This window comes from Cherax quadricarinatus, chromosome 71 (assembly GCF_038502225.1).
Source record: "Cherax quadricarinatus isolate ZL_2023a chromosome 71, ASM3850222v1, whole genome shotgun sequence".
Lineage (NCBI taxonomy): Eukaryota > Metazoa > Arthropoda > Malacostraca > Decapoda > Parastacidae > Cherax > Cherax quadricarinatus.
This window is the reverse complement of record NC_091362.1, coordinates 23779863-23924041: the sequence shown is the minus strand read 5'-3', so window position 1 is coordinate 23924041 and position 144179 is coordinate 23779863. Positions and strand designations below refer to the sequence as shown.

At 41.1% G+C, this 144179-nt stretch overlaps 1 protein-coding gene across 2 annotated transcripts; it reads left to right on the top strand.

Annotated features, from left to right (window-relative positions):
* Window positions 1–46416: 46416 nt before the first annotated feature.
* On the top strand, window positions 46417–143407 carry Polr3D (RNA polymerase III subunit C53). 2 transcript variants are annotated; one of them, XM_070100182.1, is made up of 11 exons: window positions 46417–46657; window positions 53338–53606; window positions 66440–66558; window positions 79201–79346; window positions 82756–82969; window positions 100779–100861; window positions 111680–111793; window positions 117309–117416; window positions 123314–123418; window positions 125200–125370; window positions 142992–143407. In XM_070100182.1, the coding sequence occupies exons 2-11, from the start codon at window positions 53338–53340 to the stop codon at window positions 143115–143117; spliced, it is 1455 nt and encodes a 484-aa protein (XP_069956283.1). In that variant the 5' UTR covers window positions 46417–46657; the 3' UTR covers window positions 143118–143407. The 2 variants fall into 2 exon arrangements, with proteins under 2 accessions (XP_069956283.1, XP_069956284.1); XM_070100183.1 differs by lacking the exon at window positions 123314–123418 and having other exon boundaries at window positions 46419–46657.
* The last annotated feature ends 772 nt before the right edge of the window (window positions 143408–144179 follow it).

Here is a 144179-nt window from a genome sequence, read left to right as displayed (position 1 = left end):
ATTGGCGATGAAGAAAATACCAGGAATCTGTAGGTAAAGGCACCTACGGACTAGAGGGGTTAGAAAAGTCAACGTGTGGTGGCATTGGAAGACGTTCAAGTAGCAAAGGAACGGAGCGTTGCGAAGAATGGGGTTGTGAAGATGGAGGAAAGGGAAGAGAAGGAACAGGAAGTGAATCAGTGTCCATTGAAGGTTTAGTTTCTGCAATATATTCTGAAATGGCTTCAAGTGTTTCTGAATTCAAAGATGTATGGGAGACCATATTGGAGATAGAAGGAGGAGGGTGAGTAAAGATTGGGACAGTAATGGACTGTACCAAAGTAGAGGGGGAGGGAAGAGTGTAAGGGACTGGAGATGAAGTGTGGGGGGGGGACAGAAGAGGGAGAAACCTGGGAGGTGGCAGAAGAGCGAGAAACTTGGGAGGGGACGGGGGTGGAAGGCATAGTACGAGGAGGAGGGTGAATCTCCACACTTGTAATAGAGCCAGAGAGAGGGGAAGAACTAGGTAGAGAGACTGGAAAGGTAAAGTGTGGAGGTGGAAGAAGGGAAGGAAGGGGCAAAGAAGATTTGAGCAATGTGGATTTTTTGGACTTCTGAGAAGTAGAGGGGCGATTGGTATTAGGTGTCGTACGAGGTCTTGTCGATACTGGGGCTTGTGAGGAAGGATGCGAAGATGTGAGAACAGACTGAGTTGTAGTCGGGATGTCAGAGCCAAGGACAGCAAAAGGATTAGATGCCGGAGTGGCTATGGGAGGGGTAACAACAGAGGAGGCTGCAGAAGATGGGACCCCAGAAGTGGGAGGATGTTTGGAAACACGAGAATAAGAAACACGGGGTAGTCTCCCTTGGAGGCGGAGATGAGTAACTGCCATAGCATAAGGGAGACCTTCTGCCTCTTTGATGCAACGGATTTCACGTTCATTTAAGTAGACCTGGCAACGGCGGGAGTACGAAGGGTGAGCTTCATTACAATTAAGGCAAGATGGAGGTTGACTGCAAGATGTATTTGAATGGTCGTCGGCACCACAGACTGGGCATTCGGCCATAGATCTGCAATATTTCGCTGGGTGACCAAAACGCCAGCAATTTCTACATTGTTGCGGTGTAGGTATCACCTTTCGAACTTGTAACCGATGTCCCGCAACATATACAGAGGACGGGAGTTCTCGGCTGTCAAAAGTTAAATGAGCCACATTGCAAGGGTAACGTCTCCGCCCCCGGGCAGGAAGGACATAAGTGTCTACTTTGAGGATTGGGAGATCCTGGAGTTCCAGCTGTTCAAAAATGTCATTGCCACATGACTGGAAATTCTGTTGGACTATGGTATGGGGCAGAATGACAGTACCACTACAAGAATTGAGAGAAAGATGTTTTTCAATAGTGATAGGAGTAGTATCGATATTCGAAAGGAGAGAAAGATCATGAGCTTGGGTAGCATTCTGGACAGTGACGATGCATGTACCGCTCTTGAGAGCATGAAATGAAATATCTCTACCAACATGACGCAGGAGCACTTTGCCAATACTATGGTCAGAAAGGTAGGCAGAAGAAGAGGTCGGTCTTAAAGTAAAGAATTTAGTACATTGTGTGGTCCGAAACTGAGCGTGGAGAGAGAGTGCTTGACGTGTCGGTCTTTTCCGAGTAGAATGGGAAGGTAACGAAGGAGCATCATCAGGAGATTGACGTTGGTGTTTAGGAGTAGGACCGGAGTTGGTCCGGCGTGAAATGGGCGGGCGATTCGAAAATTGCCGTACCGTAGAGGGAGACGCCGGAAGCATAGTCAAAGGAGAGCGGAGTTCAGACAAATCGAAGGAGTCAGTCGAAGCCCCGGTACCTGAAGCGGGTGAGGAAACAGCACCAGCAAGAGGTACAGGGGTATCAGGAGTGTCCGAAGAGTGGTCTAAACACAAGGCAGGGTCAGAATGGGGTGCGGTATCAAGAAGGGGCCCGGGGGTAGTGGGTTCATGGATTGGGTTCTCCATGGTTAGGTTACTCCTTTGCTTTTTGTTTTTAAGAAAAAAAAAAAAGAAGAAAAGAAAATAAAAATAAAGAAAAGAATAAAAAAAGGGGGGAGCAGGGAGGAATAGTTCCCAGGAGGAATGAAAGGGCCGGAAATCTCCCTCCGCGCCCAAGAGGACCTCAGCACCGCTAGTAGCGCAGATGCAGCATGGAACCCGTGCCACACCCTACCCTTCATGCCAGTAAACCAGCAATCCGGGATAGCAACCTCACATCTGCCGAGCTACCTCGGTGGACAAAAGAGAGGGCGGCCGGATATCCGCCACAAAGCATACCTCTTTCGGCCACCACCCCCAGAATCCGAAAGGTGGCTTCCAGAGATACATCCGTCGCCCGAAAGACACCTAAAGCTACTCCGGGATACCGGAGAGGGATCGGGACATCCCCAGGCAATCCAGATTCCACGGCAAACTACGCCACCGCCAAGAACCTCAACTGAATGGGATGGACCCCGGTGTCCTTTCCCCTACCTAGGAACTAGCGCGCCTGTGGGAGAAATCCCAAAGGCCAAAAAAGGGAAGGGCAAAAGGGAGGGGTGGGGAGGAGGAGGAGGAATGGAAAAAGGGGAGGATGGGATAGGGGAGGGGAGAATGGGGGGTAATTAGGTTCGGTCTGAGGAAGAAGACCGACAGGGCTAATTCCTCAGACCAAGAGCCTCTTCACCACGCCAAGGAGCCCCCTTTGAAGAGGTATAAAGTGGGTAGCACAGTGGAGGGTTAGTGCAAGTATAAAGTGCGAATCAGAGTGGAGGGTTAGTGCGATTGTACAGTGCGAAGCACAGTGGAGGGTTAGTGTGAGTGTAAAGTGGGAAGCACAGTGAAGAGTCAGTGCGAGTGTAAAGTGGGAAGCACAGTGGAGGGTCAGTATAAAGTAGGAAGCACAATGGAGGGTCAGTATAAAGTGAGAAGTACAGTGGAGGGTCAGTATAAAGAGAGAAGTACAGTGGAGGGTCAGTATAAAGTGGGAAGCACAGTGGAGGGTCAGTATAAAGTGGGAAGCACAGTGGTAGGTCAGTATAAAGTGGGAAGCTCAGTGAAGGGTCAGTATAAAGTGAGAAGCACAGTGGTGGGTCAGTATACAGTGGGAAGCACAGTGAAGGGTCAGTATACAGTGGGAAGCACAGTGGTGGGTCATTATAAAGTGGGAAGCACTGTCGAGGGTCAGTATAAAGTGTTAAGCACAGTTAAGGGTCAGTATAAAGTGGGAAGCACAGTGGTGGGTCAGTATAAAGTGGGAAGCGCTGTCGAGGGTTAGTATAATGTGCGAAGCACAGTGGAGGGTCAGTATAAAGTGGGAAGCACTGTCAAGGGTCAGTATAAAGTGGGAAGCACTGTCGAGGGTCAGTATAAAGTGGGAAGCACTGTCGAGGGTCAGTATAAAGTGGGAAGCACAGTGGAGGGTCAGTATAAAGTGGGAAGCACTGTCGAGGGTCATTATAAAGTGGGAAGCACTGTTGAGGGTCAGTATAAAGTGGGAAGCACTGTCGAGGGTCAGTATAAAGTAGGAAGCACTGTTGAGGGTCAGTATAATGTGGGAAGCACAGTGGAGGGTCAGTATAAAGTGGGAAACACTGTCGAGGGTCAGTATAAAGTGGGAAGCACTGTCGAGGGTCAGTATAAAGTGGGAAGCACTGTCGAGGGTCAGTATAAAGTGTTAAGCACAGTTGAGGGTCAGTATAAAGTGGGAAGCACAGTGGTGGGTCAGTATAAAGTGGGAAGCACAGTGGTGGGTCAGTATAAAGTGGGAAGCACTGTTGAGGGTTAGTATAATGTGGGAAGCACAGTGGAGGGTCAGTATGAAGTGGGAAGCACAGTGGAGGGTCAGTATAAAGTGGGAAGCACTGTCGAGGGTCAGTATAAAGTAGGAAGCACTGTCGAGGGTCAGTATAATGTGGGAAGCACAGTGGAGGGTCAGTATAAAGTGGGAAGCACAGTGGAGGGTCAGTATAAAGTGGGAAGCACTGTCGAGGGTCAGTATAAAGTGGGAAGCACTGTCGAGGGTCAGTATAAAGTGGGAAGCACTGTCGAGGGTCAGTATAAAGTGGGAAGCACTGTCGAGGGTCAGTATAAAGTGGGAAGCACTGTCGAGGGTCAGTATAAAGTGGGAAGCACTGTCGAGGGTCAGTATAAAGTGGGAAGCACTGTCGAGGGTCAGTATAAAGTGGGAAGCACTGTCGAGGGTCAGTATAAAGTGAGAAGCACTGTCGAGGGTCAGTATAGTGAGAAGCACTGTCGAGGGTCAGTATAAAGTGAGAAGCACTGTCAAGGGTCAGTATAAAGTGAGAAGCACTGTCGAGGGTCAGTATAAAGTGAGAAGCACTGTCGAGGGTCAGTATAAAGTGAGAAGCACTGTCGAGGGTCAGTATAAAGTGAGAAGCACTGTCGAGGGTCAGTATAAAGTGAGAAGCACTGTCGAGGGTCAGTATAAAGTGAGAAGCACTGTCGAGGGTCAGTATAAAGTGAGAAGCACTGTCGAGGGTCAGTATAAAGTGAGAAGCACTGTCGAGGGTCAGTATAAAGTGAGAAGCACTGTCGAGGGTCAGTATAAAGTGAGAAGCACTGTCGAGGGTCAGTATAAAGTGAGAAGCACTGTCGAGGGTCAGTATAAAGTGAGAAGCACTGTCGAGGGTCAGTATAAAGTGAGAAGCACTGTCGAGGGTCAGTATAAAGTGAGAAGCACTGTCGAGGGTCAGTATAAAGTGAGAAGCACTGTCGAGGGTCAGTATAAAGGGAGAAGCACTGTCGAGGGTCAGTATAAAGTGAGAAGCACAGTTGTACAAACATTGTGTTGTACTGAAATAGAGTTAATTTCAGTTAACCCTTTGAGGGTCGACAGGCCCTCTCCGAAACTCGTTCTCAGGGTCGGCCAAATTTAAAAAAAAAAAAAAATTATTTTCTCTTATGAAAAGATAGAGAATCTTTTCCCGATCATAACGACACCAAAAGTTTGAAATTTGATAGAAAACTTACGGAATTATGCTCTCGCAAAGTTAGCGGTCTCGGCGATGTTTACGGATCGGCGATTTTGCCCACTTTGAGCCCCATTTTCGGCCAATTTCACTGTACTAGTCGACAAAAAACATGAATATTTCGCTAGAACTCCATTTTTTCTATCGAATGGGTGCAAGAAACCACCCATTTATAAATTCAACTATCCAGTACAGTGGTCAGAATTTAGCAATTTTGCCAATTTCACACAAATTTCAAAAGATGCCAATTTCGGAATAGGGTCCAGAATAAACAAGAAAGACATTCCTGGCACTAAAATGACATTTCCTCTAGTCATTAGTCACGTCTCAAGGCCCCTCTTATATTCTTTTGCTTTCCACTTTGAATTTTTATTCTCACAAAAAATATAAGATTTACTGTTATGCAGACTACTGCATTAGTGTAAAAAATGGTATAAATATTATTGGTGCACTTGTGAAAGAATATTAGACTCACCAGTTGACGTGTATTGCACGCTTGGCACGATTTGTTTACTTTTGAAGTTTGGTAAAAATCGAACATTTCTGCTACTTTGAGCTCAATTTCAAGGCACCTTTCATTGTAAAACCAGTCAAAATCATCTCAATTTCAGTAATATGTCTTCCATTCTATAAAATGAGACCAAGAAAACTAAAATACAACAATAAATACTATACGAAAATACACTGCAAAGTCGCTGATTTATTAAAAAAAAATGGAAAAAGTTTTTTTTTTCTCATTATGCACCGTGTGCTGCAGGATTTTTTTTAGACTGTGCACACTGACCACATAGACCCATTCTTTCATATGAAGGCCTACCAGCTTTCTCCCACTAGATTTGAGGTCGCTAGAATTTATGAGTACTAGTACGTCAAAAACCCCTACGCGTAAGACGTACTAGTACGACGAAAACCCTCAAAGGGTTAAAAAAAAAAGTAAAACGAGTCTAAATTGATTTTCTGTGAGTTCGACTAGTGAGAGCTTGTTGGGTCCAGCATTTAGACCGACATAAACTCGGACTAGTGACAGCTCATTATATAACGCGTTTGTTTGGTGTTCTGGTAGCGGGGAGTAAATGATACATCTTCGGAGGCTTCTTACTTTATTGTTAAGCCGTGGTGGGTACACAGGCTTGTGTGTTGTGCCCATGGCCCAGGCAGGGCCATCCCACGAGAGAGAGCTACTAGTAGGCCTTGTGTCTTGCTGCTAGGCCGCTGTGTGAGTGAGAGCGAGGCAAGAGCAGGCAGGCTGGCGTGCCTACCGTGAGGCCTGGCTACAGAGGGCAGCATCTGAGTGGCGCGAAATATGAACTAAGCTGGCAGACAGCATGGGCTGTCTGTGTAGACAGTACAGGCTGTCTACAATTAGGTCCAGCATTTAGAATGACAAACCCAGACTACGTGTAATCTATAAAGGTTTTACATGGTTGTAGCCCTAATCAGTTAATTACATTTATATTAAAAATATTTTGGGAACTTAAATAATTGCTAACAAAAAAAAGATTCTAACATAACATTTTTACTGCTATTTATTACCATAGGTCAGTATATAATGTCTTTCTAACTTCCTGGTACTGTTATAGATCCTCTCCTCACTTAACTTCCTGGTACTGTTATACAGCCTCTCCTCACTTAACTTCCTGGTACTGTTATACAGCCTCTCCTCACTTAACTTCCTGGTACTGTTATACAGCCTCTCCTCACTTAACGATGGAGTTCCGTTCCTAAGACCATGTCAGTAAACAAATCTGTATTTAAGTGAGGATCATACTATAATGGTATTAATGTCGCCTCTGCAACATTTATAACATTTTTAGTATACTTTTAAATATTTATACAGCAGTGTACTATATATTGTAATAAACAGAATAGAGCCAATCAGGTCTAATATACATTATTTATGTATGCATACTGGACAGAGCCTGTCATAAATCCGAGTCGTTGGCAAACAAATACATCGCTAAGTGAGGAGAGGCTGTATTCTTTTTTATCGTCATTATAAGTTGGGTAAAATTCTAATAGATCTTTAATCATGTTTATTGTGCTCAGTATTTTTAGGGACACATCACCACCAATGTTATATACAAACCTCATAATTAATATTATATAATACTGATATTAAAATCTCTGGGCCCACTAGATCCACACTAACCAAAGTACAGTGGTACCTCGGGATACGAACATTATACAGTGGTACCTCGGGATACGAACCCCTCAAAACTCGAACAATTATGCAAGTGTATTTATGCAAGTGCTTTTCTAAGTGTTTTTTTGGGGGTCTGAAATGGATTAATCTAATTTACATTATTCCTTATGGGAACAAATTCGTTTGGTATCGGCACTCAAACAGCCTTCTGGAACTAATTAATTTCATATCCCAAGGTACCACTGTACTGTACAATATTGTACATGTCTATACCATTACTATGACTTGTAAATGATAAATGTATAGGTAATCCTGGCTTTATACATTATTGTTCCATGACTAAGACAACTGTACCACACTGCTATGCCAGCAACATCTAAGCATAAGAAAATAATTTTTCCACTGAAAGTCATGCGTCATAAGAGGCTACTAAAATGCCAGCAGCCAGGGGCTAGTAATACCTTCTCCTGTATACATCACTAAATATAAAAAAAACTTACGTTTTTCTTTTTAGGTCACCCTGCCTGGGATGGTTGGCACATTGAAAAAAACTTCTGAAAATTGTGAGACCTTTACCCACTCTGCCTGAGGTATCCCAGCAAGTGAACCCATCTCCTGTATTATCCCAGTCTGTAACAGAATATGGAATAGCATAAGAGGGTACAAATAAAAATGAGAACTATGACTATAGTTTACCTAACATAAAGAGCGAGAATACAACATATCCTGATGGAAAATTACATAATATAAACAATTGACCTATGAGACTTATTACCAGAGAAAGGGTAGATGTTATCAGTAACACGGACTTGTACTCATTCTTAATTCACCGACCAGCTGACCCAAGATTCGCAATGCATGGTCCACTACACACACGACTGTCCAGGGCTTCTGCTCACCGGACCTGTCACCAACCCCCCCCCTCCATCTCTCTTTCTCTCTCTAGCTGTTTCCTTGAGCTTATATGGTCCTTAAGGCACTCCCCCTTCCCCATAAGGCATAGACCACATGTTACAACCTGACACCAGTTCAAGAATAAAAGACCTGACTTAAGCCGAGAGGCATGTCTGACAGCTATTTGCCAAGGCAAGGTGTGTGACACTTTACTGGGGTTATGTCTCCCTCAGTGACCTCACAAGCACTACATCACAAAATGGCACTGATTGTACAATGCTGCTGTATAACACTGAATTATGAGAAAGGCATAAAAATGCTGTTATTCATTACCTATATGAATTCAGAGATATACAGTGTCATGGAAGATCCTCATCCTACACATTTATACACATTATTTATACAAATTATCATGCACACAACTGTGTGGCTAAATAAATACATCATTGATTATCCAGCAATTGGTCATCTGCCATTCAAAACTGTGTAGCAGTCTTTAATACAGAGACCTGAAAAATAATACAGAAAAAGATTATATATTTTTTTTTACATATCAGTCATCTCCCACCATGATGGGGCAATTAAATAAAATAGGAAAGACATTCATCATCATTCATTCAATAGCTGTCTTGTCAGAAGCAATGCAACACCACAGTTAATGTGACCCTTTGAACTGTAACATCCTCACCCATCCTTCAGAGTGCAGGTACTGTACTTCCCACCTCCAGAACTGTAACATCCTCACACCCATCCTTCAGAGTACAGGTACTGTTCTTCCCACCTACAGTACTGTAACATTCTCACCCATCCTTCAGAGTACAGGTACTGTACTTCCCACCTCCAGGACTAACATTCTCACTCATCCTTCAGAGTACAGGTACTGTACTTCCCACCTCCAGGACTGTAACATTCTCACCCATCCTTCAGAGTACAGGTACTGTACTTCCCACCTCCAGGACTGTAACATTCTCACCCATCCTTCAGAGTACAGGTACTGGACTTCCCACTTCCAAGACTGTAACATTCTCACCCATCCTTCAGAGTGCAGGTACTGTACTTCCCACCTCCAGGACTCAAAGTTGCACTAACCAGGGTCTCTGAATCCCCTGATTATTCCTACTTTGCTAACACTAACACCACCAGAACATCAAAAAAAAAAAAAAAAGATGTAACTATTATGTTTTTTACTCTAGTTCAACCCCAGCCAAGGATGCTGCATAATCAAAGATCTATTCATTTGATCTTATGTACAAACCATCTAGCAGACAATAACATTTGCTTGTTTGATGTGAGGACACAGGAGCAGGAGCTACAATACTTCAGAGATTAACATCCTAGTCAGAAAAGTTGTTACATTTATGGAAAATGCTGAATCTGTAGAGACCATCTGAGTATAACTAAGCCAGGTGGTGTATAACCAAGCCAGGTGGAGTATAGCCCAGCCAGGTGTTGTATAGCTCAGCCAGGTGGTGTATAGCCCAGCCAAACATACACGTACAAACGCACTTACATAAATACACTTACATAATTGGTCGCATTGGGAGGCGATTGTTAAGCGGGGGTGCACTGTACTTTGGGTTTCTTTCGATTTCATTTATGGCTTTTAGTTCTTCCCACGATTCTTGACTCCTATAAGATTCCTTTAGCTTAAGTTCGATGTTTGCTATTTCTCTGACCAGTGACTCCCTACGCATTTCAGATATATTGGCCTCTTTTAGCCACTCTGTTATTCTTTTCCGTCGCCTGTAAAGGGAGCGCCTGTCTCTATTTTACATCTACTCCTCCTTTTTCTTAAAGGAATAAGCCTTGAGCATACATCAAGTGCCACCGAGTTAATCTGTTCTAGGCATAAGTTGGGGTCTGTGTTGCTTAGTCCATCTTACCAGCTTAGGACTTGATTTACTTGGTCCCACTTTATGTTCTTGTTATTGAAGTTGAATTTGGTGAAGGCTCCCTCATGACTGATCTCATTTTGTCGGTCTGGGGCTCCGCGCATACATGTCTGAACCTCGATTATGTTGTGATCTGAGTACAGTGGACCCCCGGTTAACGAACTTTTTTCATTCCAGTAGTATGTTCAGGTGCCAGTACTGACCGAATTTTTTCCCATAAGGAATATTGTGAAGTAGATTAGTCCATTTCAGACCCCCAAACATACACGTACAAACGCACTTACATAAATACACTTACATAATTGGTCGCATTTGGAGGTGATCGTTAAGCGGGGGTCCACTGTATATTGTTTTTGATATGGTGACATTTCTTATCAGATCATCATTGTTAGTGAAGATGAGATCTAGTGCATTCTCCAGTCTAGTAGGCTCTATTATTTGCTGGTTTAAGTTGAATTTTGTGCAGAGATTTAAAAGCTCGTGTGTGTGTGTGTACTCGCCTAATTGTGGTTGCAGGGGTCGAGACTCGGCTCCTGTGTGAGTTCTCGTTTGAGCTGCCTCCTGGTGTTATCACTGCAACATTATTATTTGCTATATTCTTCCATTTTAGGTGCCTCAAGTTGAAATCCCCCAGGAGCAAGAGCCTGATCAACCAGGCTGTTACTGCTGGCTGCACGCAAACCAACGTACGAGCCACAGCCCGGCTGGTCAGGAACCGACTTTAGGTGCTTGTCCAGTGCCAGCTTGAAGACTGCCAGGGGTCTGTTGGCAATCCTCCTTATGTATGCTGGGAGGCAGTTGAACAGTCTCGGGCCCCTGACACTTATTGTATGGTCTCTTAACGTGCTAGTGACACCCCTGCTTTTCATTGGGGGGATGTTGCATCGTCTGCCAAGTCTTTTGCGGATTAGGCTCAATAAAAGCACGAGTTAGATATTGGTCTGTATTACCTCTTGTTAATAATAGAGTAAATGAACTTAACCCTTTGACTGTCACAAGCCCTAATCCTGAAGTGTCTCCTGGTGTCGCAAAATATTCGAAAAAAAATTATTTTTTCTTATGAAAATTTTAAGATTATTTTTCTGATTGTTTTAGTCCAAAAAATTTTTTGCCATCAGTACTTACCGAGATATAGAGGCGTGAAGTCTGCAGAAAATGAGCCGTGTATGGTAACAGTGGTGACTGCCACTCACCCGGTAAACTTTGGTTTACTTTTATTCGAAGGTTTCTTGTTTTTTTTTTCACTATTTTATTTTTCCACATAACTTTTGTGGCCTGTGAGACCAAAGTATGGTGCAATGTTCATATATACACTCGTTGAATGTAACACAATTATAGCAAAAACACTAGTATCATCATAATGTTTATAAAACTTGTTTACACAAACAATCAATATATAAAATTCTTTATTACAATTGTTCTACAATATATATACAGATGTACAATCACTGGACACTTTTCTAGAACTGCTGCAGCTTATGGAATTCTTTGAAACATGGGTATAAGCACAATGGTGTCTTACACTCCTCACACATAAAACGAGTGTCTGCATTTTTGTGGGCATTTTGTGGTATGCCCACAGACAAAACGCCTCTTCTGAGCATTTTTCTCGAGAGCAGTAGCAGGCAGTGGTATGGGGTAGTGATCACCAGGCCTCAGACAATAGAGCATGTGTTGATAATTTTGTGGGCGCTGGTCTATTGCAAGTGTTGTTCCTGGGTACTTGAATATTATTTGTCTGATAACTGACAAACAAAATTCACCATATTTGGGTTTGTTGTTGGTCTTCAACTTTTTTTTTTTTTTTTTTTCAACAAGTCGGTCGTCTCCCACCGAGGCAGGGTGACCCAAAAAAAAGAAAGAAAATCCCCAAAAAGAAAATACTTTCATCATCATTCAACACTTTCACCACACTCACACATTATCACTGCTTTTGCAGAGGTGCTCAGAATATAACAGTTTAGAAGCATATACGTATAGAGATACACAACATATCCCTCCAAACTGCCAATATCCCAAACCCCTCCTTTAAAGTGCAGGCATTGTACTTCCCATTTCCAGGACTCAAGTCCGACTATATGAAAATAACAACTTATACATATTATAAGCATTCAGCATGGAAATGTCAAGATGGAAAAAGAGTTTTATGTACCACTTATAACTCTTGCAAACACAATCAGCAAACCCAATCTGCATGTCACATTTGTCCACTAAGTGCATATTGAGGTTGTAATCCATCACAGCTGCAGAAGTTCATCGAAGAACAACTGAAAGCATTCCAGTTCAGTGGCATTGTTCCCAAGTGTACATGATGGCCGTATTCCACTTTGTGTTTCATCAAAGTCATGGGGACTGGGAACAGACTCATCACCTTGCTGCCAATCCGAGATGCGGTCAGCTGGTGGGTTCTGGATATTGAAACGTGATTGTGGTTGTGCAGGTTGTGGGAGTGTGGGGTTGGGTGAGGCTGGTTGTGGTTGTGCAGAGTCAGCAGTGTCAGTAGTAGCGTGGCCCGCTGCTGGTGCCACATGACTCATGCCACTATCGCTATCATCACTACCACCTGCTGCCTCACTCACATCATTCATACCCATCATAACAATATTGTCATCTTCACTATCAGTTCGTGGTGTAGGGCCAACGGATGTGCTCCGAGATTTACTCCTTCCCCTTGGAACAGCATATGACACACTGCCAGACCGCATGCTATGTCCTATATACTGCCTCTTCACTGGGGAATATTCACCCGCACTGTTGTAACTAGAACTGCTTTCAATAGCTTTGAAATCATTATCACTATCACTTTCACTGCTCACATCTGAGTCTTGTACATGGGCAAATAGTTTCCTCTTTCGTCCTGGTACAGGTGAACGTGAAAGAGCCGGCCAAGCACCAGAGGTGAAAGGTCGTGGGTCATCTGGGTTTTCATCACTAATTACATTATCCTGGGCACTGTTCTTGGTCACACCCACTTGAAAGCCATGGAATTCACTTTCACTGACACTTCCATCGATGTTAGAGCTATCACTTGGGAACAAAAGACCTCTAATCCGCCAAGGAGTGAGGTACTTCTTACTGCGAGGCATGGTGAAAATGGACTACCAAGATGGCATTCCCACAATGCACCACTGAGTCCCAGATTTTTTTTTCACAGGGTGCACACCCACCACTCAAACCCATTCTCTCTCATGTAGGCCTACCAGCCCTCTCCTGCTTGATTTGAAGCCGGTAGAATTTGTGTGTATAGATACGTCAAATACGGTGGCTCGTAAGACAGTCCAGGGGTTAATTACGAACTAAAAAAATAAGATTGATTTTATCATAAATTAATTGTATCATTAACCCTTTCAGGGTCCCTGCTGTAGTTCTACGGCTTTGAGTTGAGGGTCCAAACAGTAGTTCTACACCATGAGCTCAGCTCATTCAGATAAGCTGTGAGTGGTAAATTTGGGCCTAGATATGAGAGAATACATCTATGTGGTATGTGTGCACCACATAAAACAAATCCTGCAGCACACAGTGCATAATGAGAGAAAAAAACTGAGACCATAATTTTCGATTAAAACAGCGACTCTGCAGTGTTTTTTAGTATGTTTTTTATAGTTGTATTTGTGATTTCTTGGTCTCATTTGATAGAATGGAAGATATATTACAGAAATAAGAGATGATTTTGATTGGTTATAGTTTTGGAAATGGCTTGAAACTGAGCTCAGAGTAGTGGAAATGTTAAATTTTCGCCGATGTTCAAGAGTAAACAAATGACCTTACACATATAATACACGCCAGCTGTTGGGTCTAATATACATTCACAAATGTGGTGATATCATTTATACAATTATTACAATATTGCATAACAGTAAATCTTCTATTCTTTGATCTGAATAAAAATTCATTATGTGAATAAAAAATCAAAATGGAATTAATTTGTAAAGCCTAAAAACATAACTAATGAACAGAGGAAATGTTAGTTTAGTGCCAGGAATGCCTGTGTTGTTTATTCTGGACCCTATTTTGAAATTGGAATATTTTGATCTTTGCATTAAATTGGCCAAATTACCAATTTCCGATCACTTTATTTTGTAGTTGAAACAGTTGACCAAGCAATTTCTTGTGCTCATTCGATAGAATTGAAGTAATACTAGTGAAATAGCTAAGAATTTGGTTGACTTTTATATTGTAATTCACCTAAAATGGGAGTCAAAGTCGGCAAAATTGCAAGAGTATAATTTCATCAATTTTCCATCAAATTTAGTACTTTTTGTTTTATTACTTTCAGAAAAAGTTTCTCTACCATTTCATAAGAAAAAATAACAAAAAATTTTCTGCAAAATTCTTGGACCCTGGTGCACACTTTGAAATTTGGCCTCTGGACCCTGAAAGGGTTAATAACAGAGTGAAATATAGAATATTTGTATTCTACCACTGTGAAAGAACTAATTACAAACTTAAAAATGTAAGACTATATAATAAATTGTACTACCTCGGATGTTCGAATTACTATATACTGTACAGCAACTGAAACAAATGAATATTCTCTGGGGCTCTTCACTGACCTAAGGAAAGCATCTGATACAGTAGACCACTAAAACAAACTATTATATAACTGTCAGGGCTACTACAAGTGCTATATAATTGTCAGCGACTACTACAAGTACTATATAATTGACAGGGACTACTACTAGTACAGGTCAGTCATCACTAATCTGGCAATCAGTTATTCGGTTCCATCAGTAATCCGGCACTAATTTCAGCTAGCATAATTTCAAATTTCATCATTATTCTGACTCATTTCATCATTATACTGACTCAAATTTCATCATTATACTGACTCAAATTTCATCATTATACTGACTCAAATTTCATCATTATACTGACTCAAATTTCATCATTATACTGACTCAAATTTCATCATTATACTGACTCAAATTTCATCATTATACTGACTCAAATTTCATCATTATACTGACTCAAATTTCATCATTATACTGACTCAAATTTCATCATTATACTGACTCAAATTCCATTATACTGACTCAAATTCCATCATTATACTGACTCAAATTCCATCATTATACTGACTCAAATTCCATCATTATACTGACTCAAATTTCATCATTATACTGACTCAAATTTCATCATTATACTGACTCAAATTTCATCATTATACTGACTCAAATTTCATCATTATACTGACTCAAATTTCATCATTATACTGACTCAAATTTCATTGATAGGTTAATTAAGTGTATTCTAACCTAACCACTCTGTAATCCAGCAAACTCACTAATACAGCACACTACAGGTCCCAATGATGCCGGATTAGTGATGGGCCGACCTGTACTTTAATAACTGACAGGGTCTACTACAAGGGCAAAGTCAGTCAGTCAGTCAAGTCAGACAGTTGTTATACAAACTCGTATTTAAATCATTCTTTTTGTGTACAAAATGACTCTTCATTCCTGCCACAGGCTATCTCTTGTCTAATATCTCTATTTTGTTTGTTAATTCTAAGACTTAGAAGCTTAAACCTTTTCTTGCAACTTTCAGCAACACTTGTATGCCTACTGGGTGCCATGATTGCTTGGCAGATTTAAGATATGGCAATTAATACATATCTAAACAGACACAGGGAGCTACTGGCACAGATTCGTCCAACACACGTATGAACTGAACTGAAGGCTGGGAGGGTGGTGGGGGTAACGGGGGATGACTGTAGCCCATCCTGCCTCATGGGCGACTGCAGGCTCAAAATTTTTTTCCTCCCACAACTATGTTAAACTAATTTTACGAAGTGTCAAACAAAAAAATACCGCAATTCTTCAATCGTGCTATAACCAAAACATGCAAGACAAAACCGTGTTAAACGACAGTCTACTGTATATGACTTTTAATATAAATCACTAATATAAAATGACAAATATTTCAAGTACATCTATCCAATAATTCTCTTCAATTACTATACAACACAACTAAGGAAGTATAGTACCTGCACCCTAAAGGACGGGTGGAGACATTAGCAGTTTTGAGGTGTAGTATCAGTGCAACTCTGGCAAGACTGTGATGGCAAAAGCATTTCTTCTTTGTTTGGGTCACTACCTTGGTGGGAGATGCACAGTTTCTGGAAACAAAATTTATAAAATATTTATATGACACTATTACTGGAGAGTCATTGTAAAGATCTAATCTGGATGGCATCAATCAACCCAGTTACTACATGAGATGGATTTAATAAACTAACTGACAAAGATTGAAGATCTGCTCAATAAAATGCCATAACTTCCCAACATCCCTCAAGCTTACACCAACACAGCCCACTGAGGTTATCATGATTATTAACTCTCTAAAAAACAAATCAAGGAATGTAACCCAAGTGCCACCACTACTGTATAAACGAGCGGCTCAAATCCTTTCACCTACCACTGCATTACTCTTCAACAAATCTCTAGATACTAACACTTTCCTGGCAACACTCAAGCTAACAAGGATTACACCAATACACAAAGGTGGTGACCCAACAGAGAAACAATTATAGCCAATATCAAACTTGCCTTTACTTTCCAAAATCTTCAAGAAACTCGTACACAAAAGGTTACATTCCTTCATAACATCACAAAGCATCCTCAACCTCTGCCAGTTTGGCTTCAGGAGAAACAAGCACAAATGATGCAATAATAAAAATGCTAGACCTACTTTACACAGCACTAAATAAAAATGAATACCCACTTGGACCTTTTATCAATCTTAAGAAAGCTTTTGATACAGTAGATCACAGCATCCTACTCCTCAAGCTTGATCATTACAATATAAGAGGCCATGTGCTTGCATTTATCAAGTTCTACCTCACTAAGAGAAAACAATATGTCTGTCAATGACACAACCTCCTCGACCTGGACACTGGTGTACCACAGGGTAACATTCTTGGCCTCCTCCTTTTCCTTTTATACATCAACGATCTTCCAAGAGTATCACAACAATTTACGCTTATTCTCTTTGCTGACAACACAACTTTTGTCATCTCTTACCCAAATTTAGCCTCACTCAACACTATTGCTAACGAAGAACTCACAAAAAGAGCAACCTGGTTGACCATCAATAAATTCATACCTAATATAGACAAAACCTTTTACATTATGTTTGGGAGTAGAGCAAGTGAGGACCAACTAAATATGCTTAACAACATCCTTATTGCTAAACATAAAGAGGGAAAATTCCTGGGTGGGCACCTTGACAGCAACCTAAAATTCAACACCCATATCCAACACATAACAAAAAAGGTTTCTAAAACAATTGTCATCCTCTCAAAGATATGTTATTATGTACCACAAACACCACTACTTACACTATATGTTACTATGTACCACAAACACCACTACTTACACTATATGTTACTATGTACCACAAACACCACTACTTACACTGTATGTTACTATGTACCACAAACACCACTACTTACACTATATGTTACTATGTACCACAAACACCACTACTTACACTATATGTTACTATGTACCACAAACACCACTACTTACACTGTATGTTACTATGTACCACAAACACCACTACTTACACTATATGTTACTATGTACCACAAACACCACTACTTACACTATATGTTACTATGTACCACAAACACCACTACTTACACTGTATGTTACTATGTACCACAAACACCACTACTTACACTATATGTTACTATGTACCACAAACACCACTACTTACACTATATGTTACTATGTACCACAAACACCACTACTTACACTATACTATTCACTGATCTACCCATATTTGTGCCTGGGGTTCCACAACGACAAACCACCTAAAATCAATAATAACACAACAAAAAGCCACAGTGCAACTTATCACACAATCCACTGCTAGACAACCCTCCACCCCCTCACTCTTCAAAGACCTATACCTACTGACTATACAAAACATTAACTCATACTATTGTACAACCTACATTTACAGAACAATAAATTCTAATATAAATCCCGACCCAAAACACTTTCTTGGCAGTTGCAACAGGACTTAGACACAACACTAGGCACAAAAACCTCTATGACATTCCCCGTGTAAGGCTAAATCTTTTCAAAAATTCATCATACATAAAAGGTCCCAAAATCTGGAACTCTCTACCAGAAATCTCCAGAACCACTGGTTCAGCATTTTTAAAACTACAGTTAAAAAACACCTTATCTCCTTAACCTATCCCAACCCATCATAAATACATATGTAAAACCTGTACATGCATTTGTTCAACATCATGAACATAAGTAAAACTTTTTCATCAATATAATCAATATATACTTGCTCTCAATATCTGTATTCATCTCAAATAAATGTCATAGGGGATATAAATAAGGTCTTGAGGATCTCTCTCCAAGAGAGAACCTGCAGTAATGGATTCAAATTAGACAAGTTTAGATTTAGAAAGGATATGAGAAAGTACTGGTTTGGAAATAGGGTAGTTGATGAGTGGAACAGTCTACCTAGTTGGATTATTGAGGCTAAAACCTTGGGTGGTTTCAAATTTAAGTTGGATAAATACATGAGTGAGAGGGGTTGGATTTGAGTGTGACTTGCATATGAGTGGGTAGAGTTATCAGAGCTTATTTCTTGGGTGGCATTGAAAATTGGGTTGGGCAAATGTTTTGTTAGTGGGATGGATTGTAAAGGACCTGCCTAGTATGGGCCAACAGGCCTGCTGCAGTGTTCCTCCTTTCTTATGTTCTTATGTTAAACATTAATCACTCCATTGTATCTGCCTAAGGTTAATAATAAAAAAGTATGTCTTCTCTACAAGACTTATTAAAGTCATATAGCATGACTTAATACAATACTCAAGTCTCTTGTATTCATTGTAACTCATCTAATGACCATATGTACTGTTATTGCCTTATTAATCTTAAGTTAATTTTAAGTTTGCCAGAAATGCTCTATATATAAAGGTGTTTGTACATACATGTATCAACTTGGCTTCTTACTTGACTGTCTTGTTGAACAAGTTTTGTCCCTTCCTTCATACATGTATCATATCAAAATAAAATATATTATTATTATTAACGCCTCGCACACACTATTGACAAACTAACCTTAACCTCTGATGAGTTCTGAGTGTTTTTCTACTGCCAGAGCCCAGCCAGGGGTCAGGCTCATCTGGTGCTTGCCTGCTCTGCCAGGATGTTACTGCTGGTGGTCCACTGACCCACTCCATCACAGCCTGGTTGATCCAGCACCTGGTGAAGATACTTGTCCAATTTCCTCTTAAAGACCTCTACACTTGTTCCAGCAGTATTTTTGGTTGAAACAGTCTTGGTCCTCACATGTTGATACAGCAACAAACAATATCCACTATTATTCTGGCAACACAAAAAAACATATTTAGTATTTTTGACAAATACTTTTTTTATTTAAACCATACAATGTAATTTACATGAATTAATATAATGGTAGGCACAAAAGATGGCCACAAATTATGTAATGCATTTTGACCAGCTAATTGTAAGCCATGTTAATTAATATACATAATATTAAATAAGAATTCTTATGCAATTAACTACAATAAGACAGTTAATGGCAAATAGTCTATCACAAAAGAGACATATTATTTCATAGTACTAATTCAAAGATCCTCAGTTTCATCTGACTGAATATAGAAATGTTGAAGATACAGTAAGGTACTTTAGATTACAATACAATTAAATGGGACAATATATGTTACCAATTATGTATGGGTGTTGAAGGAAGATGAGGGGCAGAACTGGATGAAAGCTGGTTTTGTTAGACATAACAGATTGCTGTCTCAATTATGCTAAGGAGATGGTGTTTTTTAACAACAGCTTTGAAATGGTTGGCAGATAGGGAACCTTTCAATGCTTCAGACGGAGTTCCAGATCTTAAGGCCTTTTACGAACGTTGAATTTTCACACAGGTTGAGTTGGACATGGGGAGAAGATGTGTCAGCTTTTTTGTGCCTTGTTGCACCCATTAAGTGCACTGTTAGAAACAAATTATCTTTTTTGGACTTCTAAAAATCAGGCCTAAGTGTTAATGAATAGTTTTTATAACTTGACATACTGTTGAAGTGTGAGCAAAGTAACATTTATGAAGGGATTCAGGGAAACCAGTTAGTTGGACCAGAGTCCTGAAGGTGGGAAGTACAATTCCTGCACTCTGAAGGGTGGGTGTTGATATGCTGCAGTGTTTTAACTGTAGTGTAGGCATGCCTCTGGCAAGACAGTGATGGAGGGACTGATGACACAAGTGTTTCTTCTCTTTCAAGTCACCCTTCCTTGGTGGGAAATGGCTGAAGTGTTAATAAAATGTAAAATAGTTTCTACAGTGACTTAGTCAAATATGAAAAGTTCAAATTTTCATGTTATTTTGGGCTTTCTAATAGAAATGAAAATGTATATTCATAGGGATGTAATAAGGGAGGTTATTGTTCCAAAAGTACATCTCAAATCAGGTATAATGCCATAAAAGAGCCACAAATCTAGGAGCCAAGCACATATATAATGGCATTATACTATACATAACATTCTCATGGATCACTGCATAATATTGTATATAAGTCACAGCTCTAAGTGCCCACCTCACATATGGCTAAAATGATATTAAAACAAAAATCATGAAAAGGCTACTTTGTACAGTGGACCTCCAGTTATCGGCCGGTTTGGTTATTGGCTAACTTGGTTATCAGCGGGTTTTTCGGCGCCCGGTTATCGGCCGTTCACTCGGTTATCGGCGGTTTTGGATGCATCCATCCGCCTGCTGGGGCAGCTTGCGCTTCAGTTTGGCTTTGTCTCTCGGTGGCTGAGGAGGCTTCTGCTCATACATCCAAGCATTTCACTTGTTTACCATTGTTTTTAGTGGTTTTTCTTGCAGTGCAACTGTGAAATTAGTAACCATGGCTCCAAAGAAAGTTCCTAGTAAAGTTCCTGTGGTAATGAAAGTGAGAATTATTATTATAATCAAAAAGAAGCACTAAGCCACAAGGGCTATACAGCGCTGCAGGGTAGGGAAGGAAGCAAGGGAACTGGATGGCAGAAGGGAGGGATGATGATCAGCAGGTTACAGAAAACAGCGGGGCAGGGGATAGTACGGGGGTAGAGGGTAGCAAGAGATTGAAGTAGAAAGGGCTGAAGGTATCAGAATTTGTGAAGTAAGTCAGTTGTTGTCAAAAAGTCAATGAGAGAGTCCGGATGAAAGGTGGGTCCATCAGCGAGAAGGGAAGGTAAAGAGAGAGCAGTGGAGCGAAGACGACGACAGAGGTAAATTCTGCGTGCTCGTTGATAAAGTGGGCAGTCCAACAGAATGTGGCTGACTGATAATGGAGCTTGGCAATTCTCACAGAGAGGAGCAAGACGCCTCTCCATGAGATATCCATGAGTAAGACGAGTATGGCCAATGCGAAGAAGGGAGAGAGTAGTCTCCCAACCTCGGCACTGGTGATAAGAAGACGGCCAGTAACCTATACTCAGTTTAATAGATTGAAGTTTGTTGCCGAGCATAGTAGACCAACGTTGTTGCCAACGGGTGTGAAGGTGGGAAGATATTACAGCAAAATAGTCCGTAAATGGAATACCTCTATAAGAAACTGGTAGGTCATGTACTGCTGACCGCGCAGCAGTGTCTGCCTGTTCATTGCCCTGTACGTCAACATGACCAGGGACCCAACAAAAAACAATATCTTTATGCTTGGTAAAGATGCGGCGTAGCCAAAGTTGGATACGGAGGACTAAGGGGTGAGGTGTATCAAATTTTTGTATAGCCTGTAAAGCACTAAGGGAGTCTGAGACAACCACAAATGATGACACAGGCATAGATGCAATACGGATAAGTGCTGTAAGGATGGCATATAATTCAGCAGTAAAAATACTAGCCGAAGATAGTAAATGCCCTTGTACGATGCTGTCCGGAAACACTGCTGCGAATCCTACGCCGTCAGAAGACTTAGAGCCATCTGTGTACACAGCAATGGCATGAGAATGAGAGTGAAAGTGGTCAAGAAAAAGAGAGCGGGAAGCGACCGTAGACAGTTGGGCTTTCGAGCAAGGGAGGGAGAAAGAACAGACTCAAACAGCTGGAACTTCCCAGGGGGGTAGGGAAAAGTGAGATGCTACATGTACATAGAAAGGTGGTAGATGAAGAGAAGACAAGAGCGAATGAAGGCGAAGAGAGAAGGGACGGAGTAAACAGGGGCAGCGAACAAATAAAGAATGTCTACTAATATCAGTGACCATTCTATAAATGGAAGGACTGCGGAGATCATGAGAGCGTACATAGTAGCGCAGGCAATGGGAATCACGGCGATCGGATAAGGATGGAACGTTCGCTTCTGCATAGAGGCTCTCGACAGGGGAAGAGCAAAAAGCACCAAGGCATAAACGTAATCCTTGGTGATGAATGGGGTTAAGGCTAGAGAGAGTAGCAGGAGATGCCGCTGAATAGATCTGGTCACCATAATCAAGTTTCGATAAAATAAGGGTGGAATGAAGGCGAAGGAGGGTTCGACGATCAGCTCCCCATGAAAGATGAGCTAGGGTTTTAAGAAGGTTCAGCCGGCTGTGACAAGTTGCCTTCAGAGAGGTAATGCGAGGTTTCCAGGATAACCTACGATCAAAGAGGAGGCCCAGAAACTTGACTGTATCACGTTCAGGGATACGGGAGCCATAGAGGTACAAAGGATGATCGGAGATGACAGAGTGTCTAGTGAAAGTGATTTGGTGGGTTTTAGTGCTGGAAAATTTAAACCCACGTGTGGTGGCCCAATTGGAAACACGGTCGACTGCATGTTGGAGAGAAACTGTAATGAGGTGACAGTCAGCGCCTGCACAGGCAATAGCGAAGTCATCAACATAGAGTGATGACCAAATATTTGATGGAAGACTAGAGGCCAAATCATTAATAGCAAGGAGAAAAAGTGTTGTGCTCAGAACACATCCCTGGGGGACACCTTCAGCTTGGATAAATTCCGGGGAGAGCACATTATTAACCCGAACACGGAAATGTCTGGCAGTTAAAAAGTTCTTAAGGAAGGATGGTAGATTGCCTCGAAGGCCTAAGGAGTGGGCTTGGGCTAAAATATTATACCTCCAAGTTGTGTCATATGCCTTCTCAAGGTCAAAAAATATGGCAATAACCGAGTGGTTATTCGCAAAGGCATTACGAACATACGTATCCAAGCGTAGTAAGGGGTCTATGGTAGAACGTCCCTTACGAAAGCCATACTGACGAGTGGAGAGACTGTTGTGTGTCTCTAAATACCACACTAAACATCTATTTACTAGGCGTTCCATTACTTTGCAAACTACACTGGTAAGAGCAATGGGACGATAGTGGGAGGTTTCATGTCCCGTAGTGCCTGGTTTGCGGAAAGGGAGAACAATGGCGGATTTCCACAGCTGTGGAAGAACTCCTTGTGACCAAATAAGATTGTAAAGGCGTAATAGGACTGCAAGGGCTGACTGATGTAAATGTTGTAACATACGAATATGAATGTCGTCGGGCCCAGCTGCCGATGATCGACAAGCTGAGAGTGTTGCCTCCAGTTCTTGAAGTGTAAAAGGCACATTATACTGTTCTTCTCTGAGAGAAGAAAAGTCCAAGGGTGCTAACTCTCTGGCAGACTTTGAGGAAAGAAATGAGGGGCATAGATGGAGTCCCCGAGAAATACGGACCAGATGATTGCCAATTTCATTGGCAACATCTAGTGGGTTTGCTATATCAACACCGGCAACCCGCAGAACAGGAGCCGGGTCAGGAGAATATTTACCACTCAGTTTTCGTACTTTTTTCCAGACTGCACTCATAGAGGAAGCAGAGGTAATGGTGGAGACATAATCTCGCCAGCAAGTGCGTTTAGCATCACGGATGACACGGCGAGCGATCGCACGCTTCTGTTTAAAATCAAGGAGTCGCTCTGTGGTTTTATTGTACCGGTACCTGCCCCATGCAGAGCGTTTCAAACGTACTGCACGAGCACAAGCAGGAGACCACCAAGGCACGCATTTCTGAGAATGCCTGCCCGAAGTTTGGGGTATAGAATGAGAAGCTGCGGTGAAAACGGAGGACGAGAAGAGGTGTAAAAGCTCATCGATGGAGGACGAAGAAGGAACCTCTTTAAAAACAGTTAGGTGTGAGTAAAGGTTCCAATTTGCCCGATTAAATTGCCAGCGTGGGGTGCGAAGAGGTGGCGAATATGAAGGGGAAGTAAGAATGATTGGGAAATGATCACTGTCATGTAAGTCCGGGAGAACAGACCAAGTGAAGTCTAATGCGGCGGAGGAAGAGCAGACTGAGAGATCGATGCAAGAGAGAGTATGAGTCCGAGGATCAAAATGGGTGTGAGTACCTGTATTTAAAACATGGAGGGGGTGGGTGGCAAGAAAAGCCTCTACCTGAATTCCACGGGAATCACAGTGAGACCCCCCCAGAGGAAATGGTGGGCATTAAAATCACCAAGTAACAGAATCGGTGGCGGTAATGACGAAACAAGATAGGCAAAATCCGGAATAGATAATGCCCGAGAAGGAGAGAGATATAAAGAACAGAGCGTATACCACCTATGTAAGTGGATACGGGCTGCTGTGTAATGCAGCGAAGTATGAACAAATAGCTGATGGTACGGAATATCAGTGCGTAGAAGAAGGGCACTTTCATTAAAGGTCCCATCAGGAAAAGGATCTGAAGAATACAATAAATTATAGCCTGAGATGTGAGAAATAACAGCAGAGTGTAATTTTGGTTCCTGTAAGCAAACACCAACAGGGGCAAACTGGGAGAGTAACATCTGAAGCTCACCCCGATTACCCCTGAGGCCGCGTATATTCCACTGTAAATAGGCCATGATTGGCAATGATAAAGATACTTGAAATCCGCAGGTAAGGGTTCCTACGGACTAGAGGGGTTAGAAAAGTCCACATGCAGAGGCAGTGGAAAACTTTCAAGCAGCGAAGGAACGGTGCGCTGTGAAGAAAGGAGTTGCGCAGATGGAGCAGAGGAGAGAGAAAGAGCGGAAGGTGGATCAGTGTCCATTGATGGTTTGGTCTCTGCAATATATTCAGAGATTGCTTCAAGTGTTTCGGAATTCAGAGATGTCGTATGGGAGACAATATTGGGAATGGTAGGGGGAGGATGAGTAAAGATTGGAACTGTATTGGACTGTACCAAGGTAGGGGGGGGGGCGAAAGGGTGGAGGGAACTGGAGAAGCGTGGCAGGGGACAGAAGAGGCAGGAACCTGGGAGGTGGCAGAAGAGGAAGAAACTTGGGAGGGAACAGGGGAGGAAGGTACAGTACGAGGAGGAGGGTGAACCTCTACACTTGTAACTGAGCCAGTGAGAGGGGAAGAACCAGAGACAGAGACAGGGAGGGTAAAATGAGGAGGTGGAAGATGGGTAGGAGGTGTTAACGGACCTTTTTTTGACTTTTGAGAAGTAGAGGGACGATTGGGAGGAGGTGTCGTACGAGGTCTCGTCGATACTAAGGCTTGTGAGAGAGAACTCGAAGAAGCGAGATTAGACTGAGGCGTTGAAGTAGGGACGTCTGAGCCGAGGACAGCAAAAGGATTAGATACAGGAGTGATTATGGGAGAGGTAACCACAGAGGTGGGTGTAGAAGATGGAATACCAGAAGTGGGGGGATGTTTTGAAACACGGGAATAAGAAACACGTGGGAGTCTCCCTTGGAGGCGGAGATGAGAAACTGCCATGGCATAAGGGAGACCTTCTGTCTCTTTGAGGTAACGGATTTCCCGCTCGTTTAAATAGACCTGACAACGGCGAGAGTACGAAGGGTGAGCCTCATGACAGTTAAGGCAAGAGGGAGATCGATTGCAAGACGTATTAGAATGGTCATCGGCACCACAGACTGGGCATTCGGCGATAGATCTGCAATATTTCGCTGGATGGCCAAATCGCCAGCAATTTCTACACTGTTGTGGTGTAGGGATCACCTTTCGAACTTGTAACCGATGTCCTGCTATATAAACTGAGGATGGGAGTTCTCGGCTGTCAAAAGTTAAACGAGCCACATTGCTAGGGTATCATCTCCGCCCACGGGCAGGAAGAACGTAAGTATCTACCTTGAGGATTGGGAGATCTTGGAGTTCCAGCTGTTCAAGAATGTCAGTGCCACATGTCTGGAAATTTTGTTGAACTATGGTATGGGGCAGAATGACGGTACCACTACAAGAATTGAGGGAATGATGTTTTTCAAGAGTGACAGGAACAGTATCGATATGGGAAAGACGAGAGAGCTCATGAGCCTGGGTAGCATTCTGTACGGTAATGATGCGCGTACCGCTCTTAAGAGCATGAAAAGAAATATCTTTACCAACATGGCGTAGGAGTGCCTTGCCAATACTATGGTCAAAAAGATAGGCAGAAGAGGAAGTTGGTCGTAAAGTGAAGAATTTAGTCCATTGTTCAGTCTGAAACTGAGCGTGGAAAGGTAGTGAAGGACGTGTCAATCGTTTCTGAGAAGAACGAGAAGGTGGAGAAGTATCATCAGCAGGTAATTGTCGTTGGCGTTTAGGCGTGGGACCAGAGTTGGTCCGACGAGGAACGGGTCGGCGATTTGAAAATTGCCGCACCGTAGAGGGAGAGGCCGGAAGCATAGTCAGAGGAGAGCGAAGGTCCGATAAATCGAAGGAGTCAGTCGAGGCCTCAGTACCTGAAGCGGGTGAGGAAACAGCGCCAGCAATAGGTACAGAGGCATGAGGAATGTCTGAAGAGTGGTCCAAAGACGAGGCGGGGTCAGAACGGGGTGCGGTATCAAGAAGGGGCCCGGGGGTACCAGGTTCATGGACTAGGGCTGCCATGGTTAGGTTACTTCTTTCTTTTTGTTTTTAAGAAAAAAAAAGAAAGAAGAAAAGAAAATAAAAATAAAAAAAAGAATAAAAAAAAGGGGGGACCGGGGAGGGATAGTTCCTAGGAGGAATGAAAGGGCCAGAAATCTCCCTCCGCGCCCAAGAGGACCTCAGCACCGCAAGTAGCGCAGATGCAGCATGGAACCCGTGCCATACCCTACCCATCATGCTAGTAAACTAACAATCCGGGATAGCAACCTCACATCTGCCGAGCTACCTCGGTGGACAAAAGAGAGGGCGGCCGGATATCTGCCACAAAGCATACCTCCTTCGGCCACCACCCCCGGAATCCGAAAGGTGGCTTCCAGAGATACACTCGTCGCCCAAAAGACACCCAAAGCTACTCCGGGATACTGGAGAGGGATCGGGACATCCCCAGGCGATCCAGATTCCACGGCAAACTACGCCACCGCTAAGAACCTCAACGGAATGGGATGGACCCCAGTATCCTTTCCCCTACCTAGGAACTAGCGCGCCTGTGGGAGAAATCCCAAAGGACGAAAAGAGGAAGGGCAAAAGGGAGGGGTGGGGAGGAGGAGGAGGAAAGGAAAAAGGGGAGGATGGGATAGGGGAGGGGAGATTGGGGGGTAATTAGGTTCGGTCTGAGGAATGAAAGTGAGAAACACCATAGAATTTAAGCGTGAAGTGATTGAAAAGTTTGAGAGTGGTATGAAGGTGATGGAACTTGCCAGGATGTACAGCAAGAATAAATCAACAATTATATCCATCCTGGCAAAGAAAGAACAAATCAAAGATGCTAATGTTGCAAAAGGAGTAGCTTTTTTTTTAACTGGTCACAGACCAGGCCGCGGGGGCGTTGACCCCCGGAACTCTCTCCAGGTAAACAAAGGACACTGATAATGGAAGAGATGGAAAAGTTATTATTATTGTGGATTAAGGAAAAAGAATTAGTGGGAGAGAGCGTTGTGGAGTCTACTATTTGTGAGAAGGCAAAGCAGTTGCATGAGGATCTTGCAAAGAAAATGCCTGGAACAAGTGCTGCAGTTTGTGAATTTAGAGCCAGCAAAGGATGGTTTGATAGATTTAAGAAACGTAGTGGCATACACAGTGTTGTAAGGCATGGTGAGGCTGCAAGTTCTGATAAATATGCAGCTGAACAGTATGTTCATGAATTCCAGGACTATGTAAAGGCTGAAGGATTCAAACCCCCAACAAGTTTTCAATTGTGACGAAACAGGCCTGTTTTGGAAGAAAATGCCAAAGAGGACCTACATTACCCAGGAGGAAAAGGCACTTCCAGGACACAAGCCTATGAAAGACAGGCTTACTCTTTTGTTGTGTGGTAATGCTAGTGGGGATTTCAAAGTGAAGCCTTTACTTGTGTATCACTCAGAAAATCTCAGTGTGTTTAAGAAAAACAATGTCATGAAGAATAGATTGTGTGTGATGTGGAAAGCTAATCATAAGGCATGGGTCACAAGGCAAATTTTCAGAGCGGGCTAATGATGTGTTTGGCCCAAGTGTGTAAAAATACTTCCTGGAAAAGAAATTACCACTGAAGTGCCTCCTGGTGCTGGACAATGCTCCTACACATCCTCCAGACTTGAAAGACCCAGTGTTTAGAGATTTCAGTTTTATAAAAGTGAAGTTCTTGCCTCCTAACACCACTCCTCTCCTCCAGCCCATGGACCAGCAGTTCATTTCTTACTTCAAAAAAACTCTACACAAAAGCAGTGTTTCAAAAGTGCTTTGAAGTGACCTCGGACACTCGGTTGACCCTAAGAGTTCTGGAGGAATCACTTCACTATCCTCCATTGCATAAGCCTTATAGGTAAGGCTTGAGAGGGAGTGACTTCCAGGACTTTGAACTCTGCTTGGAGAAAACTGTGGCCAGATTGTGTCCAAGTGAGGGATTTTGAAGGGTTTGAGACTCACCATGACCCTGACCCTGCCGACCCTGTGGACTCTAATGTGTTTTTGGGGAAGTCCCTGGGGTTGGAGGTGAGTGGTGAGGATGTGGAAGAGTTGGTGGAGGACCACAGGGAAGAGCTTACCACTGAAGAGCTGCAAGAGCTTCAACTTAAACAGCAACAGACTGCAGCTGAGGAACTTGCTTCAGAGGACGAGGAAGAGGGAGTGAAGGAAGTGCCTTCTTCAGAGATTAAAGGAGTGTGTGCAGTGTGGACCAGGGTGCAAGCTTTTGTAGAGAAACACCACCCTGACAAAGCTGAAACAAGCCATATCTGCAACATGTTTAGTGACAAAACCCTGTCCCACTTCAGGGAAATCTTCAAGAGATGCCAGAAACAGAGCACTCTGGACAGTTATTTTGTGAGACAGGGGTCCAGTGACTCTCAAGCTGGTTCTAGTGGCATTAAAAGACAGAGAAGGGAAGTATCACAGAAGGCCTTACTACCTAAAGTCTTTATGGAGGGGGATTGCCCTTCCAAACACTAACTCCTCCCTCTTTCCTCCTCCCTGTCTTCCAGTAGCCAGTATTAGCCTTCAATAAAGGTATGTAATACTTGCATAATTGTAAAAAAAAACATTTTTTTTGTGAATATTTTTGTTGGGAACGAATTAATTTTATTTCCATTAATTGTTATGGGAAACATTAATTCGGTTATCAGCCGAACTTCAGGAATGGATTGCAGCCGATAACCGGGGGTCCACTGTATATGGAACATGTTCAAATTCTGAGGAAGCAGACTATTTAAGATTATCACAGGGCATGGAAATTTTTATTAAGCATACTCAAAAAGTGCTCAATCAGACATTATGCAAATGTTCGAAAATTACTGGCTTTCAATTTCAGTCTCATGAAGGAAGCAATATTTTCTTTTAGTGGTAAATACAGTAAGACCCTCATATCCGTGGGTCCAGTTTCCATAGTTTCAGTTATCCAAGGTTTGCCATAGCTTAAAATTAACCCTTACTTGTGCTTAATAATGACACCAAAGCACACTAGTGATGGTGACAGTTCTTTAAAACCTAAAGAGAAGCCATGAAGTGTTTCCCATCAGTGAAAAATTGCTAACTCTCCATTTATAGTGCATAATTTATCAATTAAACTTTATCAAAGGTATGTACCATATTTTGCAGCTTATAAGACTTACTTAGTTTCAGTGGCTCAGCATCAGACGTAACTGGGAGAGCTACACCCGCCACCCCAAACTTATAGCTCCCATAACTGACCTTCAGTTTACAGGACACAGAATGTTCTTGAGACATTTTATGGAAAAAAAAAAAGTGTCTAATAAGCCACAAAATACGGTGTGTAAACAAAAACAGCTTATATACAGTAGAACTGTTGTATCCATGTTTACCGTGCCCAAAAATAAGCCTTAATTTTACTTAATAATGACGCCAAAGTGCAAAAGTAGTGATGATGGTAGGTCTTTACAGCCTAAGATAAGCCATTGAGTGCTTCCCATCACTGAAAGCGATGATTTTCCACTTAATGTGAATAATTTATCAATTAAACTTTATCATGGGTAGTTTACCTGGAGTTTACCTGGAGAGAGTTCCGGGGGTCAACGCCCCCGCGGCCCGGTCTGTGACCAGGCCTCCTGGTGGATCAGAGCCTGATCAACCAGGCTGTTGCTGCTGGCTGCACGCAAACCAACGTACGAGCCACAGCCCGGCTGGTTAGGAACCGACTTTAGGTGCTTGTCCAGTGCCAGCTTGAAGACTGTCAGGGGTCTGTTGGTAATCCCCCTTATGTATGCTGGGAGGCAGTTGAACAGTCTCGGGCCCCTGACACTTATTGTATGGTCTCTTAACGTGCTAGTGACACCCCTGCTTTTCATTGGGGGGATGGTGCATCATCTGCCAGGTCTTTTGCTTTCGTAGTGAGTGATTTTTGTGTGCAAGTTCGGTACTAGTCCCTCTAGGATTTTCCAGGTGTATATAATCATGTATCTCTCCCTCCTGCGTTCCAGGGAATACAGGTTTAGGAACCTCAAGCGCTCCCAGTAATTGAGGTGTTTTATCTCCGTTATGCGCGCCGTGAAGGTTCTCTGTACATTTTCTAGGTCAGCAATTTCACCTGCCTTGAAAGGTGCTGTTAGTGTGCAGCAATATTCCAGCCTAGATAGAACAAGTGACCTGAAGAGTGTCATCATGGGCTTGGCCTCCCTAGTTTTGAAGGTTCTCATTATCCATCCTGTCATTTTTCTAGCAGATGCGATTGATACAATGTTATGGTCCTTGAAGGTGAGATCCTCCGACATGATCACTCCCAGGTCTTTGACATTGGTGTTTCGCTCTATTTTGTGGCCAGAATTTGTTTTGTACTCTGATGAAGATTTAATTTCCTCGTGTTTACCATATCTGAGTAATTGAAATTTCTCATCGTTGAACTTCATATTGTTTTCTGCAGCCCACTGAAAGATTTGGTTGATGTCCGCCTGGAGCCTTGCAGTGTCTACAATGGAAGACACTGTCATGCAGATTATGTAAACAAAAAACGAGTTGTATATAGGGTTCATTTCTGTGGTTCTGGGTATCCAAGGTAAGTCTTGGACCACATCCCCCGCAGATATGGGGGGACTACTGTATATAGGGTTTGCTACTATCAGTGGTTTCAGGCATCTGCAGTAGGGCATGCAACGTATCCCCATGGATACGGGGATATTACTGTACTACCAAAAGTGGCAAAAGAATACCATACACAGTACACCTACCTATTTACTTCTAGGTGAACAGGGGCAGGAGGTGTAACCAGATTTATCCACATCTTAGTGTTAAAAAGAGTAAAAAGTAAGGCATATCTTTACCTGCCCCAAGTGTCATGGCCATCACATCACAGTGGCCATAATTCATCAAGGGTTAGGCATACTTCATGCAACCTTCACCTTCATAAACATGATAAAACATCCCAAGAATTTCTTCCCTGAAAAAATGAACAATGGTTACATGTTTATGCAAATACAGTGGACAGAGACAGAATGATCCAGAGATGGGACACAGCAACAAGGGGACACAGTTGGAAGTTGAAGACAAAGATGAACCACAGGGATGTTAGGAAGTATTTCTTCAGCCACAGGGTAATCAGGAAGTGGAATAGTTTGGGAAGCAATGTAGTGGAGGAAGGCTCCATTCATAGCTTTAAGCAGAGGTATGATAAAGCTCATAGTTCAGGGAGAGTGACCCAGTAGCGGTCAGTGAAAAGGCAGGGCCAGGAGCTATGACTTGACCCCTGCAACCACAACTAGGTGAGTACAGTATTGTATATTATTGTACTGGGACACCATATTTTCAATTATCAAGTACCACATTAAAATATATTCAGGACATTAATAATTACAGAAATGCATAAAAAAAGGTCTGTGCGTATACAGAATACATATATACAGTAAGACTAAATATCCAAGCAACAAATTTACAAAAAAAAAATTAAAACATTTTTTTCTTTGGATATATAAAGAACCTCAAGTAGAGATTCTTTATACACTCAGAATGACCTTCACACAAAAATAGTGCAAAGCAAGGTACAGTACCTACATCTGTAGGTGGTAGGTGATGCAAATTTCACTGTTCATGTATGTTGTCATAGCACTAAATTCTACATGGCCACCTCTGATAGATTTAGCCATGCATTTTGATTTTTGCCAAAAGAGCAACCAAAAACAGCCATTAAAAACAGTCAACATCATGAAACAAACACTGTAGTACACATTCTACTGTGTGGCTCATGTGATAAAATTTATGTTGGGGAACCTCCAGAAGAATTACACAGTGCATCTTTGAACATTGTAATTCTTGTCAGAGGGATTACTTGAATAATGTTTGTGTTATCCATCACAACACCTGTGAACCTCTCGGGTACTTCAAAAAAATGACAAACCAGTCATCAGGAAATCTGACCTTCACAAGAGAAGTTGTTTAGCTATCACTCATTGCTACCAACAAAATACATATGTATATACATACATGTGTCTATAATTAATTCAGAATACAGGGAGTTTCATCATATCCATAATACTAGAGCAAGGCATTTTATCCAATTAGTTAGGTCTGCCCTGTCTCTCCATTCCATCCACCTGGCCTTGTGCTGCACCCAAACTCTGCCACCACATAAACTCTGTGATTCTTGGAGTTCAGTTTATGACTACTATTTCTTGGTGGATTATTATTATTATAATCAAAAGGAAGCGCTAAGCCACAAGGATTTCTTGGTGGAACTTGGGCATTAGTTTACATTTTATAATACAGAGAACCTTTCTACATCACAGAATAAGTGCTTCTTGTGGAAACTTATTTAGTCTTGCAAGACACACTACAGTCTTGCAAGACACACTACAGTCTTACAAGACACACTACAGTCTTACAAGACACACTACAGTCTTACAAGACACGCTACAGTCTTACAAGACACACTACAGTCTTACAAGACACACTACAGTCTTACAAGACACACTACAGTCTTACAAGACACACTACAGTCTTACAAGACACACTACAGTCTTACAAGACACACTACAGTCTTACAAGACACACTACAGTCTTACAAGACACACTACAGTCTTACAAGACACACTACAGTCTTACAAGACACACTACAGTCTTACAAGACACACTACAGTCTTACAAGACACACTACAGTCTTACAAGACACACTACAGTCTTACAAGACACACTACAGTCTTACAAGACAAACTACAGTCTTACAAGACAAACTACAGTCTTACAAGACACACTACAGTCTTACAAGACACACTACAGTCTTACAAGACACACTACAGTCTTACAAGACACACTACAGTCTTACAAGACACACTACAGTCTTACAAGACACACTACAGTCTTACAAGACACACTACAGTCTTACAAGACACACTACAGTCTTACAAGACACACTACAGTCTTACAAGGCACACTACACTACAGTCTTACAAGACACACTACAGTCTTACAAGACAAACTACAGTCTTACAAGACAAACTACAGTCTTACAAGACACACTACAGTCTTACAAGACACACTACAGTCTTACAAGACACACTACAGTCTTACAAGACACACTACAGTCTTACAAGACACACTACAGTCTTACAAGACACACTACAGTCTTACAAGACAAACTACAGTCTTACAAGACACACTACAGTCTTACAAGACACACTACAGTCTTACAAGACACACTACAGTCTTACAAGACACACTACAGTCTTACAAGACAAACTACAGTCTTACAAGACAAACTACAGTCTTACAAGACACACTACAGTCTTACAAGACACACTACAGTCTTACAAGACACACTACAGTCTTACAAGACACACTACAGTCTTACAAGACAAACTACAGTCTTACAAGACACACTACAGTCTTACAAGACACACTACAGTCTTACAAGACAAACTACAGTCTTACAAGACACACTACAGTCTTACAAGACACACTACAGTCTTACAAGACACACTACAGTCTTACAAGACACACTACAGTCTTACAAGACAAACTACAGTCTTACAAGACACACTACAGTCTTACAAGACACACTACAGTCTTACAAGACACACTACAGTCTTACAAGACACACTACAGTCTTACAAGACACACTACAGTCTTACAAGACACACTACAGTCTTACAAGACACACTACAGTCTTACAAGACACACTACAGTCTTACAAGACACACTACAGTCTTACAAGACACACTACAGTCTTACAAGACACACTACAGTCTTACAAGACACACTACAGTCTTACAAGACACACTACAGTCTTACAAGACACACTACAGTCTTACAAGACACACTACAGTCTTACAAGACACACTACAGTCTTACAAGACACACTACAGTCTTACAAGACACACTACAGTCTTACAAGACAAACTACAGTCTTACAAGACACACTACAGTCTTACAAGACACACTACAGTCTTACAAGACACACTACAGTCTTACAGTCTTACAAGACACACTACAGTCTTACAAGACACACTACAGTCTTACAAGATACACTACAGTCTAACAAGACACACTACAGTCTTACAAGACACACTACAGTCTTACAAGACAAACTAAAGTCTTACTACAGTCTTACAAGACACACTACAGTCTTACAAGACACACTACAGTCTTACAAGACACACTACAGTCTTACAAGACACACTACAGTCTTACAAGACAAACTACAGTCTTACAAGACAAACTACAGTCTTACAAGACACACTACAGTCTTACAAGACAAACTACAGTCTTACAAGACACACTACAGTCTTACAAGACACACTACAGTCTTACAAGACAAACTACAGTCTTACAAGACAAACTACAGTCTTACAAGACACACTACAGTCTTACAAGACACACTACAGTCTTACAAGACACACTACAGTCTTACAAGACAAACTACAGTCTTACAAGACACACTACAGTCTTACAAGACACACTACAGTCTTACAAGACAAACTACAGTCTTACAAGACACACTACAGTCTTACAAGACACACTACAGTCTTACAAGACAAACTACAGTCTTACAAGACATACTACAGTCTTACAAGACACACTACAGTCTTACAAGACACACTACAGTCTTACAAGACACTACAGTCTTACAAGACATACTACAGTCTTACAAGACATACTACAGTCTTACAAGACACTGTTTTAAATAAGTGTGTCAATCAACTTGGCGTCCACCAGGACGCTGACATGTCCCTAGGGCAGCTCTCCGTCGGGCTGCTAACGGAGTCACTGGCTTCTTGGACCTCTTGGGAAGGGTCGATGGTGCTCGTGCAAGCAGCAGATCCCTGGGCAACTTGCTGCTGTTTGCAATGGCTGTCTACCGAGGAGAGACAGGCACCTAGCAACATCTGTTGTTGGGGCAATGGATGAATTCCCTACTATGTTTGTTAGGATAGGATAGGATTTCGTTCGGATTTTTAACCCCGGAGGGTTAGCCACCCAGGATAACCCAAGAAAGTCAGTGCGTCATCGAGGACTGTCTAACTTATTTCCATTGGGGTCCTTAATCTTGTCCCCCAGGATGCGACCCACACCAGTCGACTAACACCCAGGTACCTATTTGCTGCTAGGTGAACAGGACAACAGGTGTAAGGAAACGTGTCGAAATGTTTCCACCCGCCGGGAATCGAACCCGGGCCCTCCGTGTGTGAAGCGGGAGCTTTAGCCACCAGGCCACCGGTAATTTGTCTATGATTGTAATCATGTCATAACATGTTTATCATTCATTACCTTTGAAACTTGTCATGATTGTGACCAGCTCTACCTGGAGCTCATTACCTTTGTAAATTCTCATGATTAATGTGTTTATGATTCATTACCTTTGCAATTATTCATGAGTGTGACCAGCTCAACCTGGAGCTCATTACCTTTGTAACTTGGTCATGATTATGACCAGATCTAGTTCATTACCTTTGTAACTTGCTCAGCTATCAAAACTTTGGAGTCCAGTCCCTGGACCAATTATGTACCTCTGTAATCTTTTGACTACCGCCCACAGGATGGGTATGGGGTGCATAATAAACATATTAAACTAACTAAACTGATCAGATCAGATCGACTGGTCCGAACCCTTGACTGGTCCGAACCCTTGATGGTCCGAACCCTCGACTGGTCCGAACCCTTGACTGGTTTCAAACGGATTCGTTGGACAATAAAGCAGACTGTAAACCGATGGGGTTGTAGGCGCCCTTATCAAACACAAACAAATATAAACCAGGAACGTACACGGAAAGCTGTCCAATTAGTTAGAAATAGAAATACAAATAGCTAGAGCTTCATTTAAGGAGGTTATTAATAGAGTATTCAAGAGGTTGCTAGTAGAATTACAGTAAATCAACCACTCAAATCATCATGAAGCTCTGTATAGTCTGCAGTCAATCAAACAACGGGCTTCCACATGGATAAATTGTCATTTTTGTGGAAATTGGTGTCACACCCCTTGTGCAGATATCCAAGAACTAGCTACAAGCAGTATTAAAACAGGGAAGTGTTTTTGGGTATGCCCAAATGAGGAAAATCTGTGGACTAAAATCATAAGGGTATTAAAAGAGGATAACATCAAAGCTGCTTTCATAGACAACCTGGAAGCTTTCTGCAACAGATGGGAACATAAAAAGTCTGGGCTGGATGGTACTGCCCTTGATACTGGCCATGTAGCCAGAAACTGTAAGGCTGGAGGTGATGTCCTGGTAGTCAGTAAATGTGGGGCTGATAGTGCTGTCCTGAGAGACAGTAATGGTGAAGCTGGAGGTGCTGTCCTGGGAGACAGTAATGGTGAAGCTGGAGGTGCTGTCCTGGGAGACAGTAATGGTGAAGCTGGAGGTGCTGTCCTGGGAGACAGTAATGGTGAAGCTGGAGGTGCTGTCCTGGGAGACATTAATGGTGAAGCTGGAGATTTTGGCCAGGTAGTCGGGAATTATACGCAGGAAGGAATACATATAAATGACCTCATAGGGGACAGGACCCGTAGTGGGGAAACAAGTGTAGTCAAAGATAAGATAAAACCAATATTGCAAACTAGAAATACCACAGGAAATAGCAAACAAGAGGACTCCACTAGCTATAGTGAGGATATATTACCAAAAACAACTGGTGGGAGCTCAATTGTTGGTGCTAGGGAGGATAGGAATAAGACAGGGAAACATGCACCAACAGGGAATACAGTCACAGAAACCCAAGGCAAACGGAAACCAAGCCTGTGCACATACTATGCACTTGGTATCTGCAGACATGGGAAATCTGGAAAAACAGACGGGACGTGCAACTATGACCACCCTAGAAAATGCCATGCCCATATGACAACAGGAAAATGCAAACTCCCTTCCTGTAAGCTTTTTCACCCTGAAATGTGTACCTCTTCAGTACAGGAAAGACTGTGTTATAACTTAAATTGCCAGGCGCACCATCTAAAGGGTACAAAAAGACACAAAACATCCAGGCCATGGGAAAACCTGGGTAACCACAGCCACTCAAGAGGGAGAGGTTTTTTAGTGCCAGGAAGGAAAAAAAACTGGCAGGAAATGGCAGAAATCGTACACCAAATCCAGTCATTCCTGGAGTGGAACCACAGTTGATGGCCTCCACTCCAAACCAACAGATACAGATACTAATACCGGAAAAAAAAATCCCCCCCCAGTACCAACAATACCACCAGTCCGATGACATTCTTCTTTGCAAATATACGGGGTCTAAAACCAGCAACAAACAACAAAATACCTTTCATCCGTGGACTGCTTGCAGAGGCAAAGGCAATGTTCGTGGCTTTCACGGAGACCCACATAAAGGATCACTTGGACAACGAAATATGGATCCCAGGTTACAACCTATACAGATGTGACAGAGTGAACAGGCAAAAGGGGGGGGGGTTGGCCTGTACATTGCAGAGTCACTTGTTTGCACAGAACTGCTAAATGCCTCAAATGATGTAGTGGAAGTTTTAGCAGTAAAGGTCGAGAACCAAAACCTAGTCATTGTGGTAGTCTACAAGCCTCCGGATGCAACATCCCAGCAATTCCAGGAACAGCTGTTAAAAATTGACCACTGTCTGGAAAATCTTCCAACTCCTGCACCCAACATCTTGCTCCTGGGGGATTTCAACTTAAGGCACCTAAAATGGAGGAATATAGCAAATAATATTGTTGCAATAACAACACCAGGAGGCAGCTCTGATGAAAACTCACACTCACACGAGCTTTTAAATCTCTGCACAAAATTCAATTTAAACCAGCAAATAATAGAACCTACTAGACTGGAGAATACACTAGACCTCATCTTCACTAACAATGATGAGCTGATAAGAAATGTCACCATATCAAAAACAATATACTCAGATCACAACATAATTGAGGTTCAGACATGTATGCATGGAGCCCCAGACCGACATAATGAGACTAGTCACGAGGGAGCATTCACCAAATTCAACTTCAATAACAAAAACATAAAGTGGGACCAAGTAAACCAAGTCCTAACCGATATAAGCTGGGAAGATATACTAAGCAACACAGACCCCAACATATGCCTAGAACAGATTAACTTGGTGGCACTCGATGTATGCACAAGGCTTATTCCTCTAAGAAAAAGGAGTAGATGTAAAATAGAAAGAGACAGGCGCTCCCTTTACAGGCGACGGAAAAGAATAACAGAGCGGCTAAAAGAGGTCAATATATCTGAAATGCGTAGGGAGACACTGGTCAGAGAAATAGCAAGCATCAAACTCAAGCTAAAGGAATCTTATAGGAGTCAGGAATCGCGGGAAGAACTAAAAGCCATAAATGAAATCGAAAGAAACCCAAAGTATTTCTTCTCCTATGCCAAATCAAAGTCGAGAGCAACATCCAGTATTGGGCCCCTACTTAAACAAGATGGGTCCTACATAGATGACAGCAAGGAAATGAGTGAGCTACTCAAGTCCCAATATGACTCAGTTTTTAGCAAGCCGCTAACCAGACTGAGAGTCGAAGATCAAAATGAATTTTTTATGAGAGAGCCACAAAATTTGGTTAACACAAGCCTATCCAATGTTATCCTGGCGCCAAATGACTTCGAACAAGCGATAAATGACATGCCCATGCACTCTGCCCCAGGGCCAGACTCATGGAACTCCGTGTTCATCAAGAACTGCAAGAAGCCCCTATCACGAGCCTTTTCCATCCTATGGAGAGGGAGCATGGACACGGGGGTCGTCCCACAGTTACTAAAAACAACAGTCATAGCCCCACTCCACAAAGGGAGCAGTAAAGTAACAGCAAAGAACTACAGACCGATAGCACAACATCCCATATCATAAAAATCTTTGAAAGGGTCCTAAGAAGCAAGATCACCACCCATCTAGAAACCCATCAGTTACACAACCCAGGGCAACATGGGTTTAGAACAGGTCGCTCCTGTCTGTCTCAACTATTGGATCACTACGACAAGGTCCTAAATGCACTAGAAGATAAAAAGAATGCAGATGTAATATATACAGACTTTGCAAAAGCCTTCGACAAGTGTGACCATGGCGTAATAGCGCACAAAATGCGTGCTAAAGGAATAACAGGAAAAGTCGGTCGATGGATCTATAATTTCCTCACTAACAGAACACAGAGAGTAGTCGTCAACAGAGTAAAGTCCGAGGCAGCTACGGTGAAAAGCTCTGTTCCACAAGGCACAGTACTAGCTCCCATCTTGTTCCTCATCCTCATATCCGACATAGACAAGGATGTCAGCCACAGCACCGTGTCTTCCTTTGCAGATGACACCCGAATCTGCATGACAGTGTCTTCCATTGCAGACACTGCAAGGCTCCAGGCGGACATCAACCGAATCTTTCAGTGGGCTGCAGAAAACAATATGAAGTTCAACGATGAGAAATTTCAATTACTCAGATATGGTAAACACGAGGAAATTAAATCTTCATCAGAGTACAAAACAAATTCTGGCCACAAAATAGAGCGAAACACCAACGTCAAAGACCTGGGAGTGATCATGTCAGAGGATCTCACCTTCAAGGACCATAACATTGTATCAATCGCATCTGCTAGAAAAATGACAGGATGGATAATGAGAACCTTCAAAACTAGGGAGGCCAAGCCCATGATGACACTCTTCAGGTCACTTGTTCTATCTAGGCTGGAATATTGCTGCACACTAACAGCACCTTTCAAGGCAGGTGAAATTGCTGACCTAGAAAATGTACAGAGAACCTTCATGGCGCGCATAACGGAGATAAAACACCTCAATTACTGGGAGCGCTTGAGGTTCCTAAACCTGTATTCCCTGGAATGCAGGCGGGAGAGATACATGATTATATACACCTGGAAAATCCTAGAGGGACTAGTACCGAACTTGCACACGAAAATCACTCACTACGAAAGCAAAAGACTTGGCAGACGATGCAACATCCCCCCAATGAAAAGCAGGGGTGTCACTAGCACGTTAAGAGACCATACAATAAGTGTCAGGGGTCCGAGACTGTTCAACTGCCTCCCAGCATACATAAGGGGGATTACCAACAGACCCCTGGCAGTCCTCAAGCTGGCACTGGACAAGCACCTAAAGTCGGTTCCTGATCAGCCGGGCTGTGGCTCGTACGTTGGTTTGCGTGCAGCCAGCAGCAACAGCCTGGTTGATCAGGCTCTGATCCACCAGGAGGCCTGGTCACAGACCGGGCCGCGGGGGCGTTCACCGCCGGAACTCTCTCCAGGTAAACTCCAGGTAAACACTACAGTCTTACAAGACACACTACAGTCTTACAATACACACTACAGTCTTACAAGACACACTACAGTCTTACAAGACACTGTAGTCTTACAAGACACACTACAGTCTTACAAGACACACTACAGTCTTACAAGACTGACTGTAGTCTTACAAGACACACTACAGTCTTACAAGACACACTACAGTCTTACAAGACATGCTACAGTCTTACAAGGCACACTACAGCCTTGCAAGACACAGTCTAGTCTTACAAAGCACACTACAGTCTTACAAGACACACTACAGTCTTAAAAGACACACTACAGTCTTACAAGACACAGTCTAGTCTTACAAAACACTCCACAGTTTTACAAGACACTCTACAGTCTTACAAGACACACTACAGTCTTACAAGACACACTACAGTCTTACAAGACACACTGAAGTCTTACAAGACACACTATAGTCTTACAAGACACACTACAGTCTTAAAAGACACACTACAGTCTTACAAGACACACTACAGTCTTACAAGACACACTACAGTCTTACAAGACACACTACAGTCTTAAAAGACACACTACAGTATTACAAGACACACTACAGTCTTACAAGACAAACTACAGTCTTACAAGACACACTACAGTCTTACAACACAAACTACAGTCTTACAAGGCACACTACAGCCTTGCAAGACACAGTCTAGTCTTACAAAGCACACTACAGTCTTACAAGACACACTACAGTCTTAAAAGACACACTACAGTCTTACAAGACACAGTCTAGTCTTACAAGACACACTACAGTTTTACAAGACACACTACAGTCTTACAAGACACACTACAGTCTTACAAGACACACTGAAGTCTTACAAGACACACTACAGTCTTACAAGACACACTACCTGGAGTTTACCTGGAGAGAGTTCCGGGGGTCAACGCCCCCGCGGCCCGGTCTGTGACCAGGCCTCCTGGTGGATCAGAGCCTGATCAACCAGGCTGTTACTGCTGGCTGCACGCAAACCAACGTACGAGCTACAGCCCGGCTGATCCGGAACCGACTTTAGGTGCTTGTCCAGTGCCAGCTTGAAGACTGCCAGGGGTCTATTGGTAATCCCCCTTATGAAAAGCAGGGGTGTCACTAGCACGTTAAGAGACCATACAATAAGTGTCAGGGGCCCGAGACTGTTCAACTGCCTCCCAGCACACATAAGGGGGATTACCAACAGACCCCTGGCAGTCTTCAAGCTGGCACTGGACAAGCACCTAAAGTCAGTTCCTGATCAGCCGGGCTGTGGCTCGTACGTTGGTTTGCGTGCAGCCAGCAGCAACAGCCTGGTTGATCAGGCGCTGATCCACCAGGAGGCCTGGTCACAGACCGCGGGGGCGTTGACCCCCGAAACTCTCTCCAGGTAACTCCAGGTATGTATGCTGGGAGGCAGTTGAACAGTCTCGGGCCCCTGACACTTATTGTATGGTCTCTTAACGTGCTAGTGACACCCCTGCTTTTCATTGGGGGGATGGTGCATCGTCTGCCAAGTCTTTTGCTTTCGTAGTGAGTGATTTTCGTGTGCAAGTTCGGTACTAGTCCCTCTAGGATTTTCCAGGTGTATATAATCATGTATCTCTCCTGCCTGCATTCCAGGGAATACAGGTTTAGGAACCTCAAGCGCTCCCAATAATTGAGGTGTTTTATCTCCGTTATGCGCGCCGTGAAAGTTCTCTGTACATTTTCTAGGTCGGCAATTTCACCTGCCTTGAAAGGTGCTGTTAGTGTGCAGCAATATTCCAGCCTAGATAGAACAAGTGACCTGAAGAGTGTCATCATGGGCTTGACCTCCCTAGTTTTGAAGGTTCTCATTATCCATCCTGTCATTTTTCTAGCAGATGCGATTGATACAATGTTATGGTCCTTGAAGGTGAGATCCTCCGACATGATCACTCCCAGGTCTTTGACGTTGGTGTTTCGCTCTATTTTGTGGCCAGAATTTGTTTTGTACTCTGATGAAGATTTAATTTCCTCGTGTTTACCATATCTGAGTAATTGAAATTTCTCATCGTTGAACTTCATATTGTTTTCTGCAGCCCACTGAAAGATTTGGTTGATGTCCGCCTGGAGCTTTGCAGTGTCTGCAATGGAAGACACTGTCATGCAGATTCGGGTGTCATCTGCAAAGGAAGACACGGTGCTGTGGCTGACATCCTTGTCTATGTCGGATATGAGGATGAGGAACAAGATGGGAGCTAGTACTGTGCCTTGTGGAACAGAGCTTTTCACCGTAGCTGCCTCGGACTTTACTCTGTTGACGACTACTCTCTGTGTTCTGTTAGTGAGGAAATTATAGATCCATCGACCGACTTTTCCTGTTATTCCTTTAGCGCGCATTTTGTGCGCTATTACGCCATGGTCACACTTGTCGAAGGCTTTTGCAAAGTCTGTATATATTACATCTGCATTCTTTTTGTCTTCTAGTGCATTTAGGACCTTGTCGTAGTGATCCAGTAGTTGAGACAGACAGGAGCGACCTGTTCTAAACCCATGTTGCCCTGGGTTGTGTAACTGATGGGTTTCTAGATGGGTGGTGATCTTGCTTCTTAGGACCCTTTCAAAGATTTTTATGATATGGGATGTTAGTGCTATTGGTCTGTAGTTCTTTGCTGTTGCTTTACTGCCCCCTTTGTGGAGTGGGGCTATGTCTGTTGTTTTTAGTAACTGAGGGACGACCCCCGTGTCCATGCTCCCTCTCCATAGGATGGAAAAGGCTCGTGATAGGGGCTTCTTGCAGTTCTTGATGAACACAGAGTTCCATGAGTCTGGCCCTGGGGCAGAGTGCATGGGCATGTCATTTATCGCCTGTTCGAAGTCATTTGGCGTCAGGATAACATCGGATAGGCTTGTGTTAATCAAATTTTGTGGCTCTCTCATAAAAAATTCATTTTGATCTTCGACTCTCAGTCTGGTTAGCGGCTTGCTAAAAACTGAGTCATATTGGGACTTGAGTAGCTCACTCATTTCCTTGCTGTCATCTGTGTAGGACCCATCTTGTTTAAGTAGGGGCCCAATACTGGACGTTGTTCTCGATTTTGATTTGGCATAGGAGAAGAAATACTTTGGGTTTCTTTCGATTTCATTTATGGCTTTTAGTTCTTCCCGCGATTCCTGACTCCTAAAGGATTCTTTTAGCTTAAGTTCGATGCTTGCTATTTCTCTGACCAGTGTCTCCCTACGCATTTCAGATATATTGACATCTTTTAGCCGCTCTGTTATTCTTTTCCGTCGCCTGTAAAGGGAGCGCCTGTCTCTTTCTATTTTACATCTACTCCTCCTTTTTCTTAGAGGAATAAGCCTTGTGCATACATCGAGTGCCACCGAGTTAATCTGTTCTAGGCATAAGTTGGGGTCTGTGTTGCTTAGTGTATCTTCCCAGCTTATATCGGTTAGGACTTGGTTTACTTGGTCCCACTTTATGTTTTTGTTATTGAAGTTGAATTTGGTGAATGCTCCCTCGTGACTAGTCTCATTTTGTCGGTCTGGGGCTCCACGCATACATGTCTGAACCTCAATTATGTTGTGATCTGAGTATATTGTTTTTGATATGGTGACATTTCTTATCAGATCATCATTGTTAGTGAAGATGAGGTCTAGTGTATTCTCCAGTCTAGTAGGTTCTATTATTTGCTGGTTTAAATTGAATTTTGTGCAGAGATTTAAAAGCTCGTGTGAGTGTGAGTTTTCATCAGAGCTGCCTCCTGGTGTTATTACTGCAACAATATTATTTGCTATATTCCTCCATTTTAGGTGCCTTAAGTTGAAATCCCCCAGGAGCAAGATGTTGTGTACATCCTTTGTAGAGCCCTCTATCCTACCAGAATCCCAGCTGTGCCACCTGTGTACACCCTTGGAAGAGCCCTCTATCCTACCAGGATCCCAGCTATGCCACCTGTTTACACCCTTGGTAGAGCCCTCTATCCTACCAGGATCCCAGCTAATGCCACCTGTGTACACCCTTGGTAGAGCCCTCTATCCTACCAGGGTCCCAGCTATACCCCCTATGTACATCCTTGGAAGAGCCCTTTATCCTTCCAGGATCCTAGCTATGCCACCTGTGTACACCCTTGGTAGAGCCCTCTATCCTACCAGGTTCCCAGCTATGCCACCTGTGTACACCCTTGGTAGAGCCCTTTATCCTTCCAGGATCCCAACTATGCCACCTGTGTACACCCTTTGTAGAGCCCTTTATCTTTCCAAGATCCCAGCTATGCCACCTGTGTACACCCTTGGTAGAGCCCTTTATCCTTCCAGGATCCCAGCTGTGCCACCTGTGTACACCCTTGGTAGAGCCCTTTATCCTTCCAGGATCCCAGCTGTGCCACCTGTGTACACCCTTGGTAAAGCCCTTTATCCTTCCAGGATCCCAGCTGTGCCACCTGTGTACACCCTTGGTAAATTATTATTATTATAATCAAGGGGAAGCGCTAAACCCGTAGGATTATACAGCGCCTGGGAGGGATGTGGAAGGCATTCAGGCTTAATTCGGGGAACTGGAGCACAGATCCAATTCCCTAAATCAAGAGCCCCTCACCAACATCAAGGAACCTTCCCTGAGGGGCACCCTTGGTAAAGCCCTTTATCCTTCCAGGATCCCAGCTGTGCCACCTGTGTACACCCCTGGTAAAGCCCTTTATCCTTCCAGGATCCCAGCTGTGCCACCTGTGTACACCCTTGGTAAAGCCCTTTATCCTTCCAGGATCCCAGCTGTTCCACCTGTGTACACCCTTGGTAAAGCCCTTTATCCTTCCAGGATCCCAGCTGTGCCACCTGTGTACACCCTTGGTAAAGCCCTTTATCCTTCCAGGATCCCAGCTGTGCCACCTGTGTACACCCTTGGTAGAGCCCTTTATCCTTCCAGGATCCCAGCTGTGCCACCTGTGTACACCCTTGGTAGAGCCCTTTATCCTTCCAGGATCCCAGCTGTGCCACCTGTGTACACCCTTGGTAAAGCCCTTTATCCTTCCAGGATCCCAGCTGTGCCACCTGTGTACACCCTTGGTAAATTATTATTATTATAATCAAGGGGAAGCGCTAAACCCGTAGGATTATACAGCGCCTGGGAGGGATGTGGAAGGCATTCAGGCTTAATTCGGGGAACTGGAGCACAGATCCAATTCCCTAAATCAAGAGCCCCTCACCAACATCAAGGAACCTTCCCTGAGGGGCACCCTTGGTAAAGCCCTTTATCCTTCCAGGATCCCAGCTGTGCCACCTGTGTACACCCCTGGTAAAGCCCTTTATCCTTCCAGGATCCCAGCTGTGCCACCTGTGTACACCCTTGGTAAAGCCCTTTATCCTTCCAGGATCCCAGCTGTTCCACCTGTGTACACCCTTGGTAAAGCCCTTTATCCTTCCAGGATCCCAGCTGTGCCACCTGTGTACACCCTTGGTAAAGCCCTTTATCCTTCCAGGATCCCAGCTGTGCCACCTGTGTACACCCTTGGTAGAGCCCTTTATCCTTCCAGGATCCCAGCTGTGCCACCTGTGTACACCCTTGGTAGAGCCCTCTATATAAGGTTACTAACAACTTAAACCGTCTGGGGACGGTGTAAGTTGTTAGTGACCTTATAAACGCCAACAAGCAGCATCATCACTGTTACTCGGACATAATTAACTACACGTTTCTGGTTATAAGATTCTAGGTTATCTATGCACCTTAGTGAGGCAGCTGCCACACTCCAGGAGGTTTACTAAAGTAAGTTTTAATATTAATCATCCAAAATTTGTTTAATTAAGCTTACGTAAGATTAACTTTCAGAAGTTCATTATATAAATTTTAACTTGGGCTAACTCGCTAAATTGAAATCAAATTAAACTCAGTCTTTATATCTAAGAACAGTACATAGACTTTACAGTAACTAAGTTCATTTTAGCCACAGTTTTGATGCAATTATGACAAAATATGTTTGATACAAGTGCATGTTCTAATGAGGCACATAATATGCGAATCATTTTCAGCAGGTTAAGCAATGTGACTATTACCACCTTATCATAAGTAACTTTATTGAAATATACACAAATACAGTTACATAGATTATCATACATAGCAGCATATTGTGTAGAGAACCTGAGATAATGCAACAAAGTCAGAGTGACTTATTTCTATTGGGGTCTTAGTGATAATTATTACTTATAGTTAAAAGTTAAAAACAGGTAAGTATCTTAATTATGTAAAAGTATTTACAATAAAATCAGATATAGTAGGGGAGAGATAAAATTAGGTATTTTCATACAAGAAATCACTTCCCTTTCTGCAGCCTTATTCATGAGGTACATTTTGGTTCTCAACTTGAACCCCTCAAGGAAGGTTCCTTGATGTTGGTGAGGGGCTCTTGATTTAGGGAATTGGATCTGTGCTCCAGTTCCCCAAATTAAGCCTGAATGCCTTCCACATCTCCCCCTCAGGCGCTGTATAATCCTCCGGGTTTAGCGCTTCCCCCTTGATTATAATAATAATAATAATAATCTCAACTTGAAGTGGCTCATGCTAGGCTGTCACTGGCTCTATAAACCCCATTAATAACAATGGGGACCTTTATTTAGGTGCTTGTGGCTCAGTTGATAGCAGCCTAAGCTCACTGAAGGACCTGGGATCAGTCCCATGAAAAATAGAAATATTGAAATAAGATTTGGGATTTTTAACTCGGGGTAGGAAGGGTTAGCTACCCTGGATAATGCAGGGTAGGAAGGGTTAGCTACCCATGATAACCCTGGGTAGGAAGGGTTAGCCACCCTGGATAACCCAGGGTAGGAAGGGTTAGCTACCCAGGATAACCCAGGGTTGGGAGGGTTAACCACCCAGGATAACCCAGGGTAGGAAGGGTTAGCCACCCTGGATAACCCAGGGTAGGAAGGGTTAGCTACCCAGGATAACCCAGGGTAGGGAGGGTTAGCCACCCAGGATAACCTAAGAAATTCAAGTGTCATCAAGGACACTGGCATCCTTCAGTCTTGTCTCCCAGGATGCAACCTACACCAGTCGACTAACATCCAGGTACCTACGTACTGCTAGGTGAACAGGGACAGCAGGTGTATACCTAGAGAGGGTTTTGGGGTTAAATGCCCCCATATTGACCCCATGAAAAGAAACATGCCAGGAACAAACCATGGACAGTCAGTATGTGAGGCAAACATGTTGCCAATTGATCCACAAGACATTAGCCATGTTAAGTAAAAGGGCACAAGTACAACTAATGCAACACTTTATTGTGGCAACGTTTTGCTCTCCAGGAGCTTTGTCAAGCCATTAATGGCTTAACAAAGCACTTGGAGAATGAAACGTTGCCACAGTAAAATGTCGCATTAGTTGCAATTGTGTCCTTTTACTGAACATATTGTCAGTAATTCTACCAACATTAATATGACATTAGCCATGATGCCCCTGTTCATCTATCATAAGCAGGAACCTGGTTGGTAACCAACACTGGAGTTTACCTGGAGAGAGTTCCGGGGATCAACGCCCCCGCGGCCCGGTCTGTGACCAGGCCTCCTGGTGGATCAGAGCCTGATCAACCAGGCTGTTGCTGCTGGCTGCACGCAAGCCAACGTACGAGCCACAGCCCGGCTGGTCAGGAACCGACTTTAGGTGCTTGTCCAGTGCCAGCTTGAAGACTGGTGTAGGTCGCATCCTGGGGGTGACGATTAAAGAATCTCATTGGAAATAAATACAAGTTACAGTAGTGTTACATTCCAGTTGATTTATTTTTTTTAATAATTATAATACAAATTTAATTTGATACAATTGCAAGCTCAGAAGAAATCCATTTATTATGCAATGCCCTTCCAGCAAACTAATCATATAGTTGCTAATGTACTACTTAAATCTTGACCTAGCATATAATTTTGGCCATGGTTTATCAGTGTAGCTTGAGTAATTCATTAAAATCACAAGTTCAGTGAGACAAGTTGTAATTGACAAATTGGACAATTACAAATAATTTACGTTTATTTTAAATTAGTTTAATGGTTTGTATTGTATGGAGTTGAATTAAGTGGTGAAATCAAAGCATGAGAATTTATAAGCAGTTCATGGATATTAAATTTATGTGAGATTTAATAGGTGCTTTTAAGCAATATTAGTAGAGATGTTGGCAGATGGGGAACTTTAGGCATTTTCAGACAGTGAGTGCCATATTTTTAGTCCTTTTTAGGTGGTGCAAATAATATAGTTCACATGTAATAAAACTTTGATAGTCACAAAAGAAAGCCAATAATTATGCACTGCATTTCAGGCAAACTAATCCTAATGATTAAATGTTACTTGAGGAGCTCACAAACATATCTACTTGGATGACTACCCATAAACTCCCTTTTAATATTAATAACACAATTGACATAATGTTTGGCAACAGAGCTACAAATGTGCAACTCAGTACAATGATTAATGATTCACAGTAATTTACAATTCAACACACACACCAGCATATAACCAACAAGGCCCCCAAAACAATGGGCATCCTCTCAGAAATGCATTACTATTTACCTCAGATAGTATTACTTACACTTCTACTCTTTAATTAATCTATACCTCTCACATATGGTATTTGTGCCTGTAGATCTACTACAGAACATCACCCAAAGCTAATAATAACTCAGCAAAAACTTGCTGTACAATTGATCATCCCCCTGTACATCTTTGATATCCCCATATTTGACTTGACTTGACTTAAAAACTTGATGTTCATAAAAAGCCATAAAATTTGGAACACCCTGCCTGAAGAGTCCAAGGATCCTTTACCTGCCAACTGCTTCAAAGCTACTGTTAAAAAGCGCCTTAACATGATTCCCAGCTGCTTTATCTACTTTTATTTTACTCTCTTCCCCACGCTCACATCCAACTCTTACTCCAAAAAGATATTATACCTCCCTGGCCATTGCATGAAATAACAGCTTCCCTCTCCATCAACGTTTAACAGTTCCTCAAAATATTACCCCTCTCTTCCCAATACCTCCAAATCCCCACTTAATATATCGATTCTTCTGTTTCTAACTGTCAAAACCATTCATTCTCTAGACTTACTCAGTTTTTAATCTCACTACAAAACTTTTTCTTATTCTCAGCAAAATTTGTTGACAGCATCTCACCCACTTTCATTTCCTCTCCTTTTACATTTCTTTACCACTCTCTTTACCTCTTATTTACTTTCCATATACTACTCCTTCCTTATATCACTTTTGCTTTGCAAAAACCTGTCATATGCTAACTTTTTCTCTTACCGCTCACTGTACCTCATTCCACCAATTAATCCTCATCCCTCCTGCACCCACAAACTTTATTTCTATAAAGTGGAGTACAGTATATTATACAGTTAGTGTGATTGATATACATAAACTACATTATAGAAAGTTATTTATTATGCAAATCACTTCAGGCAGCCTTAAAGCTAAATTATGATTACAAGTATACTCTCTTATATCCAGAAACTTCTGCTGCACATATATTATTTATTATAACTATTGTCATTATTATTACTAATTTAAAAAAAAAAAAAGAGTAGGTAAGACCTGCCTCTGGCTTATTACGGAGCTCTACATGTACACTGCTACAGTACCAAGCACCTGAATCAACTGTAGAAAAAGTTTTGTCAGATGAAGTGTTTTTCAGATAACTTTCTTAGGGACCAGAAAACTTTTGTTAGCAATGAGTTTTTGTGATACTATATAGTATCTATTACAGGTTGACCATCACTGATCTGACATCATCAGAACCTGTAGGGTGCCAGATTAGTGATTTTTTGTTGGATTACAGAGTGGTTAGGTTAGAATACACTTAACGCAACGGCGATATTTACGCATTGGCAATTTCACCCACCTTACCCTCTATTTTTGGCCAGTCTATCCAACTCATAGCTGTTTTATTAGTATTCCTTCTATTTTCTTGATTGAGTTGTGTGCGGCCAGCAGTAACAGCCTGGTTGATCAGGCCGTGATCCACCATGAGGCCTGGTCACAGACCGGGCTGCAGGGGCATTGACCCCCAAAACCCTCTCCAGGTATACTCCAGGTGTCAACAACCCAATAAAGTGGTCAGAAATTGGTAATTTGGCCAATTTCACACATATTTCAAGAGTTGCCAATTTCAAAATAGGGTTCAGAATAAACATGTGACATTCTTGGCACTAAAATAACATTTTCTCTGCTTATTAGTCACTTCTCCAGGCCCCTCTTATATTATGCCTACTTCTTATTTTGAATTTTTATTCACACAAAAAATAGAAGATTTACTGTTATGCAGTCTACTGCATTATTGTAACAATTGTATTAATAATGTCAACCCATTCATGACTGCATATTAGACTGGCCAGTTGGATACGTATTGGATGGTGGCGTCGTTTACTTTTGAACATTGGCAAAAATCAAACATTTCCACTACTCTGAGCTCAAGTTCAATATACTTTCCATTGTGAAACCAGTCAAAATCATATCTACTTCTGTAATGTATCTTCCATTCTATCAAATGAGATAAAAAAAAACGAGAATACTACCATAAAAAAAACATAAGAAAATACACCACAAAGTTACTGTTTTACACTAAAAACACAGTCGCAATTTTTTGCTCATTATGAATTGTTTTCTGCAGGATTTTTTTTTATATTCTTTGTTCATCAGTCACGTCTCCAGGCCCCTCTGATATTACTCTTGCTTTCTTACTTTCAATTTTTATTCAAACAAAAAATAGAAGATTTACCGTTATGCAGACTACTGCAATATTGTAATAATTGTACAAATAATGTCAACCCATTCATGACTGTGTATTAGAATGGCTAGTTGGACATTTATTGGACAATGACATCATTTGTTTACTTTTGAACATCGGCAAAAATCAAACATTTTCCCTACTTTGAGGTCCATTTCCAGGCTCTTTTTTATAGTAAAACCAATCAAAATCACCTCTATTTCTATAATATGTTTTCCTTTCTGTCAAATGAGACCAAGAAAACGAGAATAGAACGATAAATACTATATGAAAATAGACCACAAATTCGGCATTTTAATTAAAAAAAATGGTCGGAGTTTTTTTTTTCTCATTATGCACTGCATGCTCCAGGATTTTTTTTTTTATATGGTGCACACTGACCACACAGACCCATTCTCTCACATGTGGGTCTACCAGCTTTCTCCTGCTTGATTTGAAGCCGCAAGAATTTATGAGTATATATACGTCAAACACGGTACCTCATAAGATGTATATATACGACCAAAACAGTCAAAGGGTTAATATAGACCTTTCCATTAATCCATCTATGAAATTTTTTCAAAATTATGTAATAAACACCCTACATAACACAAACATGATACATACACCCACAGTATAAAAATTTACGTAAATATGAGATTTGTTTACCAAGCGGTTTGTAGGAGTGTTGGAACAATTACGTTTTCTCTGGTCAAATACAAGTCACTTAACTGTAGAAAAATATTCCTTTCATATGCCTTCACACTATAGCTATTCACAACCCTTGTGGGTTTATCACTTCTTTTTTATTATGATTATAATTACAAGAATAATAATAATAATATCATCATTCACTCTAAAAATGGTGTGTTGCATGAGAATGGGAGTGTTGCTGTTTATTTATTCTGTACTAACTTGTCAGAGCATCATTCCTTCTAAAAATGATGTTACATGAGAATGGAAGTGTTGCTCTTAATTCATTCTTCTGTAACACTGTGGAGACAACTTGTACACAATGTAAGGTGTTTGTATGAACATGTATCAACCATAACCAGACACTTCGTTCATTTATTTACATAGTAACCTACCTCCCACACCTGACTTTCTACAAATATATACTTTTCACCGCTCACCCTACATTAAGACCATTAAGACTACAAATATTTTAAGGTAAGTAATGAGTGTACTGTATATGCATTTTATCACTCTAGGGTGCTTTAAGCCTCATAGTATATTATGTGTGGGTGGGGTGGCCAGGAGGGCTACCATACCTACCCACATCTGACTTCTTACAATAAATACTACTCACCTTTTGCCCTACATTAAGACTACAAGTATTTTGAGGTAAATAATGAGTGTACTGTGTGTGTATTTTACTTTTTATTGTTTTTAATGCCTAGTTCTATTGCTAACTTATTTATGTTAGTGTAAACTTGTTATCTGGCATTTATATGCATTTACAAGTGGAAAAAATGGCGTTCTGCTTTCCGGCGATGTCTCCTTTGCGGCAGTGGTCTGGAACCTAACCTGCTGTATAAGTGGGGCCCTACTGTACTATAAAATGTTCTTCTACATTGCTTAATTTATCTGCTTTTTTACCCCTGTAAGGAATTTATTAAGATATATTGTTTCCCAAAGATGAATACAGTATGCAAAAAAATGCTGCAAGCAGTAATGACTATGTGTTGTTTTCCTGGCAGATGGCAGAGCAGAATGGAGACGTGATGAATCCATTTTTAAAAGGACGGGGTATAATCCAAGGCAGTGGAATGAAAGTTATTGGTTCTAGTACTTCTTCTGGATCAAACACCAGTATGTCTGCTCGGTTGCCATCTTTTCGTGGACCACGTGACCTGACTTTGTCGGCATCATCGTCTGCAATTCCTGTGAAACCTAGCCTTATGACTAGAACTCGCAAAACATTTTCACCAAATATTCCTGTTAGAAGAGGGAAAACTGAAAGTGTGATGTAAGTGAATTTTATCAAGCATATTTAATTTTCCTGCATCAATAAAGGTTTGTAGAAAGGCTTTAACATGCCAAGGCTTTCATTACAGTATTAGTTTTACATGCATCTTCGGCCAAAAAATTATTTTAATGGGCAATTTATCAGTTATTATCTAAAAGGCATACATGGTTATTGATTTTACATTTATGTTATGAGTAGAGGAAAGCTATATAACTGAGGATACAATATCTTTCAAAATTTGTATATTATTGAAATATTTAAAGCTAGTTGGATGTTGAAGGAGAATATTGTAAAGTGACTCAAGTTTTGTAAAGGGTGAATTGCTGTTTACAATGAATATTAGAGTATCCAACACAACAAGTCAAATTAAAACATTATGGGGTCAGAGGCCATGCTTTCACTTGCTTAAAGTCATACTTCAGTGACAACACCTGCATGTGACCATTGATGACAGTGCTTCACCTACTCAACCAACCAACATAGGGCAGCATCCTGGGTCCTCTAATATTTCTCACTTATTTCAGTAACCTTTCTAATGCCTCTCAGAAACTTAACTAATTCTATTGACACGTGACAGCACATTTTTCTTTTCAAGGGCAGATCTTATTTCCCTCATCCACCTGGACCAACAACCTCACATTCAGCATAGATAATACCATCTATATCTTGTTTGGGAACAGAGCTTGAAATATTCAACACTTAGGCCACACTACACATGCACATTCGCATAAACGTATACACACCTATACAGCCTCTCCTCACTTAGTGACATACTCATTTACTGACGACTCAGACTTACGATGGGCTCTCTGACCAGTTTGCATACCTAAATAATGTATACTAGAGCTGATTTCGTCTATTCTGTTTATTACAATATACAGTACACTACCGTATAAACATTTAGAAATAGAGTAGACCATCATTTAACACAGTAGTTACGTTCCTGAAAACGCCTTGTTAGGCAAAACCACGTTAGACAAGCTGAAGAACTTATGGGAAAAATAGGGTTAGGTTCCTGGGAGCACCCAAAAAAGCCAAACAACTTTTTTTAGACCAACAGATCTTACAAAAATAAAAGTGAATATGTAATTGTAGTTCATTGTCGTGATGAGATTACAAATGCAGAAGAAAAAATAGTATTTCTTACCTTAAATTGTGGGTGCTGGTGTTTGTAGATGATTGTGAAGAGAGTGGAGAGTTGTGCTGTGGCCCTACTGGGCTAAGGTGGATGGTAAACGTAATGGTACTGAAGTCGATGGTTGTACTGGAGTGTACATAAATTCTGTAAGGGATTACTGTTCTATTTTACCCTACAGTACATTATACAGTTGACAGTAAGGCATCAGCTACTCTAGACACTGTTTCAGGGTTCTCTTCACTGAAAAAGTCTAAGTCATTCAGTAAGTCAGTCAGTTAGTCAAGTCATTCATTCAAGTCAGTAAGTCATTCAGTCAAGTCATTCAGTAAGTCAGCCAAGTCATTCAGTCAGTCAAGTCAGTAAGTCAGTCAAGTCATTCAGTAAGTCAGTCAGGTCATTCAGTAAGTCAGTCAAGTCATTCAGTCAGTCAAGGCAGTCAGTAAGTCAGTCAGTAAAGTCAGTAAGTCATTTAGTCAAGTCAGTAAGTCAGTCAAGTCATTCAATAAGTCAGTCAAGTCTTTCAGTAAGTCAGTCAAGTCATTCAGTAAGCCAGTCAAGTCATTCAGTAAGTAAGTCAAGTCATTCAGTAAGTCAGGTCATTCAGTAAATCAGTCAGTCAAGTCAGTTAGTAAGGCAATCAGTCAGTCACCACACAAACTCATATTTACCTCATTCTCTTTGTGTACAGAATGACGTTTCATGGCTACAGGCTATCTCTTGTCTAGTATCTCTATTTTCTTCATTAATTCTAAGACTTAAATGCTTAAACCTTTTCTTGCAACTTTCAGCAACACTGGTATGCCTACTGGGTGCCATGATTGCTTGGCAGATTTAAGATATGGCAGTTATTATGTATCTAAGCAAACACAGCGAGCTACTGGCACAGGTTCGTCCAACACACGTATGAACCAAACTGAAGGTTGGAAGGGTGGTTGGGGTGGCTGATGCTGGCTGGGGATGGCAGTAGGTCTCCCCCGTTGACTTAATGATGTAACCCACAGCCCATCCTGCCCCACGGGCGACCACACACACAAAATTTTTTCCCCTTCCGCAACCATGTTAAATTAATTTTACGAAGTGTTAAACAAAAATATGCCGCAATTCTTCAGTCATGCTATAACCAAAACGTGCCAGACAAAACCAAGTTAAACAACGGTCTACTGTATACTAGCAATGTAAGTGGTGCAAAGGTGACATTAGTGTATGCTGTCAGTGGCCCTATAAACCACAACAACAACAAGGTGACATTAAAACAATATCAAAGATGGTTAACACCAACCTACTACCATTATAGTATGCTCTTCACTTAGCAATGAATTTGTTCACCGACCTGGTCTTAGGAACGGAACTTGGTCGTTAAGTGAGGAGAAGCTGTATAAGTTTTCAACTATTTTCTTAATAGCTCTTTTTCTTAGTCATTTCCTTTCATCTCCTTGGAGAAGTGGAGAAAAATCCTTCCTCTTGTGAGAAAGGTAATATTTGAGGATTCATGGAAACCAGTTAGCTGGACCTGAGCCCTGGTGGTGGGAAGTATAGGGCCTGCACTTTAAAGAAGGGCCATCTGAATTGTAGTACTGGCATGCCTCTAGTAAGACAATGATGGAGTGAGTGATGGTGAAACTCTTCTTTTTCAGGTCTTCCTACCTCAGCTGGAGATGACCAGTGTGTTAAAAAACATGACTATCAATTTTTTACTTCATTAAAATACTAGACCATAGGGCTCCACTTATATGGCGGGTTAGGTCCCAGGCTACCACCGTAAAGTGGAACACCCTTTTATTCACTTATAAATGCATATAAATGCTAGAGAACAAGTTTACACTAAACTTAGCACTGGCAGATTACTTAATATTCTTTTTAACATGGAAATTTAGGTTTTTGTGTGACAGTTCAGCATGAATTTTGTTGTTAAAATAATAATTACATTTCATAATTTTATCCTCACACACATTAATTAATTATTATGGCATTCTGTTAATGTAACTTAAGCTATACAGTGGTACTCCGAGTTTCATACAGCTCCCAACTCGAACAGTTATGTAAGTGTATTATTGTAAGTGTTTTTGGGGGTCTGAAATGGACTAATCTAATTTACATTATTTCTAATGGGAACAAATTCATTTGGTAACGGCACTCGAACAGCCTTTTGGAACGAATTATGGCCAAAACTCAGGGTACCACTGTACTCTGCATAACCAAGAACCTCTCAAAAAATATATGAAATGTTACCTACTTTTGATACAGTTATATAAATGCCTTTTGAAAATAAAATTTGTTTATGTAATTTATTAATAATAAATTTTATATACAGTGGACCCCTGCATACTGATTTTAATCCGTGCAAGAGGGGTCATTGTTATGCGAAATAATCGGTATGCGAATGAATTTTCCCCATAAGAAATAATGGAAATCAAATTAATCCGTGCAAGACACCCAAAAGTATGAAAAAAAAAATTTTACCACATGAAATATACATTTTCCCACACACAAAGAGAAGGATACATGCACAATAGTAGAGTAGTACATGCACAGTATATATTGTGCATGTACTAGTCTACTAAATGAAGAATAAATGACACTTACCTTTATTGAAGATGCAGCAATGACTGATGAGACACTGTGTCCTGGGAGTGCCTTTTCCTCCTGAGTACTGTAGGTCCTGTTTGGCATTTTCTTCCAGAACAGGCCTTATCACACTGTGTATGCCACTACGATTCTTAAATCTCTCAAACCAACCTTTGCTGGCTTTAAATTCACCAATATGAGCACTAGTTCCAGGCATTTTTCCCTGTTCACCTGGGTGTTAGTCGACTTGTGTGGGTTGCATCCTGGGAGACAAGATTAAGGACCCCAATGGAAATAAGTTAGACAGTCTTCGATGACACTGACTTTTTTGGGTTATCCTGGGTGGCAAATCCTCTGGGGTTAATTGTTTCTTGGTATTCTCAATAAGCCACACCAACAACGGTGCTACAGCAGCAGCAGCAGCTGACGGTGGTACAGCAGCAACAGACGATGCTACAGCAGCAGCAGACGATGCTACAGCAGCAGCAGACGATGCTACAGCAGCAGCAGCAGCTGACGGTGGTACAGCAGCAACAGACGATGCTACAGCAGCAGCAGACGATGCTACAGCAGCAGCAGACGATGCTACAGCAGCAGCAGCAGCTGACGGTGGTACAGCAGCAACAGACGATGCTACAGCAGCAGCAGACGATGCTACAGCAGCAGCAGACGATGCTACAGCAGCAGCAGCAGCTGACGGTGGTACAGCAGCAACAGACGATGCTACAGCAGCAGCAGACGATGCTACAGCAGCAGCAGACGATGCTACAGCAGCAACAGACGATGTTACAGCAGCAGCAGACGATGCTACAGCAGCAGCAGCAGCTGACGGTGGTACAGCAGCAACAGACGATGCTACAGCAGCAGCAGACGATGCTACAGCAGCAGCAGACGATGCTACAGCAGCAGCAGCAGCAGCTGACGGTGGTACAGCAGCAACAGACGATGCTACAGCAGCAGCAGACGATGCTACAGCAGCAGCAGACGATGCTACAGCAGCAGCAGACGATGCTACAGCAGCAGCAGCAGCTGACGGTGGTACAGCAGCAACAGACGATGCTACAGCAGCAGCAGACGATGCTACAGCAGCAACAGACGATGTTACAGCAGCAGCAGACGATGCTACAGCAGCAGCAGCAGCTGACGGTGGTACAGCAGCAACAGACGACGCTACAGCAGCAACAGACGATGTTACAGCAGCAGCAGACGATGCTACAGCAGCAGCAGCAGCTGACAGTGCAGCAGCAGCAGCAGCTGTACCACCAATAGTAGCGATGGTTGATTGGGGTTTACAGTGGACCCCCGCATAACGATTTTAATCCGTGCAAGAGGGGTAATTGTTATGCGAAATAATCGGTATGTGAATGAATTTTCCCCATAAGAAATAATGGAAATAAAATTAATCCGTGCAAGACACCCAAAAGTATGAAAAAAAATTTTTTTTACCACATGAAATGTTAATTTTAATACACACAAACTGAAAAAGGCATGCACACTTACATGACACTTACTTTTATTGAAGATCTGGTGATGATTGATGGGATGGGAGGAGGGGAGAGAGAGTGTTAGTGTTTAGAAGGGGAATCCCCTTCCATTAAGACTTGAGGTGGCAAGTCCTTTTCTGGGGTTACTTCCCTTCTTCTTTTAATGCCACTAGGACCAGCTTCAGAGTCACTGGACTTCTTTCGCACAACATATCTGTCCATAGTGGCCTGTACCTCTCGTTCCTTTATGACTTCCCTAAAGTGTTTCACAACATTGTCAGTGTAATAATCACCAGCACGGCTTGCAATAGCTGTGTGAGGGTGATTTTCATCCATGAAGGTTTGCACTTCAAGCCACTTTGCACAGATTTCCTTAATCTTTGTAGTAGGCAACTTCTTCAATTTCTCTCTCCCCTCCTCTGAACCAGTTTCCTCAGGTCTGGCCTCTTGCTGTTGAAGTTGATCTATCAGCTCATCAGTGGTTAGTTCTTCATTGTCCTCCACCAACTCTTCCACATCCTCCCCACTAACCTCCAACCCCAAGGACTTTCCCAATGCCACAATGGATTCCTCAAGTGGCATAATCCTCTCAGGGTTAGCCTCAAACCCTTCAAAATCCCTTTTGTCTACACATTCTGGCCACAGTTTCTTCCAAGCAGAGTTCAAGGTCTTCTTAGTCACTCCCTCCCAAGCCTTACCTATAAGGTTTACACAATTGAGGATATTAAAGTGCTCTCTCCAAAACTCTCTTAGAGTCAGTTGAGTTTCTGAGGTCACTACAAAGCACCTTTCAAACAGAGCTTTTGTGTACAGTTTTTTGAAGTTTGCAATAACCTGCTGGTCCATGGGCTGCAGGAGAGGAGTGGTATTAGGAGGCAAAAACTTCACCTTAATGAAGCTCATGTCCCCATAAAGTCGCTCTGCCACGTCTGTAGGATGACCAGGGGCATTGTCTAACACCAGGAGGCACTTAAGGTCTAATTTCTTTTCAGTTAGGTAATCTTTCACATTGGGGGCAAATGCATGGTGTAACCAGTTATAGAAAAAGTCCCTAGTGACCCATGCCTTACTGTTTGCCCTCCACAGCACACACAAATTATCCTTGAGGACATTCTTTTGCCTGAACGCTCTGGGAGTTTCAGAATGATACACTAATAAAGGCTTAACTTTGCAATCACCACTAGCATTGGCACACATCAACAAAGTAAGCCTGTCTTTCATAGGCTTATGTCCTGGGAGTGCCTTTTCTTCCTGAGTAATGTAGGTCCTGCTTGGCATTTTCTTCCAGAACAGGCCTGTTTCATCACAATTAAACACTTGCTCAGGTTTCAGTCCTTCACTGTCTATGTACTCCTTGAATTCCTGCACATATTTTTCAGCCGCTTTGTGGTCCGAACTGGCAGCCTCACCATGCCTTATCACACTATGGATGCCACTACGCTTCTTAAATCTCTCAAACCAACCTTTGCTGGCCTTAAATTCACTCACATCATCACTAGTTGCAGGCATTTTTTTTAATTAAATCCTCATGCAACTTCCTAGCCTTTTCACATATGATCGCTTGAGAGACGCTATCTCCTGCTAGCTGTTTTTCATTTATCCACACCAATAAGAGTCTCTCAACATCTTCCATCACTTGCAATCTTTGTTTCGAAAACACAGTTAAACCTTTGGCAAGAACAGCTTCCTTGATTGTCTTTCTGGTGCCCACAATAGTAGCGATGGTTGATTGGGGTTTCTTGTACAACTTGACTAGGTCGGCGATACGCACTCCACTTTCATACTTATCAATGATCTCTTTCTTCATTTCTATTGGAATTCTCACCCTTATTGGTGTACGGTTGGCACTAGAAGCTTTCTTGGGGCCCATGGTCACTTATTTTCCAGAAACAGCACCGAAAACACTGTAATAATACGAAATATTCCGAGTGTATGCTTGGATGTTACCGCGGAGGCTGGCTGGTAAACAATGGCACGGGCGGCACATGTGAGGCTGGCTGAGGGCGCACATTGGACGCGTCTCGGACGAAAATCGGTGAGCGGGTTTTTAATCGCTATGCGGGGCAAAATTTTTGCGATTAAAGCAAGCGGTATGCGGATTAATCGCTATGTGATGCCATCGTTATGCGGGGGTCCACTGTATTATACAACCTGGCCAGCTCGGAGACACACACTCCACTTTCATACTTATCAATGATCTTTTTCTTCATCTCTATTGTAATTCTCACCCTTATTGCTGTAGGGTTGGCACTAGAAGCTTTCTTGGGGCCCATGGTCACTTATTTTCCAGAAAAAGCACCGAAAACACTGTAATAATACGAAATATTCCGATTGTATGCTTGGATGTTACCGCGGAGGCTGGCTGGTAAACAATGCCACCGGCGGAACATGTGAGCGTGGCTCAGGCCGCACATTGGACGCGTCTCGGACGAAAATCGGTGAGCGGGTTTTTAAGCGGTATGTGAGGCAAAATTTTGGCGATTAAAGCAAGCGGTATGCGGATTAATCGTTATGTGATGCCATCGGTATGCGGGGGTCCACTGTATATATATATATATATATATATATATATATATATATATATATATATATATATATATATATATATATATATATATATATATATATATATATCAAATAACAAAAAAAGGCACAATACTGTGACTGGAACGATACACACATAACGTCGTCGTAAGCTTCTCTCTATTATGTACGGGTTATTTGTGTGTGTGTGTGTGTGTATATATATATATATATATATATATATATATATATATATATATATATATATATATATATATATATATATATATTATATATAAGCCTAGAGAACAGATGGATTTGTCAGTTAAAAATAGGAGAGGAGAGTTATTAAATGGAGAGTTAGAGGTATTGGGAAGATGGAGGGAATATTTTGAGGAATTGTTAAATGTTGATGAAGATAGGGAAGCTGTGATTTCGTGTATAGGGCAAGGAGGAATAACATCTTGTAGGAGTGAGGAAGAGCCAGTTGTGAGTGTGGGGGAAGTTCGTGAGGCAGTAGGTAAAATGAAAGGGGGTAAGGCAGCCGGGATTGATGGGATAAAGATAGAAATGTTAAAAGCAGGTGGGGATATAGTTTTGGAGTGGTTGGTGCAATTATTTAATAAATGTATGGAAGAGGGTAAGGTACCTAGGGATTGGCAGAGAGCATGCATAGTTCCTTTGTATAAAGGCAAAGGGGATAAAAGAGAGTGCAAAAATTATAGGGGGATAAGTCTGTTGAGTGTACCTGGTAAAGTGTATGGTAGAGTTATAATTGAAAGAATTAAGAGTAAGACGGAGAATAGGATAGCAGATGAACAAGGAGGCTTTAGGAAAGGTAGGGGGTGTGTGGACCAGATGTTTACAGTGAAACATATAAGTGAACAGTATTTAGATAAGGCTAAAGAGGTCTTTGTGGCATTTATGGATTTGGAAAAGGCGTATGACAGGGTGGATAGGGGGGCAATGTGGCAGATGTTGCAAGTGTATGGTGTAGGAGGTAGGTTACTGAAAGCAGTGAAGAGTTTTTACGAGGATAGTGAGGCTCAAGTTAGAGTATGTAGGAAAGAGGGAAATTTTTTCCCAGTAAAAGTAGGCCTTAGACAAGGATGTGTGATGTCACCGTGGTTGTTTAATATATTTATAGATGGGGTTGTAAGAGAAGTAAATGCGAGGGTCTTGGCAAGAGGCGTGGAGTTAAAAGATAAAGAATCACACACAAAGTGGGAGTTGTCACAGCTGCTCTTTGCTGATGACACTGTGCTCTTGGGAGATTCTGAAGAGAAGTTGCAGAGATTGGTGGATGAATTTGGTAGGGTGTGCAAAAGAAGAAAATTAAAGGTGAATACAGGAAAGAGTAAGGTTATGAGGATAACAAAAAGATTAGGTGATGAAAGATTGAATATCAGATTGGAGGGAGAGAGTATGGAGGAGGTGAACGTATTCAGATATTTGGGAGTGGACGTGTCAGCGGATGGGTCTATGAAGGATGAGGTGAATCATAGAATTGATGAGGGAAAAAGAGTGAGTGGTGCACTTAGGAGTCTGTGGAGACAAAGAACTTTGTCCTTGGAGGCAAAGAGGGGAATGTATGAGAGTATAGTTTTACCAACGCTCTTATATGGGTGTGAGGCGTGGGTGATGAATGTTGCAGCGAGGAGAAGGCTGGAGGCAGTGGAGATGTCATGTCTGAGGGCAATGTGTGGTGTGAATATAATGCAGAGAATTCGTAGTTTGGAAGTTAGGAGGAGGTGCGGGATTACCAAAACTGTTGTCCAGAGGGCTGAGGAAGGGTTGTTGAGGTGGTTCGGACATGTAGAGAGAATGGAGCGAAACAGAATGACTTCAAGAGTGTATCAGTCTGTAGTGGAAGGAAGGCGGGGTAGGGGTCGGCCTAGGAAGGGTTGGAGGGAGGGGGTAAAGGAGGTTTTGTGTGCGAGGGGCTTGGACTTCCAGCAGGCATGCGTGAGCGTGTTTGATAGGAGTGAATGGAGACAAATGATTTTTAATACTTGACGTGCTGTTGGAGTGTGAGCAAAGTAACATTTATGAAGGGATTCAGGGAAACCGGCAGGCCGGACTTGAGTCCTGGAGATGGGAAGTACAGTGCCTGCACTCTGAAGGAGGGGTGTTAATGTTGCAGTTTAAAAACTGTAGTGTAAAGCACCCTTCTGGCAAGACAGTGATGGAGTGAATGATGGTGAAAGTTTTTCTTTTTCGGGCCACCCTGCCTTGGTGGGAATCGGCCAGTGTGATAATAAATAAAATATATATATATATATATTATATATATATATATATATATATATATATATATATATATATATATATATATATATATATATATATATATATATATATATATATATATATATATAGATATTACGTAGAATGAAAGGGGGTAAAGCAGCTGGAACTGATGGGATCATGACAGAAATGTTAAAAGCAGGGGGGGATATAGTGTTGGAGTGGTTGGTACTTTTGTTTAATAAATGTATGAAAGAGGGGAAGGTACCTAGGGATTGGCAGAGAGCATGTATAGTCCCTTTATATAAAGGGAAAGGGGACAAAAGAGATTGTAAAAATTATAGAGGAATAAGTTTACTGAGTATACCAGGAAAAGTATACGGTAGGGTTATAATTGAAAGAATTAGAGGTAAGACAGAATGTAGAATTGCGGACGAGCAAGGAGGCTTCAGAGTGGGTAGGGGATGTGTAGATCAAGTGTTTACATTGAAGCATATATGTGAACAGTATTCAGATAAAGGTAGGGAAGTTTTTATTGCATTTATGGATTTAGAAAAGGCATATGATAGAGTGGATAGAGGAGCAATGTGGCAGATGTTGCAAGTATATGGAATAGGTGGTAAGTTACTAAATGCTGTAAAGAGCTTTTATGAGGATAGTGAGGCTCAGGTTAGGGTGTGTAGAAGAGAGGGAGAATACTTCCCGGTAAAAGTAGGTCTTAGACAGGGATGTGTAATGTCACCATAGTTGTTTAATATATTTATAGATGGGGTTGTAAAAGAAGTAAATGCTAGGGTGTTCGGGAGAGGGGTGGGATTAAATTATGGGGAATCAAATTCAAAATGGGAATTGACACAGTTACTTTTTGCTGATGATACTGTGCTTATGGGAGATTCTAAAGAAAAATTACAAAGGTTAGTGGATGAGTTTGAGAATGTGTGTAAAGGTAGAAAGTTGAAAGTGAACATAGAAAAGAGTAAGGTGATGAGGGTATCAAATGATTTAGATAAAGAAAAATTGGATATCAAATTGGGGAGGAGGAGTATGGAAGAAGTGAATGTTTTCAGATAGTACTTGGGAGTTGACGTGTCGGCGGATGGATTTATGAAGGATGAGGTTAATCATAGAATTGATGAGGGAAAAAAGGTGAGTGGTGCGTTGAGGTATATGTGGAGTCAAAAAACGTTATCTATGGAGGCAAAGAAGGGAATGTATGAAAGTATAGTAGTACCAACACTCTTATATAGATGTGAAGCTTGGGTGGTAAATGCAGCAGCGAGGAGACGGTTGGAGGCAGTGGAGATGTCCTGTCTAAGGGCAATGTGTGGTGTAAATATTATGCAGAAAATTCGGAGTGTGGAAATTAGGAGAAGGTGTGGAGTTAATAAAAGCATTAGTCAGAGGGCAGAAGAGGGGTTGTTGAGGTGGTTTGGTCATTTAGAGAGAATGGATCAAAGTAGAATGACATGGAAAGCATATAAATCTATAGGGGAAGGAAAGAGGGGTAGGGGTCGTCCTCGAAAGGGTTGGAAAGAGGGGGTAAAGGAGGTTTTGTGGGTGAGGGGCTTTGATTTCCAGCAAGCGTGCATGAGCGTGTTAGATAGGAGTGAATGGAGACGAATGATACTTGGGACCTGACGATCTGTTGGAGTGTGAGCAGGGTAATATTTAGTGAAGGGATTCAGGGAAACCGGTTATTTTCATATAGTCGGACTTGAGTCCTGGAAATGGGAAGTACAATGCCTGCACTTTAAAGGAGGGGTTTGGGATATTGGCAGTTTGGAGGGATATGTTGTGTATCTCTATACGTATATGCTTCTAAGCTGTTGTATTCTGAGCACCTCTGCAAAAGCAGTGATAATGTGTGAGTGTGGTGAAAGTGTTGAATGATGATGAAAGTATTTTCTTTTTGGGGATTTTCTTTCTTTTTTTTGGGTCACCCTGCCTCGGTGGGAGACGGCCGACTTGTTGAAAAAAAAAAAAAAAAAAATATATATATATATATATATATATATATATATATATATATATATATATATATATATATATATATATATATATATATATATATATATATATATATATTCACACCACACCACCAATGTGTGATGTGAATATAATGCAGAGAATTTGTAGTTTGGAAGTTAGGAGGAGGTGCGGGATTACCAAAACTGTTGTCCAGAGGGCTGAGGAAGGGTTGTTGAGGTGGTTCGGACATGTGGAGAGAATGGAGCGAAACAGAATGACTTCAAGAGTGTATCAGTCTGTAGTGGAAGAAAGGCGGGGTAGGGGTCGGCCTAGGAAAGGTTGGAGGGAGGGGGTAAAGGAGGTTTTGTGTGCGAGGGGCTTGGACTTCCAGCAGGCATGCATGAGCATGTTTGATAGGAGTGAATGGAGACAAATAGTTTTTAATACTTGACGTGCTGTTGGAGTGTGAGCAAAGTAACATTTATGAAGGGGTTCAGGGAAACCGGCAGGCCAGACTTGAGTCCTGGAGATGGGAAGTACAGTGCCTGCACTATGAAGGAGGGGTGTTAATGTTGCAGTTTAAAAACTGTAGTGTAAAGCACCCTTCTGGCAAGACAGTGATGGAGTGAATGATGGTGAAAGTTTTTCTTTTTTGGGCCACCCTGCCTTGGTGGGAATCGGCCAGTGTGATAAAAAAAAATTATGTATATATATATATATATATATATATATATATATATATATATATATATATATATATATATACAATTATATATAGATCTATATATATATATATATATATATATATATATATATATATATATATATATATATATATATATATATATATATATATATATATATATATATACTTCTATATATATAAATAAAGACACTCGTTCTTTCAGAGAAACACATCCAGATAAAGCACCAAAACGTAATCGTGAACGTGATAAAAAGGAGGGAGGTCGAGGCAGAAGCCGTGGAAGAGAGTTTATCCAGACTACAGGTTCTCTTTTTGGTGAAGGTAAATCATACAAGAAATTACTGTTTCAACTGTCAAACAAGAATACTTTTGTATGAAAATTTTCATTCATAAATTGTATAATTAAAAAGTTATCACCATTTATATTACTGTAGCCTGTAATTTATAGTCAGTAGACATGGATGAATGGTGCTATATGTAGACTTCAGTAATATGTCTCATACACATAGGTTAGGTTACCTAATATTATGTAATTGCTTTCTGCTTATTGCACATTATAGTCTCATACTGCACATTGGTAATAAGACCTTTCCAAAGCCTACCTTAAATAATTTTTAAGCACAATTCTAGGAAATAACTTAGTGAGAGATAGACAAGAGAACAAAAAAAAAATTTATACAGAGGTAGCTTTGGGAGCTAATAACTGGAGCAAACCCTGGTGTCACCATGAGGCCCACTTGCCGAAGAACCTGCAGCATCTTCCAGTCATCATCATTATCTAAGGTAGGGATGACCAACCTATGGTGCATGCACCAAAGTGGTGCATTGCATGATTGGAAGTGGTTCATTGCACTGTAGTAATAATAAAAAAAACCTACTCATACAAAAAGTATTAAGCAATAACTGATTTGAAGAAAAAATTATAAAAGAAATTTAAGTAACTTATAGCTAGAAAAGTTTTACTAAGAATAAATCTAAAACTTAGCAGTCATTTTTAGCAGTTTTATTATTTTATGCACATCATGTAGCGAATGTCATCTTTCATATTAATCTGTTTTCATTTAAAAAATATTCAGTGAGTAAGACTAGGAACAAATTGCAGTGAACACCCACACTGCATTTATAAGTTGCTATATATTCACCACACAGTGTTCTGCCCTTATCAGGAACATTGCACAAAGAGCAACTTTTGTACAGGAATTGTTCCATGAGTGTGCAAATTTGATACTTTTTTGAACTTGAGGTGCAGGGCACGAGCAGTGGCTGCAGTGTGTCACAAGCTTTTACCAGTCAGTTTACAATTGACACTCATTCTGTAGAGTAGTGCCTTGGTCTTTGTGAACAATTTAAGTTATGCACTTTTTGAAATTTAAGCTTTGTTTTTACAGTTAGTTACCCATCACAGTGCAAAAGAAAAGCATAAAGTGAAAGCATCAATTTAATGAGCCTTGGGAAAATGAGTTGTTATTTATTGGTGGGTCCGTCAGGAAAACCGTTGTGTATTGTTTATGAAAGCACTCTCAAATAATAGAAGACATGATCTTAATATGCTATAAAAAATCAGGCTGAAATAGAAGAGAAACTGAAGTTAGTGCTTGGATCTGAGTTACAGAAAGGGTATGTGATTTAATAAAAGGATGAATAAAAAGAAGACAAAATATATTTGTTAAAAGAAGTTGTAAAAGTTTGGCAGTAATGGAAGCATCCTGTAAAACTGCCTTTGCATTGGCTAAAAAATGGAACCCTTTCTCTGAGAGAGAAGGAACTAAACCTTATCTCCAATATTTGCGAGTTGTCTTGGTGATAGGTTAGGTAAAGTTCATCAGGAAATAGGACAAGCATTTCCTGATGCGGGTCTTAGTCAGACGATGACCCGCTGTTGGAGCTTTTGGTCATCTGACTGAGGCCTTCCACTGGCTTACCAGTCCACCCCTTTAAAAATTATGGTCATACTTATAACCTTTTTTTTTTTTTTTTTCCTTGGTGATAAAAATATTGAAAGAAAAGTAGACAAAATTGCTCTGTCAAAGCAAACAGTTAAAAGACACACCAAAGAACTTTCCCATGGTGTATCTGAACAACGTAAAGACCTTTCCCATGCTTGTACTTTCTTTTCTTTACCCTTGGATGATTCTGCTGACATATGTGATGTAGCCCAGTTAATCATTTTTATAAGATGAAAATTTTAACATCTTTGAAGAACTTATTAGTCTTGAGCCACTTCATTGAAAAACAAGAGGACCAGATATATTTGACAGAGTAAAGTCATGCCTAGTAAACTCATCAACGTTTGTACTAATGGAGCATTGGCAATGATGGGTAAAGCAGCTGAGACTGCAACTTTACTTGAAATCTTTTTATGTTGTCATCTTCTAAAATACCACTGCATTATAAACCAAGAGTCACTGTGTGGAAAAAACTAAATTTGTAGCATGTTGTGAAATGTGTGAATAAACCATCATTCAACACTTTCACTATTTCTTTTTCTTCTTTCAACACACCGGCCGTATCCCACCAAGGTGGGGTGGCCCAAAAGGAAAAATGAAAGTTTCTCCTTTTACATTTAGTAATATATACAGGAGAAGAGGTTACCAGCCCCTTGCTCCCAGCATTTTAGTCGCCTCTCTCAACACGCATGGCTTACGGAGGAAGAATTCTGTTCCACTTCCCCATGGAGGTAAGAGGAAATAAACACAAACAAGAACTAGTAAGAAAATAGAAGAAAACCCAGAGGGGTGTGTATATATATATGCTTGTACATGTATGTGTAGTGTGACCTAAGTGTAAGTAGAAGTAGCAAGACATACCTGAAACCTTGCATGTTTATGAGACAGAAAAATGGACACCAGCAATCCTACCATCATGTAAAACAATTACAGGCTTTCGTTTACACTCACTTGGCAGGACAGTAGTACCTCCCTGGGCGGTTGCTGTCTACCAACCTACTACCTAGGATATATATACAGTGGACCCCCGGTTTGTGATATTAATCCATTCCTGAGAGCTCATCGTAAACCAAAATTATCGAAAAGCGAATCAATTTTCCCCATAAGAAATAATGGAAATCAAATTAATCCATGCAAGACACCCAAAAGTATGAAAAAAAAATTTTACCACATGAAATATTAAGTTTAATGCACACAAACTGAAGAAGACATGCCCAGTTTGTAGTACTCTACTAACAATAGAATACATGACACTTACCTTTAATGAAGATCTGGTGATGATTGATGGAATGGGAGGAGGGGAGAGTGTCAAAGTTGTTAATGTTTAGAAGGGGAATCCCCTTCCATTAGGACTTGAGGTAGCAAGTCCTTTTCCAGAGTTTTGGCAGGAAAACAGTGAAGTCCCAGTGTAGTAATATTATGAGTTCTAGGGGAACTAGTAATAATAAGAACGAGGTAGATATTGAAAAGCCAGGGACCTTGGGTGATAAGGACAGGAATAGGTTTAGTAGAAAAATAGAAATGAGCAGGAAGGGTAAAGAGAAAGGAGAGTCTTTCAATGTTTATTATGCTAATTGCCGTAGTGCTAGGAATAAGATGGACGAGTTGAGATTAGTTGCTAGTGCAGGTAACATTGATGTATTTGCCTTAATTGAGACGTGGTTTAATTCAAAAAGTTGGGACATGCCTGCGGAATGTCATATTCAGGGTTTTAAATTGTTCCAAGAAGATAGAAGTATTGGGAAGGGGGGTGGGGTGGCATTGTATGTCCGAGATCGCTTGAACTGTTGCATAAAAACAGGTATTAAGTCTGAAGTAACACATACAGAGTCTGTTTGGATAGAATTTTCAGAGGGGCATGAAAAACTGATTTTAGGAGTGATATACCGTCCCCCAAACTTAGATAGGGACCAAGGGAAACTACTATGGGAGGAAATTGTTAAGGCCACAAGGCACGATAATGTAGTAATTCTAGGAGACTTTAACTTTAGTCATGTTGATTGGAATTTCTTGACTGGGAATTTAGAATCATACGACTTCTTAGAAGTATTTCAGGATTGTTTTTTGAAGCAGTTTGTGACAGAACCTACAATAATAATTTAGAAATTTCAGAGGAACTGGGTGCTAGCGACCACAAATCAATTACATTTAGCATTGAATGGAAGTACGATAGTAGCGATAACTCAGTAACAGTCCCAGATTTTCGCTTAGCAGATTACGATGGGCTTAGAGAACACTTATCATCTGTTGACTGGGGTAACGAAGAGAGCTATCAATATGACAGTTTTCTGAACACTATACATGCTGCTCAAAGAGCATTTATCCCATATAAAGAAATTAGATCAAATAGAAATGACCCAAAAAGGATGAATAATAGGCTCAAATATCTACTAGGGCATAAGAAAGGAATTTATAGGCATATCAAAAGAAGTGAGGGTCATCTTATGAATCAGTATATTGACATTAAGAGGGACATTAAAAAGGGGATAAGAAAAGCTAAAAGGGACTATGAAATTAAAGTTGCTAGGGATTCTAAAACTAACCCAAAAAGTTTTTTCCAGGTCTATAGAACAAAAGTTAGAGATAAGATAGGTCCCCTTAAAAATAACTATGGGCACCTTACTGACAAAGAGAATGAAATGTGCTTGATTTTAAATAATTATTTTCTCTCAGTTTTTACACAGGAAGACACTAACAATATTCCAGTAATTAATTTTTACAGTGGGCTAGAAGAAGATAAATTATGTAACATCACAGTCACTAGTGAGATGGTTGTGAAGCAGATAGACAGACTGAAGCAAAATAAGTCGCCGGGCCCTGATGAGGTTTTTTCAAGGGTTCTTAAGGAATGCAAAATGGAACTCTGTGAACCATTAACTAATATTTTTAATTTATCTCTTCAAACAGGTGTAGTGTCTGATATGTGGAAGATGGCTAATGTAATTCCTATTTTTAAAACAGGGAACAAGTCGTTACCGTCAAATTACCGCCCAATAAGCCTGACCTCAATTGTAGGCAAATTACTAGAGTCAATTATAGCTGAGATTATAAGAAGCCATCTCGATAAGCATAGCTTGATTAATGATACTCAGCATGGATTCACAAGAGGCCGGTCTTGTCTAACTAATTTATTAACTTTCTTCAGTAAAGCTTTTGAGGCTGTTGACCACAATAAAGAATTTGATATTATTTACTTAGATTTTAGTAAGGCTTTTGATAGAGTTCCGCACCATAGACTGTTAAAGAAAGTGGCAGCTCTATGGCATTGGGGGAAAAGTGCTCTCGTGGATCGAGTCATGGCTCACTGACAGGAACCAGAGAGTGTCCATAAATGGGGTTAAGTCCGAGTGGGGATCTGTAACAAGTGGCGTTCCACAGGGATCAGTCTTGGGCCCGTTGTTGTTTATAATATATATCAATGATCTTGATGAGGGAATTACTAGTGATATGAGCAAATTCGCTGATGACACAAAGATAGGTAGGATAATTGATTCAAACGTAGATGTTATGGAACTTCAGGAGGATTTAAACAAACTCTATTCTTGGTCAGAAAAGTGGCAGATGCAGTTCAATGTAGATAAATGCAAGGTTCTGAAGCTTGGGAGTGCCCATAACCCTAGTACTTATAAGTTAAATGATGTAGAACTTAGCCATACAGATTGCGAAAAGGACTTGGGGGTTATGGTGAGCAGCAACCTTAAACCAAGACAGCAATGCCTAAGCGTACGTAATAAGGCAAATAGATTACTGGGATTTATATCAAGAAGTGTAAGCAACAGAAGTCCAGAGGTCATACTGCAGCTTTATACATCATTAGTAAGGCCTCAACTAGATCATGCAGCTCAGTTCTGGTCTCCGTATTACAAAATGGACATAAATTCGTTAGAAAACATTCAGCGTAGGATGACTAAATTAATACATAGCATTAGAAATCTTCCTTATGAAGAAAGATTGAAGACTCTTAAGTTACATTCACTTGTTAGACGAAGAATGAGGGGAGACCTGATCGAAGTGTATAAGTGGAAGATAGGTATTAATAAAGGGGATACATGTATTAATAAGGTCTTGAGGATGTCTCTCCAAGAGAGAACCCGCAGTAATGGATTTAAATTAGATAACTTTAGATTTAGAAAGGACATAGGAAAGTATTGGTTTGGAAATAGGTTAGTTGATGAGTGGAACAGTCTACCTAGTTGGGTTATTGAGGCTGGGACTTTGGGTAGTTTCAAATCTAGGTTGGATAAGTACATGAGTGGGAGGGGTTGGATTTGAGTGGGACTTTCACATCAGAGCTTATTTCTTGGGTGGCATTGAAAATTGGGTTGGGCAAATGTTTTGTTAGTGGGATGAATTGTAAAGGACCTGCCTAGTATGGGCCAGCAGGCCTCCTGCAGCGTTCCTCCTTTCTTATGTTCTTATGTTCCCTTCTTCTTTTAATGCCACTAGGTCCAGCTTGAGAGTCACTGGACTTCTGTCGCACAACATATCTGTCCATAGAGGCCTGTACCTCTCGTTCCTGTATGACTTTCCTAAAGTGGTTCACAACATTGTCATTGTACAGGTTGCCAACACGGCTTGCAGTAGCTGTGTGAGGGTGATTTTCATCAAAAAAGGTTTGCACTTCAAGCCACTTTGCACACATTTCCTTAATCTTTGAAGTAGGCAACTTCTTCAATTTCTCTATCCCCTCTTCCGAAGCAGTTTCCTCAGGTCTGGCCTCTTGCTGTTGAAGATGATCTACCAGCTCATCAGTGGTTAGTTTGTCATTGTCCTCCTCCACCAACTCTTCCACATCCTCCCCACTAACCTCCAACCCCAAAGACTTCCCCAATGCCACAATGGATTCCTCAACTGGCATAGGATTCCCAGGGTTAGCCTAAAACCCTTCAAAATCCCTTTTGTCTACACATTCTGGCCACAGGATTGCAAACAATTCAGTTTGCAGTGTAGACGCCCAGTTGTTAATTCTTATGCCTAACTCAACAAATTTATTATCGTTCTTAACTAGGGAGGTGGCAACAAGAGCAGATGCAGCCCTGCCAGAAGACTCCTGTTTAGATCCATCAGTGCAATCCTCATGGTGCTAAAGCTAACCTATGACACTGAGCTTGACTCTATCATCATTACTGATTCTATGTCATCATTGAAGGCTCTTGACTCATATAATGACTCCAACAACATGCTCATTGGAGAAGCCAGGTATAGATACTCAAAAATTAGGGACAAAGGAATTAATGTACAATTGCTATGGATCCCATCACACATTGGATTACTCCTTCATGATAAAGTTGATATGTTAGCCAACAAGAGTACCCAGAAGGAGAATGTAGAATATAACTTTGGTATAACTGTGTCTAGCATTAGGAATAATATTAGGAGAGAAGTAAATAATGAAAATGATTGTTATAGGAATGCAGTTAGAAGCCTGAGTAGATCTATAACCCACTATGATATCATGAACGTAGATAAGTATGTTTATGGAGCAACATGCAATGTGAACAGACTGACTGATGTTGTAGTGGCCAGGCTTAGGCTTGGTTACAAGTACTTCTGGCAGTTTGGGAGACACACAGATGATGATCAAACTAAATATAAATTATGTGATCAGGCATATGGTCACTCTCTTGAACACTATGTGCTTAATTGTTCACTTATTGAGGAATACAGAGACAGACAGTATAATAACCTATGTGACATGTCAAGATATTTTATTAATGAAAATAAGATACCAGATATACTAAGCAAATTTCCTAAATTTGCTTGTAACAGATAAGTGAACTATAGATATGTAGATATAAATCCATATGTATTCCTGTTAACCCTTTGGGGCCTAGTTCCTAGGCCTTTTGTGTATCCATATGCTCTTGCGCTACCATCCACAGGATGGATATGGGGTTCACAATAAACTAGCCACTTCGGTGGCAAAATCTAATCTAATCTAATCTCTGGCCACAGTTTTTTCCAAGCAGAGTTCAAGGTCCTCTTAGTCACTCCCTCCCAAGCCTTACCTATAAGGTTTACACAGTTGAGGATATTAAAGTGATCCTTCCAAAACTCTTTTAGAGTCAGTTGAGTTTCTGTGGTCACTACAAAGCACTTTTGAAACATAGCTTTTGTGTACAGTTTCTTGAAGTTGGAAATGACCTGCTGGTCCATGGGCTGCAGGAGATGAGTGGTATTAGGAGGCAAAAACTTGACCTTAATGAAGCTCCTGTCCCCAGAAAGTCGCTCTGCCAAGTCTGTAGGATGACCAGGGGCATTGTCTAATACAAGGAGGCACTTAAGGTCTAATTTCTTTTCAATTAGGTAATTTTTCACATTGGGGGCAAATGCATGGTGTAACCAGTCATAGAAAAAGTCCCTAGTGACCCATGCCTTACTGTTTGCCCTCCACAGCACACACAAATTAGCCTTGAGGATATTCTTTTGCCTGAACACTCTGGGAGTTTCTGAGTGATACACCAATAAAGGCTTCACTTTGCATTCCCCACTAGCGTTGGCACACATCAGAAGAGTAAGCCTGTCTTTCATAGGCTTATGTCCTGGGAGTGCCTTTTCCTCCTGAGTAATGTAGGTCCTGCTTGGCAATTTCTTCCAAAACAGGCCTGTTTCGTCGCAATTAAGCAATTGTTCAGGATTCAAGTCTTCACTGTCTTTGTACTCCTTGAATTCCTTCACATATTTTTCAGCTGCTTTTTGGTCCGAACTGGCAGCCTCACCATGCCTAATCACACTATGTATGCCACTACGATTCTTAAATCTTTCAAACCAACCTTTGCTGGCCTTAAATTCACTCACATTATCACTAGTTGCAGGCAATATCTTTACCAAATCGTCATGCAACTGCCTAGCCTTTTCACAAATGATCGCTTGAGAGATGCTATCTCCTGCTATCTGCTTTTCATATATCCACACCAACAACAGTCTCTCAACATCTTCTAACACTTGCGGTCGCTGTTTCATAATCACAGTTGCACCTTTTGCAAGAACAGCTTCCTTGATTGCCGTTTTCCTGGTCACTATAGTAGAGATGGTTGATTGGGGTTTACTATACAACCTGGCCAGCTCCGACACACGCACTCCACTTTCGTACTTTGCCATTATCTCTTTCTTCATTTCAATAGTCATTAGCACCTTTTTTCTTGAAGGGTTGGCACTAGAAGCTTTCTTGGGGCCCATGGTGACTTATTTTGCAGAAACAAGCACCAAAAACAGTGATAATATGGAATGTACCGAACGCATCCTTAGATGCGCGCACACTGCCTGGCTTGTAAATACTGGCACACACGGGGCAGTTCAGGCCACACATGGACACGTCTTGTACGAATCGCATTGAATACCGGGTTTTCGATCGGATACCGAGGCGAAATTTTTGCGTTAAAATGCATCGAATACCAGACTTATCGGATACCAATGCCATCAAATAACTGGGGTCCACTGTATATTATATATATACACCTACCATCTGACTTACGACCTGCTCGACTTACAACCACTCGACTTACGACCGTGTTTTTTATGCCAAATTTCTGGGAAATGAACAACTGTTTGTGTTGTACACAGTGTTTATCCTAAACTTTACAGTATAAAATACAGTACTAACAACATAAAAAGTAAAGTAAAACATGAAATACCAAAATAAAACAATAAAATAAAGTCATTACAAAAATGTTTTGTTGATATTCAGTAGTAAAATTCGACTTATGACCATTTCGACTTACGACCGGTTTCTCGGAACCAAACTCGGTCGTAAGTCAGATGGTAGGTGTATATATATGTATATATATATATATATATATATTTTTTTTTTTTTTTTTTTTTAAAAAAGTCGGCCGTCTCCCACCGAGGCAGGGTGACCCAAAAAAAAAAGAAAGAAAATCCCCAAAAAGAAAATACTTTCATCATCATTCAACACTTTCACCACACTCACACATTATTACTGTTTTTGCAGAGGTGCTCAGAATACAACAGTTTAGAAGCATACACATATAAAGATACATAACATATCCCTCCAAACTGCCAATATCCCAAACCCCTCCTTTAAAGTGCAGGCATTGTACTTCCCATTTCCAGGACTCAAGTCCGACTATATGAAAATAACCGGTTTCCCTGAATCCCTTCACTAAATATTACCCTGCTCACACTCCAACAGATCGTCAGGTCCCAAGTACCATTCGTCTCCATTCACTCCTATCTAACACGCTCACGCACGCTTGCTGGAAGTCCAAGCCCCTTGCCCACAAAACCTCCTTTACCCCCTCTCTCCAACCCTTTCGAGGACGACCCCTACCCCGCCTTCCTTTCCCTATAGATTTATATGCTTTCCATGTCATTCTACTTTGATCCATTCTCTCTAAATGACCAAACCACCTCAACAACCCCTCTTCTGCCCTCTGACTAATACTTTTATTAACTCCACACCTTTTCCTAATTTCCACACTCCGAATTTTCTGCATAATATTTACATCACACATTGCCCTTAAACAGGACATCTCCACTGCCTCCAACCGTCTCCTCGCTGCTGCATTTACCACCCAAGCTTCACACCCATATAAGAGTGTTGATACTACTATACTTTCATACATTCCCTTCTTTGCCTCCATAGATAATGTTTTTTGACTCCGCATATACCTCAACACACCACTCACCTTTTTTCCCTCATCAATTCTATGATTAACCTCATCCTTCATAAAACCATCCGCCGACACGTCAACTCCCAATGTAACTGAAAACATTCACTTCTTCCATACTCCTCCTCCCCAATTTGATATCCAATTTTTCCTTATCTAAATCATTTGACACCCTCATCACGTTACTCTTTTCTATGTTCACTTTCAACTTTATACCTTTACACACATTCCCAAACTCATCCACTAACCTTTGCAATTTTTCTTTAGAATCTCCCATAAGCACAGTATCATCAGAAAAAAGTAACTGTGTCAATTCCCATTTTGAATTTGATTCCCCAAAATTTAATCCCACCCCTCTCCCGAACACCCTAGCATTTACTTCCTTTACAACCCCATCTATAAATATATTAAACAACCATGGTGACATTACACATCCCTGTCTAAGACCTACTTTTACATGAGCCTCACTATCCTCATAAAAACTCTTTACAGCATTTAATAACTTACCACCTATTCCATATACTTGCAACATCTGCCACAGTGCTCCTCTATCCACTCTATCATATGCCTTTTCTAAATCCATAAATGCAATAAAAACTTCCCTACCTTTATCTAAATACTGTTCACATATATGCTTCAATGTAAACACTTGATCTACACATCCCCTACCTACTCTGAAACCTCCTTGCTCATCCGCAATCCTACATTCTGTCTTACCTCTAATTCTTTCAATTATAACCCTACCGTACACTTTCCTGGTATACTCAGTAAACTTATTCCTCTATAATTTTTACAGTCTCTTTTGTCCCCTTTCCCTTTATATAAAGGGAATATACATGCTCTCTGCCAATCCCTAGGTACCTTCCCCTCTTTCATACATTTATTAAACAAAAGTACCAACCATTCCAACACTATATCCCCCCCTGCTTTTAACATTTCTGTCATGATCCCATCAGTTCCAGCTGCTTTACCCCCTTTCATTTTACGTAATGCCTCACGTACCTCCCCCACACTTACATTCTGCTCTTCTTCACTCCTAAAAGATGGTATACCTCCCTGACCAGTGCATGAAATTACTGCCTCTGTTTCTTCCTTAACATTTAAAAGTTCCTCAAAATATTCTCGCCATCTACCCAATACCTCTATCTCCCCATCTACTAACTCCCCTACTCTGTTTTTAACTCACAAATCCATACTTTCCCTAGGCTTTCTTAACTTGTTTAACTCACTCCAAAAATTTTTCTTATTTTCATTAAAATTTCTTGACAGTGCCTCTCCCACTCTATCATCTGCTCTCCTTTTGCACTCTCTCACCACTCTCTTCACCTTTCTTTTACTCTCCATATACTCTACTCTTCTTATAACACTTCTGCTTTGTAAAAACCTCTCATAAGCTAACTTTTTCTCTTTTATCACACCCTTTACTTCATCATTCCACTAATCACTTCTCTTTCCTCCTGCACCCACCCTCCTATAACCACAAACTTCTGCCCCACATTCTAATACTGCATTTTTAAAACTATTCCAACCCTCTTCAACCCCCCCCCCCCACTACTCATACTTGCACTAGCCCAGCTTTCTGCCAATAGTTGCTTATATCTTACCCGAACTTCCTCCTCCCTTAGTTTATACACTTTCACCTCCCTCTTACTTGTTGTCATTTTCCTCTTGTCCCATCTACCTCTTACTCTAACTGTAGCTACAACTAAATAATGATCCGATATATCAATTGCCCCTCTATAAATGTGTACATCTTATCCACCAATACATAATCTAACAAACTACTTGTATATTTGTTTATCCTCTTCTTCATAAAATATGTATTACTTATTACCAAACCTCTTTCTACACATAGCTCAATTAAAGGCTTCCCATTTTCATTTACCCCTGGCACCCCAAATTTACCTACTACTCCCTCCACAACATTTTTGCCCACTTTAGCATTGAAATCCCCAACCACAAGCACTCTCACACTTGGTTCAAAACTCCCCATGCATTAAGTCAACATTTCCCAAAATCTCTCTCTCTCCTCTACACTTCTCTTTTCTCCAGGTGCATATACGCTTACTATAACCCACTTTTCACATCCAACCTTTATTTTACTCCACATAATCCTTGAATTAATACATTTATAGTCCCTCTTTTCCTGCCATAGTTTATCCTTCAACATTATTGCTACTCCTTCTTTAGCTCTAACTCAACTCTATTTAAAACCCCTGACCTAATCCCATTTATTCTTCTCCACTGAAACTCTCCCACCTAGAGGGGATTTCGCGGGTCAATGGCTTCATGGTGGATCAGGACCTGATCAACCAGGCTGTGGGCATTACCATCTTTTCTACATTCCCAAAATATGAACATGATTATATTTAGCACTTTCATTTCAGGAATTGCAGCTGCCCAAAAGCGAGGGGAGATGGGCAGCTATGGTATTTGTGGAGGTGGAGGTGGTGGTGGTGCTGGCAAGGCTTGTGAGGCCGCATTCATACATAAACCTGTTCTTAATCTGGACACAGTCAACAATATTGATAAGGTTTGTTAACCCTCAGGTGCTTCTTGTGGATCATCACCCCTGTGGCTCTCTCGAACTGGGTCTCTAGTTAATAACCTGATCAACCAGTTTGTTGGTGCTTCCAGTTAACAGTCTAATATAAACACTAGAAAGAATTTACCAAAACTTATTATGTTTCTTCTTGAAGAATAAAGTTTCTTGGCATTTTCGCATATATTTTGATGGACTCTTTTATCTCGGTGCACTTCCTACACCTCTGCTTTTCACTGGAGTTGTTCTACACTGTCTTTTGTGTAACCCATTTTTATAAAATGTAACTTAAGTTTGCAGATTTGGAAGCTTGCCCTCCAGTATATTCAGGTGTAAATTATTTGTGCAGGTACACAGTGTACAACCTTCTCTCATCCAGAGTCACACATACACTCTGCCTTTGAAATATATAATAAAACAGTCAAGGGGCTGGTTTCTGGTTAAAAAAAATTGCCATACCCCAGCTGCCATTTTATCAGTTCACTGTGATTATATATAATTATGTAAAAATCAACAAAATAATTGATATCAACTAAAACTAAGACATAATACATGTATATTTAATCCCATTCATTGTTGCTACTCCCTGAAATTAACCCTTTCACTGCCTCATGCATACATCTATGTTATTGATGCCAGGGTCACATACATAGATCTATGTTATTGATGCCAGGCTCACTTACATAGATCTATGTTATTGATGCTAGGCTCACTTACATAGATCTATGTTATTGATGCTAGGCTCACTTACATAGATCTATGTTATTGATGCCAGGGTCACTTACATAGATCTATATTATTGATGCCAGGGTCACTTACATAGATCTATGTTATTGATGCCAGGGTCACTTACATAGATCTATGTTATTGATGCCAGGGTCACTTACATAGATCTATATTATTGATGCCAGGGTCACTTACATAGATCTATGTTATTGATGCCAGGGTCACTTACATAGATCTATGTTATTGATGCCAGGCTCACTTACATAGATCTATGTTATTGATGCCAGGCTCACATACATAGATCAACATTTTGAGCTTAGCTTCCTCAATTAAGCTGTGAATGGTAAATTTAGGCCTTGCTATAAGAGAATGAGTCTGTGTGGTGAGTGTGCACAGCATAAAAAAAAATCTTGCATAAAACACTTAAATTGAAAAGTAACCTTAGGATTTCTTTTAAAATATATTAGTACTGTACTAGCCTTTGCATATTACTTAACCCTTAAATGGTCCAAATGTATATATACGTTTTTTCAACATATGACAGTATGTAAAAAAATGTAGATCTTCTTTTTTGTTTTACATTTGAAAATGTGTAAAAAAACGTTTTATCTACATTTTTTTTTTTTGTTATATTTGAAAATATGTAAAAAAAAACGTAGATCTACTTTTGGAGCACTACGAATTTGAACGTCGATCTGTTTGGACCGTTTAAGGGTTAAATATGTATACACAATAGTGAGAATAAAGAAAGCAGTATTACTACAGTAAAGCCTCAATGTATGTAATGTACTTTTAAACTAATGAGCAAATTCCTTTAGGTAAATTGTACTCTTCAAATTCAGATTTTTATTTCTTTTATGCTGTACAAAGATATGTAGTTTACATGTATGAAACATTGGTAAACACAGATGAAAGCTACTAGTATGCAAACTCTCAACTCATTTTGTATTGAATGTTTACAGTATTATTTAAATTGAGAACAGCTCTACAATAAGAACAGCCTCTCCTCACTTAACGACGAAGTTTCGTTCCTAAGACCATGTCAGTAAACGAATTCGTCGCTAAGTGAAGAGCATACTATAATGGTATTTGAGTTTGTGCCAACCATCTTTGATAATGTTTTAATGTCACCTTTGTATCATTTATAACATTTATGGTATACAGTGGAACCTCAAATTTCGAACGTATCGCTTATCGAACTCTTCGAAAATAGAACCCTTTTTTCGAAGCAACTTTGTCCCTATTATCGAACTCGCCCCTATTTTCGAACCAACTGGTACTGGACCTGTCCAGCAGCCTGCTCTGTCCACGTCCCCACGCAGGCGCCATGAGCCAGTCTGGTTTTGTTGATGCTTGAATGCACACTAACCTGTGCTTTCATTCAAACATTTTACGATTACGTACATTTTCATTGTGCTTAGTGCTTGTGGGACTGTGAAATAAGCTACAATGGGCCCAAAGAAATTTGCTAGTGGTACCCCTGTGGTAAAGAAATTGAGAAACACCATAGATGTGAAGAAGGAAATAATATAGAAGTGGAATGATGTCCAAATGTTTGTGGAGAAGTACTACCCTGAGCAAGCTGAAACAAGCCATCTTTGCAACAAGTTCAGTGACAGAACCATGTCCCATTTTAGGGAAATCTTAAAGAGGCACCAGAAACAGAGGACTGTGGACAGTTATTTTGTGAGACAGGGGTCCAGTGACTCAAGCTGGTCCTAGTGACATTAAAAGACAGAGAAGGGAAGTAACCCCAGAGAGGGCTTTGATACTTGAAGTCCTCATGGAGAGATATTCTCCTTCCAAACACTAACCCCAACTCCCTCTCTCCTCCTCCCTATCTTCCAGATGCCATCACCAATCTTTAATAAAGGTAAGTAAAATGTTGTTTTATGTTTATTTAAATTTATTAATACATAATTGAACACTATGTTTGTTGTGTGTATGTAAAACTATAATTAATCTCTATAAAATGTAATTTTTTTTTGTGAATATTTTTGGGTTTCGGGAACGGATTAATTGTATTTCCATTATTTCTTATGGGAAATATTGCTTCGTTTTTCAGACTTTTTGAATTTAGAACTAATTGCTGGAATGGATTATTTGAGGTTCCACTGTATTTTTATGTTTATACAGTAGTGCACTGTATATTGTAATAAACAGAAGAGAGGAAATCAACTCTAATATACATTATTTATGTATTCATACTGGTCAGAGAACCCGTCGTAAGTCCGAGTCATCTGTAAACGAGTACGTCGCTAAGGGAGGAGAGGCTTTATACAGTACAGTACTCTAGAGCTTTTTCTCCGATTTTTTTAACTTTATTCTGATTTCATAGACACATGTAGAATCCTCCCTATTAGTGCGTTACATTGAGGATTTACTGTAGTTTGGTGTATGCAGAAGAGGTAAAGAAGAGAATTTAGGTTAGGTATACTGTAGTAGCTTCTTGGCATAGATGAGGCACAAAGAAACTTCAACACTGTCAGCCTATGAGCAAAACAGGAGTCTCACTAAAAAGGAAAATTTCCCCAGTTATGATGGTAGTACAGTGCAGTTAATTTGCAGCTTTCATCATGTTCAAATTCTTCAGAGTTATTGAATTCATAATATTAGTGGTGATGAATTGAAATGTCAGGCATAAATGGCATTAATTTAGTCTGTATTTTGGCAGGAGCATGAAGACCAAAAGTTAAAAGAAATTTTGCGAGATGACTTTATTGATGACCCTGATGATGTCATTGGAAGAGACAGTAATGGTGACTTGTTTCCGGTACAATTGCCAATGGTGGACACAGGACGAGTATTTAAGGAGGAGGATGAAGGAAAGGATGTAAAAAATATGAAGCCAAATGTCTCAACAAATTTAACAGTTGAAGGCATTGCAGGTTTGTCTTTAAAAATTGACTGGCTCTTGCTATTGTAACCTTTCCTTAATTCATCAGGAAAACAAATATTGCTTTCAACCCTTCTTTGAAGATTTATTTTTATGCCTTCATCCATGAATGTTGTATGGGGCTACAATCCATGAATAAAAAAAATCTGCACAATACATACTGATTGGTGATCTGTTTTTTATGCAGGAATTTTCTATAGTAACATCTTATGTAGAGACATTGTTGACCTTACATTCAAAACAAGTCTTGTCATAAATGACACAATTAGTTTATCCCAGTTATATATGAACTTCTCATAACTCCTAGCATTTTTTGAGTTCTCTTTTTTTTTTTTTTTTTTTTTTTTTTTTTTTTTTTTTTTTTAACACCCTGGCCTTCACCACATATGATTCATTATTGTGTATCCCCACCGGAAGATCTGGAAATATTAAGCAAATAGAGTGTATGTATTACCGAATGATTGATTGATATACAGTGGACCCCCGCTTAACGATCACCTCCCAATGCGGCCAATTATGTAAGTGTATTTATGTAAGTGCATTTGTACGTGTATGTCTGGGGGTCTGAAATGGACTAATCTACTTCACAATACTCCTTATGGGAACAAATTCGGTCAGTACTGGCACCTGAACATACTTCTGGAATGAAAAAATATCGTTAACCGGGGGTCTACTGTGTGTGTGTGTGTGTGTGTGTGTGTGTATATATATATATATATATATATATATATATATATATATATATATATATATATATATATATATATATAAGAGAGTAGTAAGGGAGAAAAAGTTAGCATATGAGAAGTTTTTACAAATTAGAAGTGATGCAAGGAGGGAAGAGTATATGGAGAAAAAGAGAGAGGTTAAGAGAGTGGTGAAGCAATGTAAAAAGAGAGCAAACGAGAGAGTGGGTGAGATGTTATCAACAAATTTTGTTGAAAATAAGAAAAAGTTTTGGAGTGAGATTAACAAGTTAAGAAAGCCTAGAGAACAAATGGATTTGTCAGTTAAAAATAGGAGAGGAGAGTTATTAAATGGAGAGTTAGAGGTATTGGGAAGATGGAGGGAATATTTTGAGGAATTGTTAAATGTTGATGAAGATAGGGAAGCTGTGATTTCGTGTATAGGGCAAGGAGGAATAACATCTTGTAGGAGTGAGGAAGAGCCAGTTGTGAGTGTGGGGGAAGTTCGTGAGGCAGTAGGTAAAATGAAAGGGGGTAAGGCAGCCGGGATTGATGGGATAAAGATAGAAATGTTAAAAGCAGGTGGGGATATAGTTTTGGAGTGGTTGGTGCAATTATTTAATAAATGTATGGAAGAGGGTAAGGTACCTAGGGATTGGCAGAGAGCATGCATAGTTCCTTTGTATAAAGGCAAAGGGGATAAAAGAGAGTGCAAAAATTATAGGGGGATAAGTCTGTTGAGTGTACCTGGTAAAGTGTATGGTAGAGTTATAATTGAAAGAATTAAGAGTAAGACGGAGAATAGGATAGCAGATGAACAAGGAGGCTTTAGGAAAGGTAGGGGGTGTGTGGACCAGGTGTTTATAGTGAAACATATAAGTGAACAGTATTTAGATAAGGCTAAAGAGGTCTTTGTGGCATTTATGGATTTGGAAAAGGCGTATGACAGGGTGGATAGGGGGGCAATGTGGCAGATGTTGCAAGTGTATGGTGTAGGAGGTAGGTTACTGAAAGCAGTGAAGAGTTTTTACGAGGATAGTGAGGCTCAAGTTAGAGTATGTAGGAAAGAGGGAAATTTTTTCCCAGTAAAAGTAGGCCTTAGACAAGGATGTGTGATGTCACCGTGGTTGTTTAATATATTTATAGATGGGGTTGTAAGAGAAGTAAATGCGAGGGTCTTGGCAAGAGGCGTGGAGTTAAAAGATAAAGAATCACACACAAAGTGGGAGTTGTCACAGCTGCTCTTTGCTGATGACACTGTGCTCTTGGGAGATTCTGAAGAGAAGCTGCAGAGATTCGTGGATGAATTTGGTAGGGTGTGCAAAAGAAGAAAATTAAAGGTGAATACAGGAAAGAGTAAGGTTATGAGGATAACAAAAAGATTAGGTGATGAAAGATTGAATATCAGATTGGAGGGAGAGAGTATTGAGGAGGTGAATGTATTCAGATATTTGGGAGTGGACGTGTCAGCGGATGGGTCTATGAAAGATGAGGTGAATCATAGAATTGATGAGGGAAAAAGAGTGAGTGGTGCACTTAGGAGTCTGTGGAGACAAAGAACTTTGTCCTTGGAGGCAAAGAGGGGAATGTATGAGAGTATAGTTTTACCAACGCTCTTATATGGGTGTGAAGCGTGGGTGATGAATGTTGCAGCGAGGAGAAGGCTGGAGGCAGTGGAGATGTCATGTCTGAGGGCAATGTGTGGTGTGAATATAATGCAGAGAATTCGTAGTTTGGAAGTTAGGAGGAGGTGCGGGATTACCAAAACTGTTGTCCAGAGGGCTGAGGAAGGGTTGTTGAGGTGGTTCGGACATGTAGAGAGAATGGAGCGAAACAGAATGACTTCAAGAGTGTATCAGTCTGTAGTGGAAGGAAGGCGGGGTAGGGGTCGGCCTAGGAAGGGTTGGAGGGAGGGGGTAAAGGAGGTTTTGTGTGCGAGGGGCTTGGACTTCCAGCAGGCATGCGTGAGCGTGTTTGATAGGAGTGAATGGAGACAAATGGTTTTTAATACTTGACGTGCTGTTGGAGTGTGAGCAAAGTAACATTTATGAAGGGATTCAGGGAAACCGGCAGGCCGGACTTGAGTCCTGGAGATGGGAAGTACAGTGCCTGCACTCTGAAGGAGGGGTGTTAATGTTGCAGTTTAAAAACTGTAGTGTAAAGCACCCTTCTGGCAAGACAGTGATGGAGTGAATGATGGTGAAAGTTTTTCTTTTTCGGGCCACCCTGCCTTGGTGGGAATCGGCCAGTGTGATAATAATAATAATATAGATATATGTATGTATATATATATATATATATATATATATATATATATATATATATATATATATATATATATATATATATATATATATATATATATATATATATATATATATATTTTTTTTTTTTGTGTGTGTGTGTACTCGCCTAGTTGTACTCACCTAGTTGAGGTTGCGGGGGTTGAGTCTGAGCTCCTGCCCCGCCTCTTCACTGATCGCTACTAGGTCACTCTCCCTGAACCATGAGCTTTATCATACCTCTGCTTAAAGCTATGTATGGATCCTGCCTCCACTACATCGCTTCCCAAACTATTCCACTTACTGACTACTCTGTGGCTGAAGAAATACTTCCTAACATCCCTGTGATTCATCTGTGTCTTCAACTTCCAACTGTGTCCCCTTGTTACTGTGTCCAATCTCTGGAACGTCCTGTCTTTGTCCACCTTTTCAATTCCTCTCAGTATTTTGTATGTCGTTATCATGTCCCCCCTATCTCTCCTGTCCTCCAGTGTCGTCAGGTTGATTTCTCTTAACCTCTCTTCGTAGGACATACCTCTTAGCTCTGGGACTAGTCTTGTTGCAAACCTTTGCACTTTCTCTAGTTTCTTTATGTGCTTGGCTAGGTGTGGGTTCCAAACTGGTGCCGCATACTCCAATATGGGCCTAACGTACATGGTGTACAGGGTCCTGAACGATTCCTTATTAAGATGTCGGAATGCTGTTCTGAGGTTTGCTAGGCGCCCATATGCTGCAGCAGTTATTTGATTGATGTGCGCTTCAGGAGATGTGCCTGGTGTTATACTCACCCCAAGATCTTTTTCCTTGAGTGAGGTTTGTAGTCTCTGGCCCCCTAGACTGTACTCCGTCTGCGGTCTTCTTTGCCCTTCCCCAATCTTCATGACTTTGCACTTGGTGGGATTGAACTCCAGGAGCCAATTGCTGGACCAGGTCTGCAGCCTGTCCAGATCCCTTTGTAGTTCTGCCTGGTCTTCGATCGAGTGAATTCTTCTCATCAACTTCACGTCATCTGCAAACAGGGACACCTCAGAGTCTATTCCTTCCGTCATGTCGTTCACAAATACCAGAAACAGCACTGGTCCTAGGAGTGACCCCTGTGGGACCCCGCTGGTCACAGGTGCCCACTCTGACACCTCGCCACGTACCATGACTCGCTGCTGTCTTCCCGACAAGTATTCCCTGATCCATTGTAGTGCCTTCCCTGTTATCCCTGCTTGGTCCTCCAGTTTTTGCACCAATCTTGTGTGGAACTGTGTCAAACGCCTTCTTGCAGTCCAAGAATATGCAATCCACCCACCCCTCTCTCTCTTGTCTTACTGCTGTCACCATGTCATAGAACTCCAGTAGGTTTGTGACACAGGATTTCCCGTCCCTGAAACCATGTTGGCTGCTGTTGATGAGATCATTCCTTTCTAGGTGTTCCACCACTCTTCTCCTGATAATCTTCTCCATGATTTTGCAAACTATACATGTCAGTGACACTGGTCTGTAGTTTAATGCTTCATGTCTGTCTCCTTTTTTAAAGATTGGGACTACATTTGCTGTCTTCCATGCCTCAGGCAATCTCCCTGTTTCGATAGATGTATTGAATATTGTTGTTAGGGGTACACATAGCGCCTCTGCTCCCTCTCTCAATACCCATGGGGAGATGTTATCTGGCCCCATTGCCTTTGAGGTATCTAGCTCACTCAGAAGCCTCTTCACTTCTTCCTCGGTTGTGTGCACTGTGTCCAGCACATGGTGGTGTGCCCCACCTCTCCGTCTTTCTGGAGCCCCTTCTGTCTCCTCTGTGAACACTTCTTTGAATCTCTTGTTGAGTTCCTCACATACTTCACGGTCATTTCTTGTTGTCTCTCCTCCTTCCATCCTTAGCCTGATTACCTGGTCCTTGACTGTTGTTTTCCTCCTGATGTGGCTGTACAACAGTTTCGGGTCAGATTTGGCTTTCGCTGCTATGTCATTTTCATATGTCTTTGGGCCTCCCTTCTTATCTGTGCATATTCGTTTCTGGCTCTACGACTGCTCTCCTTATTCTCCTGGGTCCTTTGCCTTCTATATTTCTTCCATTCCCTAGCACACTTGGTTTTTGCCTCCCTGCACCTTTGGGTAAACCATGGGCTCATCCTGGCTTTTTCATTATTCCTGTTACCCTTGGGTACAAACCTCTCCTCAGCCTCCATGCATTTTGTTGCTACATATTCCATCATCTCATTAACCGGCTTCCCTGCCAGTTCTCTGTCCCACTGAACCCCATTCAGGAAGTTCCTCATTCCTGTGTAGTCCCCTTTCTTGTAGTTTGGCTTCATTCGTCCTGGCCTTCCTGCTTCTCCCTCCACTTGTAGCTCTACTGTGTATTCGAAGCTTAAAACCACATGGTCACTGGCCCCAAGGGGTCTTTCATATGTGATGTCCTCGATATCTGCACTACTCAAGGTGAATACTAAGTCTAGCCTTGCTGGTTCATCTCTCCTCTCTCTCTTGTAGTGTCCCTTACGTGTTGGTACATGAAGTTTTCCAGTACCACCTCCATCATCTTAGCCCTCCATGTATCTTGGCCCCCATGCGGGTCCAAGTTCTCCCAATCGATCTCCTTGTGGTTAAAGTCACCCATGATCAGGAGCTTTGCCCTGCATGCATGAGCTCTTCTGGCCACTCTAGCCAGTGTGTCAACCATCGCTCTATTGCTCTCGTCGTACTCTTGCCTTGGCCTCCTGCTGTTCTGTGGTGGGTTATACATCACTGCTATTACCACCTTGGGACCTCCAGAGTGAAGCGTTCCCGCTATGTAATCACTTTCTTCTCCGCTGTCTCCTCTCTCCAGCTCATCAAAATTCCAGCGATTTTTGATCAGCAATGCCACTCCTCCACCCCCCCTGTTCCCTCTGTCTTTCCTCAGGATTTGGTATCTCATTGGAAAGATGGCATCTGTTATCATACCTGTAAGCTTGGTTTCTGTGAGAGCTATGATGTCCAGTGATGCCTCTTTGACTCTTTCATGCCACTCCTCCCACTTATTTGTTATACCATCAGCATTTGTGTACCATGCCTTCAGTTTCCTTTCCAACACTGTGGTTTGTGGGGCCTGTGAGGGTGGGAGACCTGGTGGCATACTGTGGGATTCTATAGCTCGGTGTTGGGTGGAGGCTGTGGGTATGGATTGTAGTGTGTGTTGGGATGGTGTGATAGGCTGTATGGTTCTGAGAATAGTTGTGTGTGTGCTTGCCCTTGCTGTTCTGTTCTGCTCTGACTGACCTCTGCTGGTTCCATCCTTGTCTCTTTTCCTAGCTCCTTTCGCTTTTTTGTCCTCTCCCTCAGCTGCTGTCATTCTGATTGTATTCTGTCTCTGTCTAGGAACACCCTCTTGTACTCTTCCGAGTATTTCAATCGTGGTTTCTCTTGGAGGATCCTGTTCCGCACTGTTTCCGTCCTGAGAATCAGCTTGATTGGTCGGTTTCTCCCCTTCGAGTACCCCCCTATTCTCTGAAAATTTACAATCTCGTCCATCTCTTCACCTATTTCCGTGATGATTTTCTCAATCTCCTTGCTTTCTTCCTGCTGCCTTTCAGTGTGTGTCCTTTCCTCTCTCTCCTGAAGCCCATGGATAAACACTGATTTTGCCCTTTCCTCCTCCCATTGCCTCACCCTCTGTGACTCTGGATCCTGCCTGTATGTGGTCAGTTTCTCCCTTGATTTTTCCAGTGGCTCTTGATAGCATGGTTGTGCCTCAGCATTCGACCTATCACCCTCTCCGTCTGCAACCAGCTGTTCTTCCCTTTCACTCCTTGGTCCTCCTTGGCAGGCTGATATGACCTTAGCATAATTCATAATTCCTTCCTTCCTCTTCGGCCTCGCAGCTTCATATGCTGTGTCTTCTCTGGTCACTGCCCCTGTAACTCGCTTCAGCCTATTTATCTCAACTTCTAGGACCCTTATCTTGGCTACTGCAGTTTCGACTTGTGCCTCCCAATTCTTTGTCTCCTTCTCCAACCTCTTTTCCAATTTCACAGAGAGCTCTTTCTCCATTTTTTCAGAAAGCTCTCCTAATTTTCTCTCCCACTCTTGTTCCATCCTTTTCCACTGCTCCTCCATCCACTCCTCCCTACCAGAACCATTCTCATCTGATCCTTGGTTCCTGCGAGTCCCCACCAGAGAAGAGAGAAGGGAAAGGTAGAAGGAGAGAGAGAGGGGAAGAGTGAGAAGGGAAATGGGGAGAGTGTGAGAGGGGGAAAGAGAGAGAAGGGAAGGGAAGGAGGGGGGAAGAGTGAGAAGGGAAAAATGGGGAAGAGATGGAGAGAGAGAGAGAGAGAGAGAGAGAGAGAGAGGGGGAAGGTAGAAAGAGAGAGGGGGATAGAAGGAAAAAGGGGAAGAGAGAGTGAGAGTGAGAGAGAAAGGGGGGAGAGAGAGTGAGAGTGAGAGAGAAAGGGGGGAGAGAGAGTGAAGGGAAGGGTAGGAGAGGGGGAGATTGAGAAGGGAAAATGGGGAAGAGAGAGAGCAAGAGAGAGAGAGAGAGAGAGAGAGAGAGAGAGAGAGGGAAGGAGGGAGGGAGAGAGAGAGGGGGAGAGAGAAGGCAAAGAGAGGGGGAAAGAAGGGGGAGATGGAAGAGCAAGAGGGGAGAGAGAGGGGAGGAGGGGAGAGAGATGGGAAAAGGGAGAGGGGAGAGATGTTAGAGGGAAGAGATGTTAGAGGGGAGAGACAGGAGAGGGAAGAGAGAGAGATAGGTAGAGAGAGAGATATAGGTAGAGAGTGAGATAGGTAGAGAGAGAGATTAGGATAGGAAGAGAGGGAGAGAGAGAGGAGCGAGGTTCAGATGGTCAGTTCACAGGACGGTGTGAAATCATGTGTATGTGTGTGTTTGCGTGTTTACTACAGCTTACAAGTGCTTGTTCCTCTGTGTGTGTGTGTGTACTCACCTATTTGTGGTTGCAGGGGTCGAGGGGTGTGTGTGTGTGTGTGTGTGTGTGTGTGTGTGTGTGTGTGTGTGTGTATGTGTGTGTGTGTGTGTGTGTGTGTGTGTGTGTGTGTGTGTGTGTGTGTGTGTGTGTGTGTGTGTGTGTGTGTGTGTGTGTGTGTGTGTGTGTGTATGTGTGTGTGTGTGTGTGTGTGTGCCCCCACTTCTAAGTATTCATACTGCTAATAAATACCGGTAGATACCAGTAATTCTAAGCTTACCAATACTTGTAACACTTATCGATTCTACTTCTAAAATTCAGAAAGTAGCTAGGCTGTAAAATTTAGCTTGTCTCAGCTTAAGTGTCTGACGTTATCTCTCACTACCGCTTTACTCCTTGCACTCTCGTCTATGCTATTTCTACTCTAATTCTGGTAATGGCTTGCAGGAGTGAGTGACCAGTATCTAACAGTGATGCAGGGCCAGAACTCAATCTTGCAAAATGCAACCTCAACAGGTGTGTGATGACAAGTTGCCAGAAGCTGATGACGTAGTCGTTGTACATAGGCCTTCTATCACTATTTTGTAACTCCTTCACCCGTGATGTTTATAACCATATATGCTCATGCATCCCGCGTTCCTCAAGTGATTTCACTTTTCACTTATTACAGAATACACTTCACATTCGGTGTTACACTTTATATGTATAATGGCATACAAACTGTTGTGACGTCACTGCTTCAGTAGGCCTACTGCCACCTTCCCTTGTTGTATATTTTATTTTTTCTTTCTCCTTTTGCTTATTAACTTTTTCACTCCCACATTACAGTGCCCCACATTTCACTTGTTACCCAAACGCTGGTAATTCTTGATCACCCGTTTCCGCACTCACTTTGATCTTTTTATGTTTGTATCTGTGTGGCAACAGTGCCTAGTAGATCCACAACGGTTTGGCACTTTTAAAAGAAAATACTGAATTCAGGTTTCCTCTTGAATTTTTTCAACTAATAACTATAGTTATCACTCGTAGGTTTGTTCACTGACTTTGTCACTACCACTGATTACTGCTAGCAGTTATTGCATGCCTCAAAAACGCGAAGGTTCTCGGAGCCTTGTGCACCCACGTCTGCACCCACCATGTGTGTGTGTGTGTGTGTGTGTGTGTGTGTGTGTGTATGTATGTATGTATATATATATGTTTGGTAATAAGTAATAATATTTTATGAAGAAGAGGATAAATAAATATACAAAGTTTGATATAGCACATAATGAAAGTAGTTTGTTAGATTATGTATTGGTGGATAAAAGGTTGATGGGTAGCCTCCAGGATGTACACGTTTCTAGAGGGGCAACAACAAGTAAGAGGGAGGTGAAAGTGTATAAACTAAGGAAGGAGGAAGTTCGGGTGAGGTATAAGCAACTATTGGCAGAAAGGTGGGCTGGTGCAATTATGAGTAGTGGGGGAGTTGAAGAGGGTTGGAATAGTTTTAAAAATGCAGTATTAGAATGTGGGGCAGAAGTTTGTGGTTATAGAAGGGTGGGTGCAGGAGGAAAGAGGAGTGATTGGTGGAATGATGAAGTAAAAGGTGTGATAAAAGAGAAAAAGTTAGCTTATGAGAGCTTTTTACAAAGCAGAAGTGTTATAAGAAGAGTAGAGTATATGGAGAGTAAAAGAAAGGTGAAGAGAATGGTGAGAGAGTGCAAAAGGAGAGCAGATGATAGAGTGTGAGAGGCACTGTCAAGAAATTTTAATGAAAATAAGAAAAAATTTTGGAGTGAGTTAAACAAGTTAACCCTTAAACTGTCCAAATGTACATCTACATTTTTTTAACATTTGAAAGTATGTAAAAAAATGTAGATCACCTTTTTTTTTTTTTACATTTGAAAACGTGTAAAAAAACCTCTATCTACATTTTTTTTTATTATTTGAAAATATGTAAAAAAAATGTAGATCTACTTTTGGAGCACTATGGATTTGAATGTCGATCTGTTTGGACAGTTTAAGGGTTAAGAAAGCCTAGGGAATGAATGGATTTGTCAGTTAAAAACAGAGTAGGGGAGTTAGTAAATGGGGAGATGGATGTATTGGGTAGATGGCGAGAATATTTTGAGGAACTTTTAAATGTCCACGAAGAAAGGGAGGCAGTCATTTCATGCACTGGCCAGGGAGGTATACCATCTTTTAGGGGTGAAGAAGAACAGGATGTGAGTATGGGGGAGGTGCGTGAGGCATTACGTAGAATGAAAGGGGGTAAAGCAGCTGGAACTGACGAGATCATGACAGAAATGTTAAAAGCAGGGGGGTATATAGTGCTGGAGTGGTTGGTGTTTTTGTTTAATAAATGTATGAAAGAGGGGAAGGTACCTAAGGATTGGCAGAGAGCATGTATAGTCCCTTTATATAAAGGGAAGGGGGACAAAAGAGATTGTAAAAATTATAGAGGAATAAGTTTACTGAGTTAATCATAGAATTGATGAGGGAAAAAAGGCGAGTGGTGCATTGAGGTATATATGGAGTCAAAAAACGTTATCTATGGAGGCAAAGAAGGGAATGTATGAAAGTATAGTATGGGTGAAGCTTGGGTGGTAAATGCAGCAGCGAGGAGACGGTTGGAGGCAGTGGAGATGTCCTGTCTAAGAGCAATGTGTGGTGTAAATATTATGCAGAAAATTCGGAGTGTGGAAATTAGGAGAAGGTGTGGAGTTAATAAAAGTATAAGTCAGAGGGCTGAAGAGGGGTTGTTGAGGCAGTTTGATCATTTAGAGAGAATGGATCAAAGTAGAATGACATGGAGAGCGTATAAATCTGTAGGGGAAGGAAGGCGGGGTAGGGGTTGTCCTCGAAAAGGTTGGAAGGAAGGGGTAAGGGAGGTTTTGTGAGTGAGGGGCTTGGACTTCCAGCAGGCGTGCATGAGGGTGTTCGATAGGAGTGAATGGAGACAAATGGTATTTGGGATCTGACGAGCTGTTGGAGTGTGAGCAGGGTAATATTTAGTGAAGGGATTCAGGGAAACTGGTTATTTTTATATAGCCGGACTTGAGTCCTGGAAATGGGAGGTACAATGCCTGCACTCTAAAGGAGGGGTTCGGGATATTAGCAGTTTGGAGGGTTATGTTTGTGTATCTTTATAGGTATATGCTTCTAAGCTGTTGTGTTCTGAGCACCTCTGCAAAAACAGTGATTATGTGTGAGTGAGGTGAAAGTGTTGAATGATGATGAAAGTATTTTCTCTTTGGGGATTTTCTTTCTTTTTTGGGTCACCCTGCCTCAGTGGGAGACAGCCGACTTGATAAAAAAAAAAATACATTAATACATGCATGCAAGCATACATACACATACATACATACATACATACATACATACATACATACATACATACATACATACATACATACATACATACATGCATGCATGCATGCATGCCATGTTATTAAATGGGTAGAAAAAAAAAGCCTCACACAGAAAATAAACTGTGACAAAACACAAAAAGGCTTCAAATAAAGAAAGGAGTCTGAGACTTACCAGAAAAATCACATGAACAGAATACACACTCCTATGTATCAGTGGCTAACTTTAAAATAGGATTTAGATGTATTGTAAAAACTGTACATCATTCCTCACTAAACTAATAAGAAAGTCCAAACAACTATACTATTCTAACAAATTCACCAAAACAAGAGGTGATATAAAAAAAAGACCTTAAAGAAACTTAAATTCTGGGCAACCAAAAGATGAACAAAACTAGAGATTTTGTCCTAAACCCATTGAACTACAACTCCAGCCTATTGAAACAGCCAATAACATAAATGATTTCTTCTCAACCATAGAAAATTCCAAGCTCCAATACCAGCAAGTGATTACCTAGATGGAAATTTCTTTACATCCCTCTATCTTCCTTCAACCAAGCCCAATGAAGTCACCCTGGTTCTTAACCCTTTGACTGTTTCGGTCGTATATATATGCCTTACAAGCCATTGTGTTTGATGTATATGCACTGAAAAATTCTAGTGGCTTCATGTCAAGCAGGAGAAAGCTGGTAGGCCCACATGTGAGAGAATGGGTCTGTGTGGTCAGTGTGCACTGTATAAAAAAAATCCTGCAGGATGCAGTACATGAGAAAAAAAAAACTCTGACCGTGTTTTTTGGATTAAAACGCCCACTTTGAGGTGTATTTTCATATAGTTTTTATGGTTATATTCTCGTTTTCATAATCACATTTGATAGAATGGACAACATATTATAGAAATAGAGGTGATTTTGATTGGTTTTACTATGAAAAGGACCTTGAGATGGAGCTCAAAGTAGGGAAAATGTTGGGTTTTTGCCGATGTTCAAGAGTAAACAAATGATGTCATTGTCCAATAAATGTCCAACTAGCCATTCTAATATGCAGTCATGAATTGGTTGACATTATTTATACAATTATTACAATATTGCAGTAGTCTGGATAACAGTAAATCTTCTATTTTTTGTTTGAATAAAAATTCAAAATAGAAAGCAAGAGGGGCCTGGAGACATAACTGATGAACAAAGAAAATGTTATTTTAGAGCTAGGAATGTCTGCATTCTTCATTCTGGACCCTATTTTGAAATTGGCATATTTTTTAATTTGCATGAAATTGGTGAAATTGCCAATTTCTGACCACTTTATTGGGTAGTTGAAATCGGTAAATGGCCAGTTTTTTGTGCTCAATCGATAGAATAAATGGAGTCCTAAAGAAATAGTTATGAGTTTGGTCGACTGGAACAATGAAATTAGCTGAAAATAGGACTCAAAGTGGGCGAAATCGCCGATTCGTAAACATCGCCGAAGTCGCTAACTTTGCGAGAGCATACAGGAAGGCCCCGCTTTACGGCGTTTCACTTTACGGCGTTCCGCTAATATGGACATTTCAAATTATGACCAAAACTCGCTATACGGCTCCCCCCACCTGACTTTCTAATACGGTCACCGTGCCCCACCCTGTTTGTTTACATTCTCCATGAGCTCAGTAAGCACTAAGTCTCTCCATTTTGTCTGGAAACTCCAAAATTTCAAATGTTTTTAAAAGTTATTTCATATTTTATATATACTCTGATAATTATACTTATGTATACCTGTACCTAAATAAACTTACATACTGTGCTGGCATGCAGGTACACATTAAAATTGGTATCTTATGTCTCCAGACGTCATATTAGTAATGATAATAATAATCATCGAGTCATTTAAATGTCGTATATTACGGTAATATACACATTTTCATTAATCCATCCATGATATTTTTTTCAAAATTATATAATAAACACGATGCATAACATATAAATAAGATAAATACACCCCACAGTAGAATAAATAAACATAAATGTGAGATGTGGTAGCAGACGACTTGCACAAGTGACGCCATATTAGAAATGATAATAATAACAATACTCACCGAGTCTCATTAAATGTCGTATATTACGTTAATATACACATTTTCATTAATCCATCCATGATATTTTTTTTTAAATTATATAATAAACACGATACATAACATAAAAAGATGATAAATACACCCCACAATAGAATAAATAAACATAAATATAAGATGTGGGAGCCACATAACTTGTACAAGTGACGGCAAGAATAACATTTTCTCTAATCTAACATAAGAGAAAATGTGTTACTGGGGGTAACTGTAGAAAATTATTCCTTTCGTATGTATGTAAGTAAGTTTATTCAGGTATACACAAATACAGTTACATAGATTATCATACATAACAACATACGTGTAGAGAACCTAGGATAACCCAAAAAAGTCAGTGTGACTTATTTCCATTGCCTTCACTCAGAGCTTCATTTCTTCTCAAAATGATGTTACATGAGAATGGGAGTGTTCTTCTTTATTAATTCTACCGTATCAATGTAGAGACAACCTGTACACAATGTAACTTGTACACAAACCAGACGTGTACACTTCGTTTGTTTACAAAACTTACCTTCGCCTGGTTTGTTTACATAACTCTGCGCCTGCCCCCTCTCATGTACTCATTCTTTCTCTCTCTCATTTATTCGTTTTATCTCATTTACTTACTCCTGACCCTACATTAAGACTACAAATATTTTAAGGTAAGTAATGAGTGAACTGTATATACATTTTATCGCTCTGGGATGCTTAAATATCATAGAATAGTATGTGTGGGTGGGGTGGCCTGGTAAGGTAGCCTGGCTATTACCATACGTACCACACTTGATTTCTTACAATAAATACTACTTGTCTCACCCTAGATTAAGACTATAAATATTTTAAGGTAAGTAATGAGTGCACTATGTGTGTATTGTACTTTTTTATTGTTTTTTGATGCCTGGTTCTATTGCTAACTTAATATATGTTAGTGTAAACTTGTTATCTAGTGTTTGTATGCATTTATAAGTGGAAAAAAAGGGTGTTCCACTTTACGGCGATTTCCGCTTTACGGCGGTAGCCTGGAACCTAACCTGCCATATAAGTGGGGCCCTCCTGTAATTCCATAAGTTTTCCATCAGATTTCATACTTTTAGTGTCATTACCACCAGGAAAAGATTCTCTATCATTTCATAAGATTTTTTTTTTTGACACCAAAAGACATCTCAGGATTTGGGGTTTCAACAGTCAAGGGGTTAATAACCTAACAAAAAGCTACGGTGCAGATGATTTATTAATTTATTAATTTGAACATGATACAGAGAAGTGCAAAGGAATACATTAGTTAAAGTGCAACATGCCAAAGCCACTTGTATGCAGAGCATTATGGGCAGGCTTAAAATTAACTTAAGATTAACTAAGCAATGATATATTCAGTGGTAAAACATTATTGTAAACATATAACAATTTAGTGCAAATGAGTATTACAAAGACAGGTCATATGGTCATTTATTGTGTTGCTGTGCATTCAGTAGAATGGAGTATTCCGTTAGGTAATGTAATTAAAAAAATAACAAAGTTTGATTGGGTCACAGGTTAAACATTTATGAGATACAATTATGAGAAACATTTATGAGATACAATTTATGAGATACAATTATTCAGTATTTATTTAGTTGTGGGCGAGTAGGTGATTTTTGAGAAGAGACTTGAATTTATATACAGACAGTGTTTCTTTTATATTCACAGATAATGAATTCCAGATTTTAGGGCCTTTTATGTGCATTGAGTTTTTGCATAGCATGAGATGGACATGTTATGGTCATGTGTTCTGTTGAGGTTGGTAAGGAGACATTTGAGGGGAGGGTTATATTCGAGTTAAGTGTTCTATGTATGTAGTAGGTGCAGTAATAAGTATGGATGTTTTGTATGGTGAGTAGATTTAGAGTTTTGAATATTGGTAGAGTGTGCTGCCTGTAGTTGGAATTTTTTATCATTCTGACTGCAGCATGATCACAAACTCCTGCACCAGACAACACATCCACTACTCTTCAAGAGCTTGAACTTGCTTAATATACAAAATATACACACTTATTATTGCCCCTACTACAGCCTCTCCTCACTTAGCGACATACTTGTTTACCAACAACTCGAACTTACAATGGGCTCTCTGACAAGTGTGCATACCTAAATATGTTAGAGCCGATTTCCTCTCTTCTGTTTATTACACTATACAGTACACTACTGTATAAACATCTAAAAATGTTATAAATGGTGCAAAGGTGACAATTAAACAATATCAAAGATGGTTGATACAAACCCACTACCATTATAGTATGCTCTTGCTTAACAATGAATTCGTCATTAAGTGAGGAGAGGTATATGTACAGAAGATTAAACTCCAATATAAACCCTCCGCTCAAATTTCTAAACAGCTACAACAGAACACACAGACATAACATGAGGCACAAAACAGTTTTGTTCCTCGTGTTTTGCGTGTCTGTCTCACATGCAACAATGCAGTGCACATAAAGGACCCGAAGATCTGAAACTCTTTGCCCGAACCAGCAAGAGGACTATACTTAAAAATCATCTCGTCTCTCAGTAATAACCATACCCACACTATGCTAATCTCTAACCAAATTCGAAGCAACTCTCCCTTTATCTATTAAACCATTATTACAAACCTAAAAATGTATGTTTGTATTATAAATTGTACTACCTCATATTAATAATAGAGTAAAATATTGAGTATTTGAAATTTTTGACTCATTACCTGTCTAGACTTAAGTAATCTTTAAGTATTATCACATTATTATCACACTGGCCGATTCCCACCAAGGCAGGGTGGCCCGAAGAAGAAGAACTTTCACCATCATTCACTCCATCACTGTCTTGCCAGAAGGGTGCTTTACACTACAGTTTTTAAACTGCAACATTAACACCCCTCCTTCAGAGTGCAGGCACTGTACTTCCCATCTCCAGGACTCAAGTCCAGCCTGCCGGTTTCTCTGAACCCCTTCATAAATGTTACTTTGCTCACACTCCAACAGCACGTCAAGTATTAAAAACCATTTGTCTCCATTCACTCCTATCAAACACGCTCACACATGCCTGCTGGAAGTCCAAGCCCCTCGCACACAAAACCTCCTTTACCCCCTCCCTCCAACCTTTCCTAGGCCGATCCCTACCCCGCCTTCCTTTCACTACAGACTGATACACTCTTGAAGTCACTCTGTTTCGCTCCATTCTGTCTACATGTCCGAACCACCTCAACAACCCTTCCTCAGCCCTCTGGACAACAGTTTTGGCAATCCCGCACCTCCTCCTAACTTCCAAACTACGAATTCTCGGCATTATATTCACACCACACATTGCCCTCAGACATGACATCTCCACTGCCTCCAGCCTTCTCCTCGCTGCAACATTCATCACCCATGCTTCACACCCATATAAGAGCGTTGGTAAAACTATACTCTCATACATTCCCCTCTTTGCCTCCAAGGACAAAGTTCTTTGTCTCCACAGACTTCTAAGTGCACCACTCACCCTTTTCCCCTCATCAATTCTATGATTCACCTCATCTTTCATAGACCCATCCGCTGACACGTCCACTCCCAAATATCTGAATACATTCACCTCCTCCATACTCTCTCCCTCCAATCTGATATCCAATCTTTCATCACCTAATCTTTTTGTTATCCTCATAACCTTACTCTTTCCTGTATTCACTTTTAATTTTCTTCTTTTGCACACCCTACCAAATTCATCCACCAATCTCTGCAACTTCTCTTCAGAATCTCCCAAGAGCACAGTGTCATCAGCAAAGAGCAACTGTGACAACTCCCACTTTATGTGTGATTCTTTATCTTTTAACTCCATGCCTTTTGCCAAGACCCTCGCATTTACTTCTCTTACAACCCCATCTATAAATATATTAAACAACCACGGTGACATCACACATCCTTGTCTAAGGCCTTCTTTTACTGGGAAATAATTTCCCTCTTTCCTACATACTCTTTAAGTATTACCGTATTTTGCGGCTTATAAGATATGTTTTAGTTTCAATGGCTCGGCATCGGACGTAACTGGGAGAGCTACAGCCCACCCCACACCCCAAACTTATAGCTCCCGTCACTGACCTTCAGTTTATAGGATAAAGGGTAGTTTATGGAGACATTTTATGGAATAGAAAAATGTCTGATAAACCATGAAATGCAGTTAAGTCCGACTGCAATGCCCAGGCATGATAGTGGCTTTCTTTGTACTGATCAGATTATGAAATGTAAACACACATTGTAACCTTTGCAAAGAAATAAAAAAAAAAAAAATTTCAGTGTATGTTGGACTACATATTATGATAATTAGAACATGTATTCTTCAATCATTTAATTTACGGTTCATAACCTATTGATGATGCATATTGCATGATGGCTACTGTATTATAGCTTTGTTTTCTTTCATTAGTATTGTTATCAAAGTTTGCTGCATTTACTTACACCACATTGATAGCAAGTAATGAGAGATATCTTCTATTATCAGTCCTTTTAATTTTTGTTGATTTTTCTTTCTTGACAGTAAAAAGTGAACCAGTTGACTCGAGTGATAACATAGATAATGTAGACACTTCTATACAAGATTTGGCTCTAGAAAAAACAAAGGTAGGTTGCATTTTGTTAAATAGTTTTTTTGTAAATTAAAAATTCTAGACAAAAATCAGCAATATTGTGAAGTTTATTTACTCTCTTTCTATATTTTTCCACCTCTGGTATGAATGATGAGGACCCATAGCCTCAGAGAAGTAAATAAAATGACATCTATGAAAAAGTTTGATAGATCCTCTAGAAATTGTTGAGTTTTTCTTCTTTTACTTGCTATATATTTTTTTACATTTTTTATTGATTCAGTTTAGTTGAGGAATTTACATACATGCAGAATTACAAACTACTGAAAATTCAGCACAAGTCAGTTGTTCAGTACTTGGAACCTGTTTCCCCATAAGAAATAATGTAAAATAAATTAATACATTCCTGAGCCGTAATAGTACCTATGTAATTTCAGTTAATTTTTTCCAAAAATTTTTTATCCAGTATTTTATATTTAGTACTGCTGCTTTTCACTTAAAATTAGAGGAAGAGAGTGGGTGATGAGAGAGTGGGTAGTGTAAGATGTTCAGTAAATTTAACTTTGTAAGAGAATTGATTGGGAAAAAATATAAAAACAACTATCAGACATACCCAGGAAAACAGTGCCTGAAAAAGCTAAATACAGGAGCATACAATATCTGTGAGAACATATGCACTGCTGAGAAAGCCACAAAAAAAGTCAAATGTACAAAAATTGTAAAACAATATATAGATGCAGAAAAGGAGCTTCCAAACTGCTTAACCCTTTCAGGGTCGGTGCCGTACTTGTATAGCTTGAGAGCCAGAGTCAGTGCCATACTTGTATGCGTAAATTCTAATGCCTTCAAATCGAGCGGGAGAAAGCTGGTAGGCCTACATATGAAAGAATGGATCTGTGTGGTCAGTGTGCGCAGTATTAAAAAAATCCTGCGACACACAGTGCATAATGAGAAAAAAAAAGCTCCGACCATGTTTTTGGTTTTAAACAATGACTTTGCAGTATATTTTCGAATGGTATTTATGGTTGTATTCTCGTTTTCTTGGTCTCATTTGATAGAATGGAAGATATATTACAGAAATAGAGATGATTTTGATTGTTTTCATGATGAAAAGTACCTTAAAATTGAGCTCAAATTAGAGGATTTTTGCCAATGTTTAACAGTAAACAAATCGCACCACACGTCCAATACACGTCAACTGGTGAGTCTAATATTCTTTCAGAAGTGTGTTGATATTATTTATACCATTTTTACAATGATACAGTAGTCTGCATAATAGTAAATCTTCTATTTTTTGCGAGAATAAAAATTCAAAATGGAAAGCAAGAGTAATATAAGAGGGGCCTGGAGACATGACTTATGAACAGAGGAAATGTTATTTTAGTGCCAGGAATGTCTGTCTTGTTTATTCTGGGCCCTATTTTGAAACTGGCATCTTTTGAAATTTGTGTGAAATTGGCCAAATTGCCAATTTTTGATCACTTCATTGGGTAGTTGAAATCAGTAAATGGGCAGTTTTTTGTACTCATTCGATAGAACAATGGAGTTCTAGCAAAATAGCTATGATTTTAGTCAACTGGAACATTGGAATTGGCCAAAAATAGGGCTCAAAGTGTCAAAATCTCTGATGCGTAAATATCGTTGAGACCTCTGACTTCGCAAGAGCATAATTCCATAAGTTTTTCATCAAATTTCATACTTTTGGTGTCATTACCATCGGGAAAAGATTCTCTATCATTTCATAAGAAAAAGTAATTTTTTTTTTTATTTTAAAAGCGTGTTCAGGATCGAGGGTCTCAACCCTGAAAGGGTTAAAAATGTGAATGTTACATCAAAGGAAAGATAACCTTCTCTGACAGATTCCCGAGTTAGGACAAACTCTTAAGCTCTCGTATGAGATGGAGAATTGCAAAGGGACCAAAAAGATGCCAAGGATATTGCTAGAAACTCCAAATATTTCTACACATATGCAAAATATGCATCAAAAGCTGTATGTAGAATTGTGAAATTAATCATAGGAGATTCACACACTGAGGTTGAAAAAGAAATGAGTGAAATTCTAAAATATCAGTGTGAATCAATATTCAGCAGTCCATTAAACAAGTGCAAGGTGGAGAATACTAAAAAAAATTTCATTACCACTGTAGGCCACACAAGTCAGTAAATGTAAGTACAGATCTTGAAGAATTCGAAAAAGAAATATGTGGACCTTCTTTCTTCTTTCAACACACCAACCGTATCCCAACAAGGCGGGGTGGCCCAAAAGGAAAGTCGAAAATTTCTCAGTTTACATTTAATAATACACACAGGAGAAGGGGTTACTAACCCCTTGCTCCTGGCATTTTAGTCGCTTCTTATGACACGAATGGCTTACAGAGGAAGAATTCTGTTCTATTTCCCCATGGAGACGTGGACATTATTTGTGGAATTCTATATTTATGAAGCACTTGGTATTCTTTTGGAGGAAGAGTTCAGATAAAGGTGAAATTCCAGAGGCCATAAAGAGTGCAGACATTGCTCCTTTGCATAAAGAAGGTGGTAGAGCACTAGCCAAAACCTGCAGACGAGTAGCTCTGACATCATACATCATAAAAATCTTTGAAAAAGGTGACAACACATCTAATTACAAACTTTATTAGTCATTCAGAGAATAAAAAAAAAGATTATTCCACATGATACATTGTACAAAAGTGAATGGTATTACATCACAAACATGGAAAGCCCCATAGTTATGCAGAGCATTTTGGGCAAACTTAGGTCTAGAAGGACTATAGTAATTTGTACACACACATTCTCAACATGAGATTTAACCCTTTCAGGGTCCAAGGCCCAAATCTGAAGTGGTGCCCCAGTGTCCAAGAATTTTCAAAAAAAAAAAAATTTATTTTTTCTTATGAAATGGTAGAGAATCTTTTTGTGAAGGTAATAAAACAAAAAGTACAAAATTTGATCGAAAATTGACGAAATTATGCTCTCGCGAATTTTGATGTGTCAGTGATATTTACAAATCGGCGATTTTGCCGACTTTGACTCCCATTTTAGGCCAATTATATTATTCCAGTCGACCAAATTCTTAGCTATTTCACTAGTATTACTTCTATTCTATCGATTGAGCACAAGAATTCGCCAAGTCAACTGTTCCATCTACAAATTAAAGTGATCAGAAATTGTTAATTTGGCCAATTTAACACAAAGTTCAAAATATTCCAATTTCAAAATAGGGTCCAGAATAAACAATGTAGGTATTCCTGGAACTAAACTAACATTTCCTCTGCTCATTAGTTACGTGTTGAGGCTTTACAAATAAATTTCATTTTGATTTTTTATTCAAATAATGAATTTTTATTCACACCAAAAAATAGAAGATTTACTGTTATGCAATACTGTAATAATTGTATAAATATCATCACCATATTTGTGAATGCATATTAGACCCACCAGCTGGTGTGTATTAGACGTGTGAGGTCGTTTGTTTACTCTTGAATATCGGCAAAAATTTAACATTTCTGCTACTTGGAGCTCAGTTTCAAGCCATTTCCAGTGCTAAAACCAATCAAAATCATCTCTATTTCTGTAATATGTCTTCCATTCTATCAAATGAGACCAAGAAATCGCAAATACAACTATAAAAAACATACGAAAAAACACTGCAAAGTTGCTGTTTTAATCGAAAAATCATGATTTCAGTTTTTTTTCCCTTATACACAGTGTGCTGCAGGATCTGTTTTATGTGGTGCACACATACCACATAGATGTATTCTCTCATATCTAGGCCCAAATGTACCACTCACAGTTTATCAGAGTGAGCTGAGCTCATGATGTAGATCTACGGTTTGGACCCTGAACGTAAAGCCGTAGATCTACGGGACGGACCCTGAAAGGGTTAAAGAAGTATTTACAGTGGAGACAGAGAGGACTCTGGAAGTCAGAATAGGGGGGTACACCAACAAGGGCTATACGAACAAGTGCTGGATGAAATGCACACAGCCAAGGAGGAGGTGACGAAGCTGCTTAGTGAACTTGATGCCTCAAAGGCAGTGGGACTGGACAACATCTCTCTGTGGGTCCTTAGAGAGGGAGCAGAGATGGTGTGTGTGTGCCACTTAACAACAATCTTTAACACATCTGTTGAAACTGGGCAACTACCTGAGGTATGGAAGATGGCAAATGTAGTCTCAATTTTTAAGAAGGGAGACAGACATGAGGCATTAAACTACAGACCAGTGTCACTGACATGTATAGCATACAAGGTCAGGGAGAAGATTATCAGGAGGAGAGTGGTTGAGCACCTAGGAAGGAACAAGCTTATAAATGACAACCAGTATGATTTCAGGGAAGGGAAATCCTGTGTCACAGACCTACTGGAGTTTTATGACATGGTAATGGAAGTACGACACGAGAGAAAGGGGTGGGTAGATTGCATTTTCTTGGACTGCAAAAGGCCTTTGACACAGTTCCTCACAACAGATTAGTACAAAAGCTAGAGGATCAAGCACGCATAACAGGAAAGGCACTGCAATGGATCATGGTACGTGACAAGGTGTCAGAGTGGGGTTCCACAGGGATCAGTCCTAGGACTAGTGCTATTTTTTGGTACAGTGGACCCCCAGTTATCGGCCGTAATCTGTTCCAGAAGGTAGGCCGATAACCGAATTAATATTTCCCATAAGAATTAATGGAAATACAATTAATCCATTCCAAACAAAAATATTCACAAAAAAATAATTTTTTTTAACAATTATGTAAGTATTACATACCTTTATTGAAGGCTAATGCTGGCTTCTGGAAGATAGGGCAGAGGAAAGAGGGAGAAGTTAGTGTTTGGAAGGGGAATCCCCCTCCATAAAGACTTTAGGTAGCAAAGCCTTCTCTGGGGTTACTTCCCTTCTCTGTCTTTTATTGCCACTAGGACCAGCTTGAGAGTCACTGGACAAAATAAGTGCTCTGTTTCTGGCATCTCTAAGATTTCCTTGAAGTGGGACAGGGTTTTGTCACTAAACATGTTGCAGATATGGCTTATTTCAGCTTTGTCAGGGTGGTGGTTCTCTACAAAAGCTTGCACCCTAGTCCACATTGCACACACCTCTTTAATCTCTGAAGAAGGCACCTCCTTCACTCCCTCTTCCTCCTCTGAAGCAAGTTTCTCAGCTGCAGTCTGTTGCTGTTCAAGATGAAGCTCTTGCAGTTCTTCAGTGGTTAGCTCTTCCTTGTGGTCCTCCAACTCTTCCACATCCTCACCACTCACCTCCAACCCCAGGGACTTCCCCAGTGCCACAATAGAGTCCACAGGGTTGGCAGCGTCAGGGTCAGCCTCAAACTCTTCAAAATCTCTCTTTCAGACACAATCTGGTCACAGTTTTCTCCAAGCAGAGTTAAGTCCTGGAAATCACTCCCTCCCAAGCTTTACCTATAAGGCTTATACAATGGATGATAGTGAAGTGATTCCTTCAGAACTCTCTTAGGGTCAACTGAGTGTCCGAGGTCATTTCAAAGCACTTTTGAAACACTGCTTTTGTGTAGATTTTTTTGAAGTTAGAAATGATCTGCTGGTCCATGGGCTGGAGGAGAGGAGTGGTGTTAGGAGGCAAGAACTTCACTGTGATGAAATTACTCCCTAAACACTTGGTCTTGCAAGTCTGGAGGATGTGCAGGAGCATTGTCCAGTACCAGAAGGCACTTGAGTGGCAATTTCTTTTCCATGAAGTATTTTTTCACACTTGGGCCAAACACATCATTAACCCACTCTTTGAAAATTTGCCTTGTGACTCATGCCTTATGATTAGCTTTCCACATCACACTGGGATTTTCTGAGTGATACATGAGTAAAGGCTTCACTTTGAAATCCCCTCTAGCATTACCACACAACAAAAGAGTAAGCCTGTCTTTCATAGGCTTGTGTCCTGGCAGTGCCTTTTCCTCCTGGGTAATGTAGGTCCTGTTTGGCATTTTCTTCCAAAACAGGCCTGTTTCGTAACAAATGAACACTTGTTGGGGTTTGAATCCTTCAGTCTTTACATAGTCCTGGAATTCATGAACATACTTTTCAGCTGCACATTTGTCAGAACTTGCAGCCTCACCATGCCTTACAACACTGTGTATGCCACTACACTTCTTAAATCTATCAAACCATTCTTTACTGGTTCTATGTTCACAAGCTGCAGCACTTGCTCTGGGCTTTTTCTTTGCAAGATCCTTATGCAACTGCTTTGCCTTCTCACAAATGATCAACTCCACAGTGTCTCCCACAAATTCTTTTTCCTTAATCCACAATAATAATAACTTTTCCATCTCTTCCATTATTGGTGGCCTTTGTTTAGTTAGAAAAGTTACTCCTTTTGCAACATTAGCATCTTTGATTTGTTCTTTCTTTGTCAGGATGGATGTAATTGTTGATTTATTCTTGCTGTACATCCTGGCAAGTTCCATCACCTTCATACCACTCTCAAACTTTTCTATCACTTCATGCTTAAATTCCATGGTGTTTCTCATGTTCTTTACCACAGGAACTTTACTAGGAACTTTCTTTGGAGCCATCTTTACTTATTTCACAGTTGCACTGCAAGAAAAACCACTAAAAACAATGGTAAACAAGCAAAATGTTTGGATGTATTAGCAGAAGCTTCCTCAGCCACTGAGAGACAAAGCAAAACTGAAGCTCAAGCTGCCCCAGCCGGCGGATGGATGTGTCCAAAATGGCTGATAACCGAGCAAACGGCCGATAACCGGGCGCCGAAAAACCCGCCAATAACCAAACCGGCCGATAACCAGGGGTCCACTGTACATGTATATGTAAATGACATGATGGAAGGGATAGACTCGGAAGTGTCCCTGTTTGCAGATGATGTGAAGTTGATGAGGAGAATTAAATCGGATTAGAATCTGGCAGGACTACAAAGAGACCTGGACAGGCTGGAAGCTTGGTCCAGCAACTGGCTTCTTGAATTTAACCCTGCCAAATGCAAAGTCATGAAGATTGGGGAAGGGCAAGAAGACTGCAGACAGACTTTAGGCTAGGTGGCCAGACACTGCAAACCTCACTCAAGGAAAAGGATCTTGGGGCGAGTATAAAACTGAGCACATCTCAGGCACACATCAACCAGATAACTGCTGCAGCATATGGGTGCCTGGCAAACCTGAGAATAGCATTCCAATACTTCGGTAAGGAATCGTTCAAAAGACTGTACACCGTGTACGTCAGGCCCATACTGGAGTATGCAGCACCAGTTTGGAACCCACACCTGGTCAAGCACATACAAGAAATTAAAGAAGGTACAAAGGTTTGCAACAAGGCTAGTTCCAGAGCCGAGGGGAATGTCTTACAAAGAAAGGTTAAGGGAAATCGGCCTGATGACACTGGACCTTTGTTTCACTTAAAATTAGATATATGGTGGACCCCAGGTTATCATAATTAATCCTTTCCAGAGAGAGTGATTAAACCCGAATCTAACGATTTCCGAATTCATTTTTTCCCATAAGAAATAATGTAAATCAAATTAATCTGTTCCAGACATCCAAAAGTATTAACAAAAATAATTTTTTATAGATTAAATATAGATTTACGTACAGAAAAGAATGAGAAATCGAGTATAAAACAATATCACACTTACCTTTATTGAAGACTCTTGTTGGTGTATGGAAGATGGGAGGAAGGGTTAGGATGATTTTTCTCCACAAATGTATGCACCTCACTCCACTTTGCACAGATGCCCTTAATCTTTAAAGAAGGCACCTTCTTTCCTCTCTCTTTCTCCTCCTCTGAAGCAATTTCCTCAGCTGGTGTACATAAGAACATAAGAAAGCAGGAACACTGCAGCAGGCCTGTTGGCCCATACTAGGCAGGTCCTTCACAAACCATCCCACTAACAGAATCATATTTGCCCAACCCACTTTTCAATGCTTCCCAAGCAATAAGCTTTGATAATTCTATTTACTCATACACAAGTCCCACTCAAATCAAATCATGTGTGTGGGAAAGTACTTTGTCTGGTATGTGGGGAAGTACCCTGGCTGGTGTGTGGGGAAGTACCCTGGCTGGTGTGTGGGGAAGTAAGAACATGAGAATGGAGGAACACTGCAGAAGGCCTACTGGCCCATGCAAGGCAGGTCCTTATCAAAACAACCTCTACCTAAAGCTACCCAAGAAATAACTCCCGTACCCAATGACACCAATCAAACCCAGCCCCTCCCACTCATATATTTGTCCAATCTCTTCTTAAAGCTACCCAAGGTCCTAGCCTCTGTCACCCTACTGGGAAGATTGTTCCACACATCTACAACTCTGTTAGAAAACCAGTACTTACCTATGTCCTTTCTAAATCTAACTTTATCCAACTTAAATCCATTATTTCTGGTTTTTACCTGGTTCGACACCCTCAGTACTTTAATAATATCTCCTTTGTTTATGCCCGTCATCCACTTACACACTTCAGTGATATCTCCCGTCATTCCACGTCTCTCCAGAGAGTGGAGATTTAAGGCTTTAAGTCTGTCTTCATATGGGAGATTCCTTACACAGTAAATCATTTTAGTCATTCTTCTCTGTATGTTCTCCAATGAGTCTATATCCATCCTGTAGTAAGGGGGCCAAAACTGAGCAGCATAATCTAAATGAGGCCTCACTAGTGCTGTATAGAGCTATAAAATAACTTTTGGACTACTGTTACTTATACTTCTTGAGATAAATCCAAGTAATCTGTTAGCTTTGTTGTGCACACTAAGGCACTGCTGTCTTGGCTTTAGATTTCTGCTTATCATGACTCCCAAGTCTTTTTCACATTCTGTATAATCAGGCTCTACTTCGCCTAGATTATAGCTTCGAGGGTTATTTTCATTACCAAGGACTAGTACCTTAAACTTATCCACATTGAACTTCATCTGCCATTTTTCAGACCAAGACATTAATTTGTCCAAATCCTTCTGGAGTTCATTGCTATCCTCCTCAGAATGAATTATATGGCCTATCTTTGTATCATCAGCAAATTTACTCACGTCACTCATAATCCCTTCATCAAAGTCATTAATGTAAATTATGAACAAGAGAGGGCCTAAAACTGATCCTTGTGGAACACCACTAGTGACTAATCCCCATTCAGATTTCACCCCATTAATGGTAACTCTCTGCTTTCTATTGGTAAGCCATGCCTCTATCCATGCTAGAACTTTACCTCCTATACCATGAGCTGCCACTTTTCTTAAGTCTCTTGTGAGGTACTCTATCGAAGGCTTTACTAAAATCCAAATAAACAATATCAATATTCTTTATCACTGTCAACTGCCTCAAATGTTCTATTGAAGAACGTCAGTAAATTTGTCAGGCAGGAACGACTTCTCATGAATCCATTCTGAGATTCATTTATCAAGTTATGCTCTTCAAGGTGACTTCTAATAATGTCAGCTATAATTGATTCTAATAACTTGCCCACTATAGATGTCAGGCTTATTGGATGGTAATTTGAAGGAGTGGACTTATCCCCTGATTTGAATATAGGAACCACATTAGCCATCTTCCACAACTCTGGCACAACACTGGTAAGGATGGATGCATTAAACACACTCATTAATGGCCAACTAAGCTCCATCTTGCAGTCCTTAAGTACCCTGGAAAACAGCTTATCGGGTCCCGGGGACTTATTTTGCTTCAGTTTGTCTACCTGTTTAATAACTATGTCCCTCGTGACAGTAATACTAGTTAATTTAAATTCATCAGGAACTATATAATTGTTAATTACTGGAATCTCATTTACATCTTCCTGTGTAAAAACTGACAAAATATAGTCATTAAATAAGAAACACATTTCCAGTTCGTTATCCGTCAGCTGTCCATTCAAAATTTTCAGAGGTCCTACTTTTTCCTTCACCTTCATCCTATACACTTGAAAACCCCCTTTGGATTAGTCTTTGATTCATTAGCAACTCTAATTTCATAGTCACATTTAGCCTTTCTAATCCCCTTTTTTACTTCTCTTTTAAGCTGAACATATTGGTCAGTAAGGTTAACCTCTCCTCTTCTGATGTACCTATAAATTCCCATTTTCTTCCCTAATAGATGCTTTAGCCTCCTGTTAACCCATTTGGGATTGTTATTATTAGACCTAATTTCTCTCTGGGGAATGTATATACTCTGAGCATGGTGTACATTATTAAGAAAAAATCAAAAGTACCCTGGCTGGTGTGTGGGGAAGTACCCTGGCTGGTGTACATAAGAAAACAGGAACACTGCAGCAAATCTGTTGGCCCATACTAGGCAAGTCCTTCACAAACCATCCCACTAACAGAATTGTATTTGCCCAACCCAATTTTCAATGCTTCCCAAGCAATAAGCTTTGATAATTCTGTTTACTCATGCACAAGTCCTACTTAAATCAAATTGTGTAGGTGGGGAAGTACCCTGTCTGGTGTGTGGGGAAGTACACTGGCTGGGGTGTGGGGAAGTATCTTGGCTGGTGTGTGAGGAAGTACCCTCGCTGGTGTGTTCTTTCTTAAATTCTATTGTGTTTATCGCTTTCTTTGCCAAAGGGCTGGCACTAGGAGCTTTCTTTTGGCCCATGGTGGCGTATTTAGCAGTTGCAAACACTAAAGCTAATGGAATATGTATTACAAAATGTATCGTATGAATGCTTGGGATAGTGCTCACCGGCTGATAAACAATGACACACTGACTGTAAATGGTGTCGGGCTGCTCGGACACGTTCGGGACAAATGACTATTACTGAGCTAAATGACGATCACCGAGCCAATATTTTGACGAAAAAAAGTTACTGTTTCCTTATACAGTATTACGAAATCCGATGACTACGAAATCCGGGGGTCCACTGTACTGTACATACATCATCCTAAGTATTTTATTTCATTTCAGCTAGAAGATAAAAAAGTATCTGTGAAAGGTGGTATGCCAGCTAAAGAAAAAACTCCAGAATGTTCTGTAGCTCAACTCTTAGCAGGAAAGCATGAAGACTTCATGTTCTTTCAGGTAAGATAAGGAGCATTTTATGCCATACTTGCAATGCTCCTTCCCATATTCTGTTGTTATGCTTTCATGATGCTGCTGTAATGTTCCTCCCTATATTCCATTGTCACTTAAAAAAATCTATCTTCTACAAAGCGTTTCTGAAAACTAATCTTTTAACTGCATTTGACGTAAACTAACACAGGATCAAACCATGTCCAGTGTAAAACTAAAAATAATACTTTTGGATTTTGTTATTCTTGAGTGCATTTTCTTTCAAGAAATTCACAAGTGCTCACACAATTGTGACTGTCTAGTGAATCGTTGTTGTTCCTATAAATGCATCAACAACAATAGCGTTGAAGAAGAAATACAATGAAACCTCTACTTGCGAGTTTAATCCATTCCATGACCTTGCTCGCAACTGGATTTGCTCGTTTACAGAGTCAGTTTTTCTCATTTAAATTAATTGAAATGCAATTAATCCATTCCAGTGGAATTCTGTACTTCAATAATTTCACTAATATCAACTTTATAGCTTATTTATCTATCTCAGTTGATCTAATATGACATAATAAACAATATAAATAGCATAGAAACCTGATATATACTCTAAAATGAATAAAGTATGTAATTCATGTAGTGGTATGGGCGGTGGACGACAGTTCGTCTGGAGACCGGACAAAATACTTCTTGAATAGTTTCACTAATATCATCTATACGGCTTATTTATCTATCATAGTTCACCTAATATGACATAACAAGCAATATAAATAACATAGAAACCTGATATATACTCTGGAATGAATAAAATATGTCATTATATATGTGGCGGTGGCAGCAGCAGCCGACGAGTGTTTGGAGACAGGACAAAATACTCCTTGAATATTTCGCTATCATCAACTCTACGGCTTATTTATCTATCTCAGTTCATCTAATATGAAATAATAAACAATATAAATAACTTAGAAACTTGATATATATTCCAGAAGAATAAAATATGTCATTATGTAACAGGTGGAGGCAGCCACAACCGCTCCCTCTTTGTTGTGGTAAACACTGCTATCTAGTGACAGCCTCTAGAAGCCGTCTGTTATTATAATTATTATTATGTAGTACATTATTATTATATATGTATTATTATTATACATATTATATTATTATTATTATTATTCTTTCTTTCTTTCAACACATCGGCTGTATCCCACCGAGGCGGGGTGGCCCAAAAGGAAAAACGAAAGTTTCTCCTTTTACATTTAGTAATATATACAGGAGAAGGGGTTACTAGCCCTTTGCTCCTGGCATTTTAGTCACCTTTTACAACACGCATGGCTTACGGAGGAAGAATTCTGATCCACTTCCCCATGGAGATAAGAGGAAATAGACAAGAACAAGAACTAGTAAGAAAATAGAAGAAAACCCAGAGGGGTGTGTATATACAGTGGACCCCCGGTTAACGATATTTTTTCATTCCAGAAGTATGTTCAGGTGCCAGTACTGACCGAATTTGTTCCCATAAGGAATATTGTGAAGTAGATTAGTCCATTTCAGACCCCCAAACATACACGTACAAACGCACTTTCATAAATACACTTACATAATTGGTCGCATTGGGAGGTGATCGTTATGCGGGGGTCCACTGTATATGCTTGTGCATGTATGTGTAGTATGACCTAAGTGTAAGTAGAAGTAGCAAGACATACCTGAAATCTTGCATGTTTATGAGACAGAAAAAAAAGGACACCAGCAGTCCTACCATCATGTAAAACAATTACAGGCTTTCGTTTTACACTCACTTGGCAGGAGGTACTACCATCCTTAGCTCCCTAAGAAACCAGTTCTTGGTTTCTTAGGGAGCCATTGTAGTTCACACAAGTAGGTACTAGTGACCTCTACAAGTCCTTTCATTAGTTTTCAAATATAGCAACTTCAACATGTTCTTTTCCTTTGACTTGATTGTAGTGAGCTATAAGTTTGTATCTGTTTCTTGAGTTTAAGATATCACCACAAATCTTTAAAGACTTCTTTTGGCTTATTATTCACAGTCTCCATACAGTGGAACCTATGTTGTCGACTGTATTACTTGTCGATCAAATCGGTTTTCAAACAAGGAATTCAAAAAAAAAAAATTCTGGTTTTTGTACGTTCTCTTGGTTGTCAACCAACAATGCAGACACCTTGGATCACGTTCTCACAGAATGTGCACAGCGTGGATCTGAGTCAGTACAGTTACTAACTTGCATGCTATAAACATCTCTTGAGCTTTTGTTATGCATCTTGTGAACTTTTTTTGTTATTTTGCAGTTTTGGTGCAAATTTTTTTATTGTGAAATAAGCCATCATGGCTCCAAAGAAGGATAAAGAGATGAAAGCAAAAATAAGTTGTAAAAAGCACTGTTGAGAAGTCATTAGAAAGTATAAAGAAGATAGGCTCCGCATGGTTGATATAGCAAAACTTTTTGGTAAATCAGCGTCTACCATTAACATGAGCCAAAGGAAAAAAAATTAAAGCAGCTGACCTTCCAAAAGGCACGAAAGTGATACCAAAGCAAAGGCCACAGATTACTGAGGAAGTTGAAAAACTCTTGTTGATATGGATAAACAACAAAACAGTTACATGGTGATAGTGTTTCAGATGCCATTATTTGTGAAAAAGCAAGGCAGTTGCATGATGACCTCCTGAAAAAAAAGAGGAACATGTGCTGAGACTCAGTCCTTCAAGGCTAGTAGGTGTCGGTTTGATAATTTTTAAGAAAATAAGTAGTATTCATAGTGTAGCTAGGCATGGGGAGGCTGCTAATGCTGACAAAGTGGCTGTTGAAAAGTATGTTACTGAATTCCAAGAATACATAGAGGCTGAGGGGTTTGTCTCCCAACAAGTGTTTAATTGTGACAAGACAGGCCTCTTCTGGAAGAAAATGCCCAAGAGGACCTGCTTAACCCTTTGGGGGTTTCGGACATACATGTACTAGTACATCTTACGACCCATGGTTTTTGACGTAGTACTAGTACACCTAAATTCTAGCACCCTCAAATCTAGTGAGAGAAAGCTGGTAGGCCTACATATGAAAGAATGGGTCTATGTGGTCAGTGTGCGCAGTATAAAAAAAATCCTGCAGCACACAGTGCGTAATGAGAAAAAAAACTTTGATCATATTTTTGGATTAAAACAGCGACTTTGCACTGATTTTGTATGGTATTTATTGTTGTATTCTAATTTTCTTGATCTCATTTTATAGAACGGAAGACATATTACAGAAATTGAGATGATTTTGACTGGTTTTACAATGAAAAGTACCTTGAAATTGAGCTCAAAGTAGCAGAAATATTCGATTTTTACCAAAGTTCAAAAGTAAACAAATCATGCCAACCGTCCAATACACATCAACTAGTGAGTCTAATATTCTTTCACAAGTGCGCTGATATTATTTATACCATTTCTACACTAATGCAGTAGTCTGCATAACAGTAAATCTTATTTTTTTTTGTAAGAATAAAAATTCAAAGTGGAAAGCCAAAGAAATATAAGAGGGGCCTGGGGATGTGACTAACGAACAGAGAACTTGTTATTTTAGTGCCAGGAATGTCTTGTTTATTCTGGACCCTATTCGGAAATTGGCATCTTTTGAAATTTGTGAAATTGGCAAAATTGCTAAATTCTGACCACTTTATTGGATAGTTGAAATCAGTAAATGGGTGGTTTCTTGTACTCATTCGATAGAAAAAATGGAGTTCTAGCGAAATAGTTATGACTTTTGTTGACTAGTATACTGGAATTGGCCAAAAATAGGGCTCAAAGTGGGCAAAATTGCCGATGCGTAAACATTGTTGAGACCGCTAACTTCGCGAGAGCATAATTCCGTAAGTTTTCCATCAAATTTCATACTTTTGGTGTCATTATGATCGGGAAAAGATTATCTATCTTTTCATAAGAAATTTTTTTTTTTTTTTTTTTTAAATTTGGCCGACCCTGCGAACAAGTCTCTGAGAGGACCTGTCGACCCCCAAAGGGATAACTGAAGAGAAAAAGTCGATGCCAAGACACAAGCCAATGAAAGACGGGCTCACTCTGTTACTGTGTAGTAATGCAAGTGGGAACTTGAAATTGAAGCCCTTACTTGTTTACCATTCTGAAAATCCACGAGTTTTTAAGAAGAACAATGTTATGAAAAACATATTGGTTGTAATGTGGAGGGCCAACATGAAAGCTTGGGTAACAAGACAATTTTTTATTGAGTGGGTTCATGAGGTCTTTGCTCCCATTGTCAGAAAGTACCTCATTAAAAAACAATGAGGTGTCAGTGGTGTAAAGAGACAGAGAAGAGAAACAACACCAGAAGGACAGTTGCCTGACATATTAATAGATGACTCTCCTTCCGAGCAGTAACATACCCCCTCCTCTCCTCCACCTCCTGCTTCCAGTATACCATTAGCTCTCTTCTGACAGGCAAGGGACAGTTAAATTTTCATTTACTGTACAGTATTTCAGTTAAAGTTTCTTTTAGTACTCATTTTTACAGTTTTATGTAGTAGTTAGTACATTTTTAATAAATTATTATATTGTCATTTGGGGGAAAAATTGCTTTGGTTGTCATCTATTTTGGTTGTTGAATCAACATTTGGAATTATTTAAATTTGACAGCCAAGGTTCCACTGTACTTGTAATGTGTCTGTGTACATTTACGTGGATGATGTCCTGGTGACTAGCTTGTCTTCTTTACACATCTGCAAATTTCTGCTCTTTATAAAGTGGGTATACCCAAGGTTATGCTGAAACTTTCTTCCTCATTGTGTACTGTATTGAATACTATATCTAGTATTACAAGTGTGTGCTTTTCCTCGCTTAATTGTGGTGATGCATAAAGAAACTGGTCAATTCATTGAATTTGGCTGATCATGAATTTGCTAATCCAGTCTCATTAGGTTTCTTGGTGTGTTTGCTCATGTTATACAAACAGAGCTAAATTTGAGATGCCCACTTTTATTTTAGCCTGTCATATTTTTTATAACAGTTTCCAGTTATAGCACGTTGTTGCCTTTTGAATGGCATTCCCTTAGTGTACCACTCTTCTTGAATTTTTTTTAATTGTCCTTTTGATGCATACCACTCTGACTAATGAAAATGTAATGACACAATTGTAAGCACAGTTGTCATGGGTTGAAACCCATAACAAGTCAGGTCTAAAAGTAGCAGGCCAGTGTGTTATCCACTAGAGCATGCTGGCCTATGATCCTTCTAACTAGGTGTATTTATATACACTGTAGGAAGGTTAGCATGGGACCCTACTATGACCACAAATGCATTTTTTTTTTATTGTAGCAAGCTATATTTTAAGTCCCTTCAAAGCTATTATGGTGTGTAGAAGTACACCTGGCTCATGAATATTATTAGGATGGTACTGTGGGCACCACGTTAACCTGTTAATTCTAACTGTGGTTTCTTCTCTCTTTTACAATGTGTACAAACCTTTTCTTATAACTTTATCTTAGTTTATCCAATATTTGGCTCATAATTAATATATATTTTATTTGACTTTAGCTACCAAACTCTCTTCCAAGTCATCCACCAGATGTCAAGCAAGAGCCCAATATCACTCAGTTGCAGAATCAAACACAACAGCAAAAGCAAACTGCCTCAAATAACTTAGTAAGTAATACTATTAGTTGAAGTTTCTAACACCTTAGTATTAACCCTTTCAGGGCTTCGGCTGTACTAGTACGGCTTACGCACCAGGGTTTTTGAAGTACTAGTTCGCCTAAACTCTAGCGCCCTCAAATCTAGTGAGAGAAAGCTGGTAGGCCTACATATGAAAGAATGGGTCTATGTGGTCAGTGTGCACAGTATAAAAAAAATCCTGCAGCACACAGTGCATAATGAGAAAAAAAACTTTGACCGTGTTTTTGGATTAAAACAGCGACTTTGCACTGTATTTTCGTATAGTATTTATTGTTGTATTCTAGTTTTCCTGGTCTCATTTTATAGAACGGAAGACATATTACAGAAATTGAGATGATTTTGACTGGTTTTACAATGAAAAGTACCTTGAAATTGAGCTCAAAGTAGCAGAAATGTTCGATTTTTACCAAAGATCAAAAGAAAACAAATAATGCCAAGCGTTCAATACACGTTAACTGGTGAGTCTAATATTCTTTCACAAGTGCACTGATATTATTTATACCATTTCTACACTAATGCAGTAGTCTGCATAACAGTAAATCTTCTATTTTTTTGTGAGAATAAAAATTCAAAGTGGAAAGCAAAAGAATGTAAGAGGGGCGTGGGGATGTGACTAATGAACAGAGAAAATGTTATTTTAGTGCCAGGAATGTCTTTCTTGTTTATTTTGGACTCTATTTGGAAATTGGCATCTTTTGAAATTTGTGAGAAATTAGCAAAATTGCTAAATTCTTACCACTGTGTTGGATAGTTGAAATCAGTAAATGGGTGGTTTCTTGTACTCATTTGATAGAAAAAATGGAGTTCAAGCAAAATAGTTATGATTTTTGTCGACTAGTACACTGGAATTGGCCGAAAATAGGGCTCAAAGTGGGCAAAATCACCGATGCGTAAACATCGTCTAGACCGCTAACTTCACGAGAGCATAATTCCATAAGTTTTCCATCAAATTTCATACTTTTGGTGTCATTATGATCGGGAAAAGATTCTCTCTTTTCATGAGGAAAAAAATAGTTTTTTTTTTTTTTAAATTTGGCCGATCCTGAGAACAAGTCTCGGAGAGGGCCTGTCGACCCTGAAAGGGTTAATGTTGGTCACAGTTTTTAGCAAGTTAAATGGTACAATATACAAATAAATATTATTAGCCAGTGTCTAACAAATTCGAATTGTTGTTAGTTATTTCAAGAAATAACTTTATCCCTTATAGGTAGGTAGGTTGGTAGACAGCAACTACCCAGGGAGGTACTACCATCCTGCCAAGTGAGTGTAAAATGAAAGCCTGTAATTGTTTTACATGACGGTAGGATTGCTGGTGTCTTTTGTCTGTCTCATAAATATGCAAGATTACAGGTACGTCTTGCTACTTCTACTTACACTTAGGTCACACTACACATACATGTACAAGCATATATATACACACCCCTCTGGGTTTTCTTCTATTTTCTTTCAAGTTCTTATTCTTGTTTATTTCCTCTTATCTCCATGGGGAAGTGGAACAGAATTCTTCCTCCGTAAGCCATGCGTGTTGTAAGAGGCGACTAAAATGCCGGGAGCAAGGGGCTAGTAAACTCTTCTCCTGTATATATTACTAAATGTAAAAGGAGAAACTTTTGTTTTTCCTTTTGGGCCACCCCGCCTCGGTGGGATACAGCCCGTGTGTTGAAAGAAGAAGAATATATACACCCCTCTGGGTTTTCTTCTATTTTCATTCTAGTTCTTCTTTCTTCTTTATTTCCTCTTACCTCCATGGGGAAGTGGAACAGAATTCTTCCTCCGTAAATCATGCGTGTTGTAAGAGGCGACTAAAATGCCAGGAGCAAGGGGCTAGTTACCCCTTCTCCTGTATGAATTACTAAATTTAAAAAGAGAAACTTTCGCTTTTCCTTTTGGGCCACCCTGCCTTGGTGGGATACGGCCGGTTTGTTAAAAAAAAAAAAAAACTTTATCTCTTTCTTCATTAACTTTTAACAACTCAAAATATTCCCTCCATCTTCCCAGTACCTCCATCTCCCCATTTTGTTTTTAACTATTAAATCCATTTGTTCCCTAGGCTTTCTTAACTTAACCCTTTCACCGTCCATACCCTCAAAATTAATATTGCTCTCAGTGTCCACTTTGTTTTTCTTCTGAAAGGGTAGAGAATCATTTCCTGATGGTAACGACACCAAAACTACGAAATAAGAACATAAGAACATAAGAACGAAGGAACACTGCAGAAGGCCTACTGGCCCATGCGAGGCAGGTCCAAGTCTCCTACCGGCTTAAGCCAATGCACCCAACCTAGTCAGGTCAGGTCACATTGACTTAAGGGAGGAACACGGCAACCGACCTGTTAGCACAAGCTATCAGGTCTAACTCACACCCACCCACATCTACTCATGTATTTATCCAACCTATTTTTAAAGCTACACAACGTACTGGCCTCTATAACGGTACTTGGGAGTTTGTTCCACTCATCCACAACTCTATTACCAAACCAGTACTTTCCTATATCCCTCCTGAATCTGAATTTTTCCAACTTAAAACCATTGCTGCGAGTCCTGTCTAGGCTAGATATTTTCAGCACACTATTTACATCCCCTTTATTTATTCCTGTCTTCCACTTATACACCTCAATCATATCCCCCCTAATTCTACGTCTTTCTAGAGAGTGCAGTTTCAGGGCCCTTAGTCTATCCTCATAGGGAAGGTTTCTGATACATGGGATCATCTTTGTCATCCTCCTTTGTACATTTTCCAGAGAATTTATATCCATTCTGTAATACGGTGACCAAAACTGTGCAGCATAATCTAAATGAGGCCTAACCAAGGATGTATAGAGTTGAAGAACAACCTGAGGACTCCTATTATTTATGCTTCTTGATATGAAGCCAAGGATTCTATTAGCTTTATTGCGAACACTTATGCACTGTTGTCTTGGTTTCAGATTACTGCTAACCAGAACTCCTAAATCTTTTTCGCAATCCGTAATATTAAGATCTACATTATTTAGTTTATATGTGGCATGGTTATTGTCCTGTCCAACATTTAGAACTTTGCATTTGTCTATATTAAACTGCATCTGCCACTTCTCCGACCACTGCATCAGTCTATTCAAATCTTCCTGGAGTGCTCGAATGTCCTCGTCAGAATGAATTCGACAGCCTATTTTGGTGTCATCGGCAAACTTGCCGATGTCGCTCTTTATGCCCTCATCTATGTCGTTTATGTAGATTGTGAACAGTAGGGGGCCCAACACTGACCCCTGTGGAACACCGCTCGTGACGCTTCCCCACTCTGATTTCTCCCCATTTATGCAAACTCTCTGCTGCCTATTTGTCAACCATGCCTCTATCCAGGAAAAAATTTCTCCTCCTATTCCATGTGCTTTAATTTTCCTCAATAGTCTCTGATGTGGGACCCTGTCAAAAGCCTTACTGAAGTCCATATACACAATATCATATTCATTACCATGATCTACCTCCTCAAATACCTTAGTGAAAAAAGTTAATAAATTCGTAAGGCAGGAACGCCCCTTTGTAAAACCATGCTGAGATTCGTTGATTAATTTATGCTTTTCAAGGTGGCTACGAACTGCCTCGGCAATTATTGATTCCATAAATTTTCCCACTATGGAGGTTAGGCTTATTGGTCTATAGTTCGAAGCTAAGGACCTGTCACCTGTTTTGAAAATAGGTATCACATTTGCCATTTTCCACTTATCTGGCACCATGTCAGTTTGTAGTGATGGAAAAGTTAAGGAATTATTCTTGCGCAGATTTAGCGGTCTAGGAGCAATTTATGCATCGGTGGTTTTGCTCACTGAGTTTTGCTAGTATACCTTCTGGTCTATCGACTGAACAGTTTTTGTTAGTATGCCTTCTGGTCTATTGATTAAACAGTTTTTGTAGTATTACTGTTATATGTTGCTATACTGTTCATGTTATTTTATTATTTTATTAACACACTGGTCGATTCCCACTAAGGCAGGGTGGCCCGAAAAAGAAAAACTTTCACCATCATTCACTCCATCACTATCTTGCCAGAAGGGTACTTTACACTACAGTTTTTAAACTGCAACATTAACACCCCTCTTTCAGAGTGCAGGCACTGTACTTCCCATCTCCAGGACTCAAGTCCGGCCTGCCGGTTTCCCTGAATCCATTCATAAATGTTACTTTGCTCACACTCCAACAGCACGTCAAGTATTAAAAACCATTTGTCTCCATTCACTCCTATCAAACACGCTCACGCATGCCCGCTGGAAGTCCAAGCCCCTCGCACACAAAACCTCCTTTCCTAGGCCAACCCCTACCCCGCCTTCCTTCTGCTACAGACTGATATACTCTTGAAGTCATTCTGTTTCGCTCCATTCTCTCTACATGTCCGAACCACCTCAACAACCCTTCCTCAGCCCTCTGGACAACACTTTTGGTAATCCCACACCTCCTCCTAACTTCCAAACTACAAATTCTCTGCAATATATTCACACCACACATTGCCCTCAGACATGACATCTCCACTGCCTCCAGCCTTCTCCTCGCTGCAACATTCATCACCCATGCTTCACACCCATATAAGAGCGTTGATAAAACTATACTCTCATACATTCCCCTCTTTGCCTCCAAGGACAAAGTTCTTTGTCTCCACAGACTCCTAAGTGCACCACTCACCCTTTTCCCCTCATCAATTCTATGATTCACCTCATCTTTCATAGACACATCCGCTGACACGTCCACTCCCAAATATCTGAATACATTCACCTCCTCCATACTCTCTCCCTCCAATCTGATATCCAATCTTTCATCACCTAATATTTTTGTTATCCTCATAACCTTACTCTTTCCTGTATTCACTTTTAATTTTCTTCTTTTGCATACCCTACCAAATTCATCCACCAACCTCTGCAACTTCTCTTCAGAATCTCCCAAGAGCACAGTGACATCAGCAAAGAGCAACTGTGACAACTCCCACTTTATGTGTGATTCTTTATCTTTTAACTCCATGCCTCTTGCCAAGACCATTGCATTTACTTCTCTTACAACCCCATCTATAAATATATTAAACAACCACGGTGACATCACACATCCTTGTCTAAGGCCTACTTTTACTTGGAAATAATCTCCCTCTTTCCTACATACTCTAACTTGAGCCTCACTATCCTCGTAAAAACTCTTCACTGCTTTCAGTAACCTACCTCCTACACCATACACCTGCAACATCTGCCACATTGCCCCCCTATCCACCCTGTCATACGCCTTTTCCAAATCCATAAATGCCACAAAAACCTCTTTAGCCTTATCTAAATACTGTTCACTTATATGTTTCACTGTAAACACCTGGTCCACACACCCCCTACCTTTCTTAAAGCCTCCTTGTTCATCTGCTCTCCTATTCTCCGTCTTACTCTTAATTCTTTCAATAATAACTCTACCATACACTTTACCAGGTATACTCAACAGACTTATCCCCCTATAATTTTTGCACTCTCTCTTGTCCCCTTTGCCTCTATACAAAGGAACTATACATGCTCTCTGCCAATCCCTAGGTACTTTACCCTCTTCCATACATTTATTAAATAATTGCACCAACCACTCCAAAACTATATCCCCACCTGCTTTTAACATTTCTATCTTTATCCCATCAATCCCGGCTGCCTTACCCCCTTTCATTTTGCCTACTGCCTCACGAACTTCCCCCACACTCACAACTGGCTCTTCCTCACTTCTACAAAATACGGTACCCAAATTACCATACATGGTAACGTGTAAATTAGCTAGCATAACCCAAAGTCTTTCTGTACTGAATGGTTCTTCAGTATTTTGTGCTTTGTAATATTTTTGTGTCTTTCAGTGTCACTCAATTTAGCTGCAATTGAACATTTGCAGGACACTGTCACTCATGTGAGTCACGTACAATACGTGCACTGGACCCAACTGGCCATGTTCTCTCTCTACTCGCCGTCTCGATGTGTGCAAGCGGATGTGTTTATGGTTAGGACTGCATATTGATTTGTGATGGTTTTTTCATGTGTTTCAAAAATATTTTATGTTTTTAAGTTTATTGATTTTACTATTTAGTAAGAGTACATTTGTATTGCAACACAAACCTACAGTGTGCAAATGGTGGTTTTTTTGTATTACTACTGTATACCAGTATGTATCATTATTTGAACCCCTTTTAACCCTTAAACTGTCCAGATGTAGATCTATGTTTGCATGCATACTGTTCCGACCTTGATTTTCTCCATTTGAAAGCATGTAAAAAAAAAAAAGTAGATCTACATTCGGAGCGCTATGCACGTGAATGTAGATCTACATTTGGACAGTTTAAAGGTTAACAGCATACACTATTACTTTTGCTTTTTATATCTCATAACATTCCCTTAACCAGTTAACTGTCCAAATGTAGATCTACATTCACTCGCATAACTCTCCAAACGTAGATCTACGTTTTTTTTTTTTACATGCTTTCAAATGGAGAAAATCAAGGTCGGAGCACTACGCGCAAAAACATAGATCTACGTTTGGACAGTTGAAGGGTTACTATCAAAATCATTGGTAAACAGGCAAATTAGTTTACTGATACTAACCCGTTGTCAATCTGACTCTACAGCCTTTTACCTTAGCCTACCTGTGCTAAGCACCAATGAATTTTTATGATGGATGATTATTTTTGTTATTTATTCATCATATATTTATACAAAATAGTTTACACGGTTCATTATTGGGTCATACACAGGAGCTGTGATTACTGTCTAGTATCAAAACACTTACCTAAGCTTAATGTGAGGCATATGAGCAATGTAACCTTCAGCCTCCTGGGTAAATTTTTTAGACTTATTTGGGGAAAAAATAGTGTCTTTGATGCTGTAAAATACAGTATGTTCTTTTGTAAGCAGTGATCATGTTTTTTTTGGTACAGTACAGTACTGTGTTTAGATTTGGGTCCCATCCCCAAGCTGTCCCATTTTATAGATGCAGACATACAAAAATTCCCAAATCCGAAACACTTTCGGTCTCAAGCATTTCAGGTAAAGGATTCTCAACTGTATTAGCATTAGCATCAACTGCAGTAACAGCAGCCACCACAGATTCCTCCTCCTCCTCCTCCTCCTCGTCCTCCTCATCCTCCTCGTCCTTGTCCTCCTCGTCCTCCTCGTCCTTCTCGTCCTCCTCGTCGTCCTCCTCATCCTCGTCCTCCTCCTCCTCCTCCTCCTCGTCCTCCTCGTCCTCCTCATCGTCCTCGTCCTCCTCCTCGTTCTCCTCGTCCTCGTCCTCATCCTCGTCGTCCTCCTCCTCCTCCTCCTCCTCCTCCTCCTCGTCCTCCTCCTCCTCGTCCTCCTCCTCGTCCTCCTCCTCGTCCTCCTCCTCGTCCTCCTCCTCGTCCTCCTCCTCATCCTCCTCGTCCTCCTCCTCGTCCTCCTCCTCCTCCTCGTCCTCCTCCTCCTCCTCGTCCTCCTCCTCCTCGTCCTCCTCATCCTCGTCCTCGTCCTCCTCGTCCTCCCCGTCCTCGTCCTCCTGATATATATGTGCTTTCAGCATTACCACAAAGTGCATTATTATATACTGCAATAATCAGGGTAAGGTAGATATTTATCCTGACTTGTGCTAGTGAACAGGGCTCTTGATCCAAGGAATTGGACCTGGCCTCCATTTCCTTAGATCAAATCTTATTGCCTCAGGCATTGTATTCTTATGGGTTTAGCACTTCTCCCATTAATGTAATACACTTATGTACTGTAATTCTGGCTTGTAATTGTCTGTCTCTATAGGACTTAGATGAGGATGAAGACCAAAAATCTAGTCGTCAGTATTGTACCCTGAGTACATTACCAGAAGGCCAGATTGGAACATTAAAAGTATATAAATCTGGCAGAGCAGAAATGTGGTTTGGTCAACATAAACTTGCTGTAAATAAAGGTACCCAAGTTGGATTTTTACAAGTAAGTTGAAGATTGTGTTTACCTTATTTTTTAAATCTTTAAAAAAAAATATTCACTGGTGTTAAACACTTGTTATTAAATTTTCAAATGTTTAGTAACTGTAAAAAATTGTGTTCCATAAAGGATTTTGTGTGTGTGTGTGTTTCTTTTCTTTTTTTTGACACTGGCTGTCTCCCACCAAGGCAGGGTTATCTAAAAAACAAGAAAAAAAATCTTTCACCATCATTCATTCCACCACTGTCTTGCCAGAGGGATGTTGATACGACACTTGAGATGCTCCTCCAGACTGCAAATATCCCCACTCCTCTTTCAGAATGCAGGCATTGTGCATCCCACACCAGCTAACTTGTTTCCCTGAATCCCTTTAAAAATGTTACCCTGCTCACACTCCAACAGCTTGTCAAGTCACAAAAACCATTTGCCTCCACTCCTATCTAACATGCACGTACGCATGCACGAGCATGCACACACACACGCACACACACACACGCATGCGCGCACACACACACACACACACACACACACACACACACACACACACACACACACACACACACACACACACACACAGAATAGCGTTCCGATACCTTAATAAGGAATCGTTCAAGACACTGTACACTGTGTATGTTAGGCCCATACTGGAGTATGCAGCACCAGTCTGGAACCCACACCTGGTCAAGCACGTCAAGAAGTTAGAGAAAGTACAAAGGTTTGCAACAAGGCTAGTCCCAGAGCTCAAGGGAATGTCGTACGAGGAAAGGTTAAGGGAAATCAGACTGACGACACTGGAGGACAGAAGGGTCAGGGGAGACATGATAACGACATACAAGATACTGCGGGGAATAGACAAGGTGGACAGAGATAGGATGTTCCAGAGAGGGGACACAGGGACAAGGGGTCACAACTGGAAGCTGAAGACTCAGACGAGTCACAGGGACGTTACGAAGTATTTCTTCAGTCATAGAGTTGTCAGCAAGTGGAATAGCCTAGCAAGTGAAGTAGTGGAGGCAGGAACCATACATAGTTTTAAGAAGAGGTATGACAAAGCTCAGGAAGCAGAGAGAGAGAGGACCCAGTAGCGATCAGTGAAGAGGCGGGGCCAGGAGCTGAGTCTCGACCCCTGCAACCACAATTAGGTGAGTACACACACACACACACACACACACACACACACACACACACACACACACACATACACATACACACACACACATACACATACACACACACATGCACACGCACACACACACACACACACACACACACACACACACACACACACACACACACACACACACACACACACACACACACACACACACACAGACCAGTGTCACTGACATGTATAGCATGCAAAATCATGGAAAAGTTTGTCAGGAGAAGAATGGTGGAACATCTAGAAAGGAATGATCTCATCACCAGCAGACAACATGGTTTCAGAGACGGGAAATCCTGTGTCACAAACCTACTGGAGTTCTATGACATGGTGACAGCAGTAAGACAAGAGAGAGAGGGATGGGTGGATTGCATTTTCTTGGACTGCAAGAAGGCGTTTGACACAGTACCACACAAGAGATTAGTGCAAAAACTGGAGGACCAAGCAGGGATAACAGGGAAGGCACTGGAATGGATCAGGGAATACTTGTCAGGAAGACAGCAGCGAGTAATGGTACTTGGCGAGGTGTCAGAGTGGGCACCTGTGACCAGCGGGGTCCCACAGGGGTCAGTCCTAGGACCAGTGCTGCTTCTGGTATTTGTGAACGACATGACGGAAGGAATAAACTCCGAGGTGTCCCTGTTTGCAGATGACGTGAAGTTGATGAGAAGAGTTCAGTCGATCGAAGACCAGGCAGAACTACAAAGGGATCTGGATAGGCTGCAGACCTGGTCCAGCAACTGGCTCCTGGAGTTCAATCCCACCAAGTGCAAAGTCATGAGGATTGGGAAAGGGCAAAGAAGACCGCAGACGGAGTACAGTCTAGGGGGCCAGAGACTACAAACATCACTCAAGGAAAAAGATCTTGGGGTGAGTATAACACCAGGCACATCTGAAGCGCACATCAACCAAATAACTGCTGCAGCATATGGGCGCCTGGCAAACCTCAGAACAGCATTCCGACATCTTAATAAGGAATCGTTCAGGACCCTGTACACTGTACGTTAGGCCCATATTGGAGTATGCGGCACCAGTTTGGAACCCACACCTAGCCAAGCATGTAAAGAAACTAGAGAAAGTGCAAAGGTTTGCAACAAGACTGGTCCCAGAGTTAAGAGGTATGTCCTATGAGGAGAGGTTAAGGGAAATCAACCTGACGACACTGGAGGACAGGAGAGATAGGGGGGACATGATAACGACTTACAAAATACTGAGAGGAATTGACAAGGTGGACAAAGACAGGATGTTCCAGAGACTGGACACAGCAACAAGGGGACACAGTTGGAAGCTGAAGACACAGATGAATCAAAGGGATGTTAGGAAGTATTTCTTCAGCCACAGAGTAGTCAGGAAGTGGAATAGTTTGGGAAGCGATGTAGTGGAGTCAGGATCCATACATAGCTTTAAGCAGAGGTACGATAAAGCTCATGGTTCAGGGAGAGTGACCTAGTAGCGACCAGTGAAGAGGCGGGGCCAGGAGCTTGTACTCGACCCCTGCAACCTCAACTAGGTGAGTACAACTAGGTGAGTACACACACACACACACACACGGTGGCCTGGTGGCTAAAGCTCCCGCTTCACACACGGAGGGCCCGGGTTCGATTCCCGGCGGGTGGAAACATTCGACACGTTTCCTTACACCTGTTGTCCTGTTCACCTAGCAGCAAATAGGTACCTGGGTGTTAGTCGACTGGTGTGGGTCGCATCCTGGGGGACAAGATTAAGGACCCCAATGGAAATAAGTTAGACAGTCCTCGATGACGCACTGACTTTCTTGGGTTATCCTGGGTGGCTAACCCTCCGGGGTTAAAAATCCGAATGAAATCTTATCTTATCTTATCTTATCTTATCTCACTGTAAGTAAGTGCGGTAAGTCCCAGGAGGTTGGGGGTCAGGTCACAAGAAGGTGTGGGCAGCCAAGGACCACTGAGACTTACATTACAACACACAAGCCACCTACCTTTCAGTACATAACCCACACATAATTCCACACAAAATTACACACACACACACACACACACACACACACACACACACACACACACACACACACACACACACACACACACACACACACACACACACACACACAACACACACAACACACACAACACACACACACACACACACACACACACACACACACACACACACACACACACACACACACACACACACACACACACACAACACACACACACAACACACACACACAACACACACACACAACACACACACACAACACACACACACAACACACACACACACACACACACACACACACACACACACACACACACACACACACACACACACACACACACACACACACACACACACACACACACAACACACACACACACACACACACACACACACACACACACACACACACACACACACACACATCCAGACACACATACACTCCCCCCCCTCACCACCGACATCTCACTACTTCCCCTGATCCCTCCCCTGATCCCTCCCCTCCCTCGATCACCCTCCCCTCCCCTGTTCACCCTAAACCCTTCCCACCCCTCCCCACTCCGCTCCCACATAGCCACAGTTCCTCCACTACTTCCCCCCCCACCCACACTCTGACATACACACTACTAACCTAACATACAGAACTACATAGGTTTCCCACTCTGAGGCAATCAGGATAAAACAAAAATGGGTTGCCAGAGAGCAACAAGAAAAACCAAGGGACAGGAGGAGGAAACTGCAAAGGAAGATTGGGCAGCAGAGCTCATAAAAAGGGATCATGAATGGGAAAAGAAACTAGAAGAACTTAGCATGAGAGTGGAAGAGAGGATAGATATGGAAAGCAGGAAGTGGGAGGTGCATGTCAAAGCAGCAGAAGCTAGGATACAGAGTTTAGAAAAGGAATTGAAAAATCTGAAACAGCCTAAAGAACTAAAGAACATTTTGGGATTGACAACAGAGACTGCTACCCCAGCCACAAATAAGGGGACTGTAGGGAAAGAAGGGGCACAACTGCATGGAGAAGCTCTATCAGAGGAGACTGTAGCAAATGAAAGAGCTAAGCTTTATGTGGAGGCCCTAACAGACAACAACAGAGCCCAAGGAAAGCCGAGAAGGGAAAATGACAGTCCACTGAGCCCAAGTACATTAGCCAGTGAAACTGATGAAAGGAAAGCTGCAGTGGAGGAAACCAAATTAAATGAGGGGATACACAGGGATATGCAGTGGGAGAATGAAAGGGTGAGGTCAGTCTTTGTGTATGGGCTCCAGGAAGTCGAAGGGGAAACATATGAAGCAAGAAAACAAGGGGAAAAAAAGCAATTGAAAGCATCATGAAAGCAATAGGAGAAGACGATATGACCCAGCTGGAAAATTTTCGGAGAATAGGGTGGTTTGTAAAAAAAAGAACCCGGCCAGTGAGAGTGACCTTCAAGGCAGAAGCGACTCGGACCAGGATCCTGCAGGAGAAAGCACGATTAAGGGACATGACGGCATACAGGAAGGTGTATCTCGACCGCGACAGAACACAAGAAGAAAGGCAGAAACTGAGAGAGATGGTACAAAGGCGAAAGGAGGAAAGAGAGGGGATGGAGAAGACAGACAGGAGATCCCAGACCCAGGAAGAAGATCAAATACAGCCTCCCTCACAACTTCCTATAGAAGCCTCCCAACTAGGTCAACCCCAGTGCAACCAAACACTCTAAATCAAAACACCCATGCCACATCCAATGCCCCCACCCACTACATTACAAACTCCACCCCCACAGCAACAACCCATAGTTCCTTACCAGGTCTCCCACTTCCCCAACCCCAATATACCTCCCAGACCACAGTCTTCGAAAAGAAGTTGAAGGTGTGGTATACAAATGCAGATGGAATAACAAACAAGTATGAGGAGTGGCACGAAAGAATCAAAGAGACATCCCCAGACATAATAGCACTCACAGAAACAAAACTCACCAGAATAATAACAGATTCAATCTTTCCATCCGGATATCAAATCCTCAGGAAAGACAGAGGGAGGAGAGGGGGAGGAGGAGTTGCACTGCTCATTAAAAACCAGTGGGGTTTTGAGAAAATGGAAGGAATGGATGGCACGGGCGAAAGGGACTACTTAGTAGGAACAATCCAGTCTGAGGGACATAAGGTGATAATTGCAGTAATGTACAACCCACCACAGAACTGCAGGAGGCCAAGAGAAGAATACGATGAGAGCAACAGAGCAATGATCGACACACTAGCCGAGGTGGCCAGGAGAGCACACATGGGGGGAGCAAAGTTACTAGTTATGGGTGATTTCAATCACAAGGAGATTGACTGGGAAAACCTGGAGCCCCATGGGGGTCCCAAAACATGGAGAGCCAAGATGATGGATGTGGTACTGGAAAATCTCATGCATCAACATGTTAGAGACACTACCAGAGAGAGAGGAGAGGATGAACCAGCAAGGTTGGACCTTGTATTCACCATGAGTAGTTCGGACATCGAGGGTATCATGTATGAAAGGCCCCTGGGAGCTAGTGATCATGTGGTTCTGTGCTTCGACTACATAGTTGAGCTCCAAGTGGAGAGAGTAGCAGGAATAGGCTGGGAAAAACCAAACTACAAAAGGGGGAACTACTCAGGCATGAGGAACTTCCTTCAAGACATTCAGTGGGAGAGGGAACTGACAGGAAAACCAGTACAAGAAATGATGGACTATGTAGCAACAAAATGCAAGGAGGCAGAGGAGAGGTTTGTTCCCAAGGGAAACAGAAATAATGGGAAGAACATAACGAGTCCTTGGTTCACCCAAAGGTGTAGGGAGGCAAAAACTAGGTGTACTAGAGAATGGAAAAGGTACAGAAGACAGAGAACTCAGGAAAATAAAGAAATCAGCCGAAGAGCCAGAAGCGAATATGCACAGATAAGAAGGGAGGCTCAGAGACAATATGAAAATGACATAGCATCAAAAGTAAAGACTGACCCAAAGCTGTTGTACAGCCACATCAGGAGGAAAACAACAGTCAAGGACCAGGTAATCAGACTGAGGAAGGGTGATGGGGAATTCACAAGAAACGACCGAGAGGTTTGTCAGGAGCTCAACACAAGATTTAAAGAGGTATTTACAGTGGAAACCAGTAGGACTCCAAGAAATCAGAACAGGGGGGCACACCAGCAAGTGCTGGATGAGGTACATATAACCAAGGAGGAGGTGAAGAAGCTGCTATGCGAACTTGACACCTCAAAGGCGGTGGGACCAGACAACATCTCTCCATGGGTCCTTAAAGAGGGAGCAGAGATATTGTGTGAGCCATTAACAAAGATCTTCAACACATCATTTGAAACTGGGCAACTCCCTGAGGTATGGAAAATGGCAAATGTACTCCCAATTTTTAAAAAGGGAGACAGGCATGAGGCACTAAACTACAGACCTATATCACTAACGTGTATAGTATGCAAGGTCATGGAGAAGATCATCAGGAGGAGAGTGGTGGGGCACCTGGAAAGAAACAAGTGTATAATTGACAACCAGCACGGTTTCAGGGAAGGAAAATCCTGTGTCACAAACCTACTAGAGTTTTATGACAAGGTGACAGAAGTAAGACAAGAGAGAGAGGGGTGGATCGACTGCATATTTTTGGACTGCAAGAAGGCCTTCGACACAGTTCCTCACAAGAGGTTACTGCAAAAGCTAGAGGACCAGGCACACATAACAGGAAAGGCACTGCAATGGATCAGAGAATATCTGACAGGGAGGCAACAACGAGTCATTGTACGTGACGAGGTGTCAGAGTGGGCGCCTGTGACAAGCGGGGTTCCACAAGGGTCAGTCCTAGGACCTGTGCTGTTCTTGGTATATGTGAACGACATAACGGAAGGGATAGACTCAGAAGTGTCCTTGTTTGCAGATGATGTGAAGTTAATGAGAAGAATCAAATCGGACGAGGATCAGGCAGGACTACAAAGAGACCTGGACAGGCTACAAGCCTGGTCCAGCAACTGGCTCCTTGAATTTAACCCTGCCAAATGCAAAGTCATGAAGATTGGGGAAGGGCAAAGAAGACCGCAGACACAATATAGTTTAGATGGCCAAAGACTGCAAACCTCACTCAAGGAAAAAGATCTGGGGGTGAGTATAACACCGAGCATATCTCCTGAGGCGCACATCAATCAGATAACTGCTGCAGCATACGGGCGCCTGGCAAACCTACGGATAGCGTTCCGATACCTCAGTAAGGACTCGTTTAAGACTCTGTATACCATCTACGTCAGGCCCATACTGGAGTATGCAGCACCAGTTTGGAATCCACACCTAGTCAAGCACTTCAAGAAATTAGAGAAAGTGCAAAGGTTTGCAACAAGACTAGTCCCAGAGCTACGGGGATTGTCCTATGAAGAAAGGTTGAGGGAAATCGGCCTGACGACACTGGAGGACAGGAGGGTCAGGGGAGACATGATAACGACATATAAAATACTGCACGGAATAGACGAGGTGGACAAAGACGGGATGTTCCAGAGATGGGACACAGACACAAGAGGTCACAATTGGAAGTTGAAGACTCAGATGAATCAAAGGGATGTTAGGAAGTATTTCTTCAGTTATAGAGTAGTCAGGCCATGGAATAGCCTAGAAAGTGATGTAGTGGAGGCAGGAACCATACATAGTTTTAAGGCGAGGTATAATAGAGCTCATGGGGCAGGGAGAGAGAGGACCTAGTAGCAATCAGCGAAGAGGCGGGGCCAGGAGCTGTGACTCGACCCCTGCAACCACAAATAGGTGAGTACAAATAGGTGAGTACACACACACACACACACACACACACACACACACACACACACACACACACACACTCACACTCACTCACTCAGTCACTCTCTCACTCTACCTACCTACCTACCTGCTAGATGTCCAAGCCCCTCTCACATAAAACCTCCCATACCCCCTCCCTCTATTCTTTCCTAGGACAACCCCTGTCCAGAACAAGGCGCTGCGCTGGGTGCTTAATGTCAGATGGGAGGACTTCGCCACAAGCGAATCTCTTCATGCCCAATTAGACATCCCTGTGCTGAATCTATACTGGAAGACACTCAGTGACAGACAGGTAGACAAACTTGAGACACAACATGACTACTGGACCGCTCTCCTTGACAAAGACATTTGCAGACCCACAAACCAACACAATCTTTTTTACTCCTTGTATGATCCTGCTCCTAACCCTATATACAAATAACCTTTGGATTTTCTGACAGGTACCTTGTGCTGTTGGTTCTCTGACCTACGTTCGCCTTAGCTGTTGGGTTAAGCCCTGGCTCAATTTTTACACTCCTATATAGCACTAATCTTCACCTGTCCTGTCTTCCCTGCGCCTGCTATTCCTGCTCTCAATATCTGTCCCACGATCGCCTTAGCTGCTGGGTTAAGCCCTGGCTCTATTTCTACAACTAGGAACACTCCTCTCCAGCACGATTCTTCGTCTGTCCCGTCTTCCCCGCTCATCCCACTGGGATCTTACCTGCACTTGTTCATTCATTCGTTCGGACAACCCCTACCCCACCTTCCCTCCACTACAGATTTATACAACCTCCAAGTCATCTTATTTTGCTTTGTGCTTTCTAAATGATCAAACCACCTCAACAACCCCTCCTCAGCCCTCTGAATACTTTTAGTAACTCTGCAACTTTTTCTAATCTCCAAAGTGTGAATTCTCCTCGTAATATTTACATCACAAAATATCACAAAAATGGAGACAAATGGTTTTTAATACTTGACGTGCTGTTGGAGTGTGAGCAAAGTAACATTTATGAAGGGATTCAGGGAAACCGGCAGGCCGGACTTGAGTCCTGGAGATGGGAAGTACAGTGCCTGCACTCTGAAGGAGGGGTGTTAATGTTGCAGTTTAAAAACTGTAGTGTAAAGCACCCTTCTGGCAAGACAGTGATGGAGTGAATGATGGTGAAAGTTTTTCTTTTTTCGGGCCACCCTGCCTTGGTGGGAATCGGCCAGTGTGATAATAAAAAAAAAAAAAAAAAAATTATCCTCTGACATGACATGACATACATACATACATACATACATGTGTACCAAGGTAGTAGGCTGGTAGACAGCAACCACCCAGGGAGATACTACCATCCTGCCCAGTGAGTGTGAAATGGAAGCCTGTAATTGTTCTATATGATGGTAGGATTACTGGTATCTTTTTTCTGTCTCATAAACATGCAAGATTTCAGGTACGTCTTGCTACATCTACTTACACTTAGCACGCACTACACTTGCATGTACACACATATGTATACACTCACCCTTCTGGGTTTTCTTCTATTTTCTTGCTAGCTCTTGTTTATTCCCTCTTATCTCCATGGGAAAGTGGAACAGAATTCTTCCTCCGTAAGCCATGCGTGTCATAAGAGGCGACTAAAACACTGGGAGCAAGGGACTAGTAACCCCCTTCTCCTGTATATATTACTAAATTTAAAAGGATAAACTCATTTTTCCTTCGGGGCACCCTACCTTGGTGGGATACGGCCAGTTTGTTGAAAGAAAACACACACGCACGCACACACACACACACACATGACGGCATGACGGAAGGGTTAGACTCAGAAGTGTCCCTGTTTGCAGATGATGTGAAGTTAATGAGGAGAATTAAATCTGATGAGGACCAGGCAGGCCTTCAAAGAGACCTGGACAGACTGGACACCTGGTCCAGCAAATGGCTTCTCGAATTTAATCCTGCCAAATGCAAAGTCATGAAGATAGGGGAAGGGCACAGAAGACCACAGACAGAGTATAGGCTAGGTGGCCAAAGACTGCAAACCTCACTCAAGGAGAAAGATCTTGGGGTGAGTATAACACCGAGCATGTCTCCAGAAGCACACATCAATCAGATAACTGCTGCAGCATATGGGCGCCTGGCAAACCTGAGAACAGCATTCCGATACCTTAGTAAGGAATCATTCAAGACACTGTACACCGTGTATGTCAGGCCCATACTGGAGTATGCAGCACCTGTTTGGAACCCGCACTTGATAAAGCATGTCAAGAAACTAGAGAAAGTACAAAGGTTTGCAACAAGGTTAGTTCCAGAGCTAAGGGGAATGTCCTATGAAGAAAGATTAAGGGAAATCGGCCTGACGACACTGGAGGACAGGAGGGTCAGGGGAGACATGATAACGACATATAAAATACTGCGTGGAATAGACAAGGTGGACAAGGACAGGATGTTCCAGGGAGGGGACACAGAAACAAGAGGCCACAATTGGAAGTTGAAGACACAAATGAGTCAGAGAGATAGTAGGAAGTATTTCTTCAGTCATAGAGTTGTAAGGCAGTGGAATAGCCTAGAAAATGACGTAGTGGAGGCAGGAACCATACACAGTTTTAAGACGAGGTTTGATAAAGCTCATGGAGCGGGGAGAGAGAGGGTCTAGTAGCAACCGGTGAAGAGGCGGGGCCAGGAGCTAGGACTCGACCCCTGCAACCACAAATAGGTGAGTACAAATAGGTGAGTACACACACACACACACACACGCACACACACACACGGGGACATGATAACGACATACAAAATACTGAGAGGAATTGACAAGGTGGACAAAGACAGGATGTTCCAGAGATTGGACACAGTAACAAGGGGACACAGTTGGAAGCTGAAGACACAGATGAATCACAGGGATGTTAGGAAGTATTTCTTCAGCCACAGAGTAGTCAGTAAGTGGAATAGTTTGGAAAGCGATGTAGTGGAGGCAGGATCCATACATAGCTTTAAGCAGAGGTATGATAAAGCTCACGGCTCAGGGAGAGTGACCTAGTAGCGATCAGTGAAGAGGCGGGGCCAGGAGCTCGGACTCGACCCCCGCAACCTCAACTAGGTGAGTACAACTAGGTGACTACACACACACACACACACACACACAGATTAGCAGCCAGGGAAGAGGCACAGCCAGGAGCTGTGACTCAACCCCTGCAACCACAACTAGGCGAGTACACACACACACACACACACACAGTAGCAGCCAGGGAAGAGGCACAGCCAGGAGCTGTGACTCAACCCCTGCAACCACAACTAGGTGAGTACACACACACACACACACACAGGATGTGAAGTTAATGAGGAGAATCAAATCGGTCAAGGATCAGGCAGGACTACAAAGAGACCTGGACAGGCTACAAGCCTGGTCCAGCAACTGGCTCCTGGAATTTAACCCTGCCAAATGCAAAGTCATGAAGATCAGTGATGGGCAAAGAAGACCGCAGACACAGTATAGTTAACCTCACTCAAGGAAAAAGATCTTGGGGTGAGTATAATACCAAGCACATCTGAGGTGCACATCAGTCAGATAACTGCTGCAGTATGTTGGCATCTGGCAAACCTAAGGATAGCATTCTGATACCTCAGTAAGGAATCATTCAAGACTCTGTACACCATATACGTCAGGCCCATACTGGTGTATGCAGCACCAGTTTGGAATCCACACCTGGTCAAGCACATCAAGAAATTAGAGAAAGTGCAAAGGTTTGCAACAAGACTAGTCCCAGAACTAAGGGGATGTCCTACAAAGAAAGGTTTGGGGAAATTGGCCTGATGACACTGGAGGACAGGAGGGTCAGGGGAGACATGATAACGACATATAAAATACTGCGTGGAATAGAGAAGGTGGACAAAGACAGGATGTTCCAGAGATGGGACACAAAAACAAGGGGCCACAATTGGAAGTTCAAGACTCAGATGAGTCAAAGGGATGTTAGGAAGTATTTCTTCAGTCATAGAGTTGTCAGGAAGTGGAATAACCTAGAAAGTGACGTGGTGGAGGCGGGAACCATACATAGTTTTAAGATGAGGTTTGGTAAAGCTCATGGAGTAGGGAGATAGAGGACCTGGAAACAATCAGTGAAGAGGTGGGGCCAGGAGCTATGACTAAGACCCCTGCAACCACAGATAGGTGAGTACATATACATATACTTACATATACACATACATATATCTGGGTTTTCTTCCATTTTCTTAATAGTTCTTATTCTTCTTTATTTCCTTTTATCTCCACAGGGAAGCAGAAAAGAATTCTTCCTCCACAAGTGTGTCATAAGAGTTGACTAAAATGCCAGGAGCAAGGAGCTAGTAACCTCTTCTACTGTATAAATTACTAAATTTAGGTCACCCTGCCTGGGTGGGATACAGCCAGTTCATAAAAAAAAAAAATAAGTTCTTACACACATGCACGTACATACATTATAGAACCACATCTGTACTGCTGTGACCCTTTCTTATGCTGTATTTAGTTATTTGTAGTTACAGGAGCAGAACCATGTCCATGGTATATCGTCATCAGTATTTAATCCATCCTAAAAACTTTTAATTACCTATAAATGCAGTACTTACTACTTATTGTACAGTATCTGTTTCATCATTCTACCACTCAATTAAGAACTTTTTTCCATGCAACCCTGAGGGGTTTATCTAGAATGTTACTTATTTTCTTCATAATACCTACCTTTTGTAGCCCCCTAGGTCTAGTTATGCCAGTTTCATTTTTATTCTCCCACTGTTGCTTTATTGTTGTTATGGCCACTGGGATGTTGACCCCCGTAGCACTCTCCAGGTATACTCCATCGTCCAGGTATGACACACACATTCCAGCTGAGTCATGTGCATTTATACAGCTCCAGTTGTCAACCAAAACATAGCTGGGGTGGTGGCTGAATGGCAGACTACAAAGCCTCTTTGACACAGACACACATCTTTTGGGACTCTTAAACCCTGTTTTTGGCTGTGATACCCTCGAGGCTAATTTGGATCATACCATCAGTACCCCAAGATAGAGGAGGTAGCCGCTGAGTAGAAATGGAATCTATATGGGACACAGGACAAACCAGGGCAGACATAACAGTCAAAATATTTTGAGGAAAAATAGACACATATGCAGTATAATGCAATCCTTTATTGACTACATTTTGCCCACAGAGGGCTTTATCAAGTGAGAAACAAATCTGCCTACTAATAAAACCCACTCTGTGGGCAAAACATAGTCAATAAAGGATTGCATTATACTGCATTTGTCTATTTTTCCATTGTGTCGGTGTTTTATACCATTTATCTCCATATTTTGAGGAATTGATAGGATAGACTAGAATAGGGTGTTTGAAAGAAGGCAAATAGATATCCAGAGACACAGCTGGAAGCTAGACACAAATGAGCCACAGGGATAGCAAGAAATATTTCTTCAATCTCAGGGTAGTTAGAATTTAGAATGACCTCAACAAATTGGTGAAGGCAGGCTCCATACATAGTTTAAAGAGTGGTACAATAGGGCTTACAGAGCTAGGAGAGAATCTGGCAAGCTGAAAGTAGAGGCAGAACCAGAAACTAAGATTCACTCCCCAAGTTTCATTGGACACCTAAATTATTATATTTAGGGGGAAGTGCTAAACCTATAGGGGTTATACAGTGACTGGGAAATGGGAGACAATCAACTGCAATCCAAGGAAGAGGCAGTAAATCCAGTTCCTTGGATTAAGAGCCCCACACCAGCATTAAAGAAACTTTTGAGGGTTTGAACACCTAAAATCATGCCAGAAATTAAGATTTAGATGTTTATTTTGACATGATACATGGTTGTACAGAGGAATATAATAGTTGGGTGTGCATGCCACAAGCCCCTTTGTATGCAGAGCATACAGCTGCAGGCAAAACCGACACTGGAGTGCAGTAAGCCACAAATAATAGCATCCTGCAAGGTCATTGTGAATATACCATGACATGTATATACACATTTACCAATGAGTATATACCATTACATGTATATGCACATTCCTGAACAAATGACAGCAGTCAAGCCCATGAGCACACTGCAAGTACACCTCACTGATCCACTCATGACAAGGCCCAGAGATCAAGGTGAGACCTAACAAATAACAAGCACCTATCAACAGGTGCTTGTTATTTGTTCCCTGCAGCCCCACTGTTGTCTGCCTCAACCAAAGGTCCCCATGAGTTTTTATCTTGGCTCAGCCAGTGGCCTACCAGTAGAGCACTTTATTGTGGCTGACAGCAGCCATGACACCAGGTGTCAGAATGTCCCTGTGGGCACCTGCTGCTACATTACTTTTCTATGTCTGCTGTATTATGTATTTTGCCCCTTGTTTGGCTAGCCACTCAAATGTTTGGGAGGGTTCAATGTAAGTGATACATGGCTCAAGTGGTATCACCTTTGGCCCACAACTGAAGGACTTGGGTTTGAATCCCAGGCAAGTGGAAACACTAGTCATGTTTTCATCAACCTATTGGCTCTTTTCACCTGGCAGTAAGTAGGTACATGGGTGTTTGCCAACTTTTGTAGATTCCAGTCTTAGGGAAATTAATCAAAGGACCATAGTGGAAATTAACTTCATTGATCATCTTTTTCGGGTTAATAATCTAATAACTTTGTTAATGATATAAATAAAGTTTATTCCATAGACCTGTGGAATATACCAGGTAAGGTGCATGGTAGAGTTGTTATTGAAAGAATTAATGGTAATAATCAGGATCACATTATTATTATTAAAATCAAAAAGAAGCGCTAAGCCACAAGGGCTATACAGCAAAAAAATCAGGATCACAGATAAACAATGTTATTTTAGGAAGGGTGGGGGATATGTAGACTAAATATTTACATTTTAGTATATTAGTTAAAATTATTTAAAGGTAAGGAAGTTTTCATTGCATTTATGGATTTAAAGAAGACATATGAGAGGGTGGATAGAGGAGCAGTGTGGCAGATGTTTCAAGTGTATGGAATAGGTGGTAGGTTACTTAAAGCAGTTACGAGTTTTTATGAGAATATTGAGGCTCAGATTAGGGTATGAAGGAGAGAGGGAAATTATTTTTCAGTAAAAGTATGCCTGAAACAGGAATGTGTGATGTCACCATGGTTCTTTTAACATTTATAGATGGGATTGTAAAAGGAGTGTGAATGCTAGGGTGCTGAAGAGAAGCTTGGGATTAAAAGATAAAGACTGTGATAAAGAGTGGGAGTTGTTCCAGTTGCTTTTTGCATCTGTGGAGACAAAGTAATCCATGCTGGCAGAAAGGTGAATGTTATTATTATTATTATCACACCGGCCGATTCCCACCAAGGCAGGGTGGCCCGAAAAAGAAAAACTTTCACCATCATTCACTCCATCACTGTCTTGCCAGAAGGGTGCTTTACACTACAGTTTTTAAACTGCAACATTAACACCCCTCCTTCAGAGTGCAGGCACTGTACTTCCCAGGTGAATGTATCAGAATATAATGGTACCAACACACTTATATGGATGTGAAACATAGGCTTTAAACATTGCAGCAAAAAGGCTGGAGGCAGTGGAGATGTCATGTCCAAGGGCAATGTGTAGTGTGAATATAATTCATAGTTTGAAGATTAGGTAGGGGGTGCAGGATTACGAAAAAGGCTGAGGAGGGGTTGTTTAGGTGGTTTGGACATTTAATGGAGAGAAGGAGGGGTTGAGGTTGCATTAAGAAAGATTAGAGGGAGGGGTAAAGAAGGTTTTGTATACAAGGGGCATGAACATCCAACAGGCATGTTTGTGTTAAATAGGAAGGGAAACAAGTAGTTTTAATGACTTGTATGAGTGGAAGCAAGTGGTTTTTATGACTTGTACTGTTGGAGTGTGATGAAGATAACATTTATGAAGGGTTCATGGAAACCGGTTAGTCCTGGAGGTGAGATGTAGTGCTTGCGCTCTGAAGGAGGGGTGGGGATTTTGCGGTTTGAAGGGACAACTAAGCAGTTAGGTTGGTACACCTCTGGCAAGACAGTGATGTTGCAAGTGGCGGTGAAAGTGTTTCTTCTTATCGGGGTCACCCTTCCTCAGTGGGAAACAACCATTGTATTAAAAAAATAACAGTGCTTTCCCCAGAGCTTCCAAACTCTGTGATTGGCTTTGTAAATTAAGTAGCCAAACTCACTTCCCTGTATTCCTGATCTTCCAGTTAAACAATTGTGCATTTAGCCTTAAGGTTATTGATTTCAGTTTTGTCATTCATGGGTCATCAACATATGTTGGATGGGTAGGCTCTTTAATATAATTATACTCGTCTGTCTTCCTTCTATCAGGTGTTCTAGGACTTGTCAGCGTATTTATTCATTGACAGGATTTTTTGGTCTTGCATCAGGGGCAGATCTACTATGAAACTAATGAAGTTTAAGCTTCATTAGTTTCATAGTTGCTTCTGGGGCCCCAGAAGCAACTTTAGTCCACATACCTTAAATTTTGGGTTTACTGTATGAGAAGGTTTTTAAAAAATGTTAATGATATAGTGTAATTCAATACAAAATATTAGGTAAAATTAAAAAGGTATTCAAGTATCATGTAGGCTAGCTGCTGCTGATTGCAAAGAGGCCCCCATGACAGTTCAGGCTTAAAGGGCCCCAAAATTGTAGGTCTGCCACTGTCTTACATGATACCATTATTTATGATCTAGTGAGCATCAAGGGCTCTTGACCCAAAGAATTATAATTAATGATTGCCTCCCATTCCCCCGCCTCTGTGAACCCTACATATTTAGCATGCCCCCATGAAAGTAATAAAAATACTAATATGGCTTACTGCATTTTGTGAAGGCCTTGCTCATATGAATCAACCCACATTATTATCATAATCAAAACCAAGCACTAAACCCACCAGGGTTCTACAGTGCTGAATCAACCCAGAGGTTGTTCTAATTAAAAAAAATTTATATCCAGATGATACATCATTTGTACAGAAATTATGGCACTTAATTTTGCACCTTACAGCTGCCTCCATTTGTGTACCAATGGTGCAATTCCAGGTGGTCCCTCTGCACTGCATGACCCTTGTAGGTTAAGCACTTCCTTATGGTTAAAATAATAATTATCCAGGTGGCCCCTTCTCGAAGTAGTGGTTCCTCCATACAGAAGGAAAAAGTCTCATTTCAGAGTTTGCCCCTGGTTTTACTACCTGTCAAGCTAGTGTGTGTGTTTTCCAACTGGAGTTGAGTGGGGCATGCAAACTGTGGCTGGTGCCTGTGCACCAGAAACCTTGAGCAATGCTAGGCAAGTGGAGGTGAAGGCAGCTCACCAAGACAATTGCATGTGTTAGACTGTATCCAGGCTAGAAGAGGTAGGCATTCAAGTATGGATAATAATGTAGTTTCATTGCTTTATTACATTCATGGGGTAGCACTAAACCCACAGGGGTCACAATACCTGGGAGAATGGAGGGCATTCAGGTTATATCCAAGGGACAGCGCTGTATGACCCTAGTAGATTTAGCGCTTTGTTTCAATTATAATAATTGATCCAAGGAAGGAGAGCATAGGTCCAGTTCATTAAAGAACCCCCACCAGCTGCATCAGGGAACCTCCCACAAGAAATTTGAGAAATTGAACAAGAGACTTGTGTAAAGGGGAGCTACATGTAAGACAAATACAATTGATAACATAAGCACACATCTTTTACAATATGCTATGATCATTTGTTTATGAATTAATTATATTTCCAGGATGTGGTTAGTGTGCAAGTTGATGAAGAGAGTAAAAGTGGTTCTATGGCTGTTCTTGGTCATATAGGACATCGGCTTGTCTGTACACCCGATCTAGAATCTCTCGTCAGACAGAGGAAAACTTAGCATAAGGCCTGATATTAGCCATTCTGTTAGTTTTGCACCCATATTGTTAAAACATTTATTTTTATGAAAATCTCCTTAGGCTTTTAATTAAAATTCTGTAGAAGAACCTGTTTAGTAAGTTATATATCTGGATGATTTTTTTCTTTTTCTTTTTTGTTTTGCAAGGGTATCTTTTCATATCTTGAATTGCATTTTGTGAAGACTTCGTCAATAAAGGTTATAATGAGTTGTAGATTGATTTGTTTCTTTGCAGACTAAATAGTTAAGAAGTAAATTGATATAATACGTACTGTAATGTTATTTTATTTAACCCTCTTGCTACTTCCTGGACATACCAATTGTTTCATATTACTAGAGCAGTTAATCCTCAGTTAAGGCTTTCTAAAGTGTTTACATAAATACTGTATACTAAGCTTAGCTATAAGCTGAAGCTTCCATATCTAGTATATCTCTACCTCATATGCATTGAATTATGTCAGACATGTTAATTTGCTCTTTACTTGCATATTTCCAGTATTATAATAATTTTTTTTTATTTTTTATTATCACACCGGCCGATTCCCACCAAGGCAGGGTGGCCCGAAAAAGAAAAACTTTCACCATCATTCACTCCATCACTGTCTTGCCAGAAGGGTGCTTTACACTACAGTTTTTAAACTGCAACATTAACACCCCTCCTTCAGAGTGCAGGCACTGTACTTCCCATCTCCAGGACTCAAGTCCGGCCTGCCGGTTTCCCTGAATCCCTTCATAAATGTTACTTTGCTCACACTCCAACAGCACGTCAAGTATTAAAAACCATTTGTCTCCATTCACTCCTATCAAACACGCTCACGCATGCCTGCTGGAAGTCCAAGCCCCTCGCACACAAAACCTCCTTTACCCCCTCCCTCCAACCCTTCCTAGGCCGACCCCTACCCCGCCTTCCTTCCACTACAGACTGATACACTCTTGAAGTCATTCTGTTTCGCTCCATTCTCTCTACATGTCCGAACCACCTCAACAACCCTTCCTCAGCCCTCTGGACAACAGTTTTGGTAATCCCACACCTCCTCCTAACTT

What these genes read in the sequence shown, in the direction of transcription:
- Polr3D (XM_070100182.1), top strand. Translation starts at nt 53,338, where the DNA reads ATGGCAGAGCAGAATGGAGACGTGATGAATCCATTTTTAAAAGGACGG. An exon ending in CAGTCAACAATATTGATAAG is followed by an intron (nt 79,347 to 82,755) that starts GTTTGTTAACCC and finishes GTATTTTGGCAG; the next exon opens with GAGCATGAAGACCAAAAGTT. An exon ending in AAACTGCCTCAAATAACTTA is followed by an intron (nt 117,417 to 123,313) that starts GTAAGTAATACT and finishes GAACATTTGCAG; the next exon opens with GACACTGTCACTCATGTGAG.